Here is a 144,179-nt window from a genome sequence, read left to right as displayed (position 1 = left end):
TTATGAATTACTTTTAGTTTTTCCATTATCCTTGAACTAATTTTGGCAGTGAGTAGAGGAAATGAAATATATTCAACTCTTTGTGAACTGGAAGTAATTGGGGCCTCTGTACATTAGGAAGTCACCTTGTTTATCAAGGCATGTGACAAGTGACTGAGAAGTCTGTACAGTTCTATAGTTCTTCTGCCAGTTTTCTGGCCTTGCAGCATTTGGTGCTTTAAGTGTTCTTGGCAATACTTGGTGATCATGTGATCTGTTGTAGCCAGATCCACATGTCATACAATTTTCCTGAAAATATATCATGACTCAGCATATTGTAGACTTTTTTTTAGAGGTAGACTCTACTCAGAGACTGTAAAACATGAAACATATCTTCATTATTTAGAGAAACAGTTCACTGTTCCCTCTCTACCTTAGCGAAACTATTTTTATAGATTGTTTTATAGTTATTTTTGAGAAAATTTGAAACTCCCAAGCCAGTGCTTAAGTGCTTATCTCCTGGTTTGTTGAATTTTATTTTACATCCTTTGGAATGTATATCTGCTGATTAAGTAGAGAGATGCTTTTAATATTCTGTAATGGCTGTCCCAGTATTACTATTTTAAGCTCTGAGAGTATCTTATTCTAGCATAATTGGATAAATTGAAGAAATATATGCTCATTTTATCTGTACTTTTAAGAATATTTATCTCTGTGGCACCTCAGTTTTAAATTTTTTCATAGGCGATAGATAATATTTATTTTAGTTTGTACCTTTTTAATTTAGTTTAGTGTCTTTGGATCTCTCTCAGCTGCACTAAAAAACAGAAAGTATTTCTGGTGTAAGTTCTTTTAAAAATATTTTTTTACTCTCTCTGTGTCTCTGTCTTTCTCTGTGTTTTGTGTGTTTGTGTAAAACACACACACATCATGTGGGGTTCTAGTGTCTTCAGAGTCAGAAGGAGGAATGAGGCTTCTGAAATGGGAGTTAAGGATGCTTGCGAACTGCAATATGAATACAGGGTAACAAACCTGGGTCCTCTACAAGAACTGCGAATGCGCTCAGTTGCTGAGCCAGATCTCCAGCTCTGCTGTAGATTCCGTACGTGTTTTCATTAATGACATTATTGCCTGCTTTTTGGTTCTCTATGTCCCGATGACACTCAGAATGCTTCTTATGAGCTTCATTAAAGCCTTTTGTGCATCTGTAGATGCTCAGTGGGAGTCTAGGGAGAAGGTATCATCTTTATTTTGCTGCCCTAATAGATAAAAACAAATAGGTCCAAGGAGCTTCTTTAGAAGTTGGACAGCAGAACTCCGTGTCAGGGAATATGTTTCAAAGGGACTCAGGGGTTTAGGGTAAGGCTTACTTATGAAGCCTAACCTCTTGGATTCTACTGAGGGATAGTGTCAATGTCTGGGGCTGACTGATTAATACTATAAAGTCTATGAGAATATTCTGTCTTTTCTTCTCTAATACCCTGTTCATGATTTTTATCATGCTCTTTTTCCTCCGCCCCCCCCCCCGCATGCCTATGTTACTGCTCATCTCCTCTTGGGTCCGATGACCACTTGCCCATCTCCACCTGTCACTCCCTTTTGCTACCCATGTGTTCTGTCCTCTCTGAGATAAAGAGAATTTAAAACTAGAGCTATGCTCTGCCTGGTTTTCTCTCTGGCCAAATGACTTGTGTGCACTCTATAGTGCAGCTTGAGTGTTATTTATCAAATACTCATATTGAATTACATACAATTCAAATTATGTACCCCCTTAGCTTTGTATGATATGCAGCAGCACACATCACAGGTGTATTAGAGAAGGAAAGACAGGAATATTCAAATTCTTCTCGTTCTTATCATTTTCATTTGTTTTTTTATTTTTTTTCTAATTTTATTTTTATTTTATGTGTATAGGTGTTTTGCATTCATGTATGTGTACCATGTATGTGTACACAGTGCCTATGGAGGTCAGAAAAGTGTATCAGATCACCTGGGACTGAAGTTTTGAACAGTTGTGAACTCTCATGTGGGCACTGAGAACTGAATCTGGGTCCTCTATAAGAGCAGCAAGTATTTATAACAACCAAGTGACTTCTCTAGCCCCTACTTTTTAAAATAAAAATTTAAAACATTTTATCATATAGTGTTGTAATGAGGGGACTATAGTAACAAAATAAATCCTCTCTCTCTCTCTCTCTCTCTCTCTCTCTCTCTCTCTCTCTCAAAATAAACCCCCAGGAACAACAATAACGAAACTTACCAAATTAAAATTATAAAAATATAAAAAATATCAATAACTCAAAAATACAAAAAAAAAACAGAAAAAAGTAAAGTTCTGTCTTAGTCAGTGTTCTTCCATCATGACCAAGCATGGACCTTATAAAGAAGATATTTCATTGATGCTTGTTTACTGTTTCAGATGTTTAGTCTATTATCATCATGGTGTGGGGTATGGTAACATACTAACAGATATGGTGATGGATAAGTAGCTGAGGGTTCTACATCCTGATCTGTATGCAGTATGAAGAAAGAGAGAGAGAGAGAGAGAGAGAGAGAGAGAGAGAGAGAGAGAGAGAGAGAGAGAGAGAGAGACTGGGCCTGGCTTAAGGTTTTGAAACTTCAAAGCCCATCATCAATAACAGATCCTTCAGCAAGGCCACACCTCCTAATCCTTCTCAAGTTGTATCACTTTCTGATGTATAAGCACTCAAATATATGAGCCTAGGGAGCCATTCTTAGTCAAACTACCACAAGGATGTTTTGTGTTGACCATCTACTCCTGGGTATGGGACCTGCTCTGCAGTATGATCTTATACGGACTGTGACAACATACACAAGACCATGCATATATTCAAACCAAAGAAAATCCCAGTGTTGAAAAAGGAAGTGGACACAAAGTCATATCTATAATGAAGAAGGCATTTTTCAAAAGATACTTGCTGGGAAAGAAAATATCAGTTTTCTCCAATGAGTGTCCCTGGGAATATCAACCACCCTGATTCTTTCTTTATAGCTTTAATTTCTTTGCTGATATTTTTCAATTTCATCTAATTAAAATTAGGTTATAGTTCTTTCATTGAATCATTTTTATGATGGCTGTTTCATACTGTTCTGTTATTGTTCTGGCTAGTTTCAACTCTCAGCTTGACACAACCTAGAATTACCAGGAACGAACGCCTCAGTTGAGAAATTGTCTACGATAGGCCTATGGATATGTCTGTCGGGGGTTGTTTTGGTTGTTAATGGACATGGAAAGACCCAACACTATGGGTGCCACCATTCCTTCCCCTGGGACTAAACTATGTAAAAGTGAAGGAGGCTAGCAGGCAAGCAATCAGGGATCCACACATTTACCTTCTTTAGTTTATCAGATAGTTTCTGGGTTATTTCATGCCTGAATCTAATAATAGGGGACTAGTGATGACATTTTTACCTGACTAGCCTGTCTTTTGAGGTTAGATCTCAATGAAGGAGATTTGCCCAGTGAGGTTGCGAGGATTTTTCACAAAGGAGAGGATAACTTATTCATCAGGACCTAGAATACTTTCTGGGCTTGGCACATTTGATCAAATCTCCCACAAGGGGGCGAGGCGGCTCTTTCTTTTATGAAGTAGCTTTCTTGAGGGATGGGGTGTGTCCTGTCTTCTGTTGCTGGGTAGATGGTGATGTACAGGTACCTCCCTGACACGTGTATTTCTAAATGGATGATATGATACTTCATGATATCCCTTCAAAATTATGAAGGGATAAGCTATGACAGAGATTTGATCTGTTTTTATTTTTTGACAATTCGAAGTCTGAACCAAGAGCAGCAAGTCTGTGTATGTGTAAACCACCAATAACTGTTTGAGTGGTGTGAAGCATCTATAATCTGTGATCTAGACTGAGCATGACTGACAAGGACTTGTGGAACCTACCTTCAAAGAAAGAGAAAAGAATAAAAAGAACATTTCCAGAGAAAATTAGAGACTAGTCTCAAAGAAGACAATATGGTAGCTTGCTAATTCTTCATAAAACCCAGCTGGATCCTTATGACTTAAAACACACACACACACACACACACACACACACACACACACACACACACACACACACACATCCTTATCTATGTTTGTAAGCGTTCAAATCTAGTTTTGTTTCTAGACACTGAATTGTCCTAATACTGTGTGTTTAAGAAAATGACTATCTGAAGGCTTTTTATTACGTGTTGAATAAAATTTGATGAGATATTCTACGCATCTTAAGCTTCATTTACCATTGTTCCTATGGAAAAATTTGTTTTTGAATCATAAAAATTAGTATTTACTATAAAATCCAAGCTCTAAATGGGGGAATTTTTGCATGTTAGCTTTTTCTTTCTTTCTTTCCCCTTTTAAAAACAGTCAAACATGCTTATCTCCCTATTAATTTGTGTGTCAGAGAGGGTGAGAGGATGACAGGAGTCACTGTGTGGTCCCACCTGAATTTTTTTTGGTTCACTATTGAATTTCTACCTTGGTTATCAATGTACCCATCAAACATAGTGACTCTTTCAGTAAGAGCTTTTGGAGGTAGAATTTAATATGAGTTACAAATCTGCAAGGCAAATGTGGAGAATGGTAGGGCAATGCTGAAGTGGGTCTTTTCAGCATTTGCCTGTCATCAAAGAAGAAAGTTACTGGCTCAGATGTCTTGTTTGATACCAAGGTTTTGAGAGGCAAACATCAAAGCAAAAGATTAAAACTATACCCTTTAAACTACATTGGTTCTATTAGTCAATAACCTCTGAACTCACAACTATAATTTCATGTAGTTGAGTTTTATTGGGTGTGTACATTTGAATCTATAAAAGTCTTTGAAGTACAAGGAAAGACTTTTTTAAGGCAGAAGAGAGCAAAGTGGACAAACACGTCCCTTTAATGGCTGAGAAGATATCCAAGTAACATCAATTAAAACTAAAAGCTTTGAAATCAAGAAAAAATAATTTAGAGAAGTCCATTGTTGCTTTTTAATTACAGAGTAAGAATGAAGCTAATTCTCTGCCTTCCCTGCTCCCATTTCTAAAGAGCTTCCCCACCCCAACATCCCTCAATAATCTATTATTCAGTATGAGATTTTAAGATCAGTTTTATTCATCCCCAAAACCAAGGAAACAATTGTGAGATATTTCCCATTATTCAGCGTGGAGGGCCTTTATCACTTAACGTTCTTACCTGAAGTTTCTCTTTTTGACCTTTGACTTCTTGGCTTTTAGTCATACCACCCAGGGCCACATAAGTCAGTGCCTGTGAGCCTATGTTATATTGCTCAGAGGCTTGCCAGTGTTAGCTCTCTACCTAAGACATTTGGTCCACATGCAGTAAGAGGTTGACTCATGATACCACGCGTGTTGATTACCACAGGCAGCAAAATAAATAATTGACTACACAAGAAGCCATTCAGAGAATGAAGTTTTGACAGACTATTTGATCCTATTATTTATTTCATTAAAAAAATCAATATAATTTTACTATACTTCATGGTGATGAAGTATTAAAAGTGACACTGTCCTCCCACGTTCATGTCTCTGGAGATGAAGGTGAGCACCTTTTCAGGGGAGGGCTTGTATAGGTACATCATTCGTGTATTAGTCAGTTGACTTTTCTTTATAGAGAAAAAACTTTCTGTTGAAAGTCTTTTGTCTTTTTCTAAATCATTGCCATTTTCAGAGCATAGATCATTTATTCACTTAATGATGATGCTCACAGAGAGAGATAAACCAGGTTTGCTTGTGCTGCTTTGTCATTTGTAGGGGAAACTGAAAATTATAAGTTTGGATGCCTACCTTTTTTTCATTATCCCATAACCGCAGGATGAGCCCCATTTCATGTGTCCTCCTAATCCCTTCTCTGATTTGTGCTTTGGAAATGTTTCTGAAAGAGTTTGCTCTGAAGGTGAGTGTTGAGGCCTGGACCCTGCTTGGCAGCATACGTATACTCCCTCTACCTCAGACTTCTCATTGCCATGTCATTAAGACAGTATCAGGCATTGTTCTTTCCTGACAGGCCTAGGAGATGTATGATGGTTTTCAGTTACGGGATTTTTTTTTCCTTGTAAAGCAAATATATTTGAATGACTGAATCCCTCATATTCTTTGATTTCACTTGCCTTTAATATTCGAAGGATTAAATTATAGACAGAGTAGCATTCAACATTGGCTTTCAAATTCATACCTTCAGATAATGACGTTATCTTTCACTTATTTTCTTTTGTGTTACGTTTTATGTCCTGTGGTTGACTGGTCTCCCTTTTCCAACAACAGGTAGCCATCTACAGGTTTCCGTTTATGCAACCTCTACTTTAAAATTTACACAGTACATTTGTACACTTTTTATCATGAAGATTATTTTTTATAGATTTGAATAGAAAATTTGCTTATATAGTATTAATTGTAAATCGTGGTCCTATCTAGTACTATTCTTGAAAATAGATTATTTTATTATTACTTATATGTGTATGTATGAGTCCATGTGTGAGTATCTCATGTGAGGTATCTCAGATGCCTTGGGAGGACGGCAGAGTCTGATTCTCTGGAGTTAGTGTTATGGGCAGTTGTGATGATCTGAAGTGGGTGCTGGGAACTGAATGCAGATCCTCTCTAAGAATATTACACTCTTAACTGCTAACCTGTCTCCCTAGCCCACCCACCCAAATAACTTTTCTATTTCTATCTTTAAAGTAAAGATAGAGATTTTGTCCGTCTATAGTTAATTAATCACACTGTTGGTTATATATGCTAAGGATTTGAAATTGGTAGATTGAAGAGACAACTATAGTTACAGGAATGCTTTTTACATCACTATTTATAGCATCTAAGGTAAGGGCTCAACCCAGGTGTCTAATAATAGATAAGGGAGAGGTGGTATCTATTTACAATGGGATATCATTTGGGCATAAAAGGATGAAAGCATGCAGGAAAATAGGTAAAAGAAAGGACACCATGTAAAGTGAACTAAGCCTGGCACAGGAGCATAGCTACTTCATGACCTCACTTATATATGGAAAATAAAAAGTGAATTTCAAAAATGTAGAGAATAAAACAGTCAGAGAAGCAGAAAACAGTGTGGGAAGAAGGGAGGGATAGGGAAATGATGTTAATGGGTAGGGTGATGTAGCTTGTAATTAGATAGGTAGAGGTTTTTGCACATTTATTTAGATGTTGTTGTTGATGGTGGTGGTGGTAGTAGTGGTGATGGTGGTGGTGGTGGTGGTGGTGGTGGTGGTGGTGGTGGTATGAGTGTGTGTGTGTGTGTGTGCGCGCGCGCACGTGCGTGTGTACCATGGCATGTGTGCAGAGTCACAGGGCATCGGTTCTCTTCTTCCAGCATGTGTGTTCCAGGAGCCAGACTTAGGTCATCAGGTTTGGGGCAAACTTTCCCCTATATTTAGGGGATCATGGAGTTTTGTTTCCACTAGCTGATGAGCTTTCTGACTATATTGATGTCCACATAGTACTGTTGATTCAGCCACATCTTCTGTCTTTCTTTCCAGGTCTTCCACATTCTTGTGGTTTAGTGGTTCCATTTACTTTTAGCAGAATGGGTCTGACGTTATTCAGATGGGTTTGGTGCTGTTAGGTTTTGTTGTTGTTTCTCTTGTAGCTTTTTAAATTGGTCCTTTAGTTTACAGTCCTTAGATTTTTAAATATAACATGTTGAACAGAGATTATCTGATCATGTCTACTTAGAGGATCTGTATATATCTTGCTTAATTCTGTTCAGCTATAATTTTATTAAATAGGATTTTTTTGTACCTTTAAACTTAATTTCAGTTCTTCTTACCTCATGTGTTTTTAGGTTTGGTCTTTTGGCCATGTCTTAGACTTCTTAAAAGTTATAGTCAGTTTGCTTTTTGTTTGTTTGTTTTGTTGACGCATGAATGTGGGCATTCTTTGATTTGATTTTCAACCCCAGTTATTGTGTTTTACTTGATTTGCTGAGATTTTTATTTCTAGCATCTTTGTGAAACTTAATCTCCTTGGTGAATTTCTCTAACGCATGACTGAATGTCTCACCCATGTTGTTGTCTTCTTTGAGTACTGAATTGACTTCTTAATTTCATTCATCTGTATATTCTTATCGACTTTGAGATCCCTGATTATCTCTGTAAGTGGGCTCTTGAGTTCTTTGTTGGGTTTCACCTATTTCAGTATCAATGGATCTAGTTACTTAGGAGACACGCTGTTGCAGGACTCATATTGTTTTTTATCTTATTTCTTATGTTTCCTTGATGTGATTTGCACATCTGTTAACAAAACCCTCTAATACTAGCAACTCCCTACCAAGCCCGATTTAATGTAATTATTTTATCACCAGTAACCATTGAATAGTTTTAGGGTTTGAATATGAAACATGCCCCACTGACCCATGTATCTGAACACTTAGCCCCCAGATAGCCACTATTTTAGGAAACAACAACAGCAATAAAGGGGGCATGAAGCATATGTTATGCAAGTGGACCACTGGAAGTTGGCTCCCGACGGTTATACCATGGTCCCCGTTCTGCCCCTGACTACTCTCGTCCTTTAGAGATACCAAGATGTGAAGAAGCTTTGTGACAAGTGCTCCTCTCGGAGGACAGAGCTTCCTCAGCTACCACCCTTTCCTTGCCATGATGGATTTTGCCCTATGACACATGAGTTAAAATAAACCCTTCCTCTCTTAGGTTGCTTCATGTCAGGTAGTGTATCATATTAAGAAAAAAATTATCCAGGAAATTGATACTCAGATGTAATATGTAACAAATTGACTGTGTGATTCATAGACTCTTGGAAATGGTTTGTGGAGGGACAAGTTAAGATGCCAGCTAGAGAAGACGCAGATCATTTTAAGCAGGTGCCATTTTAGAGCGAGTACAGAAGCCAAGACTGTTGAGAAAAATGTGGACAGCAGAGTCTGTGCTATTGAGGTTGAAGAAAGAAACAAAGACTTTATTGGGCATTGGCCTGGAAATCATGCCTGTATCATTCTGGTAAAGAATACAGCTATATTCTGTATTCCATGGTATATTCATATACAGCAAAAATATATGTGAGGCTGAGTTTGAAACTAATAGAATATTTTTTTGATGGAGGAAATTGCAACATAGCATGACTCTTAGACTGTAGCATGCTTGTTGTTGGCTACTTTTAGGGACTTATATAGTGATAATTTGGAACGAAAAACAGAGCAGAAAAAAGCAAAGGCTGTGCGATATGGTAAGTGAAGTAGCAAGAGTACAGCCATATCAAGTTATGGGAAAGCAAATGCTGATAGAAGAAATTATTTCCATTAAAACTGAGAAAATCATCACCATTAAAAGAATGGCAAGCAAATTTTCACTGGGATAATAAGGAAGATGCCTTCGTCAAGTGCTCCAATCTATAAATATTCATTCAAATAGGGCATATATATATATATGTATATATATATATATATATATATATATATATATATATTCCTGAGCTATGAGTGCTACTACAGGGGTGCCATGCTCAAACTGTATTTAGGAAAACATCTCAGGTTTACCCATGTAGGCACATTGTTGCTGTAGCAACTTGGATGCCATTGTAGCTGTGGCCTGATTGTGCCTGGCTACATATCAACCTGGCATCGGAATTTCATGTCACGAATGTAGTGATGATTTTGCAGGCTTATAGAATGCAAGAGTTTTCGGATCACTGAGTCATGAACCAAGGTTGTCTATAAAAGATAATGATGCCAAGCAGTGTGCAGACATGTCATATCTCTTGAGAGAGGTCCTGGGAGGTCAGCGTGTGAAATGAGAGAAGGTGAAGTCCAAGTTGCCCTTGGAGATCCATGGTGTTGAGATGTCAAGAATCCTGGATGTCTGCCAAAGAAAGCTGCAGGCAATGAATGGCGCCAAGGGAGAGCCCGTATGTGCTGCAGGCACAATGCTGAGTGGCTAGGCTCCCAAAGCTTATTTGAACTTAAACTTAAGTTGCACTGAGTACATTTTACATCATTAGATGGCCATGAATCCAGGGAAAACAGGAGGGGGATGTTAGGAAATATATGTAACATGGTCCCAGTGACTCATGTGTTGAATAATTGATCCCAAATTGGTAGCACTATTTAGGAACATTTCAGAACCTTTGCAGGGGAGCACGGTTGAGTTGAACTACTGGGGGTAGTCTTCAGGGTTATAGCCTGGCCTCTCTCCTTGTCTGAGCTTTCTCTATCTCTAACACACCAAGAAATGAGCAATATGTGTACCAAGCATACACTGCCATAGATGGAGCTGTCTTAGCCACCGTACTATCCTCACTATGATTGACCGTGTTAGTAGAATCATCAAAATTAGCTAATCCTGTCATCTTATGACAATGGCGTTGCTGGCTTATGGAGGATGGTATTACCTTCCTGGTTGTTCATGTCCCCAAACCCTCTGGGATCTAGGCATCTGAAGTTATGATATTTGTGGTAGTTCTTGGTGTAAATATCTGGTCTTGCATTTGATGGATGGAGTTTGTTTTTTGTTTTCTCTTGATCCAATCTGCCAGGTTGTGGCAGAGAAGAATGATGCTTGTTGGGATCACTCTGTGTTTTAGGATTCAGATTCAGATGCCTGCCAGATCTGAAGTTCTGCTTGGAGTTCTGTGTTTGGACTCTCAGCAGTCCTAGATTGGGACAGTGGGTACAGTAGGTGATACCTGGCCGGCCAGGAAGAGGACTGACTCTGGAGTTTCTTAAGCAGAACTTTAGGTCTTGTTCCAGGAAGTGGGGAAGAAGCAGAGATGATGGTACACTGGCTCTGGCCATGGATGACAGTGAGTCCACAGGGAATAGAGGTGTGCTGGCAGGAGGAACTGAGGTGGGTAGTCAGAGGCAGATTGAACAGGACTCTGGAGAGTTCAGGGTAGAGGAGAGGAAGGAGGGCACGAGTAGCCTATCAGGTTTCATCCAAGTATGGGTTCACTGGTAGAGAGCAATTCTGCAGGGCTATGGGCACTCAAGTTACATGGAGGGATGGCTGAAGGGGGAAGTGTGGAGTAACCAGGGGGTTTCTGTATTTGCACCACAGGGACCCATTGTATTTTATTGTTACATTAAGAAACACTAATGCAAAGCAAGTGATAGGTTCATAAAGCTTTGCTTTCATTTCATTTACTTAAAAAGCTTAAATAAACTTTTAATTAAAATATAACTATAGCACTTTCTCTGTTTAAACTTCTGCCTCTTGTTTTTAGAAGTTTACTTCTCATAGAAAATTTTCTATAAAATGTAGAATGCTTATGATTCAAAAGTTTTCTTGAATTTGTTTTCTCTCTGGCAAGAACTATCTTATAAACCTAGGTGTCACAAAGTGGTTTCAGCTTGTGTACTTACAGCTCAATATCTCCAAAGGATTGTAATTACCAGTCACTTTGAATGGAATAAAAGCCATGTGTGTGGGGTGACCCTCGAGGACAAGGTTGTGATATTCCTGTACCCGATTTGTGCACCTATGGTTTAAGGGGATTGTTGGTCAAGTTGGGTGTTCTAATGTGGTTTCTTTTATTATTTAAGTCCATGTTTAAATAGACATCTCGAATGGATATTTGGCTACTGATATCCTGTGGCTAGAAGTAACCATTTCTGAATTTTACCCTTTAGAACTGATTGGAGCTTCCAAGTCCTCAGATTTGGTTTGTTCACGTGCTTAGTACAGGTTTATCAGTCATACAGTGTTGTTTGTCTATAATCACTAAATGTCAGCAATAAAGAATTAATATGCTTACTTGATTTCCTAATATCTCTCTCTCTCTCTCTCTCTCTCTCTCTCTCTCTCACACACACACACACACACACACACACATTGATAATGGATTGGAATGTAGCTCTGTCAGTAACTTACTTGATGCACAAGACTGAGGACCTTAGTTCAGATCCCCAGCACGCATGTAAAACCTGGCCATGGGGACACATGTCTGTAATTCTTGGATTAAGAGGATAGAGACAGTAGGATTCCTGGAGCTTATTCTCCCTAGCTGCATTTGTGATCTCAAAGCTCAATAAGAGATCCTGTTTCAAAAAATAATGTGGAGAGTGATAGAGGAAGACACCTAATGTTGACCTCTGGGCTCCATATACATACATACATACATACATACATACATACATACATACATACATACATGTACTTGTATATACATGAACAGATATCATACAGAGAAAAGAAACTGCCATTAATATTTTTCCTTTTTCATTCTTTCGTTTAATTTTTAATTTACCCTTGTGCACATTAACTGGTTAATTCAAAAGGGAATGTTTGATTTCACTATTTCCTTTCATAGCATGAAACCGACTCATCCAATTTATCTAATTTTCTCCTTCATTATAAACTAAAACAAGAAGTTCAATTAGGAAAAGGGAAGAACTCATCACACCTCTTCCCAGGTGTTCACATTCATTAGAAGGAATTGCTTCTTGCAGAGACAAAACCACACAATTTAGGATGATTTTGTGCAATCCTTGGAGATAGTGTGGCCATCCCTTGCCAGCAAGTCTATTTCAGATTGTACCTATTGGTTAGCTTGAAAGTGGAATAGCGATTTTCCTAAAAATCTTTCTATCTATCTATCTATCTATCTATCTATCTATCTATCTATCTATCTATCTATCTATCTATCTATCTATCAATCTATCTAAGGAAAGGGGCAGTGCCACTTTAAGAAATCCAGTCATAGAGCCTTGTAGTGTTTGAAGTAAATGATGTCAATTGTGAGTGGGGTGTTTCCATGTGCAGGGGGGTTATCAGCGTCCCAAAGTGCCTGTTAGAAAACAGGTTGTGTGAAGAGTGAAAGAGTGTGGTTGAATGTGTGGGAACTGGGGATGCCATGTCTTTACTGAAAGTTAGAAAAGGATATCACTCCTGCAGATCAGATGGGCCTGGTGACCGGGAACCAGGTGCTAGCAAGTGTCTGGAAGTGAGGCATTGCAGAGGGATGGACAGGCAAGGGAGTTGGAGTTGGTTGTCTCCTCAAGGAATGAAATGATTTCGCAAGGCTTCCCGAAGAACGTCCACCACTCCGTGTGAGAGAAACATTTGTATGTCTGTGAGAGTATTAATGGTTGATGAGGCAAAGCAGCTACATCAGTAACACCAGAGATGGTCTTTTCTTCTCCAAGGTTCTAAACCAAACAGAAGAGAAGGTGAAACCCCCAGAGGAGATGAAGATGAAGAGATGATTCCAGGAGGAGCTAAGTCTTAGACTCCATTTCCTTTTATTGGACTCACTAATATGATACCTGAACCCAACTGTAATGCTGTAAGTTGTGCATGAAATGTCATTAAAAGGCTGGCAAGGGATATTTGATATAATTCACTTAGTAGCCAAGATCTGAGAGAAACAAAATCACTTCCTCTGTGGTGTATACACTGTAGAGTCTGGTCAACACCACAGGGCTGGCATTCCCTGTCCCTGTCCGCTGTTTTTATCTTTTACCATGGTCTGCATTTGGAGGCTAGGGTAGATGATTAGACTTTCTGTGCCCACTGTTAGGAAGGCCCTACATGCAAAGATGTATCTTCCCTCAGGAAGTAGATTAAATGTCCCTCCTCAGAGCCATTTCCTTCTTTCACCGACACTTCTCCCCTTACATGGTCACTCTATCCCATTTCTATGCTCATTCTATTAACCACTTTCACTAATTATTTTAGTGCATATTCATTCTTCATTGACATTCAAGAACTCTCCCTGTATCTAAGGACCACTCAAGAAACACATACTAATGAATAAGCAAAAAAAACCTCAATCATTCAAGAGAGCAATGAGATTACTGGTAAACAGTCAGGAGAAACATTGCCATCTTACTCTCTTTCAGTTATAAGCTGGTAGCTAGGACAAAATTAATTAGGGTTTTACCTCCCTGGAGCAACATGCCCTTTGATCAACTCTGTTTTCCTTGTGATGAAATAACTTCTTTTAGACGGAAAAATGCAATGATAATTTGTATTTACTATGTATCAGGTGTTTTAGATATTGTTCCATATATACATACATATATATATACTTGCATATATATGTATATATATACCTCTTTGAAGCCTATGCTTTTTCTTTTTCTTTCTTTTTTTTTTTTTGACTTGGAATAAAAAATTAGAGCATCTGGCTAGAATTTGTTACGATATATTGCATCTGTCTGTTTGATCTCTGGGCCCATATTTTCTCCCTTGCTCTGGAATTACTTTTCATCTGAAAGCCTGGGTGCTGTTTATGACGTCATGTATGGCATTATGGCAGTAGAATTTTAAAGGGCTTCTAACTCAGACTAAATTTGCTTATAGAATCAAGGGATCAGGGTAAAATGTCTTGGATTTGTTTAATCTGTATTGTTTGGACAGCCCCAGTTGTAAAACCCATAAATGGTGGAGCCCTTTACTGGCTGTCTGAGATAAAAGTTATCTGTGCAATAATTTGCTGGGAAATGTTCCCAGGAGAGGTTGCTAATGGAAGGAGGACAGAAGCCAGGCAAGGGGGCTAGCCTTAGATAGTCTCTGGGAAAGTATTGCCAGTTCTTCAACCATTGCTATGTGGGAGCCGTACCCCAGAGTTGTCTTAATCAGAGGCGATGACAAGGGCTTCTTCACTCCCCCTCCAGATAAAGGCTAGGAAAGCTACAGAAGGTAAATGCAAACTTACGATTGCCCCTGACCCTTGCTTGGCTCCCGAGTCCTGAGTCATGTCAGGATCCCAGCAAATTCTTTGACAGAAATCCACCTACAGGCCTTTCACGCACACCAGCACCAGAGGCAGGAAGTATAGGGACTGTAGATGTCTCAGTAAGTATGGGTGACAGTCTGCCTAGTTTCCACTCTACTGACTCAAACTGTCTCATTGTAAAGGAAAATTAGATATATTTCTCTGGCAGGAGCAAAGCCTAAATGCTTGTTTCTGGTCATGAATTGTTTATTTAATTTCTACTCCAGACGTAATTCTTCTCAGCTGGGTAATTTGGGTAATGAAGATGCAGGTGACAAGGTGACTGCCGAATTGTCTTTCTGTATGAACAGCATGTGGTTCTAGCTGAGGCCTTGGGTTAAAGGAGTGAAGGGTCTGGGAGAGGAATTGTTACTAATTTACAGATGCTGGCTGCACTCTGACCTCACTTTTATCTTCCCCTTCTTTCTGGACCTCAGGACAGTATTGCCAGGGGTCAAATATTGGTAAGGCAATCCACAGATATCTCCTTCTGTCCGCTTCTCTGCACAGAGACCGTTTATAGTCCTTTCATCCTTCCCAGAGAGACATCAATTCTATTCTGCAGTCTTCTGATCCTCCCTACCCATTCCTCCCTTTGACACAGTGACAGAGTATTTTCCTATTTTGTTCTTTGGCTTTGCCCCGTCTCACCTCTGCTTCTTCCCATTATCACTGTGCTCATTTTCAGAGAAAGAGCTTAAATAGGCGACATGCACAGTGCAACAATTGAATTTTGTTTCTTTCTATTCCTTCCCAGGTCTAACACTTTCCTTTTTTTTTTCAGTGTAAACTGCTCTCTAATAACCCCGGCCCATTCTATTTCCATTTTTATTGCAGCTCAAATTGGCTTAACAGACAGTGGGATAAATTTAAGTAACTTTAAGTACAGTGGAATCCAATTCATAGTTATTTCCCAGAGTTGAGTTCAATTTATAGTTATTTTTCAGAAATGATTCCTTATCTCCAAAAAGGTAAGCATAACATTTGAGATAATTTTCACATACATCTCACCAATTGGTAGTTAAGCAGTATTCGAGGGAGTTGTGGGGTTCTTGATTTTATGTGTCAACTTGTAGCTGAGTCTTGGGCTCTCGTTATTTAGTCAAGCATTCTTGATGTTTCTGTGAAAGCAGATTTTACATTTATTGATTTTATCATGGTGTGTGTGTGTGTGTGTGTGTGTGTGTGTGTGTGAGTGTGTGTGTGTGTGTGTGTGTGTGTGTAATGACATTTGTATATAGGTTATCAGGCTTGGCAGTAAGTGTTTTCCGCATCTGTTACCCATAGAAGCTCTTGTTGTGGTGTGTGTGTGTGTGTGTGTGTGTGTGTGGTCAATGTTTAAATTTGTAGACTTTGAACAAATCAGATTTCCCTCCTATAATGTGGTTGGGCATTATCCAATCAGGTAAAGGTCACAGAAATGGGAAAGACTTCCCTTTGCCAGGGATTTACCTTTGGACAATGACTCTTCACTGGGAAGATGACTTTGGTTCTTTACTGGGGTCCAGATTGTCAACCTACCCTATTGGATTTGGATTTGTTGAGCCTGTACAACAGCATGAAACATATTCATACACATACACACACACACACACACACACACACACACACACACACACACACACCCCTGGGTGGTTTGTTCTTTGGTGAATTTGGGCAATGCACCTAGCAATGTCATCTTGCAGTGGCTTCCTTTCCGTGTGGAGACATCTTGCTACTCCCAGTAGATACCTGAAACCACAGATAGAACTTAGCTTCATTTGTGTTACGTTTCCTTAACATGGTGTTTCTTACATGGTTTAAAATGGTGCTATGCAGTGTCAGAGTTAACCTGCCCTTTGGTGTTTTCGAACACAGTCTTCATGCTCTACGGCAATAACCAAGTAAAACAAGGTGACTTATGCATAAATGCTACAACATTGTAACTGTTAATCTGATGCAGGGGTTCTCAACCTTCCTGATGTTGTGTGATCCTTTTATACAGTTCTTCATGTTGCAGTGATCCCCAACCATAAATTATTGTATTGCCACTTCCTAATTGTAATGTTGCTTGTGTTATGAGTTGTAATGTAAATGTTATTGTAGGTAAGTGGTTTGTAAAAGGGGTTGTGACCCTCAGAATGAAAGCTGCTGATCTAAAAACTGAAGTAGCTACTAAGACACTAATAGAAAAGCAGCAAGTCAAGTACTTATATGTTGGATAAGGGATAACTTATATTTTAGAGGGATAATATTTAGTCAAAAATATTAATATGCTATACCTGGAGATTTTTGCCAATTCCAAGTTGCTAAATTAAATTTAATCAGTGACAAGGTAGAGTCATAAAATGTATGAGACCTGTCTTGTTGTTGTTTAATTTGTGCTTCTGATTTTTTTGGTTTTTGTTGCTTTTGAGCCCTGTTTGCTTGGTTGTTTCTTATAGTTTATCCTTTACCTGCTATTGAGACTTCTTTACTCAGTAAACAAAAAAATTCCTCTCTTGTTCTTTTGCTTGATAGATGTTTTCATTTTAGTGCTTGCTACCCTATCATGTTCTATACCTTCTTTCTTGTCTCATGTTCTGCCTACAATATATAGAAGTACATTTTTATCAGGAATCATATTAAAGAATAAATATTGGTTTAGAGATTGTTGCCTTTCCTTGAGGAATGCAACCCGGATATATGGACATGAAAGACAAATCTCTTCTGTTTTCTTCCCAATAAAGGGTAGCTGTAAGCATTTAGTTTTTATATTATGGACGGAGTTTTGCTCTCAGTTTTTGCTGTCAAGAAAATAAAAACTTGGGCCAGGTAGTGGTGGTGCATTTTTAAACCCAATACTTGGGAGTCAGAGGCAGGCAGATCTCTTTGAGTTTGAGGTCAACCTAGACTATAGAGAGAATAACAGGACAACCAAGGCTACACAGAGAAATCCCATCTCAAAAAACCCAAAATAAAACAAAACCAAAACCAACCAACCAACCAAACAAACAAACAAATGAAACCAAACAAAACAAAAAGTAGGGAGGGGAAGCAGAGGCTTCCTTTACACAGAAGCAGGTGTTTCAAGTGGATTTCCAAATTTCAAATTTGTGAACCTTTTGGTATTGTTTAAATGATCTACTCTCCACAAAACATCCCCACAAAACATTTATTTGTCCTTATTTCTTACATTTTTCTGCCTATCTTGGGTTCTTGGGTTCAGGTGGGAGATTCCTATTCAAAATCTATTGTGTCACTGGATGGCTCAAGTTGCCTGATACCCAGGATTAGTCACTCATATATGTTGAGCCTTATTTGGCCTGGACTGGAGCTTGTTGGAGCTCGTTGGAGTTTGTTAAACATCTGTCTTTCTCTCCATGGTCATCTTGAGCTTTCTTATCTCAGAAAACTGAGACTCGGAACAGCTGGCTTTCCTGTGTCTCAGTTTGGACATACTTTGTACTGAGTATATTCTTCCTGTTGGTTAAACAATGAGAAGTAGTAAAAGGCAAAAGATCAAAAGATTTGAAGAGCACAAAAGCCAGAATCGTCTAGCTGTTTTAGCCACTTGTTCCCACATTTACTGCCACACTTCTGCTATTGTATTTTTAGTTCCCAGGAGCTCATTCTGTTAATTCATTCCATAAATATGCACCGATCATCTACTATCTGCAGGTACTATTAATGATCAAGTTGAGGGGAAAAGCTTATTAATTATAGTGGAGAGAAAGGAAAGAAATTAATAAAAAAAGATAAATAAAACAATTTTATAGCATGGCTGAGAACTATTGGTTCTATGTGCAACAAAGTAGAGCAAATTAAAGAGAACAGTGCAGGGGAACAGACCACAATACCAGGCAGGATGAATTGAGCTGTGAATCTGGAAGATAGGATCTTGAAGTGGAAACTTAGTGGTTCTTTGGAAAGTTGGTTGTGTTGAATGGTATTTTGCTGGGGTGAACACATGAAAGAACATTTCACTGAAGCAGACACAGGTGAAAGGATACACGATGAGGGGTTCTTCACGAATGACATGTGTGTACTGGTTCCCCATACATTGTATAGTTGAGCTCCTTTTGGCAGGACTCCATAGAGAGAAATGTACCAAAAAACTTCAGGTTGTGTGCCTCGGCTTCTTGCTGCTTCCACAAGCTCTAGCTATTGGCAGAGTGATGTCAGCTAAGACAGACTCAGGTGCTGAGTCACGACGTGTGGTGAGGTAAGACTCATGGAGGGCATGTGATGTTTGGAGGGAGTAGAAATAGAACGGACAGTGACAGAGGCTGAATTGGAACTAGCTGTGCAACGCTTGTTGGTCTCCAGTCTGCTGATCTTCACTTCACCGTGAAGAGGCACAGCTGAGAACTCCTGGGGAACCTCCTGGTTCCTCCTGCTGACTTATGCCAATTTGGCTGAGGTCTGGTTGTTCCTGCTAGGTTGTGCCACTACTGTTGCTAACCCAACACTACTGAACTGGGCTGACTGCTGGTGCATCTGTGAAGTGTTTGTGAGTGGATTGAGCAGTCACTGCTGACCTGTGAACTGAACTGCTGATTTCCTGACAGTGCAGACGGGATTTGCTCCAAAGGTCCATTTCTAAACAGGGTCAATCCCTTCATATTCTTTCTCTTCTACTACCTCTGGTGGGTGGCGGCTAGAAGGGAGGGTAAAGTGCTTAAAAACCATCATTAAAAGTAAACATTAAAGAATTAAAGATACAAGATCTGAATAAAGATTTGTGCTCTTTCCCCCTTTTAAAGAAACGAATCAAACAGAAAACAAAACAGAACAACAACAACAAAAGTCAAAGGAAAACAAAGCAAAACACAGGAGATGTAGGAAGGGACCACACCATGATATGAGCAGTGTAACACATGGTCCACGAGGGGCTATATTTGCAGGTTATCTTCTAAGAACATGACCTTCTCATATTTTAGCAGCGTGGGCTTAGAATGAGTGAATATCAGAACAAAACTAGAGATTCAGAAAAAAATAAGTTGCAAGTTAGTAGGGTAATTGTATTTAGTCTTGAGTCTTACTTGCCTAGGATTTTCTGCAGGCCCTGAAATCATTTTTTGTTGTTGCAGGGTAGAAGATCCTTCAGGAAATTTAGTGGTTTATATCCAAGATTCCAGGAATTGCAGCGCTGGAGTGATCCCAGAAGTTGTTTGTGCTGTCTCCATACCTCAAAGAAGAAGAAACTAAAATCTGAAGCAATTAGTCAAGTTCAAAGGAATCAGGGTTAGTACTTAGGTTTCTTCGGTCTTCTTTCCTTTACTTGGATGATGTGAACTTTGTGGGCAAAGGTACATTAATTGTTGGATGATGCTTGAACTCATACAAATATAGTAAATAAAGTGGTGTCCATGGTACTTGGACATAAATTTAATTTATGACCTGGTAAGGTAAATAGGCCATGATCCTAATCATATTTGTCAAACTATCTCCCTTAGATATACTGCATGCATTTCTTCATTTTACTTGGTGATCTATCCATAAAACCAAATATACTTTCATTGTGTCATTAATTGGGGAAGACTTAAGTGGATCTTGTTTCATAGTGTTGAGTCTGGAAGTTTTTTGACAATGGCTTTCAGGTTTCAGCTGATGCTAAGTGATAAGTCTGATGTTAGAACAGCCAGGAGAAAACAGGGATGAGAAATAACTAGAATACACTAGTCATGATATTCCTAAGAAATATGTTCAAGTATTTAGAATATAGATCTATTCATTTCTTCTAGAACTAAGAGTTATGGTTTGGATGGAAGGGAAAATGAGTGAATACTTTATTAGTTTCCTTGACTCTTGTGGAGTTCAAGTAATGTTCAGTGATGAATCCCAGATTCAAAGCTTGAACTGGGGCTGAGTCCACAGTGTTCAATTACTTATCAGAAATCTTGTTGTTTTGGCAACAGACAAACCCATATGATTAGCAGAAGCAGCTGTAGACCAGATGGAACCGGTAAATCTGGCTGAGCTCTAGTTTCAAGAAACTTCTGTGCTGACGAGGGAAGCATATGCTTAGCTGCACTCTGGTCTCCATCTAAGCAAGACCAATTCTGCCATTCTTTAACTGATCTAGATTCTCTCCATCACCCATTCAAACTTCATATGGGCTCGGCTTCCCAATTTAAGTTTTCATGCAACTTTCTTTGCCTACTCTAGCCTACGCTGGCCACATAGCCCTCAGCCCTTATCTATTCTTTCCGAGTTAATATTTGATCGGTATCAGTGACTACACATCCCAATTACCTGGAGTTATCTAAAAAAAAAATCCTTATATCCAACTGGGGCCCAGAACAATTAAATTCAAATGTAAGATCCACTCATCTGCATAATTTTAAACTTCCCTAGTGGTTTTAGTCTATAGTTGACTTAACCAAACTTGCTCTATATATACTGTCTCGTTTATATGTCCTATGGTCCTTAGCTTGTTCAGGATGGTGACCTACAAACATGGATGGTTAACTCATGCCTGGGGAAGCCAAACTGCCTGTCAATTGAGTGCGTTGTCATCCCACCTCTTTAACAGTTGGAACAAGCAATGATGAAGATAGTAACTTTTGGATTAAAATGAGTTAAGGTCCTGGCTCCACTACTCAGTTGTATGACCTAAAGCAAATTCGATGGTTAATCTTAGTTGCCAATGTAATGAGATTTAGAATTATCTGAGAAGAGGGGTCCTTGGGAATGTCTAGGAGGAATTATCTTGATCAGCTTAACTGAGCTTGGAAGACCCACCCACTGTGGTGGTGCTGAGCTCCTCTGCGCCAGGTGGGATCCTAGAGTATAGAAGTAGAGAGAAGGAACTAAGGAGGCTTTCATCCCTTCCTATTTCCCGATATAGATGCAATGTAGCCAGTGGCTTCAAGTTCTTTCTACCTTGATTTCCCTGCCATGATTGACAATACCTTTGACCTGCAAGCCAAAATAAACCCTTTATTTCTGAAGTTACTTTTGTCAAATTATTTTGCTGTGTTGATTGAAAATGTAACTAAACCAAGCATTTAGTTCTGTGACATTCTGTGACAAACCCAACCGTGTGGTTCTGGGATCTTTGGAACTCTTTCATGGCTAGAATGTGGAGGAGTTTGGTGTTCTGGGCAAGAAAAACTCTAGTACGTTGGAAGCAGACCAATTCTTGTAGAGCTTGGAAGATGCTGAGATAAACATGGACAGTGGAGGCTCAGCTCATGATGCTTTAGAGGACAACAAGGAATCTATTAGGAACTAGACTAGGCTTATTCATATATTTGGCCAAGAATCTGGCTTCAACCCACCTTTGTCCTGAGAACCTGAATGAGGATGGAATTGGGACCAGCTAAATATAAATCCTCCTTTCCTGTCATTTATTTTGTGCAATTATTTTATTGCAGCACCTTGGATACTAACTAGAAACAGAAAAAGATTGGTACCAGGGACTGGGGTTATTATTGTGATAAACCTGGCCATGCATTTCTTAGGCCAGTGGAATTGGTTAGGAGGAGAAAGGTGGACTAGAAAAGCCTTCAAGAGCTGTAAGCAAAGTCATTTTGCTGAGAACTAGGAAAACGAGAATGAAGAGAAAAACAGAGACAGTGGGGGCCTGGTTCATGAGGCAAACAAGTACTTTATCGGGAACTGGAATACCTTATCAGCAGCTGCAGTATCAGAAACATCTATGTGATGTTTTGGAAAGACTTTAGTTTCATTCTGCCTTCATCTTAACTCAAGGGAAGTGGAATTCAAGGGCAAATGACTAAGTTTTTTTGGAAGAGGAAATGTCAAACCTGAGATCATTCAGGGTGGTGCTGTAAAAGCTGCCGTAGGGACTGGAGAGATGGTTCCATGCTTAAGAGCATTTGCTGCTCTTGCAAAGGACCCAGTTTTGATTCCAAGCATCTATATAGCTCATTACCATCCTTTTTTTAAATTGTCAATATATTGTCTTTATTATTTTTTTTTATTAACTTGAGTATTTCTTATATACATTTCGGAGCTGGGGACCGAACCCAGGGCCTTGCGCTTCCTAGGCAAGCGCTCTACCACTGAGCTAAAACCCCAACTCTTATATACATTTCTAGTGTTATTCCCTTTCCCGGTTTCCGGGCAAACATCCCCCTCCCCCCTCCCCTTCCGTATGGGTGTTCCCCTCCCAACCCTCCCCCCATTGCCGCCCTCCCCCCATAGTCTAGTTCACTGGGGGTTCAGTCTTAGCAGGACCCAGGGCTTCCCCTTCCACTGGTGCTCTTACTAGGATATTCATTGCTACCTATGGGGTCAGAGTCCAGGGTCAGTCCATGTATAGTATTTAGGTAGTGGCTTAGTCCCTGGAAGCTCTGGTTGCTTGACATTGTTGTACTTTTGGGGTCTCGAGCCCCTTCAAGCTCTTCCAGTTCTTTCTCTGATTCCTTCAACGGGGGACCTATTCTCAGTTCAGTGGTTTGCTGCTGGCATTCGCCTCTGTATTTGCTGTATTCTGGCTGTGTCTCTCAGGAGCGATCTACATCCGGCTCCTGTCGGTCTGCACTTCTTTGCTTCATCCATCTTGTCTAATTGGGTGGCTGTATATGTATGGGCCACATGTGGGGCAGTCTCCGAATGGGTGTTCCTTCAGTCTCTGTTTTAATCTTTGCCTCTCCCTTCCCTGCCAAGGGTATTCTTTTTCCTCATTTAAAGAAGGAGTGAAGCATTCACATTTTGATCATCCGTCTTGAGTTTCGTTTGTTCTAGGGATCTAGGGTAATTCAAGCATTTGGCTAAAAGCCACTTATCAATGAGTGCATACCATGTACGTCTTTCTGTGATTGGGTTAGCTCACTCAGGATGATATTTTCCAGTTCCAACCATTTGCCTACGAATTTCATAAACTCGTTGTTTTTGATAGCTGAGTAATATTCCATTGTGTAGATGTACCACATTTTCTGTATCCATTCCTCTGTTGAAGGGCATCTGGGTTCTTTCCATTTTCTGGCTATTATAAATAAGGCTGCGATGAACATAGTGGAGCACGTGTCTCTTTTATATGTTGAGGCATCTTTTGGGTATATGCCCAAGAGAGGTATAGCTGGATCCTCAGGCAGTTCAATGTCCAATTTTCTGAGGAACCTCCAGAGTGATTTCCAGAATTGTTTTACCAGTCTGCAATCCCACCAACAATGGAGGAGTGTTCCTCTTTCTCCACATCCTCGCCAGCATCTGCTGTCACCTGAGTTTTTGATCTTAGCCATTCTCACTGGTGTGAGGTGAAATCTCAGGGTTGTTTTGATTTGCATTTCCCTTATGACTAAAGATGTTGAACATTTCTTTAGGTGTTTCTCAGCCATTCGGCATTCCTCAGCTGTGAATTCTTTGTTTAGCTCTGAACCCCATTTTTAATAGGGTTATTTGTTTCCCTGCATTCTAACTTCTTGAGTTCCTTGTATATTTTGGATATAAGGCCTCTATCTGTTGTAGGATTGGTAAAGATCTTTTCCCAATCTGTTGGTTGCCGTTTTGTCCTAACCACAGTGTCCTTTGCCTTACAGAAGCTTTGCAGTTTTATGAGATCCCATTTGTCGATTCTTGATCTTAGAGCATAAGCCATTGGTGTTTTGTTCAGGAAATTTTTTCCAGTGCCCATGTGTTCCAGATGCTTCCCTAGTTTTTCTTCTATTAGTTTGAGTGTGTCTGGTTTGATGTGGAGGTCCTTGATCCACTTGGACTTAAGCTTTGTACAGGGTGATAAGGATGGATCGATCTGCATTCTTCTACATGTTGCCCTCCAGTTGAACCAGCACCATTTGCTGAAAATGCTATCTTTTTTCCATTGGATGGTTTTGGCTCCTTTGTCAAAAATCAAGTGACCATAGGTGTGTGGGTTCATTTCTGGGTCTTCAATTCTATTCCATTGGTCTATCTGTCTGTCTCTGTACCAATACCATGCAGTTTTTATCACTATTGCTCTGTAATACTGCTTGAGTTCAGGGATAGTGATTCCCCCTGAAGTCCTTTTATTGTTGAGGATAGCTTTAGCTATCCTGGGTTTTTTGTTATTCCAGATGAATTTGCAAATTGTTCTGTCTAACTCTTTGAAGAATTGGATTGGTATTTTGATAGGGATTGCATTGAATCTGTAGATTGCTTTTGGTAAAATGGCCATTTTTACTATATTAATCCTGCCAATCCATGAGCATGGGAGATCTTTCCATCTTCTGAGGTCTTCTTCAATTTCTTTCCTCAGTGTCTTGAAGTTCTTATTGTACAGATCTTTTACTTGCTTGGTTAAAGTCACACCGAGGTACTTTATATTATTTGGGTCTATTATGAAGGGTGTCGTTTCTCTAATTTCTTTCTCGGCTTGTTTCTCTTTTGTATAGAGGAAGGCAACTGATTTATTTGAGTTAATTTTATACCCAGCCACTTTGCTGAAGTTGTTTATCAGCTTTAGTAGTTCTCTGGTGGAACTTTTGGGATCACTTAAATATACTATCATATCATCTGCAAATAGTGATATTTTGACTTCTTCTTTTCCGATCTGTATCCCCTTGATCTCCTTTTGTTGTCTTATTGCTCTGGCTAGAACTTCAAGAACTATATTGAATAAGTAGGGAGAGAGTGAGCAGCCTTGTCTAGTCCCTGATTTTAGTGGGATTGCTTCAAGTTTCTCTCCATTTAGTTTAATGTTAGCAACTGGTTTGCTGTATATGGCTTTTACTATGTTTAGGTATGGGCCTTGAATTCCTATTCTTTCCAGGACTTTTATCATGAAGGGGTGTTGAATTTTGTCAAATGCTTTCTCAGCATCTAATGAAATGATCATGTGGTTCTGTTCTTTCAGTTTGTTTATATAATGGATCACGTTGATGGTTTTCCTTATATTAAACCATCCCTCCATTCCTGGGATGAAGCCAACTTGATCATGGTGGATGATTGTTTTGATGTGCTCTTGGATTCGGTTTGCCAGAATTTTATTGAGTATTTTTGCGTCGATATTCATAAGGGAAATTGGTCTGAAGTTCTCTTTCTTTGTTGTGTCTTTGTGTGGTTTAGGTATAAGAGTAATTGTGGCTTCGTAGAAGGAATTCGGTAGTGCTCCATCTGTTTCAATTTTGTGGAATAGTTTGGATAATATTGGTATGAGGTCTTCTATGAAGGTTTGATAGAATTCTGCACTAAACCCGTCTGGACCTGGGCTCTTTTTGGTTGGGAGACCTTTAATGACTGCTTCTATTTCCTTAGGAGTTATGGGGTTGTTTAGCTGGTTTATCTGTTCCTGATTTAACTTCGGTACCTGGTATCTGTCTAGGAAATTGTCCATTTCCTGAAGGTTTTCAAGTTTTGTTGAATATAGGTTTTTATAGTAAGATCTGATGATTTTTTGATTTTCCTCTGAATCTGTAGTTATGTCTCCCTTTTCATTTCTGATTTTGTTAATTTGGACACACTCTCTGTGTCCTCTCGTTAGTCTGGCTAAGGGTTTATCTATCTTGTTGATTTTCTCAAAGAACCAAATTTTGGTTCTGTTGATTCTTTCTATGGTCCTTTTTGTTTCTACTTGGTTGATTTCAGCTCTGAGTTTGATTATTTCCTGCCTTCTACTCCTCCTGGGTGTATTTGCTTCTTTTTGTTCTAGAGCTTTTAGGTGTGCTGTCAAGCTGCTGACATATGCTCTTTCCTGTTTCTTTCTGCAGGCACTCAGCGCTATGAGTTTTCCTCTTAGCACAGCTTTCATTGTGTCCCATAAGTTTGGGTATGTTGTATCTTCATTTTCATTAAATTCTAAAAAGTTTTTAATTTCTTTCTTTATTTCTTCCTTGACCAGGTTATCATTGAGTAGAGCATTGTTCAATTTCCACGTATATGTGGGCATTCTTCCCTTATTGTTATTGAAGACCAGTTTTAGGCCGTGGTGGTCCGATAGCACGCATGGGATTATTTCTATCTTTCTGTACCTGTTGAGGCCCGTTTTTTGACCAATTATATGGTCAATTTTGGAGAAAGTACCATAAGGAGCTGAGAAGAAGGTATATCCTTTTGCTTTAGGATAGAATGTTCTATAAATATCCGTTAAGTCCATTTGGCTCATGACTTCTCATAGTCTGTCGACATCACTGTTTAATTTCTGTTTCCATGATCTGTCCATTGATGAGAGGGGGGTGTTGAAATCTCCCACTATTATTGTGTGAGGTGCAATGTGTGTTTTGAGCTTTAGTAAGGTTTCTTTTACGTATGTAGGTGCCCTTGTATTTGGGGCATAGATATTTAGGATTGAGAGTTCATCTTGGTGGATTTTTCCTTTGATGAATATGAAGTGTCCTTCCTTATCTTTTTTGATGACTTTTAGTTGGAAATTGATTTTATTTGATATTAGAATGGCTACTCCAGCTTGCTTCTTCTGACCATTTGCTTGGAAAGTTGTTTTCCAGCCTTTCACTCTGAGGTAGTGTCTGTCTTTGTGTCTGAGGTGTGTTTCCTGTAGGCAGCAGAATGCAGGGTCCTCGTTGCGTATCCAGTTTGTTAATCTATTTCTTTTTATTGGGAAGTTGAGGCCATTGATATTGAGAGATATTAAGGAATAGTGATTATTGCTTCCCGTTATATTCATATTTGGATGTGAGGTTATGTTTGTGTGCTTTCATTCTCTTTGTTTTGTTGCCAAGACGATTAATTTCTTGCTTCTTCTAGGGTATAGCTTGCCTCCTTATGTTGGGCTTTACCATTTATTATCCTTTGTAGTGCTGGATTTGTAGAAAGATATTGTGTAAATTTGGTTTTGTCATGGAATATCTTGGTTTCTCCATCAATGTTATTTGAGAGTTTTGCTGGATCCAGTAACCTGGGCTGGCATTTGTGTTCTCGTAGGGTCTGTATGACATCAGTCCAGGATCTTCTGGCCTTCATAGTTTCTGGCGAGAAGTCTGGTGTGATTCTGATAGGTCTGCCTTTATATATTACTTGACCTTTTTCCCTTACTGCTTTTAATATTCTTTCTTTATTTTGTGTGTTTGGTGTTTTGACAATTATGTGACGGGAGGTGTTTCTTTTCTGGTCCAATCTATTTGGAGTTCTGTAGGCTTCTTGTATGTCTATGGGTATCTCTTTTTTTAGGTTAGGGAAGTTTTCTTCTATGATTTTGTTGAATATATTTAATGGTCCTTTGAGCTGGGAGTCTTCACTCTCTTCTATACCTATTATCCTTAGGTTTGATCTTCTCATTGAGTCCTGGATTTCTTGTATGTTTTGGACCAGTAGCTTTTTCCGCTTTACATTATCTTTGACAGTTGAGTCAATGATTTCTATGGAATCTTCTGCTCCTGAGATTCTCTCTTCCATCTCTTGTATTCTGTTGGTAAAGCTTGTATCTACAGCTCCTTGTCTCTTCTTTTGGTTTTCTATATCCAGGGTTGTTTCCATGTGTTCTTTCTTGATTGCTTCTATTTCCATTTTTAATTCCTTCAACTGTTTGATTGTGTTTTCCTGGAATTCTTTCAGGGATTTTTGTGTCTCCTCTCTATGGGCTTCTACTTGTTTATTTATGTTTTCCTGGAATTCTTTCAGGGATTTTTGTGTCTCCTCTCTATGGGCTTCTACTTGTTTATTTATGTTTTCCTGGAATTCTTTCAGGGATTTTTGCGATTCTTTCAGGCATTTTTGCGATTCCTCTCTGTAGGCTTCTACTTGTTCTCTAAGGGAGTTCTTCACGTCTTTCTTGAAGTCCTCCAGCATCATGATCAAAAATGATTTTGGAACTAGATCTTGCTTTTCTGGTGTGTTTGGATATTCCATGTTTGTTTTGATGGGAGAATTGGGCTCCGATGGTGCCATGTAGTCTTGGTTTCTGTTGCTTGGGTTCCTGCGCTTGCCTCTCGCCATCAGATTATCTCTAGTGTTACTTTGTTCTGCTATTTCTGACAGTGGCTAGACTGTCCTATAAGCCTGTGTGTCAGGAGTGCTGTAGACCTGTTTTCCTCTCTTTCAGTCAGTTATGGGGACAGAGTGTTCTGCTTTCGGGCGTGTAGTTTTTCCTCTCTACAGGTCTTCAGCTGTTCCTGTGGGCCTGTGTCTTGAGTTCACCAGGCAGCTTTCTTGCAGCAGAAAAGTTTGTCTTACCTGTGGTCCCGGGGCTCAAGTTCGCTCGTGGGGTGCTGCCCACGGGCTCTCTGCAGCGGCAGCAACCAGGAAGACCTGTGCTGCCGTTTCTGGGAGCTTCAGTGCACCAAGGTTCCAGATGGTCTTTGGCTTTTTCCTCTGGCGTCCGAGATGTGTGTGCAGAGAGCAGTCTCTTCTGGTTTCCCAGGCTTGTCTGCCTCTCTGAAGGTTCAGCTCTCCCTCCCACGGGATTTGGGTGCAGAGAACTGTTTATCCGGTCTGTTTCCTTCTGGTTCTGGTGGTGTCTCAGGCACAGGGGTCCTGCCGCTCCTGGGCCCTCCCCCACGGGAGCCCAGAGGCCTTATACAGTTTCCTCTTGGGCCAGGGATGTGGGCAGGGGTGAGCAGTGTTGGTGGTCTCTTCTGCTCTGCAGCCTCAGGAGTGCCCACCTGACCAGGCGGTTGGGTCTCTCTCTCACCGGGTCTGGGGGCAGAGATGCTCATTATCATCCTTATATACAGTTCCGTGGAATCCTATGTTTCTGACTTCTAAGGGCACCAGACATACAGATGATTCATGCATGCACATGCAGGCAAATACTCATCACATAGAATAAATCTTAAAATGGAGAAAGTAAGTGCAGTCGTTAAAGAGATTACCCAAACTGAAATTTCCTGACTTACACTGGGACAATAGGAAAGATGTATCATGCTTTCAACCTTGACCCTTTGGACTCAGATGTTTACATTAGATGTCCAGGATGCTGGACATGGAATTGTAACATTTGGTGTTCCTGCTAGATTTTTGGTTTGGTTTGGTCTGTTTGCTTCTTACAATGTCCTGGTTTTTCTATTATGGAATGGAAATGTTTATGCAACTGTATGTGGGAAATATGAAACTTTTTTTAAATAAGAGGCTACAGTTGACAGATTTCCTTGAGTTTCATTTGAAAACGGACTTTGGATGTTTAATCTGTTGAAATTGATAAAGATTATACATACTTTTGAACCTGCATCTTGCATTATGACATCATAAACGTAAGGTGTAGGAGACAAGAGGGGGAAGACTACGATTTAAAGTGACATGATTGAGTGTGTACTTAACAAAGGGAGGATCGCGATGGCTAATGTCAACTATCAACTTTACGGAATCTTGAATCAAGTGAGAAACTGGACATGTTCGAAGGGATTATCTTGTTTAGGTTATTGGAAGTGGAAAGACCCGTTCATCACTTCCTGCTCTGGATCTTAGGATGATACACAAAAGAAAATGAGCTGAGTCCAAGCATTCATCATTTTGCTTCTTGACTGTGGATGCAATATGGCCAGGCTCCCTCAGGCACTCCATCACTTCCTTATCCTTACGGAGTGTAACTTGGTGCTGTGAACCAAAATAAACCTTTCTCCCTGAGGTTGATTGTGTCAGAGCGTTTTATCAGAGTAACAGGAAGTGTAGCCAAGGCAGAGAGTTAATTGAATTTTTGTGTTTCAGCTTAGCTAGCTATGAAATAAGGAAAAGTATGTTGCTTAAGTCATGAGGGTCTTAGGTCGGAGAATCTTTTTCGATGTGGTTAAAATTACCACATTAAATGTATTTGGCTAATTAATTTCTGGGCAATTAGTGTACATTGCTAATTATATCCACTTGGTTGTATAGCAGCTCTCTGGAATGTTTGATCTTTGCATGCCTAAGATTCTATGCCTACCGCATAGTAACCCTGCTTTCTTCTTTTAACAGCTATCATTCTATTTCGTGCTTTTATAAGTTTAACTATTTTAAGTACCTCACAGGGGTAGTAAAATCATCTGTATTTGTTCTTCCATGAATGTCTTATTTCACTTAGTGCAGTATCTTTAAGGTTTGTACATGTTACGGCCCATGTCATGAACTTCCAATAAGCTTTCTCTCTTTTGATGTTCTTCTGAGGAACACTCACGCACATGCATGCACGCACTCATACACATACACACTCACCCACTTGCACACACACGCACACACATGCTCTCTTCCCCCCACACCATATGTAGACACACTACAGTATCTCATAATTTTTTAGACTTTCTTCCTTCTTTATCCCCTTTGCTCAGTCTTTTTTATTTTTCGTTCCCTTGGAAGATGATTGTAAAGCCATCTCTTCTGTACCATCAAGTTTGCTCTTAAAGTCCCTTACTGGATTTTTCAAACCAATTATAGTTTTCTTCAGCACCAAAGATCTGTATTTGGTGCATGGAATTCTTTCTCTCTATTTAAAGTCTCACTGGCTTGTGCGCTGTCCCACTACATGAGTGGTTATGAAGATCCCTCTGGATTCATTGTCAGAAAACTTGCATCTTTTCATTTATTTATGGCAGACTTCTAGGAAGCTATTTTATTTCTCTAGGTTAGTATTTGTTTTCCTATATCTTTGTGTGCCCGTGGCCATATGCTCAGATGCACACATTAGCAAAAAGCATTTTCCCCCCAGGCTTCACCTACCTCACACAAAGATGCAGCTTTACCATTACCCGGCTTTCAGATTGTTTTGGGGGTTGTATTGTATTGTGAATGTAATGGTAATTCCCCATTTTCAATTTCCCTCTCTCTCTTCTTTCCCACTCCTTCCCTCTCCTTCACTCTCCCTTAAAACTTTTTTTGTTCTTTCTGTGCAGTAGTGCATGCTATCTTGAATTCTGATGGGAAGTTCAACTCTTTTGTTCTCAGCATACTCTTGCCAAATAGAGTGTGACTTGAAGTCACATCAAACAGAGATTAGAAGTCTCTGGAGAAGGTGGAACATTGCACACATGCCTTCCTGCTGCCTTTTTTCTGTCCAGAGAGCTGCTCCTCAGGTTCACTGGCTTGTCTCTGCTATTTTTGAGTCCCATGGAATATCTCAAGACCTCAGAGCCTATGTCTTTTTGTTCTCAGTGGTTTTCAGGTAAATACTATGTGCCAGGTCACATTAGCAGCCTAAATTGGGTGAGAAATAAACTAGTACTTTCCTGAGACCCCTGAAGAGCTGAGAATATTGCACACCTGACTCAACTCATTCTCTTTCCAATGAGAATCCAGAAGTTATGGAGTTTTATATTTTCTTTCCTTCCTAAGCTCAGAAGGAAGTGATGAGAAATGGTGAGCATGTGTTCTTTTTGGGTAACATCTTGTCAGAGTTAATATCCAGATAAGAGAAACACTAGATCCTTTTGCAGTCTACCCAGGAAATAAATGCTAGACCTGTGTCTCAGACTTCTTTCCTTCCCTGGGTTGCTGTTTGTACCTAGGAATTATTTCCTAACACAGGGTCCCTGGTTATCTTATGCTCCTGTAGGATTCAAGAGTTGTTCATGGAGTTTCTGGATTTACCTCAAAGGAATTGTTTCAAATATTGTTGATTTGGTGTCTCTCTGTGGTAGTTATCAACACAGCCCAGCATGTTTGAAGATAGGTCAGTCATGTAGAAATGTTAAAAGGCTCGGTACCCCCATTACTGAAGCCATCCCTCAAAGGTGAGTATCAATGCAGGGAAGACTTGTAAAGTACCTTTCATTTAGTAAGCATTCCATAATTTTTCTGTTTCTTCTGTTCCCCTGCTGTCAGGAAGCAGACATTCTTTTTTACCTTGTAGTCTCTACTCTTATTTCTCTTCAAAGATTGAGAGAATCACACAGGGAGTGTTAAATAACACACATCCTAGTATATTGAATTCAGTGTCAAAGAGGAAAGAGAACTAAAAATGAACCATGTTTGTTTCATCCGAATCACTAATATGCTGCTGGTGTGATTATGATTTCCTCTATGAGATGGGCATGAGGAGTGATAGAGCCTCATAGCAGCTTCCAAGCAGCACGGTCCACGGGTGTGGTGTGCAGATCCCTAATCCAGAAAGAAGACTATCGTAATTTATAAAACCAATCTTATTGAGTCATTACCTCATGACAAACAATAATAGAGACAGTTATTATTGAACCTAGTTAAATGCCATTTATGTTCTGGGACAATTTGTGGGCAAGTGTGCTCACCAGTGCAGGTCCCTAGAGAAGCCATGGGCTGATATTGAGAAGCTTCCTCAATTACTCTCTGCCCTTATATATTTGTATTTTTAATTTGTGCGTGTGTGTGTGTGTGTGTGTGTGTATGTGTGTGTCTGTGTGTGTGTGTGTGTGTGTGTGTGTGTGTGTACACGTCCACAGAGGTCAGATAGATGGAGAAACAGATGGTTGTGAGCCACTTGACAAGGGTACTGGAAACTGAACTGGGGTCCTCTGTCAGAGCTCTTAAATTCTAAGTTATCTCCCCCCGTACTTGCCACCACATTTTTCATATAGACCTGGAGCTTACCATTTTAGCAAGAAGAGCAAACCAGCAAGACCGTATGATCTTCTGACTGTGCCCTCCAATATGTGGGTTACCGAAATTTTACCGCATGGGGATTTACATGGAGGGTGGGTGTCTGAACTCTGGTCCTGCTCAATGTTCAGAGAGTACTTTAGTTATTAATGTATCTCCCCCAGTCCTTACTAGGATGTTATAGTAAGACAAGCACTATTTGGTTTTAGACTCATACTAAGAGGTGGTTTTTGAGCGAGAGCATAGGATGTGTATATTCATATTCTTATATGGCCATGTTATATGTCACTATAGCAATTTCTAGAATAATATCTGAGTTAAGGTGCTATATCTGAACTAGAACATTTTTGAGAGTCAAGGGACACTAGAAATAATTATGCTATGATAACAGGTATCCTATCTCAGAACTCTGTCATCTGGACTATGTTAACAAAGAAATTGTATACATTGATGACTTTTACAGTGACACATCCACACAAACATCCACTCAGGGTAGGAGGAAGATACCAATTTTTGTTTGAAGATCCCTCTCTTGTTCTGCCTAAAGCTGTCTCCAATGTGGTTCCCTGTGCCTGTTCTCCTATGTTTCTGAATGTTTATACATCTCTGGCAAAGACTGACTGATAAAGACCAGGCTAAAAATGGTTCTTGTTATTGGACATGAGTTTAATAAAAGTCTGCAACAATTTTATGGAGTTAAAATTTTAAGATGCTTTTTTTTTCTGAAAAGAAACCAATGTTGCAGGGAGAATGAACTTTATTTTCAGTTGTAATGATAAAGTTTATAGCTACAATTACGCCTATATGTCTATTTTCTATATCATCTGTCTGTTCATTTGAGTGTCCTCTTCTACATCCAACTAGTTAGAGATTTCTGTGTGAAGCATGACTTCCTCTGCTGGGAGTTTAAAGAGAAATTTAGCATCCATAGCAGTGTTCAGTAGAACCCCATTGGAAGTACTCTCTAGTTATCGCCCTGCCACCACCAACCCCATGGTGATGATGGTGCATAATTGCCTTTTAAACATTGTTCCAGAATTTTCCCCAAAGCCCCAAGGAGGTTTCTATTTTTAAACTGACAACTTCTGGAACATTTTACATAGTTAAGGCCCCAAGAGTAAAGCATAGTTTGTGAAAGTTGTTACTTTCCTTAAGTCAGAAACTACCTCAGTTTCCAACATTTGCAAGTCTGCTGAATTACTGCAGTTATTTGAGGCTGTCTTTTTTTTTTTGTATATTTTACATTCCTATTTTTAATTTTTTTGCAGAGCAGATTCTCAAGCTGTTGTTACCCCACAGGATCCATGCTAAATCCTGATCTTCCCTTTCTACTGTCTTCTCATTGTCCTTCATTATAAAAGTGGTCTTGAAATAGAAGCACTGGGCTCAGGAGGGTTGTGGTCTTGAGCACTTTTTTACATGGTAGACCAAGGAATCTGGCCTTGGAATGCACTGGCTCACTGACCACTCCCCGGGTCTTAGAATGATGTTACTTTGAATTTCCTGCATTCTTTCCTTTGCAGCTGAGTATATGTTTGTGTGTGGATGTCACAAACCTTGAATACAGCTAGAGGCAAGACTGGAGACAATGAATGCGAAGAATTTATCTCTCTGGCAAAAGGAAGTCTGGTTAAAACCATCTGTCTAGTTTTCCAAATAACATATTTTATTCTCCTTTCTTATTGAAATTTTTACTTCCTAACAGATCACCTCTCATAAAAGCCGTATATGAAAATAACTACAGCAAGGGGATTAAATAGAATTCATCTTTTGGAGAAGCCTATTTAAAAAAGAAGAAGAATCTTCATTAGAGACCTTTGCCTGACTCCTAAATCCTTGGTTAATGTGAGTCTGCTTTCCTTTATTTTGAGCCTGAATGCCTGGATTCAGTTACAATGAGAGAATTAGCATCAGTGGACTCCGTGGGTACACAAAGCTCTTTGAGACTCAGGGAATCTGGACTACACAGTGGGGAAGGGCCCTGTCTCTGAGTTGTCATTTTGAGTTTGAATTCCTAAGACTCACCCCCACTGGGGTTTCTGGCATGCTGCCCACATTTTCGTTTTCTCATCTATGCAATTAGAGTAATGAAAATGTAAGTCACACGGTTTGTTGTGAAGTTAAGTGAAATAAAGGCATAGAGCCCAGTATCTGGCACTAAAATGTGATGCATAGAAGGCATGTTTCCCATTTATGAAACGAGGACAGATGCGAGGAGTGACCTTGCCACCCTGCTCGGCTCATTTCCTTCTGCAGCATCTCCTTTCTCAGAGCTCCGGACAGCAAACGTTCACATTGCAATTCAAACGGAATCTCTTGCAAGTTTGAGGATCATTAAATGACTAGCCTCTGTGTGTGTGTGTGTGTGTGTGTGTGTGTGTGTGTGTGTGTGTTTCTTCTTCTAACAATTGCTGTTTCTCAGCTCTTGTCGATGTGGTTACAGGACCATTATTAAATAAATGTGCCTCGAACAAAAGCAGCAACAAGACCACAGACAAAGATGCATAGACAGAACACCGATGCTTATTAGCAAGGAGCTTGCGTATTTCTTCCCAGGCAAAAATTCTCATACAGCTTTGATTTATTACAATGCGTCTAACATAATTTTGTTCTATTTTATAGGAATAATAACTTGCACAGAATGTTACCTGTCAGGTATTGTGCTAAATACTTTGTGAGGACTAGGTCTTCTGTTCCTTATTACATCACCTGATCAGTGAGGGAGAAAAATGGAATTAAAAAGGGATCATGACACACAGCCAGCAAGTGGCAGGGCTGGCATCTGGGAACTTGGCTTTGGGTTGTTTCCATTGATAATGGGATTACTGTACCCTTCTACCTAGATGCTGCAACTTATGCAGACTATCTGCTTTCAATAGATAGTTTAAAATACTGGTTGCTGTGGCTAAAGATTGATGCCTATATAATTTTTCTTAGTAAAAATCTTTAATAAGAAGGTCGTACACAGGCTTCACCGGACACAGACACTCCATACTCTATTTCACAGCTGTATTTTACTGAAAGAAGAGGGTCAACTTTGGATTGATCCAGAGGATATTACAGGAAAGAGTCACATAGAAGTCTCTAGACTGGATGCCATATTTCTCCTTACAGACCAGGTTGTGTGGCTTTGCTGTAATAAATTGTAGCCATGGATATCATCCTATACCAAAAAGCAGGAGTCCCAGGGAAGCTGTGCATGGTAGGGGCAGAGAAATCATCCTAAAGCAGTCAAAACTAAACACCATTTGAAGGGGAGTGTGTTTTTAAAAACACTGCAGAAGGGATATGCTTTGGTGAGCTTCCTCTGGTATTGGTTGACATGGACCAGCAACAGGTTGTTCTGCAGGGTAAGGGTCTTCAGGTATACGGGGATTATGCAACATATAATATTGTTATATTATAGGGAAGGTTAGGGTCAGCATATCTTCCACAAGCTATGTCTATGCCAAATAAACTCATTAGGAGATACAGCATACAGGCTGCAAGTGAAAAATGTGACAAAGTCAGCAGAAAGCTATCGTACAGTAGAACAAAGTTATATGGAAGTTTATCAACCATGTTGCACAAATGGAGCACGGGATATCTCTCATGATGACTGCAGTCATCCAAGATGGGAAAACCAAGTTCCCAGGATCCAAAACTGCAGCTTCTCCAGGGCCTTGGTGCTAGGCCATTCCTGACATTGTCAAGCATGTTCCTGGATTTAGATGAGCATGCATTGCACCTGACACAACAGTAGTGGGAGATTTCAACACCCGCACTCTCAGCAATGGACAGATCATGGAAGCAGAAAATAAATAGAGACATAGAGAAACTAATGGAAGTTATTAACCAAATGGATTTGATCGATAGCTATAGAACATTTCATCCTAAAACAAACAAATATACCTTCTTCTCAGCACCTCATGATACTTTCTCCAAACTTGGCCATATAATCAGTCACAAAACAGGCCTCAACAGATACAAGAAGATTGAAATAATCCCATGCATCTTATCAGATCACCATGAGCTAAGGCTTGTCTTCCATAACAACAAAAAAGATAGAAAGCCCACATACACATGAAGTTAAACAATGCTCTACTCAATGGCAACTTGCTCAAGCAAGAAATAAAGAAATTAAAGACATTTTAGAATTTAATGAAAAGGAAGTCACAACATAACCAAACTTATGGGACACAATGAAAGCAGTGCTAAGAGGAAAACTCATAGCTCTAAGTGCCTCCAAAAAGAAACTGGGGAGAGCATACATTAGCAGCTTGACAGTCCACCTAAAAGCTCTAGAACAAAAAGAAGCAAATACACCCAAGAGGAGTAGATGGCAGGAAATAATCGAAAGCAGGGCTGAAATCAATCAAGTAGAAACAAAAAGAACTATATAAAGAATCGACAAAACCAGGAGCTGGTTCTTTGAGAAAATCAACAAGATAGATAAACCCTTAGCCAGTCTAACCAGAGGGCACAGAGAGGGTATCCAAATCAACAAAATCAGAAATGAAAAGAGAGACATAGCAACAGAATCTGAGGAAATTAAAAAAATCATCAGATCCTACTACAAAAGCCTATATTCAACAAAACTGGAAAAATTTGGATGAAATAGGCAAAATTCTAGACACATACCAGGTACCAAAGTTAAATCAGGATCAGATAAACCATCTAAATAGTCCTATAACTCCTAAAGCAGTAGAAGAAGTCATTAAAAGTCTCCCAAACAAAAAAATCCCAGGACAAGATGGATTTAGTGCTGAATTCTATCAGACCTTCATAGAACACCTAATACCAATAAGCTTCAAACTATTCCACAAAATAGAAACAGAAGGGGCATTACCCAATTCCTTCTTTGAAGACACAATTATGCTTATACCTAAGCACACCGAGACCCAGTAAAGAAAGAGACTTTCAGACCAATTTCCCTAATGAATATTGGCACAAAAATACTCAATATAATTCTTGCAAACTGATTCCAAGAGAGTCCATCATGATCAAGTAGGCTTCATCCCAGGAATGCAGGGATGGTTCAATATATAGAAATCCATCAATGTAATCCACTATGTAAACAAATTCAAAGGGAAAAAACCCCCACATAATCATCTCATTAGACTCTGAGAAAGCATTTGACAAAATCCAACACCATTTTATGTTAAAAGTCTTGGAAAGATCAGGAATTCGAGGCCCAGACCTAAAAATAGTAAAAGCAATATAGAGCAAATGAGTAGCCAACATCAAACTAAATGGAGAGAAACTTGAAGCAACACCACTAAAATCAGGGACTAGACAAGACTGCCCACTCTTTCCCTACTTATTCAATATAGTTCTCAAAGTCCTAGACAGAGCAATCAGACAACAAAAGGTCAAAGGAATACAAATTGGAAGGGAAGAAGTCAAAATATCACTATTTGCAGATGATATGATAGTGTACTTAGGTGACCCCAAAGTTCCACCAGAGAACTAAGTCTAATAAACAACTTCAGCAAAGTGGCTGGATATAAAATTAACTCAAATAAGTCAGTAGCCTTCTTCGCCTCAAAGGATAAACATGCTGAGAAAGAAACTGGGGAAATGACATCCTTCACAATAGTCCCAAATAATATAAAATACCTCAGTGTGATTTTACTCAAGCAAGTGAAAGATCTGTATGACAAGAACTTCAAGTCTCTGAAGAAAGAAATTGAAGAAGATCTCAGAAGATGGAAAGCTCTCCCACGCTCATGGATTGGCAGGATTAATATAGTAAAAATGGCCATTTTGCCAAAAGCAATCTACAGATTTAATGCAATCCCCATCAAAATCCAAACTCAATTCATCATAGAGTTAGAAAGAAAGATTTGCAAGTTCATTTAGAATTACAAAAAGCCCAGGATAACAAAAATATCCTCAACAATAAAAGAAGTTCTGGAAGAATCACTATCCCTGACCTCAAGCTCTATTACAGAGCATCATGATTAAAACTCTATGTTATTGGTATAGAGACAGGCAGGTAGATCAATGAAATAGAATTGAAGACCCAGAAATGAAACCACACACCTATTGTCACTTGATCATTGACAAAGGAGCTAAAATCATCCGGTGGATAAAGGATAGCATTTTCTTTTTCTTTTCTTTTTTTTTTTACATTTTTTTTTATTAACTTCAGTATTTCTTATATAAATTTCAAGTGTTATTCCCTTTCCCGGTTTCCGGGCAAACATCCCCCTCCCCCCTCCCCTTCCTTATGGGTGTTCCCCTCCCAACCCTCCCCCCATTGCCGCCCTCCCCCAATGGTCTAGTTCACCTGGGGTTCAGTCTTAGCAGGACCCAGGGCTTCCCCTTCCACTGGTGCTCTTACTAGGATATTCATTGCTACCTATGGGGTCAGAGTCCAGGGTCAGTCCATGTATAGTATTTAGGTAGTGGCTTAGTCCCTGGAAGCTCTGGTTGCTTGGCATTGTTGTACTTTTGGGGTCTCGAGCCCCTTCAAGCTCTTCCAGCTCTTTCTCTGATTCCTTCAACGGGGGACCTATTCTCAGTTCAGTGGTTTGCTGCTGGCATTCGCCTCTGTATTTGCTGTATTCTGGCTGTGTCTCTCAGGAGCGATCTACATCTGGCTCCTGTCCGTCTGCACTTCTTTGCTTCATCCATCTTGTCTAATTGGGTGGCTGTATATGTATGGGCCACATGTGGGGCAGGCTCTGAATGGGTGTTCCTTCAGTCTCTGTTTTAATCTTTGCCTCTCCCTTCCCTGCCAAGGGTATTCTTTTTCCTCATTTAAAGAAGGAGTGAAGCATTCACATTTTGATCATCCGTCTTGAGTTTTGTTTGTTCTAGGGATCTAGGGTAATTCAAGCATTTGGGCTAATAGCCACTTATCAATGAGTGCATACCATGTATGTCTTTCTGTGATTGGGTTAGCTCACTCAGGATGATATTTTCCAGTTCCAACCATTTGCCTACGAATTTCATAAACTCGTTGTTTTTGATAGCTGAGTAATATTCCATTGTGTAGATGTACCACATTTTCTGTATCCATTCCTCTGTTGAAGGGCATCTGGGTTCTTTCCATTTTCTGGCTATTATAAATAAGGCTGCGATGAACATAGTGGAGCACGTGTCTCTTTTATATGTTGAGGCATCTTTTGGGTATATGCCCAAGAGAGGTATAGCTGGATCCTCAGGCAGTTCAATGTCCAATTTTCTGAGGAACCTCCAGACTGATTTCCAGAATTGTTTTACCAGTCTGCAATCCCACCAACAATGGAGGAGTGTTCCTCTTTCTCCACATTCTCGCCAGCATCTGCTGTCACCTGAGTTTTTGATCTTAGCCATTCTCACTGGTGTGAGGTGAAATCTCAGGGTTGTTTTGATTTGCATTTCCCTTATGACTAAAGATGATGAACATTTCTTTAGGTGTTTCTCAGCCATTCGGCATTCCTCAGCTGTGAATTCTTTGTTTAGCTCTGAACCCCATTTTTTAATAGGGTTATTTGTTTCCCTGCGGTCTAACTTCTTGAGTTCTTTGTATATTTTGGATATAAGGCCTCTATCTGTTGTAGGATTGGTAAAGATCTTTTCCCAATCTGTTGGTTGCCGTTTTGTCCTAACCACAGTGTCCTTTGCCTTACAGAAGCTTTGCAGTTTTATGAGATCCCATTTGTCGATTCTTGATCTTAGAGCATAAGCCATTGGTGTTTTGTTCAGGAAATTTTTTCCAGTGCCCATGTGTTCCAGATGCTTCCCTAGTTTTTCTTCTATTAGTTTGAGTGTGTCTGGTTTGATGTGGAGGTCCTTGATCCACTTGGACTTAAGCTTTGTACAGGGTGATAAGGATGGATCGATCTGCATTCTTCTACATGTTGCCCTCCAGTTGAACCAGCACCATTTGCTGAAAATGCTATCTTTTTTCCATTGGATGGTTTTGGCTCCTTTGTCAAAAATCAAGTGCCCATAGGTGTGTGGGTTCATTTCTGGGTCTTCAATTCTATTCCATTGGTCTATCTGTCTGTCTCTGTACCAATACCATGCAGTTTTTATCACTATTGCTCTGTAATACTGCTTGAGTTCAGGGATAGTGATTCCCCCTGAAGTCCTTTTATTGTTGAGGATAGCTTTAGCTATCCTGGGTTTTTTGTTATTCCAGATGAATTTGCAAATTGCTCTGTCTAACTCTTTGAAGAATTGGATTGGTATTTTGATGGGGATTGCATTGAATCTGTAGATTGCTTTTGGTAAAATGGCCATTTTTACTATATTAATCCTGCCAATCCATGAGCATGGGAGATCTTTCCATCTTCTGAGGTCTTCTTCAATTTCTTTCCTCAGTGTCTTGAAGTTCTTATTGTACAGATCGTTTACTTGGTTGGTTAAAGTCACACCGAGGTACTTTATATTATTTGGGTCTATTATGAAGGGTGTCGTTTCCCTAATTTCTTTCTCGGCTTGTTTCTCTTTTGTATAGAGGAAGGCAACTGATTTATTTGAGTTAATTTTATACCCAGCCACTTTGCTGAAGTTGTTTATCAGCTTTAGTAGTTCTCTGGTGGAACTTTTGGGATCAAATAAATATACTATCATGTCATCTGCAAATAGTGATATTTTGACCTCTTCTTTTCCGATCTGTATCCCCTTGATGTCCTTTTGTTGTCTGATTGCTCTGGCTAGAACTTCAAGAACTATATTGAATAAGTAGGGAGAGAGTGAGCAGCCTTGTCTAGTCCCTGATTTTAGTGGGATTGCTTCAAGTTTCTCTCCATTTAGTTTAATGTTAGCAACTGGTTTGCTGTATATGGCTTTTACTATGTTTAGGTATGGGCCTTGAATTCCTATTCTTTCTAGGACTTTTATCATGAAGGGGTGTTGAATTTTGTCAAATGCTTTCTCAGCATCTAATGAAATGATCATGTGGTTCTGTTCTTTCAGTTTGTTTATATAATGGATCACGTTGATGGTTTTCCATATATTAAACCATCCCTGCATGCCTGGGATGAAGCCTACTTGGTCATGGTGGATGATTGTTTTGATGTGCTCTTGAATTCGGTTTGCCAGAATTTTATTGAGTATTTTTGCGTCGATATTCATAAGGGAAATTGGTCTGAAGTTCTCTTTCTTTGTTGTGTCTTTGTGTGGTTTAGGTATAAGAGTAATTGTGGCTTCATAGAAGGAATTCGGTAGTGCTTCATCTGTTTCAATTTTGTGGAATAGTTTGGATAATATTGGTATGAGGTCTTCTATGAAGGTTTGATAGAATTCTGCACTAAACCCGTCTGGACCTGGGCTCTTTTTGGTTGGGAGACCTTTAATGACTGCTTCTATTTCCTTAGGAGTTATGGGGTTGTTTAGCTGGTTTATCTGTTCCTGATTTAAGTTCGATACCTGGTATCTGTCTAGGAAATTGTCCATTTCCTGAAGATTTTCAAGTTTTGTTGAATATAGGTTTTTATAGTAAGATCTGATGATTTTTTTGAATTTCTTCTAAATCTGTAGTTATGTCTCCCTTTTCATTTCTGATTTTGTTAATTTGGACGCACTCTCTGTGTCCTCTCGTTAGTCTGGCTAAGGGTTTATCTATCTTGTTGATTTTCTCAAAAACCAACTCTTGGTTCTGTTGATTCTTTCTATGGTCCTTTTTGTTTCTACTTGGTTGATTTCAGCTCTGAGTTTGATTATTTCCTGCCTTCTACTCCTCCTGGGTGTATTTGCTTCTTTTTGTTCTAGAGCTTTTAGGTGTGCTGTCAAGCTGCTGACATATGCTCTTTCCTGTTTCTTTCTGCAGGCACTCAGCGCTATGAGTTTTCCTCTTAGCACAGCTTTCATTGTGTCCCATAAGTTTGGGTATGTTGTACCTTCATTTTCATTAAATTCTAAAAAGTTTTTAATTTCTTTCTTTATTTCTTCCTTGACCAGGTTATCAGTGAGTAGAGCATTGTTCAATTTCCACGTATATGTGGGCATTCTTCCCTTATTGTTATTGAAGACCAGTTTTAGGCCGTGGTGGTCCGATAGCACGCATGGGATTATTTCTATCTTTCTGTACCTGTTGAGGCCCGTTTTTGACCAATTATATGGTCAATTTTGGAGAAAGTACCATGAGGAGCTGAGAAGAAGGTATATCCTTTTGCTTTAGGATAGAATGTTCTATAAATGTCCGTTAATCCATTTGGCTCATGACTTCTCTTAGTCTGTCGACATCACTGTTTAATTTCTGTTTCCATGATCTGTCCATTGATGAGAGTGAGGTGTTGAAATCTCCCACTATTATTGTGTGAGGTGCAATGTGTGTTTTGAGCTTTAGTAAGGTTTCTTTTACGTATGTAGGTGCCGTTGTATTTGGGGCATAGATACTTAGGATTGAGAGTTCATCTTGGTGGATTTTTCCTTTGATGAATATGAAGTGTCCTTCCTTATCTTTTTTGATGACTTTTAGTTGGAAATTGATTTTATTTGATATTAGAATGGCTACTCCAGCTTGCTTCTTCTGACCATTTGCTTGGAAATTTGTTTTCCAGCCTTTCACTCTGAGGTAGTGTCAGTCTTTGTCTCTGAGGTGTGTTTCCTGTAGGCAGCAGAATGCAGGGTCCTCGTTGCGTATCCAGTTTGTTAATCTATTTCTTTTTATTGGGGAGTTGAGGCCATTGATATTGAGAGATATTAAGGAATAGTGATTATTGCTTCCCGTCATATTCATATTTGGATGTGAGGTTATGTTTGTGTGCTTTCATTCTCTTTGTTTTGTTGCCAAGACGATTAGTTTCTTGCTTCTTCTAGGGTATAGCTTGCCTCCTTATGTTGGGCTTTACCATTTATTATCCTTTGTAGTGCTGGATTTGTAGAAAGATATTGTGTAAATTTGGTTTTGTCATGGAATATTTTGTTTTCTCCATCAATGTTAATTGAGAGTTTTGCTGGATACAGTAACCTGGGCTGGCAGTTGTGTTCTCTTAGGGTCTGTATGACATCGGTCCAGGATCTTCTGGCCTTCATAGTTTCTGGCGAGAAGTCTGGTGTGATTCTGATAGGTCTGCCTTTATATGTTACTTGACCTTTTTCCCTTACTGCTTTTAATATTCTTTCTTTGTTTTGTGCGTTTGGTGTTTTGACAATTATGTGACGGGAGGTGTTTCTTTTCTGGTCCAATCTATTTGGAGTTCTGTAGGCTTCTTGTATGTCTATGGGTATCTCTTTTTTTAGGTTAGGGAAGTTTTCTTCTATGATTTTGTTGAATATATTTAATGGTCCTTTGAGCTGGGAGTCTTCACTCTCTTCTATACCTATTATCCTTAGGTTTGATCTTCTCATTGAGTCCTGGATTTCCTGTATGTTTTGGACCAGTAGCTTTTTCCGCTTTACATTATCTTTGACAGTTGAGTCAATGATTTCTATGGAATCTTCTGCTCCTGAGATTCTCTCTTCCATCTCTTGTATTCTGTTGGTGAAGCTTGTATCTACAGCTCCTTGTCTCTTCTTTTGGTTTTCTATATCCAGGGTTGTTTCCATGTGTTCTTTCTTGATTGCTTCTATTTCCATTTTTAATTCCTTCAACTGTTTGATTGTGTTTTCCTGGAATTCTTTCAGGGATTTTTGTGTCTCCTCTCTATGGGCTTCTACTTGTTTATTTATGTTTTCCTGGAATTCTTTCAGGGATTTTTGTGTCTCCTCTCTATGGGCTTCTACTTGTTTATTTATGTTTTCCTGGAATTCTTTCAGGGATTTTTGCGATTCTTTCAGGCATTTTTGCGATTCCTCTCTGTAGGCTTCTACTTGTTCTCTAAGGGAGTTCTTCACGTCTTTCTTGAAGTCCTCCAGCATCATGATCAAAAATGATTTTGAAACTAGATCTTGCTTTTCTGCTGTGTTTGGATATTCCATGTTTGTTTTGATGGGAGAATTGGGCTCCGATGGTGCCATGGTGTCTTGGTTTCTGTTGCTTGGGTTCCTGCGCTTGCCTCTCGCCATCAGATTATCTCTAGTGTTACTTTGTTCTGCTATTTCTGACAGTGGCTAGACTGTCCTATAAGCCTGTGTGTCAGGAGTGCTGTAGACCTGTTTTCCTCTCTTTCAGTCAGTTATGGGGACAGAGTGTTCTGCTTTCGGGCGTGTAGTTTTTCCTCTCTACAGGTCTTCAGCTGTTCCTGTGGGCCTGTGTCTTGAGTTCACCAGGCAGCTTTCTTGCAGCAGAAAATTTGATCTTACCTGTGGTCCCGAGGCTCAAGTTTGCTCGTGGGGTGCTGCCCACGGGCTCTCTGCAGCGGCAGCAACCAGGAAGAATTGTGCTGCCGTTTCCGGGAGCTTCAGTGCACCAGGGTTCCACATGGTCTTTGGCTTTTTCCTCTGGCGTCTGAGATGTGTGTGCAGAGAGCAGTCTCTTCTGGTTTCCCAGGCTTGTCTGACTCTCTGAAGGTTCAGCTCTCCCTCCCACGGGATTTGGGTGCAGAGAACTGTTTATCCGGTCTGTTTCCTTCAGGTTCTGGTGGTGTCTCAGGCACATGGGTCCTGCCGCTCCTGGGCCCTCCCCCACGGGAGCCCAGAGGCCTTATACAGTTTCCTCTTGGGCCAGGGATGTGGGCAGGGGTGAGCAGTGTTGGTGGTCTCTTCTGCTCTGCAGCCTCAGGAGTGCCCACCTGACCAGGCGGTTGGGTGTCTCTCTCACAGGGTCTGGGGGCAGAGAGCTGCTGCCAAGGATAGCATTTTCAACAAATGATGCTTGTTCAACTGGAGGTCAGCACGTTGAAGAATGTAAATCAATTCATTTTTATTGCACTGTACAAAGCTTAAGTCCAAGTGGATCAAGGACCGCCACATAAAACCAGATACACTCAAAATAATAGAAGAAAAAGTGGGGAAGAGTCTTGATCCCATGGGCACTGGGAAAAATTTCCTGAACAAAACACCAATGACTTATTCTCTAAGATCAAGAATCGACAAATGGGACCTCATAAAACTGCAAAGCTTCTGTAAGGTAAAGGACACCCCCCCCCCACACACACACCATTCAGAGTGGCTAAGAGCAAAAGCTCAGGTAACAGCAGATGCTTGTGAGGATGTGGAGAAAGAGGAACACCCCTCCATTGTTGGTGGGATTGCAAACTGGTATAACCCCTCTAGAAATCAGTCTGGATGTTCCTCAGAAACTTGTACATAGTACTATTTGTGGACCCAGCTATACCACTCCTGGGCATATACCTAAAAGATGCTCCAACATATAACAAGGACAAATGCTCCACTATGTTCATAGCATCTTTATTTATAATAGCCAGAAGCCGGAAAGAACCCAGATGCCCTTCAATGGAGGAATGGATATGGAAAGTGTGGTACATCTACACAGTGGAATATTACTCAGCTATCAAAAACAATGACCTCATGAAATTCATAGGCAAATGGATGGAACTAGAAAATATCATCCTGAGTAAGGTGACTGAATCGCAAAAGAAGACACGTGGTATGTACTCACTGATAAGTAGATATTAGCCCAAAACCTCGAATTACCCAAGATACTATCCACTGACTTCACAAAGCTCAAGAACAAGGATGACCAAAGTGCAGATGCTTCAGTCCTTAAAAGGGGGAACAAAAATATTCATAGGAGAAGATATGGAGATAAAGTTTGGAGCAGAGACTGAAGGAGTGACTATTCAGAGCCTGCCCCACCTAGGGATCCAGCCCATTTATATGCAGTCACCAAACCTGACAATATTGATGAAGCCAAGAAGTTAATGCTGACAGGAGCCTGATATAGCTGTCTCCTGAGAGGCTCAGCCAGAGCGTGACAAATACATAGGTTGGTTGCTAGCAGTCAACCATTGAACTGAGAACTGGGTCCCCATTGGAGGAGTTAGAGAAAGGATTGAAGGAGCTGAAGGGGCTTGCAACCCCAGATGAACAACAATACCAACCAACCAGAGCTTCCAGGGACTAAACCACAACCCAAAGACTACACATGGACAGACTCATGGCTCCAGCTGCACATGTAGTTAAGGATAGTTGTGTTGGGCTCCAATGGGAGGAGCAGCCCTGGGACCTGCTAAGACTGGACCCCCAGTATAGGAGAATGTCAGGGTGTGGAGGTGGGAAGTGGTGGGTGGTTGGGTGGGGGAAAGGGGATATCTTTTGAAATGTAAGTCAAAAAATATCCAATAAAAAAGTATGCATGACACTAACAAATTATCACATTAAAAAACAAAAGAAAAACATCTTTGTTTTCTATTGAAAGGCAGAAAAGGAAGGGATATAGATGGGAAGGGAGGTGGAAAGAAAGTGGGATGAGTAAAGGAAGGGGAAGCTGTAATCAGGATATATTATATGAGAAAATAAATGTATAACAAAGAGTTAGGCAATATTCCTTCTGCTTTTCTGTTTGTCAAACAATTTGAAAAATATTTGTGGTAAGTTTTTGAAAGTCTGGTAAAATCCATCTGGTCCTAGATTTTTGTTGTAGTTGTTGGAAGACGTTTAATGACTGCTTCTTTTTTTACTAGGAGTTAATAGTTCTGTTCAAATTGCTTACATGATCTTGATTTAACTTTGGGAGGTGGTGTATATCGAGAAGGTTATCCATTTCTTCTGTTTTCTGATTTGGTGAGTACACGTTTCTAAAGCATGCCCTTATGACCTTTTGGATTTCTTCCTTGACTGTTGTTATGTTCCCCTTTTATTGCTGATTTTGTTAATTTGGATTTTCTCTCTCCACCTTTTATTTAATTTGACTAAGAATTTAACAATCTTAGGCATTTTCTCAAAGAACAAAGTATTCATTTCATTGATTCTTTATATATTTTTGTTTGTTTCTGTTGTATTGATTTCAGTCATGAATTTGATTATTTCTACCCCTTCCTTTGGGTATGATTTCTTCCTTTTGACTATTGTATACCATTCAGATACTAGTATGCAACTTCTCCATTTTTTTTTTAAATAGAGGCATTTAGTGCTATGAACTTTCCTTATAGAACCACCTTCATTGTGTCCCATAAATTCAGATATGTTGTGTTTTCATTTAATCCTAAAAAGTTTTAAATTTCTTTCTTTAGTTCTGTCTTTTCCCATTTTTCATCCAGTAGCAAGTTGCTCAGTTTCCACAAGTTTGTAAGTTTCTGTTCTTGATATCCAGCTTTAACCCATGGTGATCAGATAGGATTCAGGATGTCATTGCATTTTTTTTAATCCGTCAAGAAGTATTTTATGTCCAAGTATGTGATCATTTTTGGAGAAAGTTTCATGAACTACAGAGAAAGTTTATTCTTTTGTGTTTTGATGAAATGTTCTATAAATAGCGGCTGATCCTCTTGCTTTATGACATCATTTACCTCTGTTTAGATTTTGTCTGATGAGCTGTCTATTGGCGAGACATAGTTATTCAAATCACCCACTATCACTATGTGGGTGTCATTCAAATTTTATTAATTCTATGTGAATTTCACATCCTGCACTCCATTCCCAGTCATCTCCTTGTCCCTTCATATCTGCCTTCTTCCCTTGTAACATCCCCCTCCAAAACAAACAAACAAACAAACAAACAAAAGTCTTGCCATGGAAACTGCTCAGACATCCCGTTGTTGCTCTGTGCCCTAAAGATGCTGTGGCTTTGGATCTGCAGGACTGGCCTCCTTCATGTGCACTAGCAGCTCGTAGATGGGGTGGATGTTTGCGTGAGCCAACACAAAGCCCTGGATCTGGGCCTGAATGGAAGCTGAACTGGTTAGACCACCAGTTCTCCTATGTCCACATCACCAAAACCAGCTCTCCTACTGTGCCAGGTAAGGGGCAGGGCCAGCTCTCCTCTGCTCAGGCCCTTGGTCCTGACTCACTCAAACCACTTCCACTAGGGCCACCTCTATTTTGCTACTCAGATGAGGTGCAGGGCCATGCTCCTGAGTGCTGCAGCCTTTGAGGGTCAGGGCCAGCGCTCTTGTGTCCACATCACCAGAGCCAGTTCCTCATTGCTGCCCAGTTGAGGGGCAGGGGCAGTTCTCTTGCTTCAGCGGAGGGGCAGGGACAGCTCAGCACAGTGCTTGGGCATCAGCATTGCCTCGTGTAGCAGCCCAGACTAGGGACATCCACGTTGCCTTTGGTGGTAACATGAGCCTCAGATATCAGCAAAGACCCCAGCTGTAAATAGGACCATGGATCCAGACATGGCCTCTTGCAGCAGTATGGACCCAGATATCGTTATGGCCTCAGGTGGCAGCACAGGTTACTCAGATCAGTATGTGCCCTGGTGACAGCAGAGCCCTCAGACATCCATATGGTCTCAGGTGGCAGCCCAGACCACTGACATCCACATAACCTTTGGCAGTAACTTAAGCCATAGACATTGACACAGACTGCAGCTACAGCAGGACTACAGATCCAGACATGGCTCTCAGCATAGCCCAGGTGAAGACATCACCATAGTTTTATATGGTAGCACAGGCCTCTCAGATCAGCAAGTTCTTCAGTGGTAGCATGGCCCTCAGACATCTACATGGTCTCAGGTGGCATCCCAGACAAGTGACAGTTGCATGGCTTTTGATGGTAACTTGGACCACAGACTTCAGCACAGGCCCTGGCTATGGTAGGACTGTGGGCCCAGCCATGAATGGTCCTTAGTGGACCAAGACATGGATGGCCCTTGGTGGCAGCATGGGCCCAGACATCATTACGGCCCCAGTTGGTTGTCCTGGCTCTTCATATCCACTTGTTCTACTTCTCTCCGCAGCGTACACGTTGCTTGACTTTGCTTTCTCTTCCGTCTTTCTACCACACACTTCTTCTTTCCCTTCTTTCCATCACATATTCACCTAGAGTGGTTCTGTGTATTTGGATATATTTCTTCCAGGTGCCCCAGGGCTGGGAGGGGTGGGGCACGACATGTGATTTTAACTGTAGTAGTGTTTCTTTTAGGAACCTGTGTGCCCTAGTCTTTGGTGTATACATGTTTAGAATTGTAACATTTCTTTGGCACCAGCAAGGAGGGTAGATGGGCAGGCAGGCAGACTGAAGCAGCAGTGCTTTTCCTGTGGACCTCTTTGTATCTGGGCTCTACTGGAAGACAGTGTTCAATCTAGGGGATGTTCTGTTTCCTGAGGAGTACACGAGCAATTTCAATAAATAATAAGCTATTTTCATTTATGGTATTTTATAATGGGAGCATCTTTGAGAACTATTTTAATGGATACTCCCAATATGAATAGGCATAAAGCTCAAAGAGAGCAAATAATTTCCCCAAGAAGTAATGAAGAAATAGCATCTGGCTTTAAGTCTGCTTGGTCCGGCATGCTGACTCAAAGAAGACAGGATTGTGGATGCAATCTATGCTCTTCCTTAGCATCCTTTCTAGGCATCATGAAGGCCGCACAGAAGGTAACAACTGTTCTTTTTGTTGAAGGACTAAAGTTTGTTAAACCATCTGGATTAGTTTAGTCTTCTCATAAAAGGACAAAAACATGCTTTAAATTAAGCTTCCAAATGTAGAAGCTGGATACCTGGAAGAAAAAAAAGACAAAAAAATTTAACTCTAAGACATAATTATCAGATTATAGGGACGTGTGCTAGATAGTTGAGCAATCGTTCTGAGTTGGAGCTAAATTAATGAGCATATTCCCCAGGAGATCTGATTATTTCCAGTGGTCCTGGCTGTGGGGTTGGCTTAATGTGTTCTGTGTGCAAATGTGACTTTCTTTCTTTCTTTTTTTTCTTTTAATCTCAGTGTGAGTTCCAATTCCAAAGCTATTGACACTGTTTCATGGGGAGGACAAGAAAAGTCTCTGTAGCGAGATTAGTAGCAAATGATTTTTAATGGTTTTTCAAATTACAATTATATCAGAAAAATGATTATTTGACTTTTCCTGTTGAGTAAATATTGAGTGAGTTACAGAAGCCCATCCACACCTCCTCAGGCTCCATTTCAGATATGCTCCCTGTTTTCTCCTTATTTTGAAGGTTGGGAACTTTTGTTTTCATTTCCTCTTTATTCTGTCTAGATTGGCTGGCATTAAAAAGTATTTAACAGGCATTCTAAACACAGATTCTTTCTATTGCAAAACATTTGCAAACAAAAATAAAGACACACACACAGACACGCACATATGTGTGCGTGTCTGTGTGTGTGTGTTTGTGTGTGTGTGAGAGGGAGAGGGAGAAGGGGAGGGAGAGGGAGTGGGAGAGAGAGAGAGAGAGAGAGAGAGAGAGAGAGAGAGAGAGAGAGAGAGAGAGAGAGAGAGAGTCCAATTACCTAATAGTTGAAAGAATCAAGTTTTGATAATCCATGAGTGAAAAATTTTTATTACAGGAGGAACAATCTAGTGTAGATGTCTGTTTTACTCAAACATTTATGTTTAATAGCAAGGATGAAATTATTTCCTGACAAGTTCATACAGAAAAGCAGTTCATCAGATGGTTTTAGGCTTCTAGTTTACAACTAAGAAGACTAAGCTGATATTTCTACAGGCTGAAATTTTAACTTCTTTTTTTATGGTGAATGTCTTCTTGTCAGCCCTTGGTATACTGCGCGCCTGGCTTCTCAATGACTGGAAGGGCCTTTTCTACCCTGTGCTGCAAATGCATAGAAGTCGGTGCTTGCATTTCCCTCCTTTCATGACGATGTGAGTCTACACTGAGTAACTCCCCATTCTTCCCGTGTGAAAGAGGCAGATAAAGTGTCTGGTAGAAAACGAAGCATCCTTTATGTGAAGCTCATGCTTCTAATTTCATACTGTGCTGGGAAATAACCATTAGGCTTCAACCATAGAGATTATGACTTAAATGCTTGGAATATTTATTCCTATTTGTCATAGTGATGAGGCAAATCAACATGAAATGTATTGTATCAGATTTAACCTTTGCAGAAAATGTACTTTTCTCTCAGCTTTCAAAGAGGAGGACGTAATAAATAGTTGCATGTGAGGCGTCTTTATACTCTATCACATTTAAAATGTTGTCAAAGATTTACTAGGTGGCTCAGTCTTTTTATTGTAAAACATGTTTTTATCACACAGATCCACCTAAATATATCTGAATTATTCTTTTAATATTCATTTTATTTTGGATTGATTGTTTCTTTGAGACAGAGTCTCATATTGTAGCATGGGCTGGCCGTGAACTCACAGCATCCCAAGTGAAAGCATCCCACTATATCCAATTTCTTTTTGGCTTACCAAACCATTGTACTAAAGCCATTTAATGAGTCAATGAGTTTTTCCTCTTCATTTTAGGAGATAAAGGGAGGAGGATCGAATCTCACTTAGAAGAGGGAAACAAAATCATCATAGGAGGAAAATGGAGGGAAGGAACTGGGTGGGAGAGGGGATAGGGAGGGGAATGGGGCGGTTTGGGATCAGGTGTGGGAGAGAAAAGAGAGGAGCTAGAGGGCCAGACGGCCAGGAGAGTGAATGGAGATCTGCAGCTGCCTGGGATAGGAAGACGGAGGGTCATCTCTAGGACATGCCAAAGACCCAGGGTGGGGGAGGCTCCCAGGAGTCTAAGGGGGTGACTTTAGCTGAGCCTCTTAGCAGGAGAGATACAGAATTTGGAGAGCACATCTCCTGTAGCCAGGCAGGATTCCCAATGTAGGAATAAGGACACCAACTCACCCGCAAAACTTTCAACCCCAAATTTGTCCTGTCTATAAGAAACTCAGGGACAAAAATGGAGCAGAGACTGAGAGAAAGACCAACACATAACTAGACCAACTTGAGACCTATCCCAAAGGGAAGCACCAATCCCTGACACTATTAATGGTACTCTGTTATGTTTGCAGAGAGAAGCCTATCATGACTGTCCTTTGAGACGCTCCACCCAGGAGTTTATTGAAACAGATGCAGAGACCCACAGTCAAACATTGGACAGAGCTCTGAGACACTTATGGAAGAGTTAGGGGGAAGAATTGAGGGCCCCAAAGGGGATAAGAACTCCACAGGAAGACCAAAAGAGTCAATTACCTGGACCCTTGGGAACTCTCAGAGACAGAACCACCAACCAAAGAGCATACATGAGCTGTACCTAATGTGTAGTGAATGTGCCGTACCCCAGCAACTGGAATAGGGGCTGTCCCGAAAGCTATTGCCTGCCTGTGGAATTCTTTCCCCTAACTGGGTTGCCTTGTTTGGCCTCAGTGAGAGGATAGACCTGTTCCTGCATAGACTTGATGGTGGCAGGATATCCAGGGCCTCCTCCCTCTCAGAGGAGAAGGGAATAGGAATTAGGTGATGGACTGTGTGAATGGGGAATGAAGGGGCAGCTATGAGGATATAAAGTGAATAAATAAATTAATTAATTAAAAAGGAAGAAAGTGAGTAAGGAGCTATATCCATGGTCAGTACTATAGCTTCTTCTCTTTTCCGTTCCTCTTAAATATGCCCGAACTTCCTGGACTATTTTATCTTTCCATTTTGGTTCATCTTTTATAGGTTTTCAAATACCACCATGTCCAAAGTGATAATAACTTTCAATTTTTAATTTATGATTTGTAAGAACTATGTAAAAAACTTTATTTTATTTTAATAATACTTTAATCAATTGTTTGATAATTCCATATAATATATTTTGATCATATTTGTATATCTCCCCAAACTTTTTCCATATCTGCCTTCATCTTCCTACCTACCCAACTATCTGTTCTATTTTTAAAAATGAATTGGTCTGTGCCCAGATGCCAATGGGAGAAAACTGTTCTCCCAGAAGTGCTGACAAACCTGAGAATGCTGTAGGTCTATCATTCCTGCTCTGAGAGACCTGCCTGGAGTCCTTGGGATGCAGGAGCCGAGGAGCAGACTGGGACAGAATTCTTTCAGTTTCTGTCTGGGACTAGAACTGACCCTGTGCCACACCCCTCTGTGCCCAGATCCCGCTGGGAGAGAGCTGGCCTCCCAGGAATGCTGACACACCTGAGAGTGAAAGGAGGGTCAAGCCACTGACAAAAACAGCAAGACCAGCTAACACCAAAGATAACCAGATGGTGAGAGGCGAGTGGCTGGATATAAAATTAACTCAAATAAATCAAGAGCCTTCCTCTACTCAAAGAATAAGCAGTCAGAGAAAGAAATTAGGGAAATGATACTCTTCACAATAGCCACAAATCATATGAAATACCTTGGGGTGACTCTAATCAAGAAGTGAAAGATCTGCGTGACAAGAACTTCAAGTCTCTGATGAAAGAAATTGAAGATGATCTCAGAAGATGGAAAGATCTCCCATGCTCATGGATTGGTAGAATTAATATAGTAAAAGTGGCCATCTTCCTGAAAGCAATCTACAGATTCCGTGCAATCCCCATCAATATCCAAAGTCAATTCTTCACAGTGTTAGAAAGAGCAATTTAAAAATTCATTTGGAATAACAAAAAACCCAGGATAGCAAAAACTATTCTCAACAATAAAAGAACTTCTGGAGGAATCATCATCCCTGACATCAAGCTGTATTACAGAGCATTAGTGATTTAAAAAAAACCTGCATGATATTGGAACAGAAAGAGACATGTTGATCAATGGAATAGAACTGAAGACTCAGAAATAAACCCACACACCTAAGGATACTTGATTTTTGACAGAGAAGCTGAAACCATACAATAGAGAAAAGAAAGCATCTTCAACAAATGGTGCTGGTCTAACTCGATGTCTGTGTGTAGAAGACGGTAAACAGATCCATACTTATCATCCTGCACAAAACTTAAGTCCAAGTGAATCAATGACCTCAACATAAAACCAAATACATTAAATCTCGTAGAAGAGAGAGAGGGAAATAGCCTTGAACACATTGGTACAGGAAACAGCTTCCTGCAGAGAACACCAGTGGCTCAGGCTCTAAGATCAACAATTGATAAATGGGACCTCACGAAACTGAACAGCCTCTGTAAGGCCTACAGACTGGGGAAAGATACTTATTAACACTACATCAGACACAGGGCTAATATCCAAAATATATAAAGAACTCAAAAAGTTAGACTCTAATAAACCAAATAACCCAGTTAAAAAATGGTTTTGGCGCTAAACACAGAGCTCTCAATGAAGGAATCGCAAATGGCTGAGAAGCACTTAAAGAAATGCTCAATGTCCTTAGTCATCAGGGAAATGTAAATCAGAATGACCTGGGATTCCAGGAGTCCTTATTGTAGTTCGCATGTGAATTATCTTTCTCCTTTGGCGTCATGCACAGCGCCTTCCAGTAGCAATGAGCCTTTCACGTCAGTACTAGGATTAATTATCATGCTCTTTGCTCTTTTGAACAATTTTGTTCAATTCAGTTTGTTAATATTGTTTTGAGGGAGTTTTTTTTTTTTTGCATTTATATTCATACGGAGTGGTAAGTAGGAATTAATGATTTTGTTGTCCTTATCTAATTTTGGTACAAAGGTAATGCTGTCTTTGTAAAGTGAGCTTGAAATGGCTCTGTTTCTTTGCATTTTAAGCAATAGTTTGGGGAGCATTTACGTTTTCGCCTCTGTAAAGCCTTAGTAGAGTCCGACAATGAATATCTTGCTTTCTGGGCTTTTCTTTTTTGGAACGCACTTTAATACTGCTTTAATCTCATGGCTTGCCATTGATATGTATAAGTTAGTTGCATCTTCTTTTATAGTTTGATATTTTTAAGGTCATATGCGTATGTATAATTTTATGCATTTCTTCTAGAGGTTTTGGTCTATTGAAATATAAGCTTTCAAAATATGCTCTGTCAATACCAGAGACATTTTCTGTAATATCCCCCTTTTATCTAGAATTTTATTATTTTGGGGGGCTTCTTTTTATTTTCTTTATTTTGGATGAGAATTTATCATTTTAAAAAATCTCTTCAGAGAGCTAATTCTTGGTCTCCTTGTCATTTGTATTGTTCTTGTTTAGCCTTCATTTAATCAATTTCTACCCCCATGTTTATTTGTTTGTTTGTTACTTTTTTATTTATTTGCTTTTGTCTACTGTTTTTGTATTTGGCTAGTTCTTTTCTCTCTAAGATTTGGAAGTGCATCACTTGGTTATCTGCATGAGCATTCTTTTCCGTTTAACTTCTGGCACTCATAGCAAGAAGCTTTGGCTTTTAGAATTGTCTTCCCAACGCTCCCAAAGATCGTAGTAAGTTGTGTTTTTACTTTCATTTTAATTTAGCAAACTTTCACCTTGTCCCATGATGTTTTTTCTGTTAGAGTTCAAATGCATATTGTCAAATTTGCATGTGTTCATATATGTAGTTTTTCTTTCTTTTTTGTTTTTTTTATTGTAGATTTCTAATTTTATTCCATTCTTACCTAATATAATATAAGAAGTTATTTCCACTTTTTTACTTGTTAAACATCTCTCCTGGCATATAACATGACATATTTTGAAATAAATTCCATGGGCCACTTAGAATGGGTATTCCTCGACTGTAGTATGGGATATTATATAATGCCTTTTAATCTATTTGACCTCCTTTTAAGTAATGGCATCTTCATTGATTAAAGTGGGGTATTCAAATCTCTCATTATCAAAGTACCTGGATCTACTCTTTGTGTCCAATAGTGTTTGTTTTTATAAAACAGAGTATATCAATGTTTGGTGTATATTAATTACTTTTACATTGCTTAGATATAATGCCCCGACAAATAGCACATTTAAAAAGTAAAGGGCTCATTGTGGCTTTCAGTTGTAGAGGGATAGAGTTCATAATGGTATGGGAGCAGGGGCTGGAGGCAGAGTCACCATGTTTTATCTACATATAGGAAGTAGGGTAGGGGAGAATGGGAAACAAGACAAGGCTATAAACCTTTGTCTATAGTACAAACCATAGTGTTCTCAGTACAATACTTGCTTTACCAGGGCTTCATCTCCTAGAGGTTCTATTACCTTCCCAAACAGTGCGACCAGCCAAGGATCAAGATTTCAAACTCATGAGCCTCTGTAGGGCCTGTCTCATTTAAATCACCACAGGCAAATATGTATTTACAATTTTATTTCTTCTTGGTTGATTGTTCCCTTTATTAACATGCAGTGAGCCTTTTAATCTCTTGTCTGATTCATCAGATATGATGTAGATGCTCATGCTTGCTTTTGATTTCCATTTGCTTGGACCATCACTTTCTTGTTTACCTTTAGCCTTGTGTGTCTCTTTGCCAATGATGTTTTTTCATTTAGAAAAGGGTTGGGTGTTGCTTTTGGTCTATGTAGCCATTTTACCTGGAGAATTAATTACTGGTTTTCCATTATGCATTTTAGTGATCTTCTGGGTTATCTACTCAATATTTAATTCTCTCCTAGTTCTTATTTATCTATGTTGTCTCCTCTTGGGATTTATTCATTCACATGGTCTTGTTATCTTTTTTTCTTCCTTTGTGTGCAGTATTCCCTTACACATCTTTTGTAATGCTCTTATTGGTCCTGAATTGTTTTGGCTGATGCTTATCATGATAGGTCTTCATTTCTCCTTTTATGTTGAAGGATAGCTTTGAGGGGCATAACAATTTTGGTTAGTGGGTATTTTCTTCATAGCTTAAAATTCATCAGCCCAGATGTTTTGTGTCTATGTTTTCTATTGAGAATTCTGTTGCTACTCTTTAAATAATTTCATACTTCTCTTTTCTACACTTGATCTTAGCCAAAAGGCCGAGAAGCGATCATACTTCTCTTTTCTAGATTCCAATATTCTGTCTTTGACCTATTAACTAATCTCATGTTAAGATATTCTTTTATGGTCATACTTATTTTAGGTTCTGTTTTCCTATTTATTCGTTTATTTTTGCTTTTGGATCTCCCATAGTCCAGGATGTCTTCAAGTTCACTATGCAGCTTAAACTGGCCTTGAATCCTAATTCTCCAGCTACTTCCTCCCAAGTGCTGGGATTTCAGCGCATGGCATGCCAGCTAATGTTTTCCAGGTGTGGATGCTTATGTTTCCGATGTTTGAACAATGAGCCAGACAGTTTAACCAAATAGTTTGTTTTTACTCTTTTAGTTTTAATCTTAGCTCTTACTTATACACCAAAGATTCATAGAATTGTTCTTGGAATAATGTTTCTGAGGTCTTGAAATCTGTATTTTAGTGTTAGCCCCTTCATTATTTCTTCTGAATGTAATAATTCCTAAATCCTATCTTTGATCCATGATATTCTTTCTTTCGCCAGTTCTAATTAATTGACAACACTTTCCATTGACTTTCTTATTTGGTTTATTGAGCTTCCCCCCCACCCCAACATACTTCCCCTTTTGAAAAAGAATCACTGTGTCTTTGCTGAAAGTTTCATCTAAGTGCCAAATTTCTAGTCCAGATATTAAGCTAATTTCATTCATCACTCCCAAAATTTCAGATTGCTACAATGAGGTATTGTTTTAAGAGACACAGTGTCCAGTTATCCTAACTTCTGTGCTGAGGAATGATACTCTTTCCTGATGATTACTGTAAATATGGAGAAATCTGAAGCCAGGGCTAGACAATTTCTTAATTTAGACAGGACTCTTTACCATGTGCGATTTGCTGCTGGAGAGGCTGAGAACTCTGAATTCAAGCATGGCTGGGCATGGCAGTTTCCTTCCTCCCACAGCGTAGTACACTGGTGGGCAGGGTCTTCAAATGCTGAGGCAGACAGGCAGGCAGGCAGGCAGGCAGGCAGGAACTATGGCTCCTCAGTTCTCAGCCCCCAGCACAGGACCCAGTGCTCTGTGCCTGAAACAAATGATCCGCGTGGCATAAAGGGCACATTATATCACACAGAGTGCTACACTGTCTGCTTATTTTAAGAAACAACCCAGAAATATTATTACATAGCATTATACAATATTTTAAGAAATAAAATATTCCTGTCTCACTCAGCAATTAGGAAGAAATACTAATCCCTTATGTTTTGAAAAAGTAAAATTTGAACACTGGACAAAATAAACATTTATAAATTTTTGTAATTATTTTCTGTATTATCAAGGTTTTAAGCATCATATGTTTTAAAGATTTGTCATAATGAAATGTAATTAAGTTCTACTAATGAATAACGAGTGTACTTCAGCAAAATTAGTAATTTTGAACATGTGATAAATGAAATTAGGACCCAAGAAAATTAGTTTTAATTTGGTTAAAGAGTACATACACCACAAAGAAATGACAAGCTTCTCCACTTCAAGGCAATTATATAAAAAAGTCACTTGAAAACAAATATGCAACAAAATAATAATGTATATATTCCTTAAATATTAATCTTGATGAGTTCTCACTTAAAATGCTGATATGATTTTGATGTATTCTATATATGTCCTATGTATCTATTGAAAGATCTTTGCCATGGAAGTTCCAGGAAATTAATACCATAAAAACTGTATCTTTGGAATTAGTCATCATGTATGATTTACTTTTGCCAGAATGGTGTACATTGAATTGGCACAAGTCCTTCTCTACTACATCACTGTCTTCTTGGAGTCCCAATGTCATTAATCTTGGATAAAGATAAGCACCATCGTAAAGACTAGCTAAAAATGATGGGACATTTCAATTTAGCTGTTTTCTTTCCCAGTTATCTTTAGGATTAGAGCTCAGCTAATTTCTTGTATGCTGGCATTATCCACATGACTGCGAAAACTCTGGGCAGCAATCCTTTTGTAAGCATCATGTTTATAAGGCATAATCACTAAGCTTTGAAGAATTAATTTAATCCTTGGAGAAGAAGTAGATCCTCAGAATAACGTAGACCATATAAACACTGCCTTTCTGTGTATCTATTGATTGGTTGGCCTTTTCTATTTGTAAAGTCAACATCTTTTTTAAAAGTAAAGATTAAAATTTTAAAAATATTTATTTTTATGTGTATGAATGTTTGCCTGTATATATGTATATATTGAGTATGCATCTGGTTCTCATGGAGAACAGAAGAGGATGTTAGATCACCTAGAAGTGGAGTTACAGACGATTGTGAGCCACCTGATATGGCTGCCAGGAACTGAACATGTGTCCTCTGTAAGAGCAGCAAGGGCTCTTTACTATGGACCCATTTCTGCAGCCCCCAAAGGATTTGCTTTTGTAATTTTTGGGGGGAAGAGAGAGGCATGGAGGAAGTGTGGGAGGGAGAAAGAGAGAGAGGGAAAGGGAAAGGGAGATGGAGGGAGGGAGGGAGGGAGGGAGGGAGACAGAGAGACAGAGAGACAGAGAGAGAGATGCTACATGTGGAAGCTAGCAGAGGGCTTTTGATCCCCTGGAGATAGTTACAGGCTTTTGTGGGACACTCAGTGTGGGTGCTGGGAACTGAATTTGGTTATTCTGGAAAACCAGGTGATTTTAGCTACTAAGACTTTCCTCTAGCCTCTCAAAATCTCATAATTCAAGCGGCCAGTTCAGAAACCATATACATATAAATAACATTATACAAACAGCAGCCTTTATTTATATATTTAGCAATATGTATTCCTATACATAAATATATTTTAAATATATTCATGAATATATATGAAACACTATTTGTTATATATACACAATAAATATACAGTATATTATATCTATCCATTGTAATATTATATATGTTATATATCCTATATGTTATATAATATATTTAAATACTATACATATATGCGTGTGATATATATATATGCTATTACTTTGAGAGACATCAATAGGGGCTCATGGGAAAGATTGGAAGGTGGTTATGGTGTACTTACATTTTAATTTCAGGAAATAATTAGTTTATTTGAAGAAAAGAATGATGAAGATTAATAAATATTTCTTAGTTTTGCTTATGAACTTGTAGTTAAAGGGGCATTTTATTTTTTACAATTCATCCGTCCCTTTTATAGGCTCATGTTCATTTATATTTCACGTTGTTTTATGACATTCTCCTCTGGGCAGATATATTAGGCAATGTTCATTTTATTGCAACCCATGGAAGGAAAATTACTCTCACTAACTCAGGCAAAAAACAGACTTACTTCATAGAATTAAAAACAAACAAGCAAACAAACCAAACAGCTAAGCAGCCATGCAGGAATGAATGATCTAGGGCCTTAGGGAAGCACTAATGGAGCTAGTATTATAGATTTGACTTAGTTGTCAGGCAACCATGTCTACGCAGGACCCCAGGTCCCTCTGTTTAAATTCAATTCTCATGAGAACACATGAATTCGTCCCATCTACTTCTAATATTCCTAGCTTTGATCGGCTAGCCATGGCCAGAACTGAGGTAGAAGAATAGGACTGGCTTTATTGCGAATCATTTTATGTTTGTCACAAAACAATATCATTCTCTTCAGGGCTGATAGGACCTTTGAAATAACTTATTCCCCAAATAACAGTAATTTCATAAAGTTCATATCAAAGCCCAGAATCTTTTTTAGGATTATATCTGAAACTCTCCTTATTTTTAATCCATCAATCTAACTGCTCAGCCCGTGAAGTCATGACTGTGGCAGCCATCTGTAACAAATGCCTTTCTGCTTCTGGGCAGGATAAACTCACCTATCTGTTATCAAAAAGAAATAACAGGGCGGGGGAGCTAGGGCCTAGCAGAAAAACTCCTCTCCAGTGCTAGGAAGTAATTTACTCTGCAGTTAATTTGTGTCTCCATTACCAAATATTTTCCCCTCAATTTCAAATCTGTTCATGATGGCCTCCTGGAGTTTTTGTTTCTTCATTATTACATGTTAGGAAATGCATGAAATGAATCTGGACGGTGCTTTATTTCAATCTATCTGTAGAGTCTTTGAGAGATTTTCTGACCACAACAAGCTTTGCTTTGATGTTCATTCAGTTCTTTCATGTCCATTTACTGTGGAGAAGAAGGGCTGAGGTGAACTGTGGCTCCCTGGCATACGGACTTGCCCAGGTGGAAAATTTTGCTACTGCATTCAGCAAAATTTTCCAAGCTGAACTAAAGCCATATTCCCTGAAGTTAAAATGCTGAAAGATAAATTTAGCAATACTCTTGAGATGGGAGCTAGAGAGATGGCTTAGTAGTTAATAGCACTTCCTCTTGTCTCAGAGGACCTGAGTTTTGGTTCCCAGCACTCACATCAGGTGGCACACAAACGCCTATAAGTCCAGCCCCAGGAAACCTGATGCCCACTGCCATTGATCAGTACCTGCATGCACATGATGTATAGAAACTCATGAATGCACACACTTACACATAACTGAAAATACATCTTTAAGAAAAACTGCAAAGGACCCTATAAGGAACCTGGTGGAATTGCATGTAAGCTAACACTTCTTTTGTTTAATTAAAAATGAGGAACAGGTGTGAGGGCATTGTGTTCTTTAGATTACTTCATGCTGTCTGGGGGCAACATTGTCTTGGGGAGCCATGAGAAAACTGGGTTGCTGGCCAAGTCCTGAGAGAGCTGGCTGTTTCACTGCTGTCTAGGATCTGTGGGATCATCTGACACTACGAAGGTGCAGGTTGAGTTAAAACAGTCTGTGAGACTAGAGGAGAGCACCTATGGGCAGACCCTCTCGAGTTGTCCTGGATGCAGATTTTGAAGAAACACCTAGACTTGGCAGGAAGTTGGAAAGTGTGTGTGTGTGTGTGTGTGTGTGTGTGTGTGTGTGTGTGTGTGTGTGTGTGTGTGAAGATTAAGTAGGTTAGGGAGAATTATTTTTTAGGCATACATTTGAAATTTTTAGACCCATGATCTTGGTAGTTGGGAGGAGGGGAGCCTAAAACCAGGGAATTGGGGAGGAATCCCACCCTCTGGAATCAGCAACAGGTGGGAAACTTAGGCCATTAAGTCACAGGGGTACTTCTCTGGAGCCCATTTGACCAATGATATGTGGATCTGGGTGGATTTCCTGAAGTTTACAGGAATCTTTTAAATTTACAAAAAGAGATAAATTTTAGACACGTTAGCATTACCGTCATTTGTAATCTGTGCTGAAATCCACATTGTAGAGAAAAGCAGTAGACATACATATTTGTGTCTTTGTAGAGGCTTGGTAAACGATTATTTTGTTAAAAGAGTGAAGATTCCTTAAGGCAAGCTCAGGGAAGACAGAAGCCTCCCATGGAGTAGAAGGAGGAAAGGTCACTAGACCTATATTTTCAGTATGACTATAGACCATGAAAGCAGAGCTTCAGAGGGGAGTTGAGAGAGACTTGCGCACAGGGCATTTGGCCATCTGCTTCTCCAGAGTCCTTCATTCTTACTTTCTAGAAAGAATAGACTCATCTGGATTTGTGCAGGTCTAGAAAGTTATTTTTCCTGCAGAAGGGCATAAATTCATTTTTTTAATTTAAATTTTTTTCTCTCATATATTACATCCCAACCACAGTCCCCCATTCTCCCCACGTAGGCTCTCTCAACTCTCTTCTACCCCAGATCTGTTCCCTTCTTCCTCCACGCAGAGAAGAGCAGTCCTCCCAGGGACATCAAACACAGCATCACAAGCTACCATAGGACCAGGAAGTACCATCACATCAAGAATGAGCAGGGTGACCCAGTAGGAGCAAAAGGGTCCCAAAGGAGGTAAAAAGGGTCAGAGACAGTGCCTCCCCCTCCCCCATCGCACTGTTAGGATTTCTGAAAGAAAGCTAAGCCACTTAACAGTAACATCAGCAGAGGGCCTAGGTCAGACATTTACAGGCTCCCTGATGTCTGCATGTTCCATGAATCCCAGTCAGGTGATTCTGTGGAAGTGTTCTCCTGGTGTGTCCACGACTGACTTCTCTGGTTCCTCCAGAATGATTCTTAATACCCTGCAAACTTTTACTTCTTTTAGAGCCCATTGAGCCCCACACTTTTGTTTCAATTCAAATATTTCCATATTCTCTCCTTTGTAAGTGTAAATTATGAACAGTCTACAAAAGACACAATCTGATAGTGAACTATATTCCCGTCTCTTTCTTCAGTTATAATTGTTCCTTATAAGGTTATTGTTGATATAGGTATAGATTTGTACCTTTCCTGTTGTCTAAATGACCTCCATTTTTGTTTCTCTCGATGAATGTTATTATCTCTGAGAATACTCCAAAACTATGTAATATTAAATAAGAACAAACATTTTATATCCTCACATTTTTTGTTTTGTTTTTTAACAGTATATAATATAATTCTATAGAACAATGGTGAATATCATTTATCATTATAGCATTTACTTATTTATTTTTTTAAGATACTGTCTTGCTCTGTAGTCCAAGTTGGCTTCTAGTTTGAAATCTTTATGTTCAGTAAGAGATCATGAAAACTCTCTCACTCACAATAACAGCCTTAAAAATCTACGAGTAAGTCTAATCAAGATAGTTAGACCTTTACAATGAAAACTTTAAATCTCTGTAGTCAGTGATCGAAGAAAACATTAGAAGATGGATAGCTATTCCATGCTCATGAATTTAATATTGTGAAAATGAGTGTGTTATCAAAACAATGTAAAGGGGCTGGGGATTTAGCTCAGTGGTAGAGCGCTTGCCTAGCAAACGCAAGGCCCTGGGTTCGGTCCCCAGCTCCGAAAAATAGAAAAAAGAAAAGAAAAGAAAACAAAACAAAACAAAACAAAAACAATGTAAAGGTTCAATACGATCCCAATCAAAATCCCCATTATATCCTTCACAGAGATAGGAAAACGTCCTAAAGTTCATGTGGAATCACAAAAGAAACCTGATTGTCAAAGCAATCCTGGAAAAATACAATTCTAAAGGGATTAGTAAACCAGATTTCAAGATAAATTACAGAGTTATGGTAATATAAGTAGGACAGAACAAAATCAGGCGTTAATATCAATGTAATAAAAGAAGATCTTCCCTAACTCTACATTCAAAGAGAGTTTATAGATAACAAAATAACAACAGCATCAGCAACAAAGAATAATAAAGCTTCTCAAACTTAAATTTACTATGAAACTGAGCAGAGGTTTCTTGAAAAAAGAAATGATAATGTCTAAGGAAAACATTAAGATGTTTGATATCTTTAGCAATCAGGGTAATGTAAATTAAAACTACTGTGAGGTTTCATCTTGGCTGTGAGGTTTCAGGAGGGTTATGATCAAGAAAACAACTGACAATTGGTGGTAAGGATTCAGAAGAGTAACTTTCATGGTGGGCTTGCAAAGTGGTGCGTTCCTCTGGAATCAGAGTGCAGAAGCGTCAAAGATTTAAAAGCAGATGTGCCAGACGACCCAGCTATATCTTCCCAAGGAATCAACACCCAATTCTGTAAATATTTGCTAGTCAAATTCATGTTGTTTGTATTCACCATAGCTAAGAAATGGAAACAACCTAAACGTCCTTGGGCAGATGAAAAGGTGGTACATATACACAATGGAGTCCTACTCATTAGTAATGAAAGTGAAATAATTAAATTATCCAACAGCTGGATAGAACCGGTAAATATTGTACTAAGTGAGGTAGCCCAGAAAGACAGGTCATATACATGTTCTCTCTTTTTATGTGGATCCCAGCTCTGAATCTTTAGATGTAAGGATATAACCTGATGTAACCACAGAAGCCAGGACCATAAAAAGGGACCTTGGTACAGGTGGAAAAGGAGCTCTGGAGAGGGGCATAGTCAGACATGGGTGCTATGAGGAAAGAATGGAGAAAATGAGGTCATTAGCTGGGGAATGGTACTGCAATGGGAGAGAGAGGAAGGAGAGACAAATGACAGTAACTATGTTTGAAAAGCCATATTATCTTACAATTTTACTTAAATATATATATACATATATATATGTATATATAAAATGCATCTGTAGTCTAAATGGAGTCATACCACACAGGGTGATCCAAGAGTCACAAACCAAACCAACAATAACAAGAACCACAACCACATGCTGCCAGACATAGGAAACTCTACTTCAAGTTGCCTATCAGGAGGGGCTCCAAGAGATTCTCAAAGCATCATAGGCTATCGCCACTGTACTTGGTTGACTCCCAGAATTTGAAAGCAAAACCATGTTGCTGAAGACATCACACACTTTGGACACAGGGTTTGGAGGAATAAGGCTGGAACTGACCCAGAAGCCTGCTCCATAAAGACTAGCTCTTATAATATTAGAAGGTGTTATGCAAGCTGCCCAGGGGGAAAAGCAATAAGTTGTGCTACTAAGTCTGGCAAGATATACCGAATAGTGCTATATTGAGATTGTTATCTAGCGTGTATCAGCAGACATCCAATTGGACTTAAGACCCTCTTAGTAGGAGGGAGTTCATGTCTGGTACTATAAATCTAGTCTACTGCCATGACTGGAGAAGTCACAGACCCTAGAGGAGAACCTATTGTTGCCATTGCCTCAAATAAGCATATTTTAAAACTGTATTCTAAGTATTTACTCTTATACGAAGAGAATAAGTGTAGCTCTCACTTCTCAAAGAAGCTTCCTTTTTCAGTATATGGAGACCATTCCAGAGACGCACAATGGGTCAAGTGCTAAACATGAGTGACTATGGGGTATTAAACCCTAGTAGTTAGATCTACAACAACCTCTATACCCAAGGACCTGGGGACATCTCATCTATCTTTCTTACATACCTCAGTGATGGTATGGTCCATAGTAGGTTGAGTCTTTCTACATTAATTCACAACCAATAAAGAGCTCAGTAAATATACTCAGAGGCCAATCTGATGGAGGCAATCCTTCAACTGACTTCCTGCTTCCCAGTCATGTCAAGCTGACAATAAATCTAGGCCATATAACCAGGTTTTTAATTTCAGCCATTTTATTGCTTTCTCTGAGACATTATTTTGGTTTCTGTGTTTAGTAGATTAAGGCAATAGAGTAAGACATTCGTGGGACAACAAATAAAGCCAAATTTTACTGTATAGTAAGTAAATCCTGTATGTAATTATCAGCTCAGCCAAACCTAAGTAACAGAAGCAATTGTAGAAAACATATGACTGTGTTTATGAATTCAGTGGCATAAGCAATGTTAAATAAGGCACAGAATGGCCATAGGAAAATGGCTGACAAATCAGATGCCAAAGTCACCAACTTCTTTGTGATGAAAAGACATTATGAATAACAGACCTTGTAAAAGTCCAGATTCATACCGCATCTCTATCCCATGCATGGTTACATTAAGAAGATGCGGTAGGAAGCAGAGTTTCATCAGACATTGATCTTCTGATCCTTGATCTTGGCTAGCCTATTTTCTATCCTAATAAAAAATACATTTTTACTGTTTATAGGTTTCTTGGCCTATGATCTGTGTAACAAGAACCTGCATAGATTAAGAGAAAGACATAGAGAGAAAAACTGTTAAAAACAGAAAAAAAGTATTATAAGCTATGAGCTTGGCACATAGAGATTAGCTAGTAATTTTTGTTTCTTAGGGAGGTGCTGAAATGTGAGGTAATAGAAGGGAGGTTTACATTTATGCACAACATTACAATACATGCTTTGCTGGAATAATGTATTCATAAATTATTTTCTATTTATTCCACATTTTTATATTCCTATGTGGAGTAAATAATTTACTTAGCTATATGTTTTAATTAACAGATCATTAATTAATTCTCCATTTCAATAGCTCTTCTTTATGTATGTCCTTAAGAACATTCAGGAGGTTTTTCTTTAGGATGCATTTAAAAAATGGAAGTTGTGGCTTACCCGCCTTTCAAAATGCCAGCAAAAATGTATATCCTAAGAATAAGTGTATGTCTGCTAGTTTTCTACATTATTACCTACCAATGATAGATAACACTGAAATGAGAAATGTGGTAGATGCATAGGAACATGGGGAAAGCGTCACTTCTGGAACAATGTGCACAATGACAATTCAACACAAGACTATGCCTGTTCTCATTCACAATTGTGAATATACAAAATATAACCATTGTTGGAACGGGAGAGGTCTTCAGTCATCTGTTCAGCAAAAACGTTTTAATATGTACTTTGGGATTTAGAGGAAGCATGCCAATATACTTCACTATTCAGTCAAGTGAGACAAACATCTAGGTTTTTGAAATTAGAAAAAAATAAGCCTAACTCAATAGAGAAATGGCCCATGCATTCTGTACTAAGAAATGAATAAATGTCAACCAAGCTCCATAAGTAAACTGCAGCCAAGCCCTGTCAGCAGATCACATCCAACAGAGCTTCCATAACCTTCCTGTAACAATTATATGTGTAGGAGCAAAAACTCACCTCCTGCAAAAACAAAACCTTACACTTCTAAGAATTGGAAAATGAAATAAAAAGTGAATTGATTGGGACAAATTGGAATCATGAATAGCATTAAGTCTTAGAGCATGATGCTGTGATTTGGTTATGGCTAATGCAATAATGTTGAGAAGTGATGATCATGGAGGTTCTTCTTTCATGGATGAATAAGTGTTGCTATAATGTATAGTACATTGCCATGGAAATGCGTTAACTGGTTTAAAAAATGAACTTCTTTTTGCTTGCTTTCTTATGCACTTCTGTCCTTCACAATGGAAAAACAAAGCAATGAGACTCACTAGATGTATGTGTCTTGGAATTTCTTTTCTTTATAAATTACCTAGTTTTTGTTCTGTTGTAGTAAAAAACAGAGTAAGTCAGGGATGTATATAGAGTATTCTAAAGTTAGGTTGAAATAGCACATCAGATGATGAAACAAGGGACTGAGAACTTTAAGAAGTTTTTGCTTCTTGTTTTTTTAGGAACAGGAGAGAGAGAGAGAGAGAGAGAGAGAGAGAGAGAGAGAGAGAGAGAGAGAGAGAGAGAGAAATTCTAGATGAGATTACATAGCTCACTTTTATAACCAATGTAGGTAATCTAAAAAGGTTACGCACATAAGTTTATATCTAGGAAAATCATAGTTTAAAAAATGCAGAAAAGTTCAGGAACAACGAGGGCGGTTTTGAGAGTGCACTTGAAACTAAGGCATTTCTCTCAGGTTTTACTACATTAAAGTAGACCTTGCCAAACTATCTGGGATCTTTTGCTTGGAAGTATGACCTAGAGGTGAGAAATAGCACTGAATTAATAACAAATGGGTAGGGAAAAGCATCTTTTTTATAAATAGGCTGTAAAAAAATTACTGAACATAATTTTATTGCTGTGCTGTATTCTAAAGCATCATGAAGGGGATGAGTTTTTATTAATCTATAAATTACAAAATTAGGCAACATTGACATCCCAGGATTCTATGTCTATCTTGTAGCTTGGGTTATGCTGAATGAATGAAATGAACAAGGTTTGGCCTCAAGATACCAATTACAAAGAAGTGAGACTGTATTTAGTGTTGTGTTGGGAGAATGGTTAAGAAGAGGAACACAACTTTTCTTCAGTTCTATCTTGGTGTAATCAAGTTTGTGATGGGGCTCATTCATTCAGAAATAGAGACAATGGGACTGAGATGCAGTTGAGACACGTTTTGAGATGTAAGTATAATATCGTAAACTATTTGTGACTGGAAGAAGATGGGCAATAAAATTCTTGAAGTAGGAGCCAGAGTTTTGTGAGGTATTTCTGCTGCATGACTGTGAGATATGCATAGGGTCTAGAAAATTTTAGTAGAGAACAAAAGCAAATTCCAGAATATACTTTCTTTTTACCAGTATCCTTATCCAAGCTGCATTGTAGAACTGAGGCTGCTCACAGGCCCTGATACATAAGAAAACCTTGCTGTGTTAAAGAATGTCTTACCACCACAGGAGCCTCCTATAAGTCTTCAATCACAGATAGTGAAGGTGAAGCCTGTTTTGTGGTATGCGATATACAATTCACGTGATAATATTGTAAAATAATATTGTGCAATAGTACTGTAACCTTGATCACATAAAAACTGATTGTTTACATACCCTTATATATATGCCCCTTCGGATTGGGATCTTTTATTTCTTTTTTAAGATTTTATTATAAATTTAACTTAGATAATCTTTTTTACTCAGTCCAGTCATTATCCCCCTCCTGTTTTATTTCTTTGGAATAGATTCTTAACCTTGAAAAATGAAATAAAATGATTGAAGTGTGTGACGGTTTGAATATGCTTGGCCTATGGGAAGTGGCAGTATTAGGCAGAAATGTGTCACTGTGGGGGTGGCCTTTGAGGTCCTGTGATAAGCTCCACCCAGGGCAAAAGAGATACTCCTCCTGGTTGCTGGTGGAAGACTATCTGTCTTGGCTGCAGTTGGATCAAATACAGAACTCTCAGCTCCTTCTCAAGCGCTATGCTTGCCTGGATGCTGCCATGTTTCCTCCTCTGAGGATAATGGACTGAACCTCTGAGACTGTAAGCCAACCCCAATTAAATGCTTCCCTTTGTAAGAGTGGCCTTGGTCATGTTATCCCTTCACAACAATGAAACCCTAACTAATACTGTTTAGTGCTTTTAATTTTAGTGGCTGCTTAAAAGCTGAGTTCGTTCTTGAATAAGCACACAGAAGTGTTCACTTCTTTACAGCCAGAATTGTATTTACGGCTCTTTTCAACTTTACTACTCTAGCAGTTGTGAAGTAATGTCTCAGTGCTCCGGTATTTGAATTTCCTACTCATGAATATGATAAATGCCGCCTGATTCTTATTCTGAAAATTGAGATTGAAATTTGTCAATCTGTTACCTGTTTTGTTATACATGACTGAAGAGAAAAATAACTGTATTTTAGTACATACTGCTAACTTAAGCAATAAATTCTAATGTGGTTTACTGATCGTTGGAAATCACATTTAGTATGGCAATGTGTACTAGAAAATAAAAAAGAAAATTAAACACCATGACACCTGGAATTCTTGTCCAGGAATTTCCATAAAGAATTTAGAGGCCTGGTGTGCTGGTTGGTTACTATCAACTTGAAATGCCTAACATCATTTAGGAAGAGGGAAATCTAACTGAACAATTGGCCCAATCATATTGATTTGCAACTATATATGTTAGGACTTATCATGATTAATAATTGATGTGGGAGTCCCACACATAGAGGGAAAACCATCCTGGGCAGGTTGGCCTGGGCTGTAGCAGAAAGAGAGGGGGAGAGAGAAACAGAGAGACAGAGACACAGATAGTGAGAGACAGAGATGCACAGAGATATAGAGCAGAGAGGGGAGGTAGGGAGGGAGAGAACAGAGAGGAGAGAGCATTAGCACTTGTAAGAATTGCCCCTCTTTGAATTTTACTCCAGGTCCCTGACTTGAGCTCCTGCACTGACTTCCTTCTGAGGTGAATTATTTACCTGGAAATGTAAACTAAACAAATATTTGCCTCCCTCATGTTGCCTTTGGTCATGTATTTCTCATAGCAACACCAACCGGAAAGGTGAGACCTATGTAGTGTGTACTAGAAATCTTCCTTACAATCTAGAGAGGGTTCATTAAATTCTGTATAATTTATGACACTAGTCAAGAGACTGAGAGGAGGCATTTAAGATAGGGAAAACTAGAAAATTCCTTCATTCTTATGATACTTTCATTAATACTCACATCTCCATAAAAAAAATCCCACTTCTGTCATGAAGAAAAACCACACTCTCTCTGAAAAAGGGAGCAAAATGCTTAGAGGATGAAGAAAGGCTGTTAGGAAGATGGCTGGGGGGTGGCTGAGAAATCTATTACTTCAAAATGAGAATGCACATAGCTTCTTCAATGGTTCTTCAGCAGGAGAAAACAGAAAGAAAGCCCAGAGAGCAGCAGAAGTATCCTGGAGGAGGTCATAGAGATGCCATTTAGAGGCTTTAAAGAACTCCAAAGTTCAGCAACATAGAGCAGACTCCTGAAAGCTGACCATGTGGGGCTCCCATTGTCCCATTGATTTATCTCATCTGTGACTCTCAGAGAGGAGGTGGGCGTCCCCCTTGTGAGGGGACCTCTCTTTGTGGGTGTTCAGTGAATTCTATCAGAGGGTCTCCAGCAGAGGGTACTTCATTTTTCTATTACCAAAGCTCTCCGATGTAGATCTACTTATCATGGGAAAAAGGATGCACAGAGCCAAACAAATGGACTTTGCCCCGGCCTGTGGGGGTTCAGCAGAGACCTGAGAGGGGGTGAAAGAATGGGGGACAGGAGGCACGAAGAAGGAGAGCATGTCACTGGTCTGGTCAAGCTCTCAAACTTTATTTTGATACAGTGACTTATAAAAGACAAGCAGGCGGGAAGGCCACGCAGGGCCCAAGATCAATTTCACTACCGTCCCCACCCTCCCTATAGCCCTAAACCATAAATTGCAGGTATGTTGATAAGCACAGATAACTGGTAAGGCTTCTCAGAGGGTGTAAGTGGGCTTGACCTTTCTGAAACATTCCTGAGACAGAGGCTGTGTGAGCTTTGCTTCCGGCAGGACTTCTCATACTGAATTCTTCATTAATTACATTTGCTTTTAGACCTTTCGTACCTGTACATAATGCATACTGACAAATCTCACTCCCGCCCCTCTCTCACTCTTTCTTAGTCTCCATTATAATCACCAATCTCTTTCTAGGGTTAATATCTACTAACTTTGCTTCGTGAGTTACTGAGATTAACAATGGCAATCTGTAGGACCACGGGTTTGGACCTATCCACGGGAGCCTGGTGGGCTCAGCAGGGGGAGCACATCTGAAGGCAGTGATTCCCCCTCTTCCAGAATCTACCCAACAGTTTAGAGGTAAAAGTCAGGACCCCTAGAGCCCCTCCTTATCTTCCTTGACTGATTGCTGGTAGGGCTGCTTTTGTTGGTGCACAGTGAAGGTAATGACAGTTGGTACGAGAAGTTGGTCTAAAGAATGACATTTTGCAGGGCAGGGAGGTGGGTGGGGATGGTTTGGGGATAGGCTGACGAGCCTTTCTTAATTTTACATCTTGCGCAGCATCTCCCCCCCCCATCTTTATTAACTTGAGTATTTCTTATTTACATTTCGATTGTTATTCCCCTTCCCGGTTTCTGGGCCAACATCCCCTAGCCCCTCCCCCTCCCCTTCCATATGGGTGTTCCCCTTCCCATTCTCCCCCCATTACCGTCCTCCTCCCAACAGTCTAGTTCACTGGGGCTCCAGCCTTGGCAGGACCCAGGGCTTCCCCTTCCACTGGTGCTCTTACTAGGATATCCATTGCTACCTATGAGGTCAGAGTCTAGGGTCAGTCCATGTATAGTCTTTAGGTAGTGGCTTAGTCCCTGGAAGCCCTGGTTGGTTGGCATTGTTGTACATATGGGGTCTCGAGCCCTTGGGCAGCATCTTGCACCTCTGTAATCCCCACTGTTCATTTTAAGAAATGGCTTCTCAGATTAATCATGGGAGCACCATTTGTCTGTGGCCCTGAGCAGAGATTTAGAATGCAGTTTGCTTCAATGTGAGAAGGCGAGGCTGATTCCAGGAGAGGCTTCAAATCAGCAGTCAAGGAGATTAGGTCTAAATCTTTGTCTCCAAGAACTGGGCAATTCCAGATAAGTCTAGACCCCAGAAACTGCCCTGCAACCTGGTCTAAGGCAAGGACAATGGGTCAGCAGCAGTTTCCAGACTTCCTCAGCTACTTCCTTAAGTTTCCAGCCCCCACATCCTGGTAATGCAATGTCTGTAGAGATGGACCCAACAGATTAACATAGAGGTCACCTACCCCAGAATTCCTTAATGTGCTTTAAATCAGGCCTGCAAGTTCACTTGGTTGTCTCTCTTTTCTTGTAATGGGCGATCCTAGCATGCTGGACTTTTGCAGAATAAAACACTCTAAGCGTTTACATACTATTAGATTACTGAGTATCATTCTTCTGTAATCATGGATCTTACAAATGCAAAGCTAGTTAAGGGGCAGCACTAAGTTCTGCCTGGCCCTATGACCTTCTCAGAGAGTATAATACACACTCCATGCTATTCTGCTAAGAGAAGGACTGTCTTGTCCACCTGTAAGTGCTAAATCCTTTTTGGAAATGGGGATTATAATCTTCTTCTTTTCAGTTCCAAATCAAATGTGTCACAATGAAGTCAACCAAATTCACTGAACTAATAACCTTTACTAGAACATACAGTGGGGACTTCGGAGGCAAGATTCAGGGGTGAGAAAAAAATCCTCTTTTTGTATGTGTGAGTTTTTCTCCAGATGCTAGAAAAAGGGGAAACCAGAGACTAGCACAAAAGACATGGAGTAGTTAAGGGTGTAAGTTTTGATATCAGAAAAGGTCATCCTAATCCAGAGCATCCATACTTATGTGTGGTTTATAAGTAGAAATATAGGCTGAAACACAAGTAAGGGAACTGTTTTGTAAATGAAACTTAGTGAGAATCAGAGTCAGCTAATAATAAAGTTGTTTAATAATAGCCAGCCCCTCTTCCATTGTAAGCCAGTATAAAACACCACAGCTCTTGGTGCTCACTGACGTCCACACCCCCCCAACATGTCATTGTGGTTGGAAATGCTTTGGCAGCCCTGTAGAGCTGCCAGGTGCACTGGACAGGGGACAGAGCTAGGCAACAGTGTTCTCTTTGTTCAGCACTATTGAATTTCCCAGCACAACATTAGTGTCTCAGGAAATCCTTCTCAAGAAGTTATTTCCAGCCTGCAGCTAGTGGTTTATTTCAAACGTCTGAATGAGCTGAAGAGTTTCCCCTGGTCTGAAGTTGCTTGTCCTGGCAGACAGATGTCTGATTGCTTCTTACTTTCCACACACGTTGTCTCTGCTACAAAAAAACTTAAACGTCTCCCACCACAAGATGGCAAAATAATGAACTCAGTAGGAAACAGGTCTTATCACAATGCTCCTCCATAATTCTTCTGCTTGTTTGTTTAATTTTCTTTTTTACCATAGCAATGTTATTTTCACTGTGTCATCATTATGGGTGTTTCACTGATTTCCATGCAATACCTGGCATCAGTTTCAGCCATACTGTTTGAAATCTCTTGGAATTTGAAGCAAAACCACAGTGGAAACTGACTTTGGCAAGCACACCTCTCACACAGGCTCTTGTTTTCCTTAAAAGGAGTCTAGAGGGCTGGGATGAGATGATGCTCTGGGCAGCACAAAACCTTCTCAGCAGGTGTGAGGTATGCTTAAAGACTGAACACCAGGCTCTTCCAAATGGAAAGAAGTAGGAGCAATCTAAAGAGGTTTGCTAAAAACCACTTATTGTCTCTTAGCTCCTGGAGTTCACCAGACAAAGCACTCAGAGCTTGTCTTGTGAAGGACATATACAGGTAATTTCTGGCACATCTGGGTTGGAATAGCACAGTAATTTCTTTAGGAACATTCTCAGAATTTTATTTGAATCTTCATAGCATAGATATGTATTGTAGATAAATATTACTTGTAGATAAATATTATCAAATGTGTTGATTTTGCTAATTAGCATTTGAAAATTTCTCCATTCAAATTTCACTTAAATCTGCGTCTGTATTTCTGGTTCCTGCATTTTTCTTTTATCTACTTTTAAAGAAAAGATCCTTTTAAAGGGTTATAGGCCATAGGTAGAGTCCCTTAGGTTCCAATAAAGTGTTTCTGATGGATGCTACACCTCAGAATCCCTTAATAATTCCTATCTCCTGGGCTTTTCCCCATCTCCAACCTTTCAAAGTGTCCCCAGGCTTTTATCTACACTAAGTAAATCTACCACCACTTTGCAGGAGGCTGTGCCCATCAGTACTTTTACAGAAAGTTGCTTTTGTCTGTGGACTGTTCTCCTTCTTGGTTTTCAAGTGACTGCTGTTGCATTCCTCTAGAATTAGTCATGCCAGCTTTGGAAAAGAAAAGGTTATGACTCTTGGCTTCCTATTATCTCTTCCAAACTCTCACCTTTCCTTAAAAAACAAACCATGCTAGAGAAAAGACTGAAGGAGTGGAAGGGGTTTGCAACCCCATAGGGAGAACAACAATATCAATCAACCCCCCAGCAGAGCTCCTAGGGACTAAACCATCAATCAATGGATACACGTGGAGGGACCCATGACCCAGCCACATATGCAGCAGAGGATGGCATTGTCCAGCATCAATAGGAGGAAAAGCCCTTGGTCCTGTGAAGGCTCATTTCCCCAATGTAGGGGAATGCCAGGGCATTGAGGTGGGAGTGGAGAGGGGTGGGAGTGGGAGCATCCTCATAGAAGCAGGGGGAAGGGGAAGGGGGAGGGGAGAAAAGGATAACAGTTGAAATGTAAATATATGAAACATCCAATAAAATAAAATTAAACAAACAAACAAATAAACAACAGCAGCAATGAAAACCCCAAACCACTCTGCTCCTCGATAGTCTTCCTTCAAGTGAGCACTGTTGACTGACATGTCCTATTTGATAATGCTCCTTGTTGCTCACAACCACCTCTCTGGCCCAAATCACAGCCCTATACTGAACAATCCATACTGAACAATCTATGCTGAACAAACACAGGGATTTCTATGCGGCAACACATTTCTTGATTTCCTTAAGGTGAGAAGCTTATCTTGCCTTTACACACCAGCTATACATCCCTTCAACTATGTTATAAACACTGAATTCTCTGTAGTGATTGCTTTACCATTGGTTCAGTACTCACTGTGTGCCAAGACACCAAGCTATAACGTTAAATTTATTTTTCATTTAATTCTGGAATCAACTCTATGAAGTAGATGGTACTATAGTCTCCATTTTAATGAGAAGGGAACTCAAGCTTGAAGGGTTGAGTAAATTGCTTAAGCTTAAAAGAAGAAAATAATAGAGCTTATTAAAATATCATAAAATCTGCTCCAAGTTCAAGGTTTTAGCCACCATATGCATTCTCCCCTCTGGCTCTGCTCCCTCCCTGTCTATCCCTTTTGTACATTCTCCTTCCCCTTGCTCAGTCTCTTGGTGAACTTTTCCAGCTCCTTGGCCCTTTTCTTTCACACATGTGACTTCTCTCCATTTTTGTTTTCTTTCTTGTCATTTTCTTAGACTAGCCCTGAGAGTCTCTAACCTACTTTATAAGTAAATGGATTGCTGGACATTTTGTTCAAAAACTACCAAACTGTAGGCAAGGTAAATTTCGATCTCCTACCTTAGTATACAGTCAAAGTGACTCTTCATTCTAACCAACAATCTTCTGATTTAAACCTCAAGTCCACGGCATAACAAACTCTATTTCAGTCAATGTAGAGATTCATTCTCATTCTTTTTCCCTGAAGTCCTATATAATTCCTGAAGGATTTACATATATTAAAATGAAAGAGGATCCCTGTTGGGGTTTTCAGGAAAGCCCACTGTTACACTGTTTAATTTTCTTGTTGCAGGATATTTGATCAGACTGTGAACCCTAAGATTGTGTTGTTTCCAGGAAAAACTTGCTTCTAGTTGTGGTGCAGCTCATCCCTTAGCACACACTTTAATCCCTCTGGCTGGAATACAGACACGCCCTTAGTATACACTTTTAATCTCAATCAATGTAATATTGTTAGTTTGCAGGAGGAAGCACTTGTGTTTGAAAGTGATCTCTAATTGAGCGGCAGACACAGTGATGAATCAGAGAAGGATTTGACCGAGTGAACTAGAAATTGAATATGCAGGAGAACAGAAAGGAAAGAAAGGCTACTTTAAGGGGCAGTGCAGAGAGAGGAGGCAGTTTTACCAGCAGTTTTACAGACAGGTTGAAGAGAGAATGAGCTAGACGCAGGCACAAACAGAATGACCCAGAGAATGAGAAAGATCCAGAAGATTAGAAAAGATTGCTAGAGTTAGTTTGAAGTCAAGCAGAACAATTCATGAGAGGCCAAGGGAGAAGCAAGATTGAGTTTCAATCCTCTTAGAGAGGAGTTCGGGTCAAAACAATTGAATCGAATCAGCCAGCCAGATACCAGAAAAGAAAAGAAAACAAAAACAAACAAACAAACAAACAAAAAAAAAAAAACAAGGAAAGGTGAGAGTAAGTCTCAGAGGCTGAAACAATTCTAGGTCTAAATAACATTGTATGGTGACTAGAAGCTTCCAGAACTGGGCTTAGATTAGTAGGCAGAGGGAGTAAACCTCAGAAGCAATAAACCTCAGAGATTACAATTGGATCAGGAGGATTAAAGTACTTTTATATTCCCTGGTTTGAGTTGGGTTTCGGCAGATAAAGGAGACAGTTAATTCATCCTCCTCATTACCCACTTCAAGACATCTTCATATTTGTCATTGGTACACTGGAGACTCCAGCTGTACCTTATGGGATGTGGTCCACTCAGTGGCTGAATGATGTCTATACACCCAAGCCTGAAGCATCTATCTAGACTCCACCTCATTATGCTGCCAGCAATTACCCACCGTGCCTACTCTCTCTGATCCATGGTGCACTTGAGGGTGCCCTGTGTCTATTTTGTTTATTTCACTTATATCAGTTCTCTGGGAAGCTGTCAGTAGGGATACTTGGGATGGAGGAGGGTATCAGGCTTCTACATTCTCAGATCTCTGTGATTCCTTGTCTTCTCCATCTACCTTGCTTTCCATGGTTTGGACCCGTATCACTAAATTCTATTGATTTTGTTTCACACTCATCTCTTCATCTTAAACCTGGCCTCTAACTGTCATTCAGACTCTACTGGTAGTGACTCATAATTGGTCCCATTGTGTCCCCCAATCATCGCAATACTTGCCTTCTAGCATCCAACTTCTGGATTGATCCTTTTCTTACAGCAACGTTCTCAACACACTGTACCCAAAGCACTCATCTTCAATTATAGATGCAACCATATTGCTTATAAAGAAAATTTTAATACTCTAAATGAGAGGTATTATTTCCTAAAAATGTTAACTAGCCCGTGCTCATTGTACAACGTAAGTTTCATTATGTCATTTCATATATAAGATTATTCATTTTTTCTCATATTTACCCTCGCTCATCCCTTCTGCCCCTTCCCTTGTTGCCTAGTGTTTTTCTGTGTGTGTCTTTAAGAGGACCCCAGAGATCTGGCTCCTGGTAGACGGTCTAATCTCTTCAGCCACTTTGGGGCTCTCGCCATGTGTTTAGGCCTTGTCATAAGCTTGCTTTGCTCTTACTTTCCTTCTCTCTACAGGCTCACCTATTCAGCACTTACTTATTCCGAACAGCTAAAATTAGAGCTCAGTTTCTTCATTTCCTGAGCCAGTAGATGTGTCTGATGCACTTCTGTATGCTTTCAACAGACTGCTTCTCTAGCTCCATTCCTGACTGTGAGAACTTGGGAGTCAACCATTATGTCAGAGTTGATTTTCAGGAAGTTTTTACAGACAGAAGCAGCTAGAAAGTCAGTAATTTAGAGCTTCCTCTTCTTCAGTTACACAAAATGTAAGAGAAAAATGATTTTAATTTTTATAAAGGCATCTATATATTTAATGACAATCTTTTGTCTCCGAGGGGTGATTTTTTCCCTAGAAAATTAGTATGCAGCTTCTGCCATAGAGCTTTTACATAAATATCTTTATAATGAGATCCCTCAATATAATTAAAGTAATAGGGTTGATAAAGCTTCACATTAGCAGAATGTGGAACTTCTATAATTTTAATCCACTCCTGATGACCATATAAATTAGTACAGTACCTTAAAAACATTTTAGAAATTTCTTAATATTGACCACGGGCATGACAGTTATAATTTCCCCCTATTTCAAAAACATGGATGATGATGTTCATATTCCTATCTTATTTCCCCAAACTGAAAATAATATAAGTATCCACCCTTAGTACCATTGGATAAATAGGACATCATACATGTGCATACAGTGAAATACTATACTGCAATGAGTATGACAGGTTTGTATCTACACAAACACTCATGGATGGTTATTAGAGCTATTTTTATTTATATAAAGTTTACTAACTTGTGTCTGAGATTAAGATAGTGGTAGTTTTAGAGAAAGGACAGTGATTGGGAGGGGCGGGTATTTGGGGCTGTTGGGATGTTCTGCTTCTGACCTAGATAGGAGCTATATATCATGTTTACCTTGTGATAGTTGATATTTTATGATTTGTGTACATTTATGTTGATGTATGTGTTTCAGTTTAATGAAAATATAAAGAGTAAGTTACAGCAAAATTATGGCTATCTGTGCATATCTGCAGGAAACATGCATCTTACATAAGCACACAGGTTTTACCATCATGAGAACAACATTTTGCTTTTGGTGAGCTCTAGAGGGTCTCTTCTATTTGCAATGTAACTGGAATAATAGTACTCAGAATAGAAGATTGTTAATTTGTCTTACTTATAGCACTCAAACACTTTTCTAGTCCCAAATCCCAAAGTTTTCTACATTCTTCCAAAAAAGCCAGCATGGTCAGGTCTGTCACAGCAATAGATCACTCCCTAGTACCCGCTTCTTTCTTAATTACTTTCCTATTGCTGTGATAATATCACCAGGCAAATTATAAAAGAAAGCATTTAGTTTGGGCTCGTGTTCCCAGAGGCTTAGAAGAAGGTAGAGGACATCACTGCCGGCAGACAGACATGGTGTTTGAACTGTAGCCGAGAGTTTTTATGTGACCTATAAACATGAGGGAGAGACAGAGAGTACTAAGTGGGAATAGTGTGTGCTTTTGAAACCTCATAGACTTGCCCCTCTAACAAGGCTATGCTTCCTAATCCTTCCAAAATAGTTTCACCAACTAGGGACTAAGTACTCAACTATATGCACATATGGGGGTCATTCTTATTGAAATCATCTGTGGTAGTTTGAATATACTTGGCCCAGAGAATGGCATTATTAGGAGGTGTGTCAAAGCTTTGAGACCTCCTCCTAGCTGCCCATGAGACAATCTTCTGTTCACCTTTGGAAGAAGATGTAGAACTCTCAGCTCCTCCAGCACCATGCCTGCCTAGACACTATCATGCTTCCTGCCATGATGATAGTGGACTGGATCTCAGAACTTGTAAGTTATTCTCAATTAAATGTCCTTTATAAGAGTTGCCTTGGTCATGGTGTCTCTTCACAGCAATGGAAACTCTATGGTAGCACCACAGACATCAGATCACATTATAGAATACTTGCCCTCAGTGTTTGTTGCTGCTCTAGTCACAATAGCCATTAAGTAGAAACAGCCTAGATACATAGCAGCTGATGGATGGATAATGAAAATATGATATATTTCTATAAAATGATATTCAATTGATAAGAAAATGAAATTATGGAATTTGCAGGTAAATGGATGGAGCTAGAAGCAAATTATTCTGAGTGAAGTCTCAGGCACAGAAAGACAAACATTTTGTGTAAATGTTTTCCCTTTTAGGATAATGTGTTCATTGATCTTGCTATTGTTCTGGCCCTGTTTATATAGCCATTTCTAGAAGTGACTTTTTCACAGCAGACTTCTTGATATTCTGACTCTTACAATCTTTCTTTTCCCTCTTCTGTGACGTTAGTAGACTCTGATAGGGCTAGGTTCTTCACAAACTCTACACTGTGTCCAGTTGTGGTTTTCTGTGATGGCCTCCAAGAGCGGTTTCTTTGATGACAGGTAGCAATTCACGTGTCCAGGAAAGATGGCTCCCACAAAAAGATGGGTCTAGGCTGAGAGTCTGGCATTAGGCCAGAAAACATGGCTCCTGTACCTTTCTCACTGTCTCCCTATTCCTCCCTCTTTACAGTGAAGAGCTCAAGGTAATATTTAGAGGAAAATAAGCATTTCAGGCATTCATATTGCATGAGAGAGTAAAATATGACCAAGAGGCCTCTGAACCTGCTCCCTTACTGTTTATACTTTATTATCTCTGGGGACCTCAAAGAATGAATGGGCATGTACAAACATTTACTTTCCCCTTATATTTTGTTTCTTAATACAAATGTAGCCTTTGAAATAAAATACCCCTGAACATATTTAGAATCTCAGATGATTCTTCCTCAACAATACGATTCTCTAGGGACCTGTTTCTAATTCTCAAGGCATTCAGGACTTCACTCTTGCTTAATACTACCCTGCTAATATTTGCCTTAGGGTTTATTTTTCCCCAAATAGATTCTACGCTACACACCTTATAGTTAGTGTATATCAAGATGCCAGCTATACCTGTCTGATACTCAACAAGTATCTTTGGAATAAACAATAAATAAGTTATCAAATGTCTTTAACCCATATCTATGTCTCCTATTAAAGTCAATCTTCATGGAAAGGGGGTAGGGAAGAGAATGAAGTCTAGTCTTGTATTCAGAGCACTGTGGGAATTCTTGATGCAGAACACTAACAAAGTTGAGTGATTGCCACCTGATGGGGCTCTCAAAGAAACAAGAATTCAGAATGCCAATGTATCGACAGGCACTCACAAAAAAGATGCAGGTGAAAACTTAGGAGTTGAGTGTCTTAAATTCTGTGTAAGTTCTTTCCATTTACTCAAGAGATAATAATGTTATTATTCTTTTAAAGTTAGATAACCAAGCTAATGAAATATGGGACCGTATGTTCATAAAAGTAGCTATTATCAAAGGATTCCTGAGAATTACATTGTTGAATAAATTACATCCAGTGTAGAAGGAGATCAGCCGTGACTAATCTAGGTCTGCTTTTCCACATTATTTCTTGATTTATTTTTCTCATATCCACCAAACAAAATAAGCTTTCCTTCTGAGTGATAGTGATCTATGTTTTAATTCAAAACAATTTCTTGGCGCTCCAACTGAGTAGCTTTTGTAACAAGCATAGGATTTTTTTTTCATTCAGTACAGCTCTGTTGGTATTAACAATAAGAGATAAGACTGGTGGCCTTCATGTATATTCTTATGCTTGCATTTTGTAAAATATTTTTATAACACCTAAAGAACTAGGGCAAAGAAATATGTCCATCAGCTCCATTCTTACCCTTTCATTCCACTTTACAATTCTAGTGTCTGAGACTCTAGTGGAGCCCAACTTATGCCCCCGGTCCATATAGAATAGAAAACATATGCTCCCACATATTGACAACGTTGTTTATCAACAGCAGCCAGAAGTAAACTGAGGAGACAATTGGACTTCCCGTGTAAATACTGGCATGAAGAATCTCACAAAATGAATGAAAATCAAAAGCAGCAAACAGAAAACATTTCCTGCAGCAGGTGTTTGTCCTAATCTAAAAAGCCAATACTAAATAATACCCCTGCCTTACAAGGAGACTGGGGCTTCTGATCAGACAGTGCTTTGCATACCTGATTAATTCTGAGCATGATCAGTTGTCATGGAGATGAGAAATAGAGAAGCAGGTGACATTAGTCCCTGTATAGAGTGTGACTGATGGCTTTGCAATATCAAGACTTTCTTGGATAAGGCACCTCCTTGGATCCATGAGGCTGATCTCACAGAACAACTCATTGGAACACTGTGTTGATGAAGATGAAGTCCTGAGTTAGAACCAAGGATTTTTGTTTTCAAAAGAAATATTTGGTTTTCATGGAAAGACCCCAGGCTTGCACATTCATCCAGATGAATCCAAGTGAGGAAAATTAACTATGCATTTTTTACAATATGAACACAACTCTTTTTTTGGAGGAGGGGCTCTCCAAGACTCTCTCAAACAGAATGAGAAGCTCTACTGTGTTTCCCTCACCATGGAGAAACATAGATGACATTACATTGCCTACTCTTTAGTGTAATAAATTTTATTTTTTTGCAAGGATTTTATAGCAAAGATACCACACGTCTTCTTTGTGCTTTGGGCCATTTTGTAAACTCAGCTTAGATATGTAATGTTTGTTATAAGGCCAATATTCACATCTATGTATTACATGAGTTATTCAAATTTGTTTTAAGAAACAATTGAATAATATCTGTTCCTATTTCTTTTGGCATTTTAGAAAGTCACCACAAATCATTAATTTTTGAAATAACATTTTCAGTGTAAAACTTCTAGATGTTTGTTTTGAGCAAATAAATCCAAACTTGCTTTTTCATTAAACAAACACCATTTTCCATCCTTCTCTTAAATACATATCAGCCTCTAGGATTAAATACAATTTTAACAATTGGTTTTTTGTCAGGTAATTTCCATATCATCATCTGTTTATAAAAATCAAAGACTGGAACTGCAGGAATAAAATTCTGGTGTGAGAGGTGGGATTTGAATCATATCTTTGAACCTGGGAGGAGACATGACATTTCAAACCACAAATAATCTACAGTTGTTTTTGTAGCTCTAAGTCTTTTATTTTTGCTTTTGTTTTGTTTGTTTTTAATTTTTTATTAGATATATTTCTTTACTTACATTTCAAGTGTTATTCCCCCTTCCCCGTTTCCTGTCCATAAGCTCCCATTCCCTCCCGTCCCCATCTCCCATGAAGATATTCCCCTTACACATCCTCTTTATTGCCTCCCCATATTCCCCTGTACTGGGTGTCTAACCTTGGCAAGACCAAGGGCTTCCCCTTCCACTGGTGCTCTTACTAGGATATTCATTGCTACCTATGAGGTCAGAGCCCAGGGTCAGTCCATGCATAGTCTTTCGGTAGTGGCTTAGTCCCTGGAAGCCCTGGTTGGTTGGCATTGTTGTTTTTATGGGGTTGCAAGCTCCTTTACCTCTTTCAATACTTCCCCTAATTCCCCCCAATGGGGTCCTATTCTCATTTCGGTGGTTTGCTGCTAGCATTGACCTCTGTGTTGGAAATGCTCTGGATGTGTCTCTCAGGAAGCTCTAAGTCTTTTATAATTATTTTCTGGCAGTAGGCTGTCTGATAGAGCATTGACAGACTGTGGTGATTTGAATGAGGACTGTCCCTTCTAGGCTCAGACACTTGAACACTTTGTTTCCAGTAGTAGGTGACACTGTTTGGGGAGGTCTAGGAAGTGCTGCCTTGCTGGAGGAAGTGCATCACTGGGGGAGGGCTCTAAGATTATATAGCCTTGCCTCATTTCCAGTTTGTTATCTCACCTTTGTGCTTATGGTTGACGACATGAGTTTTCAACTTTCCTGCTCTGTTCCTCAATGCCTGCTACTCATGACTATCCCTTCTTTCTTTGATGGACTCACAAACCCAAATAAGCCCTTTCTTCTACAAGTTTCGTTAGCTGTGCTGTTTTATCATAGAAACAGAAAACCAACTAATATATGCACCACTGATCCTTCCTGCAAGAGTACATCCAAATGGCCTTGTAAGTTACCTGGATATGTAAGTATCCCTTGGGAAAGCTCTGTGACAGAGCCTTTAGAATGTATTATAAGAGCATTCAAAACTTGGGTTTACATGACAGACTGTGTGGCCATTGTCCACCCTCACGGTAAACACGTACTGCTCTGCAGTGGGCCCTTTGTTTATTATCTGCTCTCAACTCATGATGGGGTTCCACTTTACTCCATGTGCCTCATCTGAGGAAGATCATAATGAGTGGAGGGCCGAGAGGAGGGAAGAAGAAGATCCTTGTGACACTGATGTTTAATGTATGTCTTATTCTTAGTTTCTCTTCCTTTTCCTATGATAAAGTACCCCCTACAAATGCAATGTAGTTTATATTGGCTCACAATTCAAGGTACATGGTATTGTGGAGAGCAAGTAAAGGCAGCAGGGGCTCACGGTCATACTACATTCATAGTCAAGAAACCAAGGGCTGCTACTGTTCTGTGCTCAACTTTATATAGCTCTATGTCTTGTTCAGGGAATGGTTGCACCGCATCAACTAATGAATGAAGGCCATCTGCTAGAAGCATGGACAGTGACCAATCTCTTAGGTGATTCTAGGTCCTGCCAAATTAATATTAACAGTCAATTTTGTCATGTCACAACATATTTGGGTGTGTTTTCCCTCATTTCCCCTTAAAAATTTTAATTTTATTGCTTTTCCTCCACATGGTTTAGAGACCAATCATTCTGTCTCAGCCATCCAAGTGCTGGGCAGACAAGTATGTGCCATTATGCCTGGCTTTAGCGTATAACCTTTTATAACATCATTTTTGACAAATTATTCCAGAAATGAATTAACTTGATTTTGTTCCAAATGTCTACCGCCATGGCATGAAGAACATATATTTACTTGGCAGAAAAAGGCCTGGCCAATGTGAACATTAGCTAGATTGAATTTGTCCATTCAATTCACAAAAGTGTGTTCACAGCTTCAGATAAAACAAAAGACAAGAAATAAAAGAAATCATAATAGAGAAAAATATATGTTCGCACATACTTTTCACACATAAATATGTTACACACTAATGTTTGGTAGGCTCACAAAATAGTAAACTGAATGGTTCTTTTACTGAGAAGGGTTTGTAAGAAATTTTCCATTGATATGTTTTGTTAAAGCATGGGATGGTAAGGCAGGAGGTGTGCTTTAGCCGGATCATGCTGAGGTTTTTCTTCCCCCTGAGGTACCAGTCATGGTCTAAAGTAGAATGAAGTTTATTTGGCAGAATGGGAAGGGAAAGTGAGAAGGAAGTAGGGGGGGGCAGAGAGAGACAGAGGGGGAGGGCAGGGAACACCTGAAGAGAAGGGGTGAGGAGGAAGGAGAGAGAAGGAGAAAGGTGTCAGAGAGAGAAAAGGGTCAGAGAGAGTAAAGATGTCAAATGATCCCTTTTATAGTAAGCCAGACTAACCGGGCTGTTGCTAGGTAACTGTCGGGCAGAGCCTAGACTGAATGCTAACATGCTAACATGATGGGAAGACAGGAAGACCAGATAGCTGTTCAGGCTTGTGTGTGTGTATGCGCATGTGCACTTGTTCCTTATATGTTCAAGTTTGGGGAAGATTGAAAGTAAAGCCTTTGGAGTACAAAAGAAAGCAAAGCAAAACTAGGCAAAATGCAACATTGTAACATATCTATTGAGTGAAAACTGATGAAACATTAAAATTTGACTTCTATTTAAACTTTCGTTTTTGACTAATAGATTTCTCAGCCAGTGTAGAGTCAGGAGGCAGAAAGAGACCAGTCTGACCACAGCAGACAGGACTGCTGCTTATTTCAAAATAACAAGGGACAGACAGTCTCCAGTGGGACAAGGAGTGCCTATGAAAGGAGACTGGATTCTTGGAGTTCATCTGAGGTGTAGAATGGGAGGTTAAATACAACTTATGGGGCCTCTGTGCGAGCCTGCAGTTTCTTTCATCTGGAGTTGTTTGTCTAGACAAGGCTGTTTTATCTTTAGAAACTGCCTTGCCCTCTATCAGGATAGTGGGTAACTGAGTTTGCCAATGGCAATGAGGGGTGAGGGGATGGTGTTTCAATATTTGGGCAGGGAATTTCAGCTAGCCATAGGAGAATGAAGGGTTTCTTGGTTAGGGTCTAGGAGAAGTTTTTCAAGATTTATTTCAACATCAACACCCCTACTATGATAACAGGCATACCATTTCTGCTATTAGTGAGTATTTCTTGTCACAAGAATGGCCACTGACTGATAAAATGTGACTTAATTGGAGGGATTATGATGATCAGATGGGAGCTGTAATCAATGTGATTATGATACAGGGATATGACTATGTCTTTCAGGACAGTGGAGCCTTTTAAAGGGAAAAATTGAGGGTTGCCAAACCTGACCCAGGCCAGTGAATTTTGGTCCTTTTGTCTTGAGAACTTGTACAATGAAATTCATAGACCACTGACAGAGACAGACAGAGACAGAGACAGAGATAGAGACAGACAGAGGCAGAGACAGAAAGTACAGAATTCCTATGTAATGAAAAGTTCCAGGAAATACTGTACCATAAAATTGTTAGTCTGTAGATTTTTAAAAGGTTTAATGGCAGAAAGTAGAATAGGATATGGGCAGGGGAATGAACTGGTCAGTCTACTTGACACAGGCAGGTGTCAGGTCCTTCTTTTTTGCTTTGGTCACTGCCTTAGGGTTTCTACTGCAGTGAAAGGACACCATGACAAAGGTGACTCACTCGTGTAAAGGAAAACATTTAATTGGAGCTGGCTTACAGTTTCAGGGGTTCAGTCCATCATCATCATGGCAGGAAGCATGGTAGATGCAGGCAGGTATGATGATGGAGAAGCTGAGAGTTCTACATCTTGATCCAAAGGCAGAAGAAGAGGACCTTCTTTTATAGGCAGCCAGAAGACTCTAATTCCAACTGGGTGGAACTTGAGCAGAGCAGACCACAAAGGCCATCTCCACAGTGATATACTTCCTCCAACGAGGCTACACCTACTCCAATAAGGACACACCTCCTAATAGTGCCATTCCCTGTGGGCTAAGCATTGAAGCCCATGAATCTATGGGGGCCAAACCTATTGAGACCACTACAGTCACATAATCCCATATTGAGTTTAGGAATAGGTGCTGATTTAGGAGATAACAAGGAAACAGGAAACATTCTAGCATCCTGACCACTAGTTAGGCATTCTTGGAACTACTTCTTGATTGCTCGCTTAGCTTCTATTTCAACTGGACATGTTCTCATTTATTAGACATGTTCATTGGGAAACCTCTGGAATTGGTTGAGATTCTATGGCTTGCGGACTTCCCAGTCAGTGTGTCCACGGATCTCCTATAAATACTCTCTTGCACATCAGCTTACCTTCAGCTCCACTAAAGTTTTGGCTAGATTTCCCTAACTCTAAAACTCTGAATTCACTTCAGAAAACTTTCATTACCTCTTTGAGATGAAAGTCTTTTGTAACTCAATAATGCCTTTCTTAAGTGCCTGGGAGCCATTCGTTTGCAATGAAATATTGAAGAAAATTGGGTCTCTCTATCTCCCAGCTCTGTGAGGAAAGCAGGACTGGAACCTTTACAATAGGCAATTGTCAGTTATGTGGCTCAGCCGTACTGGCCACACTCAGCAGTCTTCCAATGCTTTTGCATTAGCTGAGAAGAGCGTTTTTAAATGTTCATATTTGGTGTTTCAGAGGAATCGGGTCCAGGTTTTTTCATTGTTGCAGTAAGATTTCAACAAAGTCTTCCTTGATATTTTTAGCAGGAGCCCAATACAATGTCTGTTTTACAGAAAGTAAAAAAAGAACAGAAACCAACATCTGCTTGGATATGCCCACTGCTGCCTAAAACCACAAAAGGACTTGAGTGTGGCATCCTGAGACTGCACATCAACACTGGACTGGTCTGTTGGGGGCTCCTGTGTCACAGTTGGCTAAGACAAATGTAGTCTGTGACAAACTCACTGAATATTCTTTTATGACAGGCTCCTTCCACTGTCCCACGGAGTGTTTCCAGTTTGCTTCTGGAAGAGCTAGCTTAACAAAATGCCAAGTAGACCCAGAAAGTGAAACACAAAATGATAGTCCTGGGCAGTGGTGGCACACCTTTAATCTCAGCACTTGGTGAGGCAGAGACAGGAAGAATCTGAGGTCAACCTGGTCTACAGAGTGAGTCCCAAGACGGTCAGGGCTACACAGAGAAACCTTGTCACAAAAAAATACATAAAATTAGAAAATGATAAGACTCTTACTCTACTGTTCTCTGCTGCCCAATCTTTTTCTTCCTTCTCCTTCTCTTCCTCCTCCTTCTCCTCCCCCTCAACTTTCCTCCCCACTCCTATTTTCTTCTGTGATTTTTGAGTTGCTATTCCATGGTTTCTGAGAGGCTCCTCTAGACTTGCCCTTAAAATGAGCTACTTAGTGCTGGGTTTGGAACAATGATTCGTACTGTGGGCTAGAAAACTTAATCATAAGTAAAGGAGCTAATTAGTACACTGCTACCAAAAGACAGGACTTATCATAGCATGAAGCGCTGAGTTTTATTCAGCATTTTGGGGACTGGCTAACTGATCACTGGTAGTTAACCACAGTAGTTAGTGGTAGTCAGAGGCCTCACTAAATAACCTGCCTTAGAGAAGGATGGTTGGAATTACCAACCATCAACTTTTGTTTGTGTACGACTCTTTCATGAGAGGACCCTTTCGTCCTTTTCTGCCTGATTTCCTTTTCAGAATTTCTTGGCACACTGCAACTTGGGCTAAGCAGGATTATGGTAGATGTTCTCTTCTGGGGTAAGAATGTACTTTACATAACAGTTGCACATACTCCGGAAGTGCTGTTCAGAAGTCTATGGAAGACAAGTATGTAGCAGGAAAGGCAAGGCTTTTCGAATCATTTCATTGTTTTAGCAATCCATTAAATATAGGTCATGTATTTGAAGGGAAGTACATTTAGTGCTTGGGGAAATTATTTCAAGTATATTATAACTAAAATTAAAACATATCTTGCCAGATAATGGATTGCTGCAAATTATTATACACGCTTCATCTAAGGAGCTGTCAAGACTTTATAAATGAGTACCACATTGTCTGAAATGCTCAGAGAATACAGGCAGCTTCCTTGGACTAATGCTGGCTGTTGGCTGGTAGTGCAGAATAATTACAACTTCATTGGCAATTCTTCAAAAACATGCTCTCTACATCTGCTTATTATAATGTTCTCCCCCCTTCCTATCTCTTCCTGTTTCTAACCTTACTTCTTCATGTTTTACTACTTAGTTTATGCAAAGATCGACACCTTAGAGCATAATGAGACTTAACAAATGGTTTAGGGACATGGACGGCACATTCTGTAAAGGTGGTGTAAACTTACAGAGGAAAAATAAGAACAGCATCCCTGGACCACTTCCAGGAATGTTAGCACAGAATACAGATTCCGAAGGACTGTGATACCGAAGGAGAAATTTGGAAATGAACTGCCGGAAGTGGGACTTTGGCCAAAATTCAGTTCAGTTCAGCAAGAGTGTGTTAGAACAAGCAGAGTTTAGGGGCCATTGAAGCTGCACAGGCAAGCAGCGTCCGCTATTTTTAAGGAATTTTTGATGAGAGTGGGATTCTTATTCAGAAAGGCTTTTCTTTTAATTTCCTTTTTAAATTAAAACCTTCATACACTACGTTTTGTATATGTTTCTCCCCCTCTACTTCTTCCAGATCCTCTCTACCCTCTCCACATAACTTCATACTAGCTAGCTTGTTCTCACTCTCTGTTTCTGTCTCCCCACAAACAAGCAAAAAAGCAGTATAACAAACAAACAAACAAACAAATCAAACCAAATAGAATGTCCCCACCCCACCACCAAAACCAACCAACCAACCAACCAACCAACTAACCAACCAACCAACCAACCAACCCTACCCTCACACCTGCACAACCCCAGCAAAATAGAATACAGGGTTTATTTGGCATTGATTAACTACTCCTGGGCAAAAACTCTGCCCTGGAGTATGGTTGACATAGCCAATGACGCTCACAGAGACTGTAACAGGGCAAGCAAGACCTGCACAGGTTCAAACCAGACAAAATCCTAGCACTTAGAGGGAGTTGTGAACACAAGTCCCATCCCGTACCAGGAAGCTATCTGCTATCTATATCCACTGAGAAGGGAAAATCAGAAATTCTTTTCTTAGTGGTATGAGTGGCTTTTTGACATTTCAATTTCTAGAACTTACCTTTAACATGTTAAATTGGAATACGTATGTGATGTGAGTTATCTGACCGAATAGGTAATTGCCCAGTGCAACAAAATTGTCATATAGATTAATTAAAATGTCTTCCTCTGAGCTCTTGGTCCTGCCAAGACTGAACCCCCAGTGAACATGATTGTTGGGGGGAGGGTGGCAATGGGGGAAGGGTGGGGAGGGGAACAGTGATATAGAAGGGGAGGGGAAGGGGTTAAGGGGTTGTTGGCCTGGAAACCCGGAAGTGGAATAACAATCGAAATGTAAATAAGAAATACTCAAGTTAATAAAGATGGAAAAAAAGTCTTCTTCTGCACCACTATAGCCTTTCAGAAGGACTTACAAACTCTTTTCTTAGAACTCAAGGAACACAGTGTCCTGATCTGATAAAAAGGCATCTCAAAACCAAACCAAACAAAAAACACTTAGGGAACTTTGCACCCTCGCTGTTTCTCACACTTTATCACACAATATGTCCTCTCTCTCTCTCTCTGTCTCTCTCTGTCTCTCTCTGTCTCTGTCTCTCTCTCTCTCTCTCTCTCACACACACACACACACACACACACACACACACACACACACACACACACACACACACACGACTGCATTACAATGTTAGTAAGGAAGGAAACTAAGAATGTGGGTGTTTTGTGCAGTTCCAAAGCCTATGTCGTTCTGACCATCTTTCATGTTTCAGAAGCAGGAGTGAAGTGTGTGTAGCAACTAGACACATGGTCTGAAGAGTGGGATACTGCTCTGTGCTCTGGGAATTGAGGGAATTGCTCCCTGACAGGAGAGGTTGTAGGGTTGGTTTTCCTAAGTGAGTGCTTGGAAGCTGATATTTAAGACATCTTCTCTGGCCACTTTCGAATTCTATTTGCATTGTCTGTGATGGCAAAATACATGGATTTTAGAAAAAAAAATTCTTTTTCTCCTTCTAGGTTTATGTACCACCACAAAGGGAGAGAAGGCAGAGATTAGTAATTAATGCTCTAGGCATTTATTATGTATTAAATATTTGGTAATGGCAGAAGTATACAATATCCAAGACCTCATTTTATAGCCCTGAAACTCATTTTCCACTGTGCTTATTCCCCAGAAGCAGTCGGTAGTTTGGACATTCCTTGGTTTGCACTTGTTCTGCTAGGAACGGGTGTCAAATCTCATGCAAGCATGGCTAGTGTGAGTTGACTCATTTGGAAGGGACAGGTAACGGTAATGATGGTTTCCTATGGCAAGAAGTCCTTAATTAAATAATTGAATTTTGTTAATCCTGGAACCAACACATATAAAGTCAACCTCATTTTAACAACACTGGCTATACAAGAACACAGGTCCAAGAGACACAAAGTATCCGTTTAACTCCTACCTGCCAAGTTGAGGCTTCTATGGGATTTTGGTGAACACTGAGGTACTACTGCTCTATCACTCAGGAGCAAGTGTACAGTTTGCTCAACTAATGACCATGACAGGCATACTGTTCTCTGTCTGTTGATCCTGACGCCCTGGCAACCAGTGTTATTCCACATCCCTGGTCCATTACCGTGTGCTGGCACAGTTAAGGCTACAATGAGGATGTATTCTCAGCTCCACTGTGGGAATGTCCCTGTCACAAACAAGACCATGGATCATAGTTTACAACCCACACAGGCATTCATGCAACTGTCTTGACCACAGGTCCTGCTGCTTCAGAGCTGTGGGGAGCAAGGAGACATATGTCGCTACTTCCATTTCTCTACTGCCCCATGAGAAAGGGATGGCACAATTTTGGCTCAATTTTCTCTCCTCCTCAGACACTGCAGTTTCCATTCCTTCCTATCTTAAATGGAGTCTGCTTTTGCTCCTAATAATTAATCTAGCCTTCCTTCTTTTTTTTTTTTTTGGTGACCCAATGAGCTTTATTGGGGTTACTTACAGGAATATGGGCGAAGGGTTACTTACAGGAGCAGAAATGATTCCAGACAGCCGTGTGCTCAAACCCCACCCCCAGCATGGGTGAAAGCTCACAAAATTGGGATCCTGGAGCTTGCATGGCCTACAGTGCGACAGGTTAGAGAGTCTCCTTTCCCGGGGCCTCAGCTCTTCTTCTCTAAGAGTTTTCTTTGCAGCTCGGCTCTGCTGAGGCCGGCAGAGAGGGGCCTGGGGAATCTGCTAGGTTTCAGGGAGCTCTTGAAGCTCTGTTTTGGGTTTACGTCCCCTGCTTGAGGAGCTCCCCAACAGGATGGAATGTTTTCACCTCTGAGGAGGAGACCTACACAGCTGTTCCTGGCTGTTCCATGGGGTAGGACAGGGGCCACCCCGAGTTCTACAGCTCAGCTGGTTGCCTTGTTAGCCAGATGTTCAGCTGCCGCATTCCACTCAGTCATGAGCAGCCCCACCTCTGGGCCTTCTGAGTGGCTCTGCATACACCAGGCATGACATAGGGCATGAGTCACGTGTCAGGCCTGAGACTTGATTCCTAGGAAGCCAGGTCTCCACCCACTGGGGATGCTGGGACCGTGCTTTGCTGTACATCATGGCTCACGTGAGTAAATCTAGCCTTCCTTCTTAAGGAAGCAACTTTGTGGAATTTTTCTACATGCTATTCAGTTTCACAATACTTCTTGACTACTTTAGTCTTGACTTTCAGAACTGTTGTTAACAAATCATTCCTTTCAGGTGTTCAGGGCATGGGCTAGGGAATTGCGGGTGGGGAAAGGGAGCCAATGTTATTTGCCAGATTCCTGTAACTATTTCTTGAAGTTATATTTATAAACATTCCCTTTTTATTTTCATTGATTATATAACAGTACTTCTCAATGACCAATTTAAGATAAAAATTCCAATCAGAGGGATGGAATAGGGGGCTTATGTCCAGGAAACCGGGACAGGGAATAACATTTGAAATGTAAATTAAAAAATCCAATAAAATTCCAATCATGTGCAAACCCAGTAAGTTTTTAAAATATAATAAAAAGTGTGTGGAGATGCCAAAGCTTTCTTAACACTCTCATGTATCTGTATTTAGCTCATTGTCAATAGTCATTGTAGCTTACAAACTGTATTTGGTGGACAGCAGTGTCCCTTATGTTTCCTTATTGCATATATTTATTATAAACACCGTCTTGCTCTTGTTTTTTTCCCCACTTTACCATAAGATATCTTGAAGATATTTCAGTAAAAATCCAACACAAAATAGTTATTCAGAAAGCAAGGAAACACTAAACCTTGCTGTTTTGAAAGGTACTGAGATGTCTGGGGTTAGACATAGTTAAAAAACTGACTAATACCCATATTTCTACTAATATGTCTTAAGATTAATTAGTAGTGATTCCCTTAAACCAGGAGAATCATTATGTTCTATTGTTTTATTCAATCAGCATTGGTTTTTACATGGAGATTCTTCCTTTGGAATTCCTACATTTTCTGATACATAATGTGATATGATTATTTCAGATTGAAGTCTATTGGTTATAACTGAGTCATTACTCATCTTAAATCTTGAGGGACTGTGACACAAACATAACCATGTATACAATAACCAAGACCTCATTTTATAGCCCTGAAACTCATCCAATTGTTAAAGGCACACATCTAGTGGTCTACTTTGGTCTAACTTCATAATTTCATGACCTCCCAATATGTCACCTAATTATGAACTCATCAGTTGATTGAGTCATTGGTTGGGTAAGAGTCTTTAGGATCGAATTACCCCTTTACTGGATCAGTTGGGGACTCTACCTAGAGTACATGAGCCTTTCTAAATGGACACTTCTTTTTGAACATATTGCTTGGCCGGGTTAAAGAATTGCAAGACTCTTTCTTAAACTGTTGTTGACGAGTTTTCTTGACTGACAAGGGGATAGCTAGCATAACCTGAAGCAATCTGACTTTCACTCCATTTTTGGCTGCCTTTTCTTTCTTTCTTTCTTTCTTTCTTTCTTTCTTTCTTTCTTTCTTTCTTTCTTTCTTTCTTTCTTTCTTATTCACTTGAGTATTTCTTGTATACATTCCCAGTGTTATTCCCTTTCCCGGTTTCCGGGCAAACATCCACCTCCCCCTCCCCTTCTTTATGGGTGCTCCCCTCCCCATCCTCCCCCCATTGCCGCCCTCCCCCCAACAATCTAGTTCACTGGGGGTTCAGTCTTAGCAGGACCCAGGGCTTCCCCTTCCACTGGTGCTCTTACTAGAATATTCATTACTACCTATGAGGTTAGAGTCCAGGGTCAGTCCATGTATAGTCTTTAGGTAGTGGCTTAGTCCCTGGAAGCTCTGGTTGCTTGGCATTGTTGTACATATGGGGTCTCGAGCCCCTTCAAGCTCTTCTAGTTCTTTCTCTGATTCCTTCAACGGGGGTCCTATTCTCAGTTCAGCGGTTTGCTGCTGGCATCCTTTACTTGCTTGGTTAAAGTCACTCCGAGTTACTTTATATTATTTGGGTCTATTATGAAGGGTGTCGTTTCCCTAATTTCTTTCTCGGCTTGTTTCTCTTTTGTGTAGAGGAAGGCTACTGATTTATTTGAGTTAATTTTATACTCAGCCACTTTGCTGAAGTTGTCTATCAGCTTTAGTAGTTCTCTGGTGGAGCTTTTGGGATCACTTAAATATACTAGCATATCATCTGCAAATAGTGATATTTTGACTTCTTCTTTTCCGATCTGTATCCCCTTGACCTCCTTTTGTTGTCTGATTGCTCTGGCTAGAACTTCAAGAACTATATTGAATAAGTAGGGAGAGAGTGGGCAGCCTTGTCTAGTCCCTGATTTTAGTGGGATTGCTTCAAGTTTCTCTCCATTTAGTTTAATGTTAGCAACTGGTTTGCTGTATATGGCTTTTACTATGTTTAGGTATGGGCCTTGAATTCCTATTCTTTCCAGGACTTTTATCATGAAGGGGTGTTGAATTTTGTCAAATGCTTTCTCAGCATCTAATGAAATGATCATGTGGTTTTGTTCTTTCAGTTTGTTTATATAATGGATCACGTTGATGGTTTTCCGTATATTAAACCATCCCTGCATGCCTGGGATGAAGCCTACTTGATCATGGTGGATGATTGTTTTGATGTGCTCTTGGATTCGGTTTGCCAGAATTTTATTGAGTATTTTTGCGTCGATATTCATAAGGGAAATTGGTCTGAAGTTCTCTTTCTTTGTTGGGTCTTTGTGTGGTTTAGGTATAAGAGTAATTGTGGCTTCATAGAAGGAATCTGTAGTTATGTCTCCCTTTTCATTTCTGATTTTGTTAATTTGGACACACTCTCTGTGTCCTCTCGTTAGTCTGGCTAAGGGTTTATCTATCTTGTTGATTTTCTCAAAGAACCAACTCTTGGTTCTGTTGATTCTTTCTATGGTCCTTTTTGTTTCTACTTGGTTGATTTCAGCTCTGAGTTTGATTATTTCCTGTCTTCTACTCCTCCTGGGTGTATTTGCTTCTTTTTGTTCTAGAGCTTTTAGGTGTGCTGTCAAGCTGCTGACATATGCTCTCTCCTGTTTCTTTCTGCAGACACTCAGCGCTATGAGTTTTCCTCTTAGCACAGCTTTCATTGTGTCCCATAAGTTTGGGTATGTTGTACCTTCATTTTCATTAAATTCTAAAAAGTCTTTAATTTCTTTCTTTTTTTCTTCCTTGACCAGGTTATCATTGAGTAGACCACTGTTCAATTTCCACGTATATGTGGGCATTCTTCCCTTATTGTTATTGAAAACCAGTTTTAGGTCGTGGTGGTCTGATAGCACACATGGGATTATTTCTATCTTTCTGTACCTGTTGAGGCCCGTTTTTTGACCAATTATATGGTCAATTTTGGAGAAAGTACCATGAGGAGCTGAGAAGAAGGTATATCCTTTTGCTTTAGGATAGAATGTTCTATAAATATCTGTTAAGTCCATTTGGCTCATGACTTCTCTTAGTCTATCTATGTCTCTGTTTAATTTCTGTTTCCATAATCTGTCCATTGATGAGAGTGGGGTGTTGAAATCTGCTACTATCATTGTGTGAGGTGCAATGTGTGTTTTGAGCTTTAGTAAGGTTTCTTTTACGTATGTAGGTGCCCTTGTATTTGGGGCATAGATATTTAGGATTGAGAGTTCATCTTGGTGGATTTTTCCTTTGATGAGTATGAAGTGTCCTTCATTATCTTTTTTGATGACTTTTAGTTGAAAATTGATTTTATTTGATATTAGAATGGCTACTCCAGCTTGCTTCTTCCGACCATTTGCTTGGAAAGTTGTTTTCCAGCCTTTCACTCTGAGGTAGTGTCTGTCTTTGTCTCTGAGGTGTGTTTCCTGTAGGCAGCAGAATGCAGGGTCCTCGTTGCGTATCCAGTTTGTTAATCTATGTCTTTTTTGGGGGAGTTGAGGCCATTGATGTTGAGAGATATTAAGGAATAGTGATTATTGCTTCCTGTTATATTCATATGTGGATATGAGGTTATGTTTGTGTGCTTTTCTTCTCTTTGTTTTGTTGCCAAGACAATTAGTTTCTTGCTTCTTCTAGGGTATAGCTTGCCTCCTCATGTTGGGCTTTACCATTTATTATCCTTTGTAGTGCTGGATTTGTAGAATGATATTGTGTAAATTTGGTTTTGTCATGGAATATCTTGGTTTCTCCATCTATGTTAATTGAGAGTTTTGCTGGATACAGTAACCTGGGCTGGCATTTGTGTTCTCTTAGGGTCTGTATGACATCTGTCCAGGATCTTCTGGCTTTCATAGTCTCTGGCGAAAAGTCTGGTGTGATTCTGATAGGTCTGCCTTTATATGTTACTTGACCTTTTTCCCTTACTGCTTTTAATATTCTTTCTTTATTTTGTGTGTTTGGTGTTTTGACTATTATGTGACAGGAGGTGTTTCTTTTCTGGTCCAATCTATTTGGAGTTCTGTAGGCTTCTTGTATGCCTATGGGTATCTCTTTTTTTAGGTTAGGGAAGTTTTCTTCTATGATTTTGTTGAAGATATTTACTGGTCCTTTGAGCTGGGAGTCTTCACTCTCTTCTATACCTATTATCCTTAGGTTTGATCTTCTCATTGAGTCCTGGATTTCCTGTATGTTTTGGACCAGTAGCTTTTTCCACTTTACATTATGTTTGACAGTTGAGTCAATGATTTCTATGGAATCTTCTGCTCCTGAGATTCTCTCTTCCATCTCTTGTATTCTGTTGGTGAAGCTCGTATCTACAGCTCCTTGTCTCTTCTTTTGGTTTTCTATATCCAGGGTTGTTTCCATGTGTTCTTTCTTGATTGCTTCTATTTCCATTTTTAATTCCTTCAACTGTTTGATTGTGTTTTCCTGGAATTCTTTCAGGGATTTTTGCGATTCCTCTCTGTAGGCTTCTACTTGTTCTCTAAGGGAGTTCTTCATGTCTTTCTTGAAGTCCTCCAGCATCATGATCAAATATGATTTTGAGAGTAGATCTTGTTTTTCTGGTGTGTTTGGATATTCCGTGTTTGCTTTGGTGGGAGAATTGGGCTCCGATGTTGCCATGTAGTCTTGGTTTCTGTTGCTCAGGTTCCTGCGCTTGCCTCTCGCCATCAGATTATCTCTAGTGTTACTTTGTTCTGCTATTTCTGACAGTGGCTAGACTGTCCAATAAGCCTGTGTGTCAGGAGTGCTGTAGACCTTTTTTCCTGTTTTCTTTCAGCCAGTTATAGGGACAGAGTGTTCTGCTTTCGGGCATGTAGTTTTTCCTATCTACAGGTCTTCAGCTGTTCCTGTGGGCCTGTGTCTGGAGTTCACCAGGCAGCTCACTTGCAACAGAAACGTTGGTCTTACCTGTGGTCCCGAGGCTCAAGTTTGCTCGTGGGGTGTTTTCCTCTGGTGTCAGAGATGTGTGCAGAGTGCCGTCTCTTCTGGTTTCCGAGGCGTGTCTGCCTCTCTGAAGGTTTAGCTCTCCCTCCCATGGGATTTGGGTGCAGAGAACTGTTTATCCGGTAGGTCCCTTCAGATTATGGCGGTGTCACAGGCGCAGCGGTCCTGCTGCTCCTTGGCCCTCCTCTACGGGTTGGCTGCCTTTTCTATTTGGGGTATACACACTTCTCTTTTCAGCATTTGATACCTATTTTTTTTTTTTTTTGTCAACAACACCCACTCACTGAGATATCGGGGAAATGGAGTGTTTTTAGTTATTCGGATTAAAAATTGTACTATGAAATAAAATATGTTGTTACTATTTTCATTAATCATTCTGTGCCACATATGGGATGCTTGGGGTGGGATATGTATATGATGTCTCCATTTGTGTAGACTTTAACATATCTCCCATGCCACAACCATTGCTATATATAGTGTGATCACATCAGAATTAGCTCCTTAGCAGTCTTTTATGGTTTGAGATCCTGAATGGGTACAACGTAATATCTAAAATATGCCCTGTATATTTCAAAATATATAATAAATTATTTTTAGGTTAAGTCAAACTGCTATACCTATTTAATGTTTTAACATAAATATGGTTTCATTTTTATTTATGTAGTCACCTAGTGACAAGGTTCTTACTATCAGTTTTTTGAATCACTTGTCTTTTTTCTTTCTTTCTTTTTTTTAGGAATATATCAACCAGTTGTTCTTCTTATTATATAGCATGAACAAATACAAAATCACGACCAGCATTTTTCAGATCTTGCTGACAAGCCTAGAGAGCCAAAACTTGGGAAGCAGAATGTTGTGGTTTGCCCTGGAGTTATCTGTATCTTGATGCTAATCCCACTGCCCCAAGGACAGCTGCCTAGTCAGTACTCAGGACTCAGGTGACTAGTGAATCTTCTCCCTATTGAATTTGTAAAACACAAGTGAGGGGCAGGTACAGGATAGAAGGAGGCCTGTCATTGGATGAGAAGGAAGGATGGGCAGGAGAGAAGTTTGAGGGAAGAGGAGGAGACTGGAAGGAAAGGCGGAAGAGACGGGAGGGAGAGGGAGAGAAGCCGTGGCAGGACAATATGGCAGGTGACGTTAAGATTCCACGCTGTACCTTTACAGATTGTTATGAATGGATGGATGTGTATTGGACTTTGTATGTTTAGGTGGGCAATTATATCTTATCAGTTGGATCAAAGGTTACAGTGTTGTGTGTTCTTTCATGTGTAGATTTAAGTGTAATGGAGTGTGGGGCGGCTGGTCTGGGCCACCAGGGAATTGGGATGTGTGTTTCTGGCATGGAAATCTGCCTTGGGAACTAGGTAGGTAGAGAGATTGCTGCCAGGCTCAGAGAGAGCCCTTGGGCAGTGTGATATGGGATGGAGCAAAGCGGGTGAGAGGCTTTGCTGACTGAGAATTAAGATATCTATCAGATATCGTGGGGCACCACGGTGCCGGATCCTAGTGGGAGATAAAAGACAGTCATTTTTATTTTTTATGTTATTACAACATCATCAGAGAGGCAGGACTAGGAGTTAAGAGACCAGCTAGGTCTCATGGAGACCCTGTCTCAAACAGAAATTAAGCAGGGTTGGTAGCACACATCAAACTCTGTGCACACCCACACATACACAAGTAAAAGCAATTCTCCCATCTCCAATGGCTCATTCTAATCTGCTCTGCGTATTTGTTACAAAAAGCCAAGATAACAAAATTGCCTTTATTACATATTTTGCAAGCTAGAAAGTCCAAAGATCTATTCCAATTACTTTCTAAACCAAACTACTCCAAATTCTAGTTACGTTGTTTCTCAGCCCCAGGCTTGAGGCTTCTAAAGTTCACAGAATGCTGTGTCTTATTCTCAGTTCTTTGGGTAAATTTAAGTCATTTACATGAATCCAAATGCCACACATCTTACGTAATTTAAAGGTTAACAAGTTAGAAGTTTCCCCCAGCACCAGGAAAAATTTAATCTTACAAAACAAACAAACAAAAACCAGCTTTTGCATCTGCTGCGTGGCATCGTTTACAGGAAGGACAGTGTCCAATTTAAACTGTCCTAATCCTTCTTGATGTTAGCATTCTCAGAGGGATCCCATATCTGATAATGGCAGAAAGAGCAGAGCCATTAGAATGGCTCACAATTCCATTTAAACTCATTTCCTTCAAGCCTTTGTTGTCTCTGCTCAATCCAAACAAATCTTATGATCCTTGCTATAGGCTCTCTCAGCACCAACAACAACGTGCAGTCCCTTCTCTTGGGAAAGGTGCTTTGAACTTCCCTGGAAAATTTTTAACTTCTGTTCTCAGCAGGCCTGCCCTGAATCTGGTGACAAAGGCTGCGCACTGGGGTTCAGGGTTAGCTTCTTCATGACCCTTACTAGTGTTTCCGTTTGTAGGATTTCTGAATCACCGGCTGAGTCCTCTTCATCTGGTCATTAGGAGGCCCTTTAATATTATGTTGGTCATTTATCATGGGAATAGTAGGTTGTCCTAAAGGCCCTATGGCCAACTAGCCACAGGTTCTTTGCCCAATCTTTGGTGGTGAGATGTTAGAGAAAGGGCAAGGGGGCCACTGCAGGTAAAATAAGAACACAGTTTCAATCAAAGAGGAGATAAGACTTCAAGAAGGAAAAAAAAAAGAAGTCAGTTGCCTTAAGTGGTACTGAAGAGTCAAGTACATTATTTAAGGGATACATTCATTGGATCTGACAAAATCAAAAGCACCATGGCCTCCACAGCAGCATTGGTGGGTGAGAAGCTACATCACAGTAGCTTCAATTGCTGAGGTGGAAGTGAGGAAACAGGAAAGTAGACCTTCGTGAGGTTTAGATGTGAAAGGTAACTGAGAACCAATGTGGCAGAAGGTGACAGCTGTATTGTTTTACTTATTTGATTTTCAAAGAAAGAATACAAGAGTACAAGAGCACGCTTGCTTCATGATGGAAATGATATGTGGGAGAGAAGCGAGCAATCATGCAGGAAGGAGTTGCGGAAGCGGCGTTGGAAAAGCTTTCAAAAAAGTAAGAGGGAATTCAGTTCAGAGAAATAGAGAGACTGACCCTGTGGCAGAACTATGGGTGTTTACTGGGAAATTTAAAAGTTTGTGGCAGGAAGATTATGAGAATTCTATTTTCTATATGAAGCCTGAGGCAGGTAGAAACTATGTAAGTAGCGTAACACAATAATGCTGCTAGACCAATTTGCCCCTTGTTTTTCTTGATATCCTCAGATCATTCTCTTATATTGTGGGATTCTTCTTCCAGTAGTTAGTTAGCACAAGTACAAGTCAAAGTCAAATGCTCACTGACACATTACTTTCCCATTAATGCCTCTTAGTGAATCCATTTTACAGATTTAAAGCACTGAGCATTACACATGTTTAATAATTTGCTCAATGAGATGGGTGAAGGAATTTGACTTCATCACACCTGTCCAATCTCAGAGCCTGCCCTTTGTTAGACTGTATTGCCTCTACTTACCACAGTGTTTGAATTACACAGGCAAATGCTGTACTGTAAACAACAGGGTGTGCTGGTTTCCTGATAACCATCCTTATCTGTCTTAATAATTAGCATTACTTCTTCACCAATTTACCTACTTAACTGTTTTTATATTCTGGAGAAAGGGGTACCTCATTTCAAATTTACCGTGGTTAGGTGGAACAACATGAAGTTATATATTCTCAGCTTAATGTTTCCCATACATGAAAGGAGTTTTATCACTTAAAAAGTCAAATAGTGATAAAGAAACTAGAAATCCCAACTGTGAGTGTACATCTTCAAGAATAATCCCCTCTCTTTCTTCTTTGTCTGAATGTAACATTTGCTTTTGTGAACATGTTAATTTTTCCACAGGATGATTTCTTTAATTTTTTTTTCTTTTTCAATAAGACAAAAACAAGAATTCTGAGATTTGAAAGAGTATCTATAAAAAGCAGAAAAGAACAAAAAGATGCTGTCTTGGCACTGAGCTAATGAAGAACTCTATTGAAAAGAGCAGCAAGAGACAGAATGATGTAGGCGTGTTCTTCCTGAGACCTGTTGGTTCCTTTTAGCTTTCTATGTGCAATGGTGCTGTTTGAAACTTGGACACAAACTTGATTTGACATTCTCGTTATCAGGCACAGTGACTGGAGCGCACAGGAGAAATGCAAGGAAAGAAACAGGTGACGTGGGAAGGAGGAAGGCACGTCCTGAATTTTCTAACATATTTTCATTTTTATAAAATTTTGTGAAAGGGTCTGACTTATTCCATTTTATGAACAGGAAAGTGATTTGTTTGGGGATAAAGATTATATTATGAACATACAGCATCTAGATTTATGTCATTTATTCTATTATTCTTGTTCATCTTGACTCAGGGAACGTTGGATGGAAAAGACTACTGAAGAACGGGGCCAATTTATTGAAGTTCTAATTTATAGAAATTCAATTTATAGAAATTTTAATCTATCCTAGGAAAACAAAAGATAAAAGTTAAGATGAAAATTCAGTCAGAAGAAGTTGGGAGTAATACTATCATAGGCAATTAATCTGATAACAAATGCTGGAGAGAACATGGAGAGAAAGAAGCATCCATTCACTGTTGTTGAGGGTGCAAATAAATGAAGGCGTTATGGAAATCAGATTGGGGATTTCTCAAAACAATTAAAAATAAAACTATCATGAACTCTAGCTATCTCACTTCTAGGCAAGAAAACTTCATAAAGATATTTGTACTCCTGGGTTTATTGCCACTTCATTCAATTAAAATGAAGAATTGAAATTAACCTAGTTGTACACAAACAGATGAATGGATAATAAAAATTTGCTATATTTATGAATACTACTCAGTTCTAAAAAATAAATTAAAAACTTGCAGGAAAGTGGATGGACTTAGAATGTTTAATATGAAGCGAGATCGCATACAGTTCCAAACAGAAATAAACTGCATGTTCTCTCCTGTATGTGGAATTTAGCCAATAATATGTGTATATACATGACAGTGTACTTGTGGTCCAGTACAACATGAGGAAAAGAATGACTGAATAAAGGGGATGGGGAAACACTGAATGCAGGATATGGACGTGAGATTTGAAAGATAATATCAAGGTAATTGTTTTTCTTGTTCTAATTCTGTCAGTTTTTTGAGGGGTTGGTGGTTGACAAGAGCATAAAATAAACCCAATACTGAAATTGAAAAAATTTAATGTTGAAGTCTCTCACTTCTGTATCGAATGTCAGTTTTAACTGTGTATAAATGTATATTCATTAAATTGTGTAGACCGGGTCTGTTTAAATTTGCTGTGTATGTTTTTATTTATTTGTAAGATTTTCAATAATAAAGTTTACAAAATTAAAAGAGAAATCTAAAAAAGAAGTGGTTTGTGGAATTAAATCCCTCCAGAGAGCTCAGAAATGCCTTGATGAATAGTCTGATTTAAGGATAGTTTTTGTTGAGAGAAGAGAATCAACACTGAACCACACAAGTGCATGAAAACTTCCAAGGTGCAGTGGTTGGCTGGAGACCAAGTGACAACCTGCCTTAATTAATTTTTTCTTCTTGGTAGAATGGCCCTTCCAGAGAGTGATGCTATCCATATGTATTAAGAGAGTTTAAGTCAAGACTTATGCCTTCAAAAAAGAGTATTTCCTGTCTGAAATTAAAATTACTCATCCTGCAACATGATATTTTCTTTTTTTCTTTTTATTGGATATTTCATTTACATTTCAAATATTATTCCTTTTCCTGGTTTCCTGTCCATAAGCCCCCTATCCCCTTCCCCTCCCCTTCTTCTATAAGGATGTCCCCGTCCCTATCCACTTCCCTTTACCGCCCCCTCCCTACATTCCATTGAACTGGGGGTCCAACCTTGGCAGGACCAAGGCTTCTCCTCCCATTGGTATCCAACAAGGCCATCCTCTGCTACCTATGCAGTTGGAGCCATGGGTCAGTCCATGTATAGTCATGTAGTGGTTTAGACCCTGGAAGCTCTGGTTGGTTGGCATTGTTGTTCTTATGGGGTTGCAAGCCCCTTCAGCTCTTTCAGTCCTTTCTCTAATTCCTCCAAGGGGCATCCTGTTCTCAGTTCAGTGGTTTGCTGCTAGTATTCACCTCTGTATTGGACATGCTCTGGCTATGTCTCTCAGGAGAGATCTATATCCGGTGCCTTTCAGCTTGCACTTCTTAGCTTCATCAATCTTATCAAGTTTTGGTGGCTGTATATATATGGGCCACATGTGTGGCTGGGACATTTTTCTTTAATATAGAGTTTCTTGTTTACATGATTTCTCTACACAAATAGAGACAGTTTTTAAAGAGAAACTTTAAAAGTTTATTCTTTACATTTTCAGAAATTTCTAAAATGTGCTACATATCAAAGGTAGAAAATTAGCTCTTAAAACTGTAAAATGAGAGTTGTAATTGTTTTCAAATCAGAACTTCATCAAGATAGGAATGTATGTATATGCAGAACAATATACCACTCTTTCTTGGCTTCATTGAAGTGAAGACATATGCCAACCTTCTTTTGTCTGATAGTCATAAAAAATTCTTGTTTAAAAAAATATCAGGAGAGACACCGCCGGACCCTGAAGGAAACAGACCGGATAAACAGTTCTCTGCACCCAAATCCCGTGGGAGGGAGAGCTAAACCTTCAGAGAGGCAGACAGGCCTGGGAAACCAGAAGAGACTGCTCCCTGCACACACATCTCGGACGCCAGAGGAAAAAGCCAAAGACCATCTGGAACCCTGGTGCACTGAAGCTCCCGGAAGGGGCGGCACAGGTCTTCCTGGTTGCTGCCGCTGCAGAGAGCCCCTGGGCAGCACCCCACGAGCGAACTTGAGCCTCGGGACCACAGGTAAGACCAAATTTTCTGCTGCAAGAAAGCTGCCTGGTGAGCTTGGGACACACGGAAGCAGAATTTCTCTAGAACCGGGCACGTTCTGTGTTTACCGGAAGTCCCACACCCGCGGATCCCGGACCGCAGCAGCTCTCTGCTCCCAGACCCGGTGAGAGAGAGACCCAACCGCCTGGTCAGGTGGGCACTCCTGAGGCTGCAGAGCGGAAGAGACCACCAACACTGCTCACCCCTGCCCACATCCCTGGCCCAAGAGGAAACTGTATAAGGCCTCTGGGCTCCCGTGGGGGAGGGCCCAGGAGCGGCAGGACCCCTGCCAGAGACACCACCAGACCCTGAAGGAAACAGACCGGATAAACAGTTCTCTGCACCCAAATCCCGTGGGAGGGAGAGCTAAACCTTCAGAGAGGCAGACAAGCCTGGGAAACCAGAAGAGACTGCTCCCTGCACACACATCTCGGACGCCAGAGGAAAAAGCCAAAGACCATCTGGAACCCTGGTGCACTGAAGCTCCCGGAAGGGGCGGCACAGGTCTTCCTGGTTGCTGCCGCTGCAGAGAGCCCCTGGACAGCACCCCACGAGCAAACCTGAGCCTCGGGACCACAGGTAAGACCAAATTTTCTGCTGCAAGAAAGCTGCCTGGTGAACTCAAGACACAGGCCCACAGGAACAGCTGAAGACCTGTAGAGAGGAAAAACTACACGCCCGAAAGCAGAACACTCTGTCCCCATAACTGACTGAAAGAGAGGAAAACAGGTCTACAGCACTCCTGACACACAGGCTTATAGGACAGTCTAGCCACTGTCAGAAATAGCAGAACAAAGTAACACTAGAGATAATCTGATGGCGAGAGGCAAGCGCAGGAACCCAAGCAACAGAAACCAAGACTACATGCCATCATCGGAGCCCAATTCTCCCACCAAAACAAACATGGAATATCCAAACACACCAGAAAAGCAAGATTTAGTTTCAAAATCATATTTGATCATGATGCTGGAGGACTTCAGGAAAGACCTGAACACAATTAGGGAAGCACAGGAAAACATTAATAAACAAGTAAAAGCCTACAGAGAAGAATCGCAAAAATCCCTGAAAGAATTCCAGGAAAACACAATCAAACAGTTGAAGGAATTAAAAATGGAAATAGAAGCAATCAAGAAAGAACACATGGAAACAACCCTGGATATAGAAAACCAAAAGAAGAGACAAGGAGCTGTAGATACAAGCTTCACCAACAGAATACAAGAGATGGAAGAGAGAATCTCAGGAGCAGAAGATTCCATAGAAATCATTGACTCAACTGTCAAAGATAATGTAAAGCAGAAAAAGCTACTGGTCCAAAACATACAGGAAATCCAGGACTCAATGAGAAGATCAAACCTAAGGATAATAGGTATAGAAGAGAGTGAAGACTCCCAGCTCAAAGGACCAGTAAATATCTTCAACTAAATCATAGAAGAAAACTTCCCTAACCTAAAAAAAGAGATACCCATAGACATACAGGAAGCCTACAGAACTCCAAATAGATTGGACCAGAAAAGAAACACCTCCCGTCACATAATTGTCAAAACACCAAACGCACAAAATAAAGAAAGAATATTAAAAGCAGTAAGGGAAAAAGGTCAAGTAACATATAAAGGGAGACCTATCAGAATCACACCAGACTTCTCGCCAGAAACTATGAAGGCCAGAAGATCCTGGACTGATGTTATACAGACCCTAAGAGAACACAAATGCCAGCCCAGATTACTGTATCCAGCAAAACTCTCAATTAACATTGATGGAGAAACCAAGATATTCCATGACAAAACCAAATTTACACAATATCTTTCTACAAATCCAGCACTACAAAGGATAATAAATGGTAAAGCCCAACATAAGGAGGCAAGCTATACCCTAGAAGAAGCAAGAAACTAATCGTCTTGGCAACAAAACAAAGAGAATGAAAGCACACAAACATAACCTCACATCAAATATGAATATAACGGGAAGCAATAATCACTATTCCTTAATATCTCTCAATATCAATGGCCTCAACTCCCCAATAAAAAGACATAGATTAACAAACTGGATACGCAACGAGGACCCTGCATTCTGCTGCCTACAGGAAACACACCTCAGAGACAAAGACAGACACTACCTCAGAGTGAAAGGCTGGAAAACAACTTTCCAAGCAAATGGTCAGAAGAAGCAAGCTGGAGTAGCCATTCTAATATCAAATAAAATCAATTTCCAACTAAAAGTCATCAAAAAAGATAAGGAAGGACACTTCATATTCATCAAAGGAAAAATCAACCAAGATGAACTCTCAATCCTAAATATCTATGCCCCAAATACAAGGGCACCTACATACGTAAAAGAAACCTTACTAAAGCTCAAAACACACATTGCACCTCACACAATAATAGTGGGAGATTTCAACACCCCACTCTCATCAATGGACAGATCATGGAAACAGAAATTAAACAGTGATGTAGACAGACTAAGAGAAGTCATGAGCCAAATGGACTTAACGGATATTTATAGAACATTCTATCCTAAAGCAAAAGGATATACCTTCTTCTCAGCTCCTCATGGTACTTTCTCCAAAATTGACCATATAATTGGTCAAAAAACGGGCCTCAACAGGTACAGAAAGATAGAAATAATCCCATGCGTGCTATCGGACCACCACGGCCTAAAACTGGTCTTCAATAACAATAAGGGAAGAATGCCCACGTATATGTGGAAATTGAACAATGCTCTACTCAATGATAACCTGGTCAAGGAAGAAATAAAGAAAGAAATTAAAAACTTTTTAGAATTTAATGAAAATGAAGATACAACATACTCAAACTTATGGGACACAATGAAAGCTGTGCTAAGAGGAAAACTCATAGCGCTGAGTGCCTGCAGAAAGAAACAGGAAAGAGCATATGTCAGCAGCTTGACAGCACACCTAAAAGCTCTAGAACAAAAAGAAGCAAATACACCCAGGAGGAGTAGAAGGCAGGAAATAATCAAACTCAGAGCTGAAATCAACCAAGTAGAAACAAAAAGGACCATAGAAAGAATCAACAGAACCAAAAGTTGGTTCTTTGAGAAAATCAACAAGATAGATAAACCCTTAGCCAGACTAATGAGAGGACACAGAGAGTGCGTCCAAATTAACAAAATTAGAAATGAAAAGGGAGACATAACTACAGATTCAGAGGAAATTCAAAAAATCATCAGATCTTACTATAAAAACCTATATTCAACAAAATTTGAAAATCTTCAGGAAATGGACAATTTCCTAGACAGATACCAGGTATCGAAGTTAAATCAGGAACAGATAAACCAGTTAAACAACCCCATAACTCCTAAGGAAATAGAAGCAGTCATTAAAGGTCTCCCAACCAAAAAGAGCCCAGGTCCAGACGGGTTTAGTGCAGAATTCTATCAAACCTTCATAGAAGACCTCATACCAATATTATCCAAACTATTCCACAAAATTGAAACAGATGGAGCCCTACCGAATTCCTTCTACGAAGCCACAATTACTCTTATACCTAAACCACACAAAGACACAACAAAGAATGAGAACTTCAGACCAATTTCCCTTATGAATATCGACGCAAAAATACTCAATAAAATTCTGGCAAACCGAATTCAAGAGCACATCAAAACAATCATCCACCATGATCAAGTAGGCTTCATCCCAGGCATGCAGGGATGGTTTAATATACGGAAAACCATCAACGTAATCCATTATATAAACAAACTGAAAGAACAGAACCACATGATCATTTCATTAGATGCTGAGAAAGCATTTGACAAAATTCAACACCCCTTCATGATAAAAGTCCTGGAAAGAATAGGAATTCAAGGCCCATACCTAAACATAGTAAAAGCCATATACAGCAAACCAGTTGCTAACATTAAACTAAATGGAGAGAAACTTGAAGCAATCCCACTAAAATCAGGGACTAGACAAGGCTGCCCACTCTCTCCCTACTTATTCAATATAGTTCTTGAAGTTCTAGCCAGAGCAATCAGACAACAAAAGGAGATCAAAGGGATACAGATCGGAAAAGAAGAGGTCAAAATATCACTATTTGCAGATGACATGATAGTATATTTAAGTGATCCCAAAAGTTCCACCAGAGAACTACTAAAGCTGATAAACAACTTCAGCAAAGTGGCTGGGTATAAAATTAACTCAAATAAATCAGTTGCCTTCCTCTATACAAAAGAGAAACAAGCCGAGAAAGAAATTAGGGAAACGACACCCTTCATAATAGACTCAAATAATATAAAGTACCTCGGTGTGACTTTAACCAAGCAAGTAAAAGATCTGTACAATAAGAACTTCAAGACACTGAGGAAAGAAATTGAAGAAGACCTCAGAAGATGGAAAGATCTCCCATGCTCATGGATTGGCAGGATTAATATGGTAAAAATGGCCATTTTACCAAAAGCAATCTACAGATTCAATGCAATCCCCATCAAAATACCAATCCAATTCTTCAAAGAGTTAGACAGAACAATTTGCAAATTCATCTGGAATAACAAAAAACCCAGGATAGCTAAAGCTATCCTCAACAATAAAAGGACTTCAGGGGGAATCACTATCCCTGAACTCAAGCAGTATTACAGAGCAATAGTGATAAAAACTGCATGGTATTGGTACAGAGACAGACAGATAGACCAATGGAATAGAATTGAAGACCCAGAAATGAACCCACACACCTATGGTCACTTGATTTTTGACAAAGGAGCCAAAACCATCCAATGGAAAAAAGATAGCATTTTCAGCAAATGGTGCTGGTTCAACTGGAGGGCAACATGTAGAAGAATGCAGATCGATCCATCCTTATCACCCTGTACAAAGCTTAAGTCCAAGTGGATCAAGGACCTCCACATCAAACCAGACACACTCAAACTAATAGAAGAAAAACTAGGGAAGCATCTGGAACACATGGGCACTGGAAAAAAAAATTTCCTGAACAAAACACCAATGGCTTATGCTCTAAGATCAAGAATCGACAAATGGGATCTCATAAAACTGCAAAGCTTCTGTAAGGCAAAGGACACTGTGGTTAGGACAAAACGGCAACCAACAGATTGGGAAAAGATCTTTACCAATCCTACAACAGATAGAGGCCTTATATCCAAAATATACAAAGAACTCAAGAAGTTAGACCGCAGGGAAACAAATAACCCTATTAAAAAATGGGGTTCAGAGCTAAACAAAGAATTCACAGCTGAGGAATGCCGAATGGCTGAGAAACACCTAAAGAAATGTTCAACATCTTTAGTCATAAGGGAAATGCAAATCAAAACAACCCTGAGATTTCACCTCACACCAGTGTGATTGGCTAAGATCAAAAACTCAGGTGACAGCAGATGCTGGCGAGGATGTGGAGAAAGAGGAACACTCCTCCATTGTTGGTGGGATTGCAGACTGGTAAAACCATTCTGGAAATCAGTCTGGAGGTTCCTCAGAAAATTGGACATTGAACTGCCTGAGGATCCAGCTATACCTCTCTTGGGCATATACCCAAAAGATGCCTCAACATATAAAAGAGACACGTGCTCCACTATGTTCATCGCAGCCTTATTTATAATAGCCAGAAAATGGAAAGAACCCAGATGCCCTTCAACAGAGGAATGGATACAGAAAATGTGGTACATCTACACAATGGAATATTACTCAGCTATCAAAAACAACGAGTTTATGAAATTCGTAGGCAAATGGTTGGAACTGGAAAATATCCTGAGTGAGCTAACCCAATCACAGAAAGACATACATGGTATGCACTCATTGATAAGTGGCTATTAGCCCAAATGCTTGAATTACCCTAGATCCCTAGAACAAACGAAACTCAAGACGGATGATCAAAATGTGAATGCTTCACTCCTTCTTTAAATGAGGAAAAAGAATACCCTTGGCAGGGAAGGGAGAGGCAAAGATTAAAACAGAGACTGAAGGAACACCCATTTAGAGCCTGCCCCACATGTGGCCCATACATATACAGCCACCCAATTAGACAAGATGGATGAAGCAAAGAAGTGCAGACCGACAGGAGCCGGATGTAGATCGCTCCTGAGAGACACAGCCAGAATACAGCAAATATAGAGGCGAGTGCCAGCAGCAAACCACTGAACTGAGAATAGGTCCCCTATTGAAGGAATCAGAGAAAGAACTGGAAGAGCTTGAAGGGGCTCGAGACCCCAAAAGTACAACAATGCCAAGCAACCAGAGCTTCCAGGGACTAAGCCACTACCTAAAGACTATACATGGACTGACCCTGGACTCTGACCCCATAGGTAGCAATGAATATCCTAGTAAGAGTACCAGTGGAAGGGGAAGCCCTGGGTCCTGCTAAGACTGAACCCCCAGTGAACTAGTCTATGGGGGGAGGGCGGCAATGGGGGGAGGGTTGGGAGGGGAACACCCATAAGGAAGGGGAGGGGGGAGGGGGATGTTTGCCCGGAAACCGGGAAAGGGAATAACACTTGAAATGTATATAAGAAATACTCAAGTTAATAAAAAAAAATAAATAAAAAAAAATATCAGGAGCTAGAGAAATTGCTGAGTGGTTAAGAGTACCTGCTATTCTTCCAAAGCACACTAGTTCAATTCCCAGGACACAAATAAGGTGACTCATAGCTGTTTGTAAGTACAGGTCCAAGGATTTCGTGACTTCTTATGACCACTTTAGGCACACACACACACACACACACACAGAGAGAGAGAGAGAGAGAGAGAGAGAGAGAGAGAGAGAGAGAGAGAGAGAGAGAGAGAGAGAGAGATCTTAGTTACTGTTCTATTGCTGTTAAGAGACACCATGACCTTGGCAACTCTTATGAAAGGAAGCATTTAATTGGGGCAGGCCTTTCTCAGAGGAAAACTTACATGTAATCATGCCATTCTGTTACATATTTTCCTTCTCTCTGCTATTTGGCAATTTAAAAAAGATAATCCATTCTAGTGTTTATTTTTCTATTTCACTAATTTATATTGTATCTGCGTTTATTTGTTTATAGTGTGTTATTATTTGTGTATATTTAAAATTCAATGCATTTTAAGCAGATACACAAAACATGAAATTTGCATATTATCATGTCACACATGTTGCCTCTTTGATATATAATACCATGCATGAACTGTGGTTGTGAGTTCGATTAAATGTATCTGTCTCCTCCAACGCTTATTGTTTCTTTTTGGAGAAATGTTCAAACTTTGGAATATAGAGTACATCAATGTTGCCTGTATTTGCTATACCACCTAAAAGCTCACCAGAAGTTCTTGCTCCCATCTAAATGTAACTGAGTACCTATCCCTAACTTCTCTTCTTTTTGTGTATTTCAAATTTTAGCATACATTCTTGAACATACATGTACATCTGTGCATCTGTGTATATTATTATTTCACATGCATTATGTAAGTAGTTAAATAAACTTTATGAAGTAGATATGACATTAAATATGTACTTTGTTGTGTGTATTTTTGCTCTACCTACCTTTGCTGTGCTACCAGCCTCCACTATGCTCCCTTGAATCCGCAGATAACACACACACACACACACACACACACACACACAGAGTAGTTTGTTTTCCGCTTACCTTCTTAGCACAATTGCTGGGTGCTATTCTCCCTCCTGGAAAAGTATACCCTTATTTATTTCTTATCTTCACCTCCCCCACCTGCCTTAAACTTCAGTTGCTAAACTCTCCTGTCCACCCACCTATAGGAGTGGCATATGTGGCCACTCCATTTTGAGATCTCACACGGCTCTTAGCTCTTCTCTCTCAAAGCGTAGCGAACATCTTTCTCCTTCCTTCTATTTCCTTGAGTGCCTCTATGGACCTGGAAGTCCCGCCTGTCCCTTCCATCCAACAATTAGCCCATGGCTTTCTTTACTGACTGATCAAGAACCAACTGGGGAGCAGGACCTTACATGAGCACTGCCTTCTACAATGTTTGTATGAATCATATATACTAATGAGTTTTAAGTAGCATATATTTTACAGAAACATTTATTATCATAAGAAAAATTTTGAATTGCTCATTAACTTTGTTTTTATGTTTTTTCTTTATTATGTATTTAATTATGCATTTAATTTTCCTGTAATGTAGTCCTTATGAATTCCCCACCCTCTGAATATCTGGAAATTCTAAATCAGTTGATAATCAGAGTCTGGGGCTGGCTTCTGCAAGTCTTTCTGACAGCTTTTCAGTGAGTGTAATTCTGCTGACAGACACCACATTGGTGTGGTACAGGAGGACAGTGGCGATACAGGGGTACATTTGTGTAGATGGTGGGTTACTGATCCTCATGAGGTTGTCCCTTTGGTGCCTGTTTTCAGTTGTAAGGTGCTTGGAACACTTCTTAGCGTGTAGTCCAGAGCTGTGGTACTTGTTTACTGTAAAGAGTATAGCACTGAAGAGGCCCGGGCTCATACAACAGAGAAAACAGCTCATCTGAATCATATGTTTTCCTCATGACAGGAGGGATTGCATGTCTTTTGTCACACCTGCATAGCTGCTAGTGTCTACAAATTTGGTTTCACTCTGTTTTGTTTGATACTCAGGTGCTTTAAGGGAATTTTAAGCATGCATCTTCACTATGTGCTTATTCCTCCTCAGCATTTCACTAGCTGTTGGCTTTCTACCATCCAAGTTTTAAAACTTCGCTATAGTTAAAAGCATTAGTTGTTCATGTTCTGGATTTATTTTATCATAGTTGGAAAATTTTAAAGAAAGCCTCCTCTTATTCCACACAGTGATGCATGTGTTCTTGCATAACTCCCTCTAATGTACAGTGTGCAAAAATTTAGACTTAGATTTTCCTCAAAGCCAATTTGGTGAATGCATTAACAAAGTAAACATAATTCAACCCTTTTCTCTCAATGGAAATTACTTAAGCTTTACTGAGAAGTAACTTCCACGTGTCTTCCAGTTTCATCTTACCATAAACTAAACTTCTGCAAATCCTGCCTTCATATCCTGCACTCGTGTAGCCTATTTTGTTTACTTTTTGTGTAAATACTAAGATCTTTTTTAAAAGAATGAATTTTAGTCTTTCTTCTTTACTTTCTGTCTTTCTTTCATGTGATGTGATGTGGTGTGTGTGTGTGTGTGTGTGTGTGTGTGCGTGTGAGTGTGTCTACACATGTATGCTGATGTGCACACCTATGTATGGGCTTGGGGTAGCCAGAGGTCAACATCTGGTTTCTTCATCTATTGCTCTCCACTGTATTTTTCTGTAACATGTTCTCTCACTCTGGATCTCTTGTTTTAGCACGACTGGCTCTGTCCCTAGCATTTTTCGAACTGCCTGGCCTGGTGTTTTCATGCATGCTGGGAATCCCAACTCAAGTTTTATTTGTGCAGATGATACTCTACCCACTGAGCAATTTTTTCCAAAATCTACATGGTTCTTGAACTGTTTAATATTCTGCATAAAAATGTTACTTTTTCCTTAGATTTTTCACTAATAATGGAATTTTTGGGAATATATTGATGAGTTTATTTTTTTTTTGTTATTTAGAAAAAATGCCATTGGTTATGTTCTTCAAACTTCTCAACCTTATTTTTCCAATAATGTACCTTACTTACTAATTACATTAAGAGTGTATTGTGACCTATTAATCCTAACAAATTATCACCTACTAATGATACTAATTATAAAATTATAATTATATATCATGTAATATCAGTATAATAATATATTTATAATTTGTAATCATATTATAATAATGATAACAATTTTTCAGCCCTCATTAGGATTGTGGATTGCTACATAAACAGTAGTGTCATCTGTAAATGACAACAGTTCCAACACTTTAGCTCAAGTCCCTTTACATTACTCTTTGGCATGCTAAAGTAGCAAGGGCTGCTGGGAAGGTAAGGACCAATATGAGGATATTGGGTATCTTTGCCAGAAATAAATATTCAAGAATGCTTCCCATATAGAGAAAATACTCTGAATTCATCACTTTGAATTTTTAATTTATTAACTAATTAATTAATTAACAGTGACCCCTTTCTCCTCTCCTCCCAGTCCCTCCTTACTCCCTCCTCTAACCCCATCCCTACTCCCTTTCATCTCAGAGAAGGGGAGCCCTTCCATGGCTATCAACTTGTCTTGGCGTATCAAGTTGCAGTAGGACCAGATGTGTCCTTTCTTACTAAGTCTAGCCAAGACATCCCAGCTAGGGGAAAGAGGACCAAAGGCAGCCAGCAGAGTCAGAAATAGCCCTGGCTCCAGTTGTGAGGGGTCCCATATGAAGACTAAGCTGCACATCTGCTCCATATATGTAGGGAATCTAGGTTCCTCCCATGCATATTCTTTGATTGGTGGTTCAGCCTCTTTGTGCCCCAACGAGCCCAGGTAAGTTGTTTCTGTAGGTATTCTTATGGTGTCCTTGACTCCTCTGGTTACTTCAATCCTTCCTACCCCTCTTCCACAGATTCCCCAAGGTCCTCCTAATGTTTGGCTGTGGGTCTCTGCATCTGTTTCCATCAGCAGCTGGGTGAAACCACTCAGAGAACAATTATGTTAGGTTTCTGTCTGCAAGAATGTGACCCTTGCTGCCTCCAGAGATCTTTGGCTGATATTGGTTCACAGGGGCAAATAGAGCAGGGACTACAGAGCGGGCCTTTGGAAGCCCTGTAAGTATGAATGGAAACAGGGACACTCCAGGATCAGCTTCAGGGATCAGACTCACCACATTTTATCAGGGTGAATCAGGAGTTATATAGTTTGAGGGAAGAGGGTAGGAATATCCCCAGTGGACAGGCTAAGGTACTAAGATACCTCATTATCATGAAGATTCCAGGAATCTCAGGTGCTTGCCAAATGGGTTTCTTATTGGGAATGGGAAGGATTGGACCTGTAATTTGCTGTGTTTATGAAAAGATAGGGGAGAGAGAAAATGTTTGGAAGAGGTGCAGTCAAGTATGCTAATATAATTTCCTAAGGGCTCTGTGACATTCCTCAGGTAGGCAGTGTGAAGTCTGGCATCTCTCAGGTAGAGAAAAGGAAGTTCTATTGCCAAAGGAAGTCTGCCACTGCCATTTAGCAGCGAGCTCAGAGCTTTCCCATGTCAGACTTTGATCTTAGCAGGGTTTTTCTACACAAGTATAGGAGAATATAATCAATAGTGTCAGGGGTAGACTCTCATGACATGGATCTCAAGTTGGGTTCGTCATTGATTGGCCATTCCATTAAATACTTTCATTGGAAGTCTTATCTGGTTATAGGAGATGGCCACTTCAGGTTCCTTATCCCCTATTGCTAGGACTCTTAGCAAGGATCACCCTCATAGGCTCCCTGGAGTTTCCCTTGTCCTAGGTTTCTAGGTCATCCCAGAGATGCACCCCACATCCCAGTTCTTTCTCCCTCCATTGTCCCTACACTTGATTCCTATCCACACACAAATCCAACCCATAGAAGATACTAGAAAGAAAGCTCCATTCAACCTACAGGCATTCATCATCTTCAGCACTATGGTTTGTTTGTCTGTTTGTTTTGTCCATGTTTTGGTAGCTATCCCAGACTAGATTATGAAGTTTTTTTTCCATTTTTAATGTACTGACATTAGAGTCATTTAATGCACATACATTAGAGTCAGTGCTGAATTTTGTCTAATATAGGTTCTGCATGTAAGAAAGTGATTCTGTGTACTTTATTATGTGAATCTATTCACTGACTTTAGAGTAGCAGCCAGCCCTGACATAAACCATACTTTGTCGTAGGATCTTGGTGAAAGCAAGTGACTTGATCTAATTGGCTATTTTTAATACAGCTTAATAAAAGTGATGCTTAAAGAGACAGAGGATAGGAAAGAGAAAGTGGTAGGAAAGAGAAAAACAGACTTCTTTGAGCCCATGCCTGCTAGCTGGATCGCTAAGAGTGGGTGTTGTGAGATCCAAATGGAAAGGGATGTCTTACCATCTCACTGACGTCTTCCTGATAGATCACTTTTCTATTGCTCTGAGTATGGTGAATGGGGAACAGTTAGAGGGTGGACCTGGAAGGGCATAAAATCTGGAGTGTAAAAAAAAGATCACATGAAATTAAAAATTAAATAATTAAATAAAATATTTTGTTAAGACTAATATAATACCAGATATTCTTTGTTTCTTAATTGCTTTGAAATGATATTTAGTCTTGTTTGAGTTTTCTCAACCAACTTTGCCCTAGCTTTTTGACATTTATTTTCTGTTTTACTAATGTCTACTTGTGCTTGTTTGTTTCTCATACCTTATCTGGATTTGATTTTTTGTTCTTTTCTATAATTTAAAACACATTCTATTCTTACTTGATTAATATATGTATGCAAACCACAATGTGTAATCGAGTATGTGATTTCCCCTAGGCATAACGCATGAGTTTTGACAGATTAGGTTTTTATTATGTTATACATAGCATACTTGGTTAAAACATTCTCTTGAGTCTATGTTATTTATTCTTGAGGGACATTAAGATCTGTTCTTTCATGGTTAGCCTTTTGGGTTCAGCTTTAATTGCATTTTGGCCACAGATATGCTAGTATGCATGATTTCTGTGTTTAGAAATGTATGGCGATGTGCCTTATGAACTTCCAAAGAACAGTTTGATGTTTCATGTGTGCCGAAAATGCTTGCTCTCTGCTTTCTGTTTATAAGATTTTATATATGCCTATTAGGTCAATTTTATTTTATTGATTGTTTTTAAAACTTCTTATACTCTTAATTTATTTCTTTTCCTCCTTTCATTTTTCTCCCTCCTTTTTTCTTTCCTCCATGAAATATTGTTTTTTAGCTATTTTTTAACTTCTTTTTTGATATTAACCTATCAAACCTATACAAATGTGCTATTTACCTACATGCTTGATGCATATAAGCTGTATATAAATATATTTTCTATTAAAATAGATATAAATGTACCCATTTTAGGGTAGTTTTATTATGTAGTAGATCTATTTTTACTTTAATTTATATATATTTTAAATTTTTTGCTTAGTTTTTTTATTTAAGAATATTATTTTTCAATAGTATAAACTGTCATTGATTCTATGTGAAAATTTTTGATTTTTATATATGGTTTTACTTACTTGTGTTATGAATTCTAACTATTCTTGTGTTATGAATTCTAACCATTCTTGTCTTATTATTAATGAAATTTTACTTTTTGTTGACAAGTTACCTTGTAAAATCCTTTATCTTCTTATGTCAAATTTTTGCTATTAATTCATCTAGTATATCATTTGAGGAGCCTATTATTAAGGGATATTAAGTATACTAAACCTAATATCACTAATGTAAAGGATCAGACAGAATCTAGGTTGGAACAGAGTTTTCAGAATTCACTGGGCAGGCCCATGAGACCAAACTGCATATCAATGTGGTCCACATCCCATATGACTGGACCTTTCTAGTTCCATTACCATTCTGGATTGTGGGCTGGAAGCAGCAAATAAAACCTACAGCATAAATGCTGGGCTGTCTTCAGGACTGCAGGGGGATTTCAGTCATATGCGTAATTGAAACTGTAGATAAGCAGTCTGACAAATTTCATCACCAACCCAAAACATAAAACTGTAACTGATAGTCATAATAGAGACTTAGGTGTAATATAGATCTGCAAATGATCCCCAGATAAAGCACCCTAATGATTCTGTAATAAGAACTTTTCTATTCCCTTTCTCTAAATTTCCTAGTCCCTAGCCCTTATAGTCAGAAGGATTATCAAGAATTTACTGTTAATTAATTTCTCTTAACTTTTTATGGATTTGGAGAGATATCTCAGCAGTAGAGAGCCCTGGCTGCTTTCCCAGAGTATCTGGGTTTGATTCTCAGCACCCCCATGGCAGCTCGCCACCTGGTCCTGCAGTTCCAGGGCATCTGATGCTTTCTTCTAGCCTCCATGTCCACCACACAGCCACTGTACAGACTTTCATGCAGGCAAGATACCCATGCCCATAAAATAAAAAATTAAGAAGATAGTTATGAACTAATTATTTCTAAAATGTGTTTTTATTTTTAATTTTCTTACTTCTTATAATATTAATTTTGCATATTGTTGAATTTTGTTAACTAAGACTTAAAGAGTTCTTGCGTTCATCTAAAATATTTTATTTTAAAACTTATAGGGGTCATTGTTTTCCTGAATACATGTATGTGTACCACACATGTGCTTAAGTCCTTTGAAGGTCAGAGAATGGCGTCAGTTTCTCTGGAAATGACATTACATATGGTTGTGGTTGTGAGCAGGTGCTCTTCATATCTGAGCCATTTCTCCAGTCCAACACTGCAGAAAGCTATAGGTTTTTTGAAGGCTATAGGTCTCTGGTTTTATTTACCTAAGAGGCTTTAATTTTGTTTCTTGTAGAAAAAAATCAGTCCCCAGCATCTTCACAGTTCGGAGCACTTCATTATTTCCAGCCTGTGTGAACGATGACTGTTACTCCTGTGTTTATAAATATGACATATTTAATCTTCAGAAAGGGGAATTGCCTGGATGGGCTTAATCGAAGATTAGAAACCCTTCGAATCTGAACCTGTCGGTAAGGGACGGGGAAGTCAGATGTTGAATCATGAGAATTCAACACATTGCTGCTGGGTGTAACATGTAGAGAACCATGCAGCAGGGATGTGAGAAGCCTCTGAGGGCTGATAGTCAGCAAGGGAACAGGAACATCAGTCCTCTAAGAATTCTGGAAAAGCAATAATGATGATAACGAGTTTGCAAGTGTATTTTCCCCAGAACTTAGATAAGAACTCAGCTGGATAATATCATCGCTTTGTCTCAGTGAAACCCCAGCAGAGAATCCATACCTTTTACTCAGACTTCTGGTACATGGTAATGTGAGGATTGTTAAAGAAGGTGACAATTTAGTTTGCATTTTTATATCAAGCAGAGGCGCCATGCTGTGTTAATCTTTTAGTGTACCTAATGAAAGTCTTAAGCCCTTTCCATATCATTTCCACGAATCAGGAAATGCAACAATAGGCTTTTAAGATATTGAGTATACTTGCTAATTTATTTGATGAGTCTCTGTCAGATCCTCTCTACTTATGAAATCTGAATGTGTCCACTGTGGGTGATTGTTTTGATTACTTTCATGTAAGTAAAATAAAGTTTATGATGAATGGATGGATACCTCGTAACAATGGTGAGTTTTGAAAGTTACTTGAAAAAGTCTTTTCCAAAGGAATCGCACTGAATCCAAAAGGAATCTTTATGTTTAAATACACAAGGCCAGAAGTTGGCCATATTCCTCTATAGGAAGAGAGCTTGGGAGAGCCATTATTCATGTATCTTTTATTAAAATACTGCCAAAAATGCCCATTCTCGTTCTTGTGCTTTGGCAAATGAGTACGTGATTAATTATTCTTCACTAATCTTGCTAAGGTAAAGGCCACAGGCTCAGGCACTTTGACTTTGAGTGTAAGATTACACGTGATTCTTATGAAATGGCGTGTCCTTTGTACTATACCTCCCGATTTGGAATGAAAGGTGGGCAAGAGTTAGATGGCTTAAAGCCTTCGTGTTCACCATGTCTTTGCGGAGTTGTCCCAAGAACGCACAAGATTATTTTCTTACCCAAGATTAAAACTAGGAAGCTGTGAGGGTCACTCATAGCTGCTAGCACTCTTATTTCTGGCTTGAGTTCTATTTAACAGGAAATGTTGCTTTGACTCACAGGTTTCCACTTTTTTTTATTGAGGTTGTTGTATTTCAATTATTATTAGGTGCAACTTGCATGCCTGTAATAATTAAAAGGGGGCCTTTTGAAAATAGCACTACCACCGATTTTTAAGTGGGAAATTTGAAAACAGACTTGTAAATTGTTGGGCTCAATACAGAGACAGGAGTCACAAATTACTATAAACAAAAGGCCTGTGTAATCAATAACCTTTAGAGATCATTTTGGCCTTGAGAGAACATTGCTGAACTTAGGACTGACAGATCTGTGGGAAACTGTTGAGAAAGCAGTAGCCATTAGCCTTGACCTAGTTAATTCACTGGAACAAATTTATGGCTTCTTGGTCCTTAATCACTTTAAATGACTCAGACCTGTTGACTAGAAATAAGATCATTTGACTATTAAAGTCTCAGCAAAATATTTTGCTCAAAGGCACCAATTATGACTGGATGATTAAAATACACTTGAAAGTATACATTTATGAATTTATGTATTTTTTATATTATAATATATTCAAATACCTTAATGATCATTTGTGATCACTAAATATATCTTGAATCAACCAAATTAGCTCTTTTTTTCCTCACTGCTGTGAACAAATGTGTAGCAAGAAGCAGAGTCCGGGGGGCAGGGGTGGAGGTTTATTTTGGACCATTGTTCGGTAGATGGGTCCCACCATAGACAGGAGGCAGCTGTGAGGCAGGGCTGCAGAAGGGACTCACAGCTGTGGCAGCAGGGACATAACTTACATTTAGACAGATCAGGAAGCCTAGAGAGTACTGTGAAGCTCCGTGGGCTTTCTCCATTTTCCATTTTTAATCAGTCCTAGGAACCCAGTCTGTGGATGTTTCTATTAACTGTCAGGAAGATCTTTTCATAAACCTGCTTCTGAAACCTGATAGACACGGTCAAAGGTGTGCTTCCTCTGAGCAGGTCTAATCCAAACGAGTTGACCATGAGGATCAGCTCTCTCGGGAAAGAAGGGTCTTCTTCTCTGCCTCAGATATGAAATGCCCACTGTTTTAAAATAATATGTACTCCAAAAATCTCCGAATATGAGGGGAGATTTTAAAACAGAATGAATTTCTGAAAATAAAACCCCTGAGACTTAGACAATGGCAGAAAAACCTGTAGCTTCACTTCTATCCTTTCTCTAAGTAGGGAAATGACTTAATGGCCATGATTGTCCAATGCACGTTAAGGAGGGTGGATAGGTAAGAGGTACTAATAAGGTCAGAGGTTAAATAAGAATCCAGTTTCATGGTTGGCCAAATTATCAATTTACTAATGGTGAGAACACCAGCAAAACCTACGCCCGAAATAAAATGAGAGCCGAGTTGCTGGTGTGGTTCTAGAAGATTTATCAGTTGAATTGGACAATTGGCAAGAGACTTTGGGGGAAGGAGATGAGAAGAAAAATGATGGTGGGACTGAGTACCTAAAAATAGCTTTATTATAAGAAGAAATGTGCAAGGAGGAAAAGAATTGAAAAATGGAAGTTCAATCAAGCACAGTGACAAAGTTGCTTCAGTACTGTTAATACTTAACCGCAGGAGATTAAAATAATAACGCTTTATTTTGATGCTTTTCATGTCTATGTTGTGGCATGGCTGGCATTCATGTGCTACATCCTCTTCATTCTAGAGATAAGAGCTGCCAACATATCAGCCTCTACCTGGAAAACTGAACCCTGAGGATCTCTGTATTAGGCAAAGTTTCCTAAAGGAACAAAACCAATAGAATGTAAAGATATGATTACAAAGGGGAAATGTATTCAGTTGGTTTAGATAATAGGATCTGGGTAGGCCAATAATGGCTGTTTACAAGTTGAAGATGCTGAGACCCTAGTAGTTGGTTAAACCCCTTGGGAACCTCCTGCTTTTAAATATTCTATTACTTAAACACGATAGCAGACTTAATAATGTTTAATTACTGATATTAATTCAGCCACTAAAGCTGGATGTCTCAGAACTTCCAATTCGGTGCTGAAGACCTGGAATATTGATAGAATTTGACCCACATTGAAAGGCTGGAGAGCTAGAGTCTGGTGTCAGTGGAAGGTATCTCCACCAGATAAACAGAGGCAACAGAGACAGCTTCCTTTCCTCAGAAAGAAAGGAAGACAAGGGGTCCAGAAACAACAATGTTGCTTTTCCCTTGGTCCTCTGTATCTTAAAACACCCACTGGGAGGTGATACCCCCTCTGTGGAAGGCTCTTTCCTACTCAGTTGATCTTTCTAGACATGCCCTCATAACCACACCCAGATATCTGTTTTATCGTTGATTTCAGAGCCTGTCAAGTTGAAAGTTACCATTAGCCCTTTAAAGACCACTCCTTGGCACTCCTTGTTAGCCTGACACTCACTGTATCTCCTTTTATATCATGGTTAGTTCCCAAGTGAAGCAACAGTAAGGCCACAATTCTGTCTGACATGATATATGTGTCCCATGTAAAACTCAAACCACATTAATGCTTTCATTCCGAATACATAGTAAAAGACTTCAAGAAATGCTTGCTTTTAAATACCCTATAACTTAAAAATGATAACAGATCTAACAATGTTTAAGTACTGATATTAACTCAGTCAATACTATATTACATGGTAAAGGAATAGGAAATAAAAGAAAATACAAGTATCATATACATGTACACAGGTGTACATATATATGCGAACATTCTTAACAAAATAAAATAGAAACACTCACGACAATTACAATCCTCATTTCTGTAATTTACATGGTATTTATTACAACATTCTTCACACAATTCTGTATTCTTCCCTTCATTCATAAGTACCTCAGTGGGTCTTGTTCTTTTCTTGGTTCTTAACGTAGAGAGGTGATTCACATTCTTCATTCCCGAAGGGTCTAGGCTATTTTTTCATCCTGCCACAATTAGGTTGTATTTTCCATTGAATTTAATCATGAGCTATGGTAACACCTAGAGACATTCTGAAAGAGCCTATACATTTCAGATGCTTGTTTTAATAGTCTAAATTCTTACTGGTTGTTTGGATCAATCAACCCTGCTTATACCCAAACTCTGCTTAGCTTAATGAGCCAGGGACAGCAGGAGCCCCAAGTGGCCAGAGGCAGGCCCTAACTTCTACTTAAATGTCCTGCAGAAGGAATCAAGATCTCTAGGCTAGCAGAGCATAAGGTCATGGGATCAGGAATTTTGCTAGTGGGTCCCAAGGAGTATTGATGAGACTAGGTACCATTACTATTTCCAGTCCCTCAATTCCTGGACTGAGGAATCTTGGATGCGGGATGTAGCTGGTCTTTGGCTACTTTGTGGGTTCTCTTTTCTTCCACCCTTATCCAGTATTTCAACCCCCTAATATTAGACAGGAGAGAAAAACGGGGGCAATGTTATCATTAGACAACTTCCTATTGATTAGGGGCATTGAGTTCCTTGGGACAAGTTTGATCTTCACCATCGGGATATTTAATGTCTTCTTGTTTCTTTGTCTTTGCTTAACAAACCACAGCCAACAGCAACCAACTGCAAACACACACCTACCAACAACCATGACAACAACCAACCAGACCCTCTCTAGGCCCTAGCATTTCTATTACCTCTGAAAATTTCCCAGAATTCCCAACATCCCACAACTGCAAAAACTATCTGCCACAGGCAAAATCACGCTCTTGCCAGAGAATGAGGCAAATCATAGCCAGCTGCTGTGAACAGTCTGATGCAACCCTGCATCCCACACCTGGGATTAAAATGAAAACACATTCTCATAATGTTTCTCTGTTTTTTAAAATAAACCAAAATCCCCAAATTGTCACTACAGCGGGAGAAATAGTGTAGTGTATTGGATGCTGATTCAGAGCAGATATAGCTCTCTCAAGAACCATGCCTCAATTCTGAAAGCCACTGCCACTTGTTGCTATAACTGACTCTTTCAAAGGTCGTCTTGTTCTATGAAGCCACCCTCTGGAGGATGCCGGGGAATATGGTATTCCTTGATCATGAGCTCACTGCAACACCTCAGATGTGAAGCAAATTCCTTGGTTAGAAGTAACGTCTCTTTGGTCATCCTTTAAGTCCATGGATGGTAATTTTGGTAGAAGCATTACATGTAGGAAAGAGAATTCCATACCCCCAAAAAATGTCTATTCCAAAAATGACAAAGTACTTCTTTTTCTATGATGGAAGCAGTTTATGCAGTCAATATGTAGGCATGCATTGGATGGTCACCCTTGGCAATGGTAGTATGTCACTGGCTCAGGATTGGTTTCCTCTGCTGGCTAATTTACCGGTAGCAGTAGCATTAGCTAGGTTAGCAGTGGTGAGTGGAAATTCATGATGTTAAGCCCATGTGTAACCCCCATCTCTGTCACAATGACCACTTTGTTCATGGACCCCTCAGGCCATAACAGGGACAGCCACAGTAAAACCTTGACTCCTATCCACAGGAGGGATTGTTACTCATATTTGATTATTGATTTCCTCCTGTATTAGGGCTAACTTTTATTTTGTGCTTACATAGGGTATAAGTATCTTTGAATCTTTTCTAAATTTGAAGAGGTCTGCACAAATCTCCCTTATCCAAATGTCTTTCTTAAAAGCTTTCAGAACTATCATTTCCAAGTCCCTTACTGTCCAGCCAACTTGTTGATTACATCATGAGAATCAATATATAATCATATAGATAGCCACTTTTCCTTCCAAGAGAAGTGTACAACAATGTGCAGTGTACAGAATTCCATCCTGCCCATAGTGAAGATTTTCTTTCGCCCATGTCCTTTGGCTTTTTTCAAGAAAGGTGTTGTAATGCTGCAGCTGTGCCCTACAGGCACTGGAGTAGTCTATAGAACCTTCTGGAGATCTCTGCCCAATCACTGGACTGATGAGGCCATAGATATCTGCTTGGGAACAGAAGGCATTTTAGCTGGAGTAGAATCCATAGCATTTGGGGGCACTTTATGTGACTTACTTGTACCTTTGGGGCCTGCTTGGGTCAGTGATGTACATATCATTTGTAACTGATGACAGATCACTGTTATGAATATTCAACTTTATGTCTTGTAGGCCAGTTTAAATCAATCTTATGATAGCAGATCACATGGGAACTTGTCAAGCATTTAGTTTTCAAAGATGCCCAGGAGCAGACCAAGAACTATTTCTCAAAGGGAAAGTAGTTACCATCTATGATGGAAAGACCTTTGCTGTGATACACTTATGTGAACTAAACACCATCCTCATCTGATACTGACAATTAATATACCATTGGATACTGCTGAATCGTATCACCCAAGAGGTATACTATAGCAGAACAATTCTATTTCTAAGCCTTCTCTTGTTACATGCCAACTCAAAAGTAGCTCTTTGGGTGATTTGCTTGGTGAACCACAGCAACACAGTAAGGTCCATGCCTTTCAAAATCTACATAGGCCCATTAAGTATTGTGCTTCTTTCTTGATGGTAGGAAGGCCTATGTACAATGACTAGCCTTCATTTTAGAAAGAATGTCTTTGCATGCCTTATGCCACACTAAGCTTATAGAAATTATGTGAAGTAGAAAAATCCCTGAATTAATTTTTCTCTTTTCTCTTTTACAGCATAATTCTTTACTAACCAGTTCAATGTTTTTCCTGTCTTCTGATCACATGGTTTCTTCAACATAATGCCATCAATATAATGAACCAGTGTAATACTATATCGAAGAGGCAGGTGACCAAGATTCCTATAAAATAAATTAGACACAGGACTAGGGAATTAATATATCCTTGAGGCAGAATGGTAAATGTGTTGGCTCTGCCAGCTATAGAAAATTGATCATGATGCACCTAATGTACTTATATGGGGAAATCCCTGGAAAGTCCAATAGCTGTGCATTAGACACCAGAAGAAGCACTAATCTGCTCAGTAAGGAAACCATGTCTAGTAGAGCTGCAACTGTAATAATTACTTGATTAAACTTAAGAACTGTTCGAACAGTATCCTTCATAATTCATATTCTCCATGGACCAAATCAGAGAGTTAAAGGAAGATATGGGAGCCACTGCTTCTGTATCTTTCAAGTTCTTGATAGTGGCATTAATCTCTGTAATTCATCCAGGGTTGGTGCGTCTATGTGTCCGTGTGCATGTGTGTGTGTGTATGTGTGTGTGTTTGTATATATATGTGTCTGTGTGCGTGTGTGTCTATGTCTATGTATATGTTTGTGTATGTGTATGCACATGTGTATGCCTGTGTGTGACCCTGCATACATACTCCCAAAGGGGATTTGTTTGACTGGCTTACAAGATAGGAGTTGGGTACATCAACAATGGCCATCTGCATGCTGCATAGGGTGAGAATTGTATAGTTTCTCACTCATTGGAAATGAATCTCTCTGCTGTCCTGGTTGGGTCTGAAGGCCTGTAAGATTCCCAGAGTATTGTTACTGTTCATCTCACATTGGAAACCTGAAGAAGCTGGAGTCTGATGTCAGCTGATGATAGCAGCAGCAGCAGCAGCAGCAGCAGCAGCAGCAATGTATGCACTTGCATAGGAAGAAGTGAAGGCAATGCTATTGTTTCATCTCATGTTTCAGGCCATTGCTGAAAGACACCATTCAGTCCTACTGAGAGTTTTTATTCCTCAGTAAAGCCTTCCTGGAAATGCCACCAGTTATGCAGAGAGGTGGGCCTCCAAGCTGACTCTGGATCCCATCAAGTTTTTCATTAAGATTAAATATCAGCAACAACTGTAGATTCCTACCAGATGAAGCCGTCTTCCTCTAATTCTAGTCAACTGGGTTATTTCCTGCTCGTTTCACTCTTTTTCTTCCTTTTTTCTCTATATTGATTGACAAATAAAAACTATATATACTTTTAAGGTATAAAATGTAGTGCATTGGTGTATATACACATTGGGGAATGATTAGCACAATCAATAATTATTTTTTCATAGTGATACTCTTTTAGCAGGTTTCAGTTGTATAATGTATAATGCTCATTTGTTTTCTGTGTATGATTCATCATATGAAATGGAATCTTTATACTCTTTGACATTCTACCCCCATTGGCCAACTTTTGGTAACAACCATCCCATTCTGTTTTATTGAATTTGACTTTGCCAAAGTCCATGAGTAAATTATGTACAACAGAACTTATGTTTTTTGTGACCACCTCACTTCACTTACCATGTTTTGCAGGTTCATCAGTGTTGTTGCAGATTTCTAATTTTCAAGGTGAGCATTATTTCATTTTGTATGCCACATTTCCCGTATTCATTTACTCACTGAGTATATGCTTAGGTTGTTCCATATATAGCCTATTAAAAACAATATTTCTAAGAAGGACTGAAGCATCCACATTTTAGTCATCCTTCTTCTTGAGCTTCATATGATCTGTGAATTGTTTCTTGGGTATGCTGAGCTTTTGGGCTAATAACCACTTATCAGTGAGTACATACCATGTGTGTTCTTTTGTGACTGGGTTACGTCACTCAGGATGATATTTTCTAGCTCCACCCATTTGCCTAAGAATTTCATGTAGTCATTGTTTTTAATAGCTGAGTAGTACTCCATTGTGTAAATATACCACAATTTCTGTATCTATTCCTCTGTTGAGGGACATCTGGGTTCTTTCCAGCTTCTGGCTATTAAAAATAAGGCTGCTATGAACATAGTGGAGCATGTGTCCTTGTTATATGTTGGAGCATCTTTTGGGTATATGCCCAGGAGAGGTATAGCTGGGCCCTCAGATAGTACTTTGTCCAATTTTCTGAGAAACCTCCAGACTGATTTCCGGAGCGGTTGTACCAGCTTGCAATCTCACCAACAATGGAGGAGTGCTCCTCTTTTTCCACATCTTCGCCAGCATTTGCTGTCACCTGAGTTTTTGATCTTAGCCATTATGGTTGGTGTAAGGTAGAATCTCAGGATCATTTTGATTTTCATTTCCCTGATGTCTAAGGATGGTGAACATTTCTTTAGGTGCTTCTCCACCATTCGATATTCCTCAGTTGAGAATTCTTTGTTTAGCTCTGTACCCATTTTTAATAGGATTATTTGATTCTCTGGAGTCTAACTTCTTGAGTTCTTTGTATATATTAGATAGTAGCTCTCTGTTGGATGTAGGATTGGTAAAGTCTCTTTCTCAATCTGTTGGTTGCTGTTTTGTCCTATTGACCATGGCCTTTGCCTTACAGAAGCTTTGTGATTTATGAGGTTCCATTTGTCTATTGTTGATCTTAGAGCATAAGCCATTGGTGTTCTGTTCAGAAATATTCATGGGAAGAAATACAGGGACAGACTGGATCAGGGACTGAAGGAAAGGTCATCCAGAGAGTGCCCCACCTGGGGATCCATCTCATATGCAGACACCAAACCCATGCACTATTGCTGACAGGAGCCTGATATAGGTCTTTCCTGAAAGGCTCTGCCAGAGTATTACTGATACAGATGAGGATGCTTGCAGCTAACCATCAGATTGAACACAGGGACTCCAATGGAGGAGTTAGGGAAAGGACCAAAGGAACTGAAGGGGTTTGCAACCCCATAGGAAGAACAACAATATCAACCAACACCCCCCCCCCGCCAGAGCTCCCAGGGACTAAACCACCAACCAAAGAGTACACATGGAGGGATCCATGGTTCCAGCCACATATGTGGCAGAGGATGGCATTGTCCAACATCAATAGAAGGAGAATCCCTTGGTCCTGTGAAGGCTCCTTTCCCCTGTATAGGGGAAATGCCAGGGTGTTGAGGTGGGAGTGGGTGGGTGGGAGTGGGAGCATCTTCATAGAGGCAGGGGTGGGGGAGGGGTATGGGAGAGGGAAAAGGGGCATAACATTTGAAATATAAATACATAAAATATCCAATCAAAATATTTTTAAAATATTAAAAAAAAACAATGCTGTAATGGATGAGTGCAGGTATCTTTTTAGTATGTTTGGTTTATTTGACCATCTAACTAACATAAGGGTTCTATGTCATACGGTATACTTATATTTGATATTTTGAGTACATGCTACATTGAATTCCTTGATGGCTTCTGTGCTGGCTAGCTAGTTTTATGTCAGCATGACACAAGCTAGAGTCATCTTGGATGAGAGAATCTCTAATGAGAAAAATCACCCACTAGAATGGCCAATGGGCAAACCTGTGGTACATTTTCTTGGTTGATGATTGATGTTGTAGACCCCAGCTTACTGTGGGGGCTGCCCCCTGTGGGGTGTTAGTCCTCTCTGCTATAAGAAAGAAGGCTGAGCAAGCCAGTAAACAGCAGCATTCCTCTAAGGCAGAGATTCTCATCTTTCCTGAGTCTGTGACCCTTTAAGACTGCCTTTAATCATGTTGTGCTGACCCCCAACCAGACAATTATTTTGTTGTTACTTTATAACCATAATTTTGCTACTGTTATAAATTATGATGTAAATCTCTGATATGCAGGACATCTGATAGATCATGACCCACAGGTTGAGAACCACTGCTCTAAGGTCTCTGTTTTAGGTTCTGCCTTGAATTCCCTGTGACTTCTGTCAGTGATGGATCATGACCTCATGGCTGTAAGATAAAATAAATCCTTTCTTCCCAAAGTTGATTTCAGTCATGATGTTCTATCACAGCAATAGAAGCCTTTGCTAGGACAGTCACTTGGCATACTGTCTTCTCGGGCTGGTCCAGATATCACACTATGATATGGCCAGGACTAACCACCAAGGGGATTTGTTGTGTTTGAGTGTTTTTACAATTTCAGACATTAGATTTAAACTTTAATTTTATTGATAGACTTTCTTTGGAGATGATGTAAGATAAGGTTTTATTCTTTCCCTGTATATACTGAATACTGTAGTAATGCCATTTATTAAAAAAAACTTCTTTCTCCATTGGGTATTTTATGATTATCTTTGCTGAACCTCAGTTGGCTGTAAAAGATGTGCTTATTTCTTTTTTTTTTTTATTAACTTGAGTATTTCTTATATACATTTCGAGTGTTATTCCCTTTCCCGGTTTCCGGGCAAACATCCCCCTTCCCCCTCCCTTTCCTTATGGGTATTCCCCTCCCAACCCTCCCCCCATTGCCGTCCTCCCCCCATAGTCTAGTTCACTGGGGGTTCAGTCTTAGCAGGACCCAGGGCTTCCCCTTCCACTGGTGCTCTTACTAGGATATTCATTGCTACCTATGGGGTCAGAGTCCAGGGTCAGTCCATGTATAGTCTTTAGGTAGTGGCTTAGTCCCTGGAAGCTCTGGTTGCTTGACATTGTTGTACTTTTGGGGTCTCGAGCCCCTTCAAGCTCTTCCAGTTCTTTCTCTGATTCCTTCAACGGGGGCCTATTCTCAGTTCAGTGGTTTCTTGACCATCTATAATGCTGTCATGGTCTATGTTGGCTTCTGTGGCAGCCCTATCCAATTACTGTACCATGGCATATTTCAAAGTGAAGCAATGTGATGACCAGATTACATCCTTTTATTCTGGATAGTGTGTGTGTGTGTGTGTGTGTGTGTGTGTGTGTGTGTGTGTGTGTGTGTATGTGTTTGCACATACAAACTTTAGGATTCCCTCTCTATTTCTAGATAAGAAGTTAGTGGAGCTCTGATAGAAATCACGTGGAGTAACCCTCTTGGAGACTTGAGGTCAAGGACTAGAATGCTTGGCACTCTGTATGATATATGTTTATCTCTCCTAGCTAACATTTCAGTTTTGAATGGGCTGATATCTGACAGGGGGAAGAATATCATTTATTGGCCACCTTCGAACCTCAGCAATCTCCTTGTTATTCTGAAAAGTGTCACAGTTCGTTTACACAAATTGATTGGCGAATGCTGGGAATGCTTTAATAGGATAGAGATTGGTGAGCGTACAATTGTTTGGACAATTTTCAGATCTGATTTGAAGAGGTTTAAAATGGATAAAAAATTCTTAGGTTGAACAAATGGGAGGCACCTAAGGGGAGAAACATAAGTGTTAGCAGTCCCTGACAATAAATTCAAAGATATATTTTTGTAACATATTCTAGAAAATCTCACATTCTGTTGTAGGGTTTCTGTTTATACTCTATAATTTTTCTTGGCAAAGAAATCAAGGCTGAAACCCACCTCTCTCGATTTGGCAGCCATAGATAGGCCTCCTTGCTGAGAAGGTGCCAGTAGTTTCTGACCCTCAAAACAATGCCTTGAAATCCTATATAGCCTTATGTAGTGCTGTTTGTTATTTACAGTTTATTTTTCCACCTGTGGCTTGAATGAAACCCCATCTCTGTGGAACAAGGTGCTGGGTGTCATTTCTCTTGGTTTATAGGAGAAAGCTTATTATCAATTAAAGGAATGGCTGGATGGGGATTCAAGAATGTTGAAAAGTTCCTAGAAAAGTGTTAGAAGTTGAAGAGGGCATTTATCATTTGTCCTGAAAAATCTGTGATTCCTGTTTGACCACTTCGTAAAGTTCTGCTCTGCTTTTGCTCTGAGCTCTAGACTTGCCCGGGTGTACTCTATGATCATGTTTGGGGAGCTTGGATTTGTAGAAGGGATTTTTGAAGAACATAAAACCCTGACACAAAGTTTTTATGGCAGTACATGCCTGTGCTCTGAGCACTCCCCGGAGAGTTCAAATTTAGCCTCAGCAGCATGAGATGAAGTTCCCTCAAAACCAAAGCAAAACAAACAAACAAAGAAAAACAAAGCAAGAAATTCCAAGCATCTGATTAATAAAAATAAGATCCCAAACAATTTTTAGACTTCCAAAGGACCTTAACAGGAACCTGGCTAAGGAGAAGGAATTGTGGTTTATCTTTTATTTTTTAAATGAACTTTATTATAAAACAAACAAAAAATCTTGTGAATAAAAACATCACACACCAAAATTAATCAAACTCAAAGTCTATACATTTCAATGGACTTATATACAGTTGGTGATTTTTTATTTAAACATTTATTCTCTCATATATTATATTCCAACTGAAGTTTCCTCTCCCGGCACTCCTCCCAGTCCTCCCCCTGATAAGTTATTTCTCAGCCAACAAAATGAGCTAAATGAAGCTAGATTAGAGTATATATAAAGGCAGGGGTTTTAGGGAAACCACTCTTTGGCAAGTTCATGGTCCCAAGGTTCCAAGGACAGGGAAGTGGCCATAAGGAGAGAGACAAAAGGGAAGAGGGAAGAGGAGAGGAAGGATAGAAAGCATGTCCAGGGAGAGGGAGAGGGAGAGGGAGAGGGAGAGGGAGAGGGAGAGGGAGAGGGAGAGGGAGAGGGAGAGGGAGAGAGAGAGAGAGAGAGAGAGAGAGAGAGAGAGAGAGAGGAGAAGGGGGGATTTTTGATTATTTAGGAAAAAGCCTCTGTGGGAAGAGGAAGTCCAGCCCCTGGGCTAGCGAGTTTAGGATAGAGAGTGGAGTATGCCAAGTAGGGACTGAGGGATGCTGGGAAAATCTGGAGACCAGATTTTGGTATGTTAAATACACATCTCAGCTGCTTGTCTGGGTCTGAATCCTTCAACCTCCAACCTCCCCTCTCCTTCTAGATCCACTTCAGAAAAGAGTTGGCCACCCAGAGATATCAATCAAACATGGCATGACACATTACAATAAGACTAGGCACAATCCCTCATATCAAGACTGGACAAAGCAACCCAGTAGAAGGAAAAGGGTCCCAGGAGCAGGTAAAGGAGTCAGAGACAGCCCAACTCCCATTGTTAGAAGTCCCACAAGAACACTAAGCTACATCACCATAACACATATGTGTAGAGGACCTAACTCAGACCCACACAGGCTCGGTGATTGTCATTTCAGTCTCTGTGAGCCTCTATGAGCCCTGCTTAGTTGAATCTGTAGGCCATGTTCTCAGAGTGTCCTCTAACCTTCTGACTCCTACTATCTTCCTTCCCTCCTTTGTAGGATTTTCTGAGCTCTGCCTAATGTTTGGCTGTGGTCCTGGGCATCTCATTACTTGTAGGATGATGCTTCTCTGATGACAATTGTTCTACCCTCCTTTTAAGACACACAAATTTCTCATTTATTTGAGCGGTGGAGATAGAGGTGGTAATTATTATTAATTAATAAAGGATTAATAAAAGGTGTTTGGGTAGACAATGATTATAATAATAGCTCAGTGTTTTGACCTGTGTCAAAGTGAAATCAAGTATTTTGAAATTGGGAATCTAGAGAAATTTAAAATTTAAAAATGTAGAGAATTTTAGGAAATCTAAAGGAACTATGGCCATGAAAAATGGAGCTGGCCAAGTCATGGTTCATCCACACTGGGGAGATGTTTACTTTTGCCAGCCTTCCCGTAGTGCTGAGTCTAGGGCAAACAAAGTTTCTCAAACTTCATTTATTCTTTTATAGCACCTTAATAAAGCGATATACTTGTTTTGTCAGCACTTTTTACTCTATAAAGCCCAAATTGGCATCAGTGACACATGCCGAGGTGTACAGAATGATAAATGCACCATCTCCGGATCTAACTGTCGTGGATCCTTACAACCCTGTTCTTTTACTTCACCTAGATGACTTGATCTATTTTCAATCCTTGCTGGGACCAGCTTTCAGACTGCCCTGGTGGTCACGTGAGTGTTCCTTGCACTGCTCTCTGGATTGTTGCTTTTCACCATCATGCATTTTGTCTGTGAATTTCATCCATAAGCAACATGTGCTAAGGGAATAGGCATATGAATTTAGAAGAGTGGAGATAGGGCTGTCTAGGCAGTGAGTCCTTGGTTTTGTTAATTCCCACCCATGGTCCTCAAGAAACTAATTATAATACGATTTCCTTATCTTATCTTTAGGAATAATGTAACGATTCTAATTTCAGACTCACTGTGAAGATTAGTTCATATACGAGAATCCCATTAAACACCTGGCTTAATACTCAGCATAAGGTGACAATGTTAATACTCAATTTGCACAATATATATATATATATATACATATATATATGCTTGGAATCATAAAAGTATTATATCTAAGAAAATTTTACAAGTTGAATGTAATATCAGATTCTCACAAACACATTTTTTCTTACAATTTACTTAATGATGACTTATTTTTCATCATTGTGACAAATACTTGAAAGAAAATATTTGAGAAGAGGAAGAAATATATTTTGGCCCATGGTTGCAGAAATTTCTGACCATGGTTCTCTGTTCTTTGTGGCTTAGGCTTAGGTAAGAGAGAATATCCTATTGGTGGGAGTATGTGAGCAGAAGAGGCTCTTTATCTCATGGAAGCCAGAATAGAGGTAGTGATGGCTAGGGAGATCCAGAGACAAAGAAAGCGATAAAGAGAGACAGAGACTTCAAAAATATGCCCCTAGTGAGCTACATTCTTAAAACTAGTCCTGCCCTCTACCACTCCCAATAGTGTTTCAAATTGTGGTCCACCATTGGATTAATCTGTCCATATCCAAAACATAATAGAAATGTAGTTAGCTTCATATGTTTGTATCTTGTATTAGCTTATTAATTTGATCTCTTTAGGAAAAACAAAAGAAAGCACATATTTAAGTATAGAAGCTTAATTTGGACTAATGTATACTATATGTCTTCTAAATCCTTTTTATGTTGAGGCTGAATTTAATGTACCAGTCTTGTGACTTTAGTTTCTATGCTACCACTACCGTTTTGAAGAATATCAAATACCCATAATAAATTAATCCATAAAATTAATCTCTAAAATTATAAGCTGCTTTCATTTGTGTGCATATCTGTGTGTGTCTGTGTGTCTCTTTGTATATACCTCATGTGGACCAGTGCCCAAGAAGTCTAACAGGGGTTTTACTGGTGGTCATAACTGGGTTGGGTCTTTCTAGGTTCTCCACTTTTTATCCAAAGAATTAAACACAAGGGCTGCATTCTACAAGATGGAACCCATGCTTGATAGTGCTCAGATGGCTGGATAGACCACCATGGGGCTAGATCCTATGTATTGTTTTGCTAAAAGAATATAGTAATGAAGTGACTCCTAATGGCACTCTGCTATACTTACAGATCAGTGCCTTGCTTAGCCACCGCTAGAGAAGCTTCCTCTTATAATAGACAGTAACTAACACGGAGACCTACAACTGGATAATATGCAGTGAGAGATTTTGGAACAGTCAGTCCTAAATGAGATATGTTTATCAAACCCCTCCCCTCGGAGCTCAGGGAGTATGTGAGAGAAGATAAGGAAAAATTGTAAGAGCCAGAGGTGATGGACGACACCAAGGACACAGTGTCTTCTAGACACAACAGGACTGATGTGATGCACACAGATCAAATCAGAGACTGGCAGCATGCTCAGGGTCTGCGCAGATTCAAGCCAGATGGTCTCCCAGCACTGAGAGAGCAAAGTAGACATGAGCTCCTATCTCTAACCAAGAAGCTATTTCCAACTGACAAGTGCTTGTGAAGATGAAATTAGTTTTCTGCAAAGGAGTCTCACTGGGTATATTATCCACTCAGCCATGCCCAGCAGTAGATGGACAACATAAGCCAAACACAATGCTATTTTTGCACACTTTTTGTTTCATATTGCTTTGGTTGGACATTTGTTACTGTCTTACTGGTCTTTTGCTTATATATTATGGTTTCTGATTTTGTGAATTTATGGGATATATATATACATATATATATATATGAGAGAGAGAGAATGTGTGTGTGTGCGCGCGCTCACGTTTGTTATTGTTTTTCATTCTTTTTTTTTAAAGTTAGGCTTCTTGTTGTTTGTGTGTTTGGCTATTTGTTTTCTAAAGAGAAAGACAGGGCCACATGGAATTGGCTAGATGGGGAGATGGGAGCATTTGATTAAAGATTGGAGAGGGGAAACTGATCAGAATGTATTGTAAGAAAAAACTTTTCTTAAAAAACAAACAAACAACAAACAACAACAAACACACCAAAATTGAAAACAAGGGCTAGCAGATATTTGTAAAAGAAGCAAGATAATTTTACTTAGAGTGAAGTGATGGTGAGGACTACAGGGTAATACGTTGTCAAGATTGTTAACAGGATACTGGGGAATTGCTCAAAAGTTAAGAGCATTGACTACGCTTCCAAAGGATCTGGCTCTGTTTCCCAGCACCCACCAAGCAACTTACAACCATCTGTAACTACAGTTTCAAAGTGTCTGATTCCCTCTTCAGGCACTGTACACACATAGTGCACAGACATACCTGCAACTGAAACATTAATATACATTTTCAAAAGAAACAAAGTGATTGACAACAGGTCACATGAGTTATTATTAGAAGACCCTGGTTATTGTCCTGGGATTCCTTTTATGAGGTTCAAGAGAAGGAAGAGATGGTGATTCAGAGGTGTGGTTTGGGTGGTTCTTGATTTTGATTGGTATATATTAGATCATTGTATGCATGCCACTGGTCACAATGCATCTGAATTTAATCATATGCACAGCCAGTTATGCATGAGGACAAGATAGTATGTTGAGAAGTCTTCCTAAAAGGTGACTAGTGGACACAGTTTTGCCATATTACAAACACACCCAAAGCCAGTTCAAGCTAGATAATCCCTATCCTTGGATATTTTGGGAATACAGTTGAATAGAAACTGTCTAAAATGGGCTGGTAGTGGGGGTGGGGAGCTTATACTACTGTTTGGAGATGGGATAAGTGTAGCTAGTTGTGGGTGGGGTGAGTGGGGAGGTCAAGAGACTCTGAGATGGTTAGATGCATTGCTTGGAGGGGGGGTGTATGTCCCTAATGGGTCCAGTGGAGGAATGAGGCTACCAAGTGCATTATCATTACAGGAACCAAAGAGGAGTCCTAAGCTAACTATGTCCTATGTTTGCCTGCCTCAGGGGGTGTGGGATCTCCTTGAGGCAGAGTTACAGGAGGTTTGAGCCACCTATGATGAATGCTAGGAACTGAACTTGAATCCTCTTCAAGGGCTGTAAGCACTCTTAACTACTCAGCCATGACTTGGGTTTCCATTTTGTTTTCCTTTTGAGACACGTTTTATGCTATGACACTAAGGCTAGCCTTGAACTTGTTCTTCTGCTTCAACCTTCAGAGTGCTAGGCCTCTGTGGTACACATGTAGCAGCATTTGATCTTAAGGATTAATAATTAGCAAATAGCTTTCTTTTTAAGTATACCAAACCAGTTGCTAATTTGACCATGTTGTTTATTATTTCAAAATAGCTTATGAATTTTAAAACATTTTTATGTTATAAGGAACATTCAGACCTATTCATTATGAGGGTGTCTTAGTTAGGGTTTTACTGCTGTGAACAGACACCAAGACCAAGGCAACTCTTATGAGAACGCCATTTAATTGGGGCTGGCTTACAGTTTCAGAGGTTCAGTCCATTATCATCAAGGTAGGAACATGACAGCATACAGGCTGGCATGGTGCAGGAGGAGCTGAGAGTTCTACATCTTCATCTGAAGGCTGCACAGAACAAAGAACCCAGTCTAGCTCATTGGTAATTTCACTACAGAGCTAATAGAAGCAGGTGTCAGTGCTTAAACTAATGTTTTCTTTGGGAGTGGGAGGAAAAGAGAAAAAGAAAATGAGGTACACACATATAACATGTGTGCACATATGCATGCATACCCCCTTTCTTCATTAATACTGCCTGAAAACTCATTATCCCAAGTTGCCCTACTGTGAATTAAGTTAAATCAATTTTACAATTCTATTCAACCATATTTCTATATTTAATGTGAATTTATTTAAGAGCAGATGTATATTTCTTAAATCATTAATAATTAAAATTTGAATTTCAATGACATAAAGTGCACTGTTCTCTAATTAGTGCTAAAAACTTCAAGCACACAAGAAATCAAAAAAGTTAAATTTCTTTTTTTACTCATTCTCAAATATAACTTGTCTGTTTCAGTCATAATCTCGTTAGGAATCTGAAGAAAAGGAATTAAGCTTTCACAGTTTACACTAGGCTCCAACAGGCAACCTTCCAACATTTACGCGTTCTTTCAGTGGATCCACTCGATTGAATTGGATGGCAAAGAATCATTAAACCAAACTGTAGCACAAATGTACAAGTTAAGCAAAGTTACACTTTTTAATTTTCCAGAATAACACCCTCTAAGATATATGTGGTGGCACTTGTAATCCCAGCACTAGGGAGACAGATGTAGGAAATTTGCAAGTTCCAGACTAGTCTAAGCAAATCAGAGAGGCTCTGTCTCAATGAAGAGACAAGCAAAAAAAAAAGTAGTGTCACCTCACATTCACCACCATTCCAGTGTAGACTTTGTTTCTTTTTCCAAAGGCAATTGATTTATGCTACTCTACTTTTGTGTCATACAGACGACTAATGGACTTTGTTGTCTCCCCTACACTGATGCTTCACACTGCATGTGTCCTTTACCATCCTTTGTATTTTCTGTACCACACTTGGCCCCTAGGTAAAACATGTCTGAAGACCTGAGGTATTAACTCTCCTATAAGCATGCCTCAGCCAACCAGGAATGAGTGCTGGAGAATAAATTACTGACTTCCTTATTATGTCATATGGCTTCGAGGAGGAATCTATTTCTTTTTTTTTTTTTTTCCAGAACTGGGGACCGAACCCAGGGCCTTGCGCTTGCTAGGCAAGTGCTCTACCGCTGAGCTAAATCCCCAACCCCGGAATCTATTTCTTGAGAGAGACTCCCAGGGAAATTGAGCCTCAGTTAACTACAATGATCAACCCATATATTCACTTACACCGTACAAATTGCTTCTCTCCCTTACCAAGACTCTGACTGATCTTGTTGGGATCCATCCCTGATATACCTTATGATCTGTTTCTAGAGCAACTCAATTTTCTAGTCACCAGTTTTAAAAGTTACTTTTGAGAATTCAAGTATTGAGATCTACTGAGTTAAAGGTACTCATTTTAGACTGATAGTGTTGATTAGCGATAGATGTGTTATGATTTGACACATTTATTTACTTTAGGGTGCTTTGTTTGAAGCTATTGTACTGTTCAATTAAAAATTAATCCTAGCCTAGTTTATAACTTTGCAACTCCAGGTGTAATGGTGATGACAGCTTCTCCATATTCATGCTTTTGATACCTTTTGAATGAGCTATAATGAATTTTATTTGAAGCCCTAAAACATGAGTCATACACTTAAGTCAATGCATACACTAACACTTGATGGCATTTGATAGAATTTATTGAAACTTTTCTGTTTTGAAAATGCTGACATGCTCTATAACCTTGCAAGGGGAGTAAAATGGTAGTGTCTTGAGTTCCCAATTCATACAATTGATGGGCCCTTTAAAGGTTAGAGAAGAGTACAATTCAAATGTGCATAAAATTAATATATATGTAGTACCTTGCTCAATACTATTGATTTCCACCCTGTAACAGGTGCCAATCAATGATATTGTGATATGTTCTATTCAGTATGCCTCAATCTTCCCCAGTGTATAAAACACTCATTTTTAAAAATAGTCCCTTGACATTGCCAGGATTTGCATAGCACTGTAATTGATGGTAGAAGGAAATTTTCTTGATATGGGCTGTCACTGATGGTAGAATGTTCATCATATGGGCTGTTCATGGTCTTTTGTGTTGAGATGTAGCAGTCTGATAGCTGTTTTAATGCAGGATCTCTGAAACTCAATACATATTCTATTTTCAATATCACTCTTTAATTCTTAAACATTCTGGAAGGTAAATTGTTATTAAATATCAGCTCTTGCCAAGTACCTCATCTCATCTCATCTCATCTCATTTCATATCCCTCCTCTTTCTAATACTTTGTATCTGAGTATCTGCCATGCATATGGAGGTGTGGGGGACAGTGAGTTCCATCTCTTCCTAAGTGTCCTGTTGTTTTGACTCCTGGACTGTGGTCAACCGAAAGGGTGCAGAGCATCTCTGAGACATTCTCTGGCTGTAGTTCCAAACAGGAAAGGGATGAATTCTCTTACTAATTTTCACATCTTACCCTTTCATCTTTTCTTTTTTCATATTTGGTCCAGAGTGGTGGAAACAGCCAGTTCTACCTCAATGACTCAGGCGACATTGTCCTAAATCAATGTCCTCCAGACTCCTTAAAGCCCTCTTTATACAGGAGAGCTTCCTACTCTTTTCTCTTCCAGTGGATAAAAGCCATCGCTAAGTGCTTTGCTTCATTGCTCTCCAGAACGTGACTGTAAAACCCTATTGCTGAAGAAAACTTATACTTAATTCATTAGAAAACACATAGAAATGAAGCTGATACCTAGCTGTAAGTTTCATTCCTACTGCCTAGATTTCATGCTGCTAGGAGGTGGTATGAATTACCATGAGTGAAGAGCAATCATCAGTGATCCAACTGCGAACTCTGCGAGCTACTTTAAAGACTGGCTTGGCTAGAATTACCCATTGGTGTAATAGTAGCACAAATATCCTGGATACAAGCAGTTACTTCCTTATTGTACTTAGTGCATACTCCACAGCTTGAAACAGTCCAGCTACTGATATTGGAACCAAGAACCTCTGGCTAGATGTGTCATAAACCCCAGGGGAGAACCTTCTACTCATTCTGCTGAACAGGCATAATTAAACCAACCCTTAATGATTTATATCACATACATAGATTAGTACATCTCTGAGTCTTCGTTAGAGAAGTTTCCTTTTGAAGTAAATTCTGATTAACATAGACCCACAGCTGATCAAGGTTCAGAGATCGAGACCATGTAATGCTCAGTCATAAATTGGAGATATATATATATATATATGTATATATATATATATATATATATATATCAATTTATTCTTCCAAGTTTCAGGAATCATTACAGAAGAAGTGTGGAAAGTGTGTAAGAGCTCAGTCATAAATTGGATATATATATTACAATCTATTCTTCCAAGTTTCAGGAATCATTACAGAAGAAGTGTGGAAAGTGTGTAAGAGCTGCTGATGGTTGATAACATGGGAAAACATTTATTTTTCTCAGATACAGCAGGGAAGTTGAACATACAAACACCTAGCAATTAGGATAGCATTCACAAGACCTGTCAAGCTCGAGCCAGACAAAATTCAAGCATGGAGCAGTGCAGTTGGGTACAAAAGCCCACCCCTAGCTATTGGCAGTTGATAACTGTTGGGTGAGGTAGAGTTATATTTCTTTAAGGATGGCTTTCTTTAAGATCTGGTTAGTATACTACCTTCTACTGAAGTCCATACATCCAAGAATATATGGGCAACAAGAACTAAATTTAGTGGGTTAAGAAAAGGAGAGAGAATACAAAGTTGGGTGAGTAGGGAAGAAATGAGTTTGGGGAGGGAGTAAATATGATAAAATATAGTGTGCAAACTTTTCAAAGAACCAATTCATGAAAAAAGTAAAAAAAAATCAAATTCAGAAAGTCAGAAAGTAACTACAAGGGGGTGTGGAGTTATGCATGAGTAGAGATAGAGTATGGAAGGATTAATTGACAACTTTGAAGATGAATGGTTGTGGTGATGATTACACAGTGATATGACCTATCTAGTACAACTGAGTAATGCATAGAATAATGGTTAAAATGAAACATCCTATGTTAGGCATGCTTGATTTCCAAAAAAAAAAAAATCAAAATAAGAAAAACAAAGGAGCCTTACTTCGGTTTACACTTAAGCTGAGAGTAACAGCGAGCTCTGACGTCTCACTTTGCTTTTGCAATACAAAACTTTGGAAGACTTTGGAATTTAGAAAATGTATTCCTCCTAGGAAAATTGAGCTCCCAAGGCTGTCATATAGCTGTGAAGTCAGGAATAATTTAGTTTGGTTCTGAAAGTTGAATAATGACTTATTTGTTCTAGAAAATAGCCAACAATACCCTAGAGTCCTGGGGTATTGTTCATTTAATGGGTGAGGAGTCATAGGAAGTAGATTTATAACAAATGAGAGTACGCTGTTTTAATAATTTTGAAAGTATTATTACTGTTACAACATTATTGCAAATGGGGTATCTTAAAATAGACTCTTATTCACATATCCACTGATAAATAGCACAAATAAAACAGAATTCTTGAGGCTGTGATACTTAACTTTATGGGTAATACAGCATACAAATTTTATGACTAAGAGATGCAAAATTAATTCCTTCTTTGCTAATCTTAGCTTTATTGTTGCTGAAAGCATGACACAAATTCACTGAGGTTTAGACTTTGAAAACTGAAGGAACATAATTTTTTAATGATTCTTAGCCTTACCCACACTAGTGGCTCTAGTTTTGAGTAAATAGGAGATTTACCAACAATTTCACAATTCCATTCTCTTCTCTCTAATATGCATAACTATATTGATGCCCTTTTGTGATCATTTCTTCCAGAGAAGGGTATATTTCAAGCATATTTGCAGTGGGAGCTCCACTATTTATCTAAATTTGGCTTGCTGCTCCTGGACGCTTCAAGTCGTTATGATGGAGACAGATAACACCGAGAGAGATGTTCTCCCCAGTGAATGCCTCAAGTCTAGAGCATAGGGGTTAGACAAGGAGCTCATATTTATACAGAACCCCTATTCTGTCTAATGCATTTAGTGAGGGCAGAGATGTGTTCTTATCTTTAAAGGTCAAGGTCCTTTGGAGCTGGAAATTTGGAATAGACATGGAATAGGAGAAATAGGGGAGTAATACCTTATGAGGATTTATTGCAAGGTATTTGACATAGTTATCAAGGTAAAACCACTTACAGGAATCTCAAAACAACTTAAATTTTCCACTGAGGCTCTTGGCAATTAAGACATTTTTCCAATACTACATTGGCAGTAAGTGACAATGATTGGGTTTGAAGACACATCCATTTGGGTCTAAATTGAAAGCCTCTACATGACATCAATGTGATGGTAAAACTTCATTTACTTTCTCTCACCTGGATTCTTTTATTTTTTTCCCCATGATATGCCAGTTAATTAAGAGGAGACATCAAAATTATTTTCTTACAAAGAACCATCAGATTTTACTAAGAGCAAATATAAAAGTATAATACCCTCAGCAAAGCTCTAGAGACTCAAATCTGATGAAGAATCAGTAAATTGTAGAAGC

General features: G+C 39.6%; 1 long non-coding RNA gene across 1 annotated transcript; it reads left to right on the top strand.

Moving 5' to 3' along the window:
- Window positions 1-40,725: 40,725 nt before the first annotated feature.
- On the top strand, window positions 40,726-105,463 carry LOC102548951 (uncharacterized). The gene is made up of 5 exons (XR_010059853.1): window positions 40,726-47,563; window positions 48,579-48,738; window positions 51,456-56,022; window positions 99,461-99,662; window positions 101,675-105,463. It is a non-coding gene; the product is annotated as an uncharacterized LOC102548951 (long non-coding RNA).
- The last annotated feature ends 38,716 nt before the right edge of the window (window positions 105,464-144,179 follow it).

The sequence above is a fragment of the Rattus norvegicus genome, chromosome 18, assembly GCF_036323735.1.
Source record: "Rattus norvegicus strain BN/NHsdMcwi chromosome 18, GRCr8, whole genome shotgun sequence".
NCBI classification, from domain to species: Eukaryota; Metazoa; Chordata; class Mammalia; order Rodentia; family Muridae; genus Rattus; species Rattus norvegicus.
The sequence above is the reverse complement of the archived record's forward strand: the minus strand, read 5'-3'. Positions and strand labels throughout refer to the sequence as shown.